Raw genomic sequence first — 121,892 nt, forward strand, 5'->3', positions numbered from 1 at the left:
CTTTGGAGACCACTGATCTAGTCTGACCGACCGCCTATGTAACACATACTATAGAACTTCCCCCAAAGTAATTTTTTTGAACTAGAGCATATCTTTCAAAAAAATCCAGTCTTGATTTTAAAATTGTCAATGACAGAGAATCTACCACAACCCTGGTAAATTGTTCCAATGGTTAATTACCCTCACTGTTAAAAATTTACACCTTATTTCCAGTCTCAGTGTGTCAAGCTTCAACTTTCAGTCACTGGATTTTGTTACACCTTTGTCTGCTAAACTGAAGAGGCTATTACCAAATATTAGTTCCCCCTGTAGGTACTTATAGACTGTAAACAAGCCAGTCCTTGACCTCCTCTTTGTGAAGCCAAATACCTTGAGATGCTTGGGTCATGCTGCTGCAGTTCAGGATTGAGATGTAGAGCAGCACTATGGGGGAATGGAATAGCTGAGGTGTAACAGGTGCACTTGGTGCTGTGTGAGAGGGGCCCAGGTTTAAAATAACTTGAATGTTGCAGATCACCCTTAAGGTGAATTGACAAATCTGGGGTAAGAGGGGATTTATGAGAGTGCCATGATAGGCCTGTTGCAGGTGAAGCATGAGGGGTATTGGCAGAGACATGCAGGTCAGGAAAAGAAGGGGATGCCACAGGTCAGGATTGGATTGCCCTGGAGAGTTGTCATAAATGTCCTCCCACACCTGAAGGAAGGCAGTGTAACTGCTGAGCCATTCTTTTTGCCTTTGAGCTGCAAAGCCCTGGCAACTAAGAATGGGGATCATTTGATCATGAAGTGCCCTGGGGGCTAAAGAAGAAGGGAATTCTCCTACCCACTAATGAAATTGACCCAAAAGCACTGCCCCAAGCAGAGAACTGTCCTGCAGAGCGATGAACCTCCTCAGCAGTGGGAGAAACTGCAGTGCCTGCTAGCGATCCTGGCCATAATTCAGCGTGATCAAAGCGACCGAATTATGCTAATTTCAGTCACAGTCCAAAAGTCTCCTTCCACTAATTACAGTCCCAGTGAGATGACCGCCCTGAACCAGCTTTCTAAAATCCAAGCCGAAATGCAAATACAAACAAACAAAAATTAGAGGCTCATTAGAAATTACACCTCCCCCCCCCATCCCTTTGCTAAGTACCCCCTTCTTGCTGCCTCTCTGGAGGGAGCGGGCCCCAATCCCAGTGGGATACAGTGTCGAGGCTTCTTCGGGTTTAGGTTGGAATTCAGCCAGCTTTCCCCTTCGCAAGATCAACCCCAGCCAATGGCAGGCCCCGGCTCCGCTGGGGGGCGAGCTGGGATTGGTGCAGGAGCTCTGCTGATCACTGTGGAAACCCCCCGCCCTGCCCAAGTGATGAATGGAGGGGGGTGCGGCTGGGAAGAGGGGGGCAGCGGGCTGAGGTTCCCGCAGAAGGGGGTTATTATCGGAGAGGGGGAAGCCTATCCCCGCAGGGAAGAGCAGCCTAGGGGGCACTTCAGAGCAGGCAGCGGGGCGGGGTGACTGCAAAGGGGCTGGCAGCGGAGAGGGAAGGGAAGACAAAGAGGAGCCAGGGCGAACATGAGAGGCGGGCAGGGGGGCGAACAGGGGATCAGCTGAATTCACCCAAGGGGGGAAAGGCTCTTTCCTTCCGGCCACCCTCCGGGAGGCGCAGGCAGGCCGCGGGGCAGCGGGCGGTTGGGGCCGGGGGGAGCGAGGGGCGCCCATGGGGAAAGGCGGGGAGAAAGGCGAGGGGGCAGGGGAGCGCCAGGCGCCCAGCCGGCTCTACAGCTGGGAGGAGGTCCAGCGGCACAACCTGCGGACGGACAAGTGGCTGGTGATCGAGCGGAAGGTTTACAACATCACCACGTGGGCAGCCAGGCACCCGGGCGGCCCCCGGGTGATCAGCCACTACGCCGGCGAAGATGCCACGGTAAGGCTCGGCCGCCCCCGGCGGGCTCGGGCAGCTGCCCGCGGCTCCGCGAGTCAGCCGGGCTGGCCGCGGGGGAGCGCCGCTCCAGTCGGCCGGGCGCCCCAGCCGAGGAGCGGGTTGGTGGGTGGGGAGTCGCTAGGCGTCCCGCCCTCCCCCCGGTGTTTGCCTTTGGTCTGGTGCGGCCGCGGCCCTTCGAGTCCGGGATCAAGCGATGCCCAGTTCTCTCCCTGCCTGGCAGGTTGGGGCGCCCCCCCAGCCCGCCCCCAAGACAGGGGCAAGCGGGGTGGGGGGGGCAGCGCAGGCTCCGAAGCGGCTCTCGCAGGACAGGGGTGGGGGGTCTGAGGGGGCAGCGCAGGGAGCCGCTTCGCTCTCTCTCCCGCAGGAGGCAGGTCTCTAGGGGGCTCTGCCACCGCTTGGTAAGGAAAGAGCCGGATCCGTTTCTCCCAGGCGGCGGCAGCGGCTGCACTGAGCTCTGCCTCCCGTTTCCACGGCTTCCAGCCCAAAGCGAGCGGAGCGGAGCGGAGCAGCGGCAGGATCGGCCCGTGGCGCGCTCGCTGGCGGCCGGTTCCCAAAGCCCCTGCCCCAGGCGCGCAGCCACCGAGCCTGTGCTCCGGAGTCAGCGCCTCCGCCCGCCGCTCGCTGCCTCGTAGCTCTCCACGCTGGGTGTGCCCCCTAGACCGGCGTCAGGGGGCCGGAGAGAACGAGCCGCGGGACTGGGCTGCCGTCAGCGGACGGGAGAGGTGGGTCTGACATCGGTGCACGGCAGCTGGCTTCCCCCAGGTGTGCGTTTGCTGCGGGTCACTGGCTGGGAGGTTATTTCCTCCTTAAAGTACAATGGTTTCCTTGGCTGCCTCTGTACCCTTGCAGCAAAGCCTCTGAATGAATGGGCTTTGCAAATGGGCCGCATTCGCCTTTCAGTTGCATTAGCACAAACCCACTGCAACCAGGAGGGTTTGCAGCAGCAATACAAATGAGAGACCGCTTTGGCTCGGGTGTCTCCAGTTTGTCACTCAAAGGGCATTTGGTCTTGCTCTGGGGTTCAGCTTGTCTTTGCCAGGATTGTCCCACGGGTTTGTGGTTCTATCGCTGTTGTGTAGCTTCCCCAACTACATCCCACTCCACAGTCCTCAGTGCAACACTGTCGAGTAGGAGGCAGAACGATCTCAAGGTAGGTCCAGTTTCAAGCACCCTCCGCAAAACCCTGTCAGGGAAAGGGACTCTGCCTGCATCAGGCTCACAACTTTTCTATGTACCTACAATCATCAGCCACAAAATGCCCCTCCCATACAGCTGTAAAAGGATATCAGGACTAAACTGACATAGTTAACTGAGGGCTTCAGAAAATTATGACCTGAGTGCTCAGGGGAAGGCAGTAGTGACAAAAACACAACTCTGCAAGGTAATTCACATTCTTGAGTCTTATAAGGTCCCCAGCCTTAAGGATGCTCACACCATCAGCGCCTGAGGATCCATCCCAGACTGCCCAATAGCAACACACCATCAGCGCCTGACCATCCATCCCAGGCTGCCCCATGGCAACATACACCGACAGTGCCTACACTGTTACACCTAAGGACCCACACCAGCGTGTTCAGTTGTCATGAACCAACTCCCAAGGAAGGGCATTGACACCAGGAGCTCCTGTTCGTGTCACTCACACCACCCACTAAGGCAGCTCATATCATTGCTACCACACTGGCCCTTTCTCCTGGGCCACCTATGGACACCCACGCTGATGGTGTAAGATCGCATGTGTTCATTCATCACAGGATGTCCCTAAAACTGCTGACATTGACGGTTCCCATGACAACCCATTCATTCAGCATGGGCCTACCTCTAAAGATGTTTGTACCAAGAGTGCCCATGCCAGCCTGGTTATGTCACGGGCTGCCCGTGCTCAGAGTTTGTCCTACACCGGCCACACCTCACTACGTTCTCACAGTTGGTGCCTGTGGCATTCTGTTTATGCCTCATCTCATGGACAGTCATACTGTCTTAGACCTTGAGAAGACAGACTAGATTTGCACTGTGTTCCATGGTGCCTTTTAAACTGTTGAGAATCCCAAGGGCTTCACAAAGCAAGAGCCTGGATACTATAATGCTGTGATTGGGATGGCAAATAGGGCACCCATTTTGGTGCACAGCTACAACTCACACATCTCTGGAGGTCAAAAACTGTTTTACTGGGAGAAGCCAGGACAACCTCTGCCACTGACATGTTAGCAACACCAAGGAATTTTCAACTCATCTGGACAATGTCCAACTGCGGACAGGCAGAAGAGATCTGAATGTAACATATCCAATTATTTCATAGTACATCTCCCATTCCATCCCCCGCTATAGCACTGAAGGTTAGCCCAAATCCCTATGTGGGACTTGAACCCATGACCTGCCGGCCTAGGAGAAATTGCAGATACAATACAAGAGGTGTATCTGCTGATACAAGAACTTGCTGTCATTGTTGCTCTCTTTTTTCTGGTGGTGAGAGATGAACTCAGTATTAAATATTCAGGAGCTGGTGTTCTCTAGACTGCTATGGGAGTATGTTGAAACATTCCCCTCTCTGCATAAGTCCATGACATACTTAATGAATCTCAGTCATGTTCACATGGAGGGAATCTATGACCTTGCTGCCCCTGGGATCTCCCTTGAGAATGGGAGTAAGGTGTGAGAGCACACAGGCTTTGCTGAGGTAAGGGAGAAAGTGATTCCCAAACTTTAACAACCCGCAAACCCCTTTCACTAAAATGTCAAGCCTCATAAAGCACCTTCTAAAAATGAATATTTCCAGGGATTTTCACCCTTACCTCAGCATAAATTATAAAAGCAGTGATCTTGAAAATATAAAATGTGTTTTTATGGCATGCTTATTACACACTGTTTATTAATTATTATTTATCATTACAGCTTTTTTATTACATTATGAAATGGCAACACTCTTCCAAGATCTCACTTTTGTAGCTTGTATCAGTTTTGATTCAGCCTGTTATAAGACAAGGCTCCTCTCAGAGGTGCCAGTAGAAAAAAGAGGTGCGGGGGCAAAGCTTGTGTGCACCCTGGGGTCTGGGGCGCACTGCTGGAAAAGTGGGGGGGGGCAGAAAAGGCCTCTGGAAAAAAAAGGGGAGGGACCTGCGGGGGGGGGGTGTCGTGCTGACACAGGGGCAGTACGTGACCCTCACCCCCCACCCCCACCCCCCGTACAGGCGCCTCTGATTCATGTGGTGTTACTGGAGGGCAGCTCAAAGAAGCATCTTCTGCCTGCTACTCAGATGTCCCCTCCAGGAGTTACCCTACCAATATCCCCTCCACTTTCTTTGAATGTGTTCCCCAAATACATGACATGCATTTCATAATTCTTCCAGGGAGAGAGTCTGCCCTGGATCCTTCCTTCAATCCATTTATTTTTAGGGGCCTTAATAGTCTCACTTCTCTATAGGAAAAGACAGAAACCTGCACACACAAAAAATGCCAGGGTTGCCTGTGAGTCCCCTGTTGCTCTCACACCTTACTCCCATTCTCAAGGGAGATCCCAAGGGCGGTGAGGTCATAGATTCCCTGCATGTGAGCATGACTGAGATTCATTAAGTATGTCACGGACTTATGCAGAGAGGGGAATGTTTCAACATACTCCCACAGCAAAAAAATATCCACCTCCCTTTCTATTTTGTATAAGGAGTCGTGACGTTTAAATCTCCTCAGTGTGATAGATATGCCTGCTTTGATCTGATTAGCTCTCGGAAGTCCCCAAGGCTCCGGGCTGCTGGCCCCGTGCTGCCCGGGGTCCCTATGGACAGCTCTGTCCGCCATTAGGGAATTTTTTCCCGAGAATCCCCTGTAACATTTCGTGAACCCCAGTTTGGGAACCACTGCCCTAGAAGATTCATTTTTTCCATGAACTAAATGATGCTAATCAGATATTCTCTATAATTTCCTTTGTGATTCAAGTGCTCCTTCTTTTTTCTCAGAACCTTTGCTCTGAGTGCCTGATTCTCCATGACCTGGCAGCAAGAGTCCTTGGATATTCACCCCCAAACATTAATTCTGGTTACCACCATCCTCTCTTACTTTCCTTTTGGATCATGTTCTGGAGGTGACGTCAGTCCCACAAAGGGAGTGAGGAGGAAAGAGTCTAGTGACCTGGATTAACTTTTTGAGGGAATACCCAGGGAGGCTTGTTGTCAGATCAGAGGAAGGATGGGCCAGTGGTTAGGGCACTAGCCCAGGGCTTGGAAGAGCTGGTTTTAAGTCCCTGTTCTGCCACAGACTTCCTGTGTGACCTTGGGCAGGTCCCTGTATCGCAATCTCCCATCTATAAAATAGGAATAATAGCACTTTCCTACTTCACAGGGATGTTGTGAGCATAAATACAGTAGAGATTGTGAGGTGCTCAGATACTACAGCAATGGAGGCTGTATACGTATATAGGGTATATAGATAGAACTAGTGACTCAGGACAAAGATGCTTGGGCTGGGTCAGAGGACCAAACAGAAAGAGTTCCAAACTGTACCCAATGGAAGCTTATGCTGAAGGCCTTGTTGATGCTGGGGATTTATCCCATTTTCAGCCATTGATGTAGCTGTATCAGTGCTAACCCTTAGGGTATGTCTACACTACGGAATAAGGTCGAATTTATAGAAGTCGGTTTTTAGAAATCGGTTTTACATATTCAAGTGTGTGTGTCCCCACAGAAAATGCTCTAAGTGCATTAAGTGCATTAACTCGGCGGAGTGCTTCCACAGTACCGAGGCTAGAGTCGACTTCCGGAGCGTTGCACTGTGGGTAGCTATCCCACAGTTCCCGCAGTCTCCGCTGCCCATTGGAATTCTGGGTTGAGATCCCAATGCCTGATGGGGCTAAAACATTGTCGTGGGTGGTTCTGGGTACATGTCGTCAGGCCCCCGTTCCCTCCCTCCCGCCGTGAAAGCAAGGGCAGACAATTGTTTTGTGCCTTTTTTCCTGAGTTACCTGTGCAGACGCCATACCATGGCAAGCATGGAGCCCGCTCAGCTCACTGTCACCATATGTCTCCTGGGTGCTGGCAGACGCGGTACAGCATTGTTACACAGTAGCAGCAACCCCTTGCCTTGTGGCAGCAGACGGTGCAGTACGACTGGTAGCCGTCATTGTCATGTCCGAGGTGCTCCTGGCCACGTCGGCCACGAGCGCCTGGGCGACATGGGCGCAGGGACTAAATTTGGAGTGACTTGACCAGGTCATTCTCTTTAGTCCTGCAGTCAGTCCTATTGAACCATCTTATGGTGAGCGGGCAGGCGATACGGACTGCTAGCAGTCCTATTGCACCATCTTCTGCCGAGCAGCCATGAGATGTGGATGGCATGCAGTCCTTCTGCACTGTCTGCTGCCAGCCAAAGATGTAAAAGATAGATGGAGTGGATCAAAACAAGAAATAGACCAGATTTGTTTTGTACTCATTTGCCTCCTCCCCCGTCTAGGGGACTCATTCCTCTAGGTCACACTGCAGTCACTCACAGAGAAGGTGCAGCGAGGTAAATCTAGCCATGTATCAATCAGAGGCCAGACTAACCTCCTTGTTCCAATAAGAACAATAACTTAGGTGCACCATTTCTTATTGGAACCCTCCATGAAGTCCTGCCTGAAATACTCCTTGATGTAAAGCCACCCCCTTTGTTGATTTTAGCTCCCTGAAGCCAACCCTGTAAGCCATGTCGTCAGTCGCCCCTCCCTCCATCAGAGCAATGGCAGACAATCGTTCCGCGCCTTTTTCTGTGCGGACGCCATACCAAGGCAAGCATGGAGGCCGCTCAGCTCACTTTGGCAATTAGGAGCACATTAAACACCACACGCATTATCCAGCAGTATATGCAGCACCAAAACCTGGCAAAGCAATACTGGGCGAGGAGGCGACGTCAACGCGGTCCCGTGAGTGATCAGGACATGGACACAGATTTCTCTGAAAGCATGGGCCCTGCCAATGCATGCATCATGGTGCTAATGGGGCAGGTTCATGCTGTGGAACGCCGATTCTGGGCTCGGGAAACAAGCACAGACTGGTGGGACTGCATAGTGTTGCAGGTCTGGGACGATTCCCAGTGGCTGCGAAACTTTCGCATGCGTAAGGGCACTTTCATGGAACTTTGTGACTTGCTTTCCCCTGCCCTGAAGCGCATGAATACCAAGATGAGAGCAGCCCTCACAGTTGAGAAGCGAGTGGCGATAGCCCTGTGGAAGCTTGCAACACCAGACAGCTACCGGTCAGTTGGGAATCAATTTGGAGTGGGCAAATCTACTGTGGGGGCTGCTGTGATGCAAGTAGCCCACGCAATCAAAGATCTGCTGATATCAAGGGTAGTGACCCTGGGAAATGTGCAGGTCATTGTGGATGGCTTTGCTGCAGTGGGATTCCCTAACTGTGGTGGGGCCATAGACGGAACCCATATCCCTATCTTGGCACCGGAGCACCAAGCCGCCGAGTACATAAACCGCAAGGGGTACTTTTCAATAGTGCTGCAAGCTCTGGTGGATCACAAGGGATGTTTCACCAACATCAACGTGGGATGGCCGGAAAAGGTACATGACACTCGCATCTTCAGGAACTCTGGTCTGTTTCAAAAGCTGCAGGAAGGGACTTTATTCCCAGACCAGAAAATAACTGCTGGGGATGTTGAAATGCCTATATGTATCCTTGGGGACCCAGCCTACCCTTAATGCCATGGCTCATGAAGCCGTACACAGGCAGCCTGGACAGTAGTCAGGAGCTGTTCAACTACAGGCTGAGCAAGTGCAGAATGGTGGTAGAATGTGCATTTGGACGTTTAAAGGCTCGCTGGCGCAGTTTACTGACTCGCTTAGACCTCAGCGAAACCAATATTCCCACTGTTATTACTGCTTGCTGTGTGCTCCACAATATCTGTGAGAGTAAGGGGGAGACGTTTATGGTGGGGTGGGAGGTTGAGGCAAGTCTCCTGGCTGCTGGTTACACGCAGCCAGACACTAGGGCGGTTAGAAGAGCACAGAAGGGCGCGGTACTCATCAGAGAAGCTTTGAAAACCAGTTTCATGACTGGCCAGGCTACAGTGTGAAAGTTCTGTTTGTTTCTCCTTGATGAAACCCCCCGCCCCTTGGTTCACTCTACTTCCCTATAAGCTAACCACCCTCCCCTCCTCCCTTCGATCACCGCTTGCAGAGGCAATAAAGTCATTGTTGCTTCACACTCATGCATTCTTTATTCATTCATCACACAAATAGGGGGATGACTACCAAGGTAGCCCAGGAGGGGTGGTGGAGGAGGGAAGGAAAATGCCACACAGCACTTTAAAAGTTTACAACTTTAAAATTTATTGAATGCCAGCCTTTTTTTTGGGGGGGGGCAATCCTCTGTGGCGGAGTGGCTGGTTGGCCGGTGGCCCCCACACCATGTTCTTGGGCGTCTGGGTGTGGAGGCTATGGAACTTGGGGAGGAGGGCGGTTGGTTACACAGGGGCTGTAGTGGCAGTCTGTGCTCCAGCTGCCTTTGCTGCAGCTCAACCATACACTGGAGCATACTGGTTTGGTCCTCCAGCAGCCTCAGCATTGAATCCTGCCTCCTCTCATCACGCTGCCGCCACATTTGAGCTTCAGCCCTGTCTTCAGCCCGCCACTTACTCTCTTCAGCCCGCCACCTCTCCTCCCAGTCATTTTGTGCTTTCCTGCACTCTGATATTATTTGCCTCCACGCATTCGTCTGTGCTCTGTCAGTGCGGGAGGACAGCATGAGCTCGGAGAACATTTCATCTCGAGTGCGTTTTTTTTCTTTCTAATCTTCACTAGCTTCTGGGAAGGAGAAGATCCTGTGATCATTGAAACACATGCAGCTGGTGTGTTTGAGAAAAAAAAAGGGACAGCGGTATTTAAAAAGACACATTTTATAAAACAGTAGCTACACTCTTTCAGGATAAACCTTGCTGTTAACATTACATACATAGCACATGTGCTTTCGTTACAAGGTCACATTTTGCCTCCCCCCACCACGTGGCTACCCCCTCAACCCTCCCCACTCCCCGTGGCTAACAGCGGGGAACATTTCTGTTTAGCCACAGGCAAACAGCCCAGCAGGAACGGGCTTCTCTGAGTGTCCCCTGAAGAAAAGCACCCTATTTCAACCAGGTGACCATGAATTATATCTCACTCTCCTGAGGATAACACAGAGATATAAAGAATGGATGTTGTTTGAATGCCAGCAAACATACACTGCAATGCTTTGTTGTACAATGATTCCCGAGTACGTGTTACTGGCCTGGAGTGGTAAAGTGTCCTACCATGAAGGACGCAATAAGGCTGCCCTCCCCAGAAACCTTTTGCAAAGGCTTTGGGAGTACATCCAGGAGAACCGCGAATGCCAGGGCAAATTAATCCTTTCACATGCTTGCTTTTAAACCATGTATAGTATTTTAAAAGGTACACTCACCGGAGGTCCCTTCTCTGCCTGCTGGGTCCAGGAAGCAGCCTTGGGTGGGTTCAGGGGATACTGGCTCCAGGTCCAGGGTGAGAAACAGTTCCTGGCTGTCGGGAAAACCGGTTTCTCCGCTTGCTTGCTGTGAGCTATCTACAACCTCATCATCATCATCTTCTTCGTCCCCAAAACCTGCTTCCGTGTTGCCTCCATCTCCATTGAAGGAGTCAAACAACACCGCTGGGGTAGTGGTGGCTGAACCCCCTAAAATGGCATGCAGCTCATCATAGAAGCGGCATGTTTGGGGCTCTGACCCGGAGCAGCCGTTCGCCTCTCTGGTTTTCTGGTAGGCTTGCCTCAGCTCCTTAAGTTTCACGCGGCACTGCTTCGGGTCCCTGTTATGGCCTCTGTCCTTCATGCCCTGGGAGATTTTGACAAAGGTTTTGGCATTTCGAAAACTGGAACGGAGTTCTGATAGCACGGTTTCCTCTCCCCACACAGCAATCAGATCCCGTACCTCCCGTTCGGTCCATGCTGGAGCTCTTTTGCGATTCTGGGACTCCATCATGGTCACCTCTGCTGATGAGCTCTGCATGGTCACCTGCAGCTTGCCACGCTGGCCAAACAGGAAATGAGATTCAAAAGTTCACGGTTCTTTTCCTGTCTACCTGGCCAGTGCATCTGAGTTGAGAGTGCTGTCCAGAGCGGTCACAATGGAGCACTCTGGGATAGCTCCCGGAGGCCAATACTGTCTAATTGTGTCCACAGTACCCCAAATTCGAGCCGGCAAGGCCGATTTAAGTGCTAATCCACTTGTCAGGGGTGGAGTAAGGAAATCGATTTTAAGAGCCCTTTAAGTCGAAATAAAGGGCTTCATCGTGTGGACGGGTGCAGGTTTACATCGATTTAACGCTGCTAAATTCGACCTAAAGTCCTAGTGTAGACCAGGGCTTAGTGTCCACAAGGCAAGCTAGCCTCTAGCGCCACCTCCATAGCCATCATTGTCTTTTCTTTCTAGTCCCTTGCCTTAAAGCAGAAAGGATGAAAATCCCCTGAACTCTCTCCTACAGACTCCCAAGTTTCCTGTACTCTGTTTGCTAGGCCCTTCTCAATAGATGGGACTTAACACTCCTGGGTTCTATTCCAGGCTCGGAGACGTTGGCCAGTACCTTGTGTCCTTTGAAAATCTTAGCCTTATTTCCTTGGGTGACACAGTGACCACATTAGCCAGGCTTATTGTGTGAATAGTTAAAATCCACATGCTGGCAATGGGCTAGATCACTCGCTAATGGACAGTGTCTGGGGCAAAAGAAAACAAAGCCTGAGTCCCCTTGTGATCTCTCAAGCAAAGAGAAACATCATAAATAAGAAAAGGAGTACTTGTGGCACCTTAGAGACTAACCAATTTATTTGAGCATAAGCTTTCGTGAGCTACAGCTCACTTCATCGGATGCATAATGCAGTAAGATCTTCTGCAAGATTGTAGCTCTGGCAGTTTTGCAGCTCTTGAAATCCACTCAGTTGAACAGCAGATTTGTTAGCAGTAAGGATTCAGTGGGACTCTTCTCAATGGAACACACTGAATCCTTACTGCTAACAAATCTGCTGTTCAACTGAGTGGATTTCAAGAGCTGCAAAACTGCCAGAGCTACAATCTTGCAGAAGATCTTACTGCATTATGCATCCGATGAAGTGAGCTGTAGTTCACAAAAGCTTATGCTCAAATAAATTGGTTAGTCTCTAAGGTGCCACAAGTACTCCTTTTCTTTTTGCAAATAGAGACTAACAAGGCTGTTACTCTGAAACCTATCATAAATAAGGAATTTGGCAATTTAAACAAGTAAGCAGGTTTCTGGTGACAGTAGATCTTGTGACAGTAGATTTCAGTACCATGTGGACCTGTTGAAATTCACTGGATGGAAGTTCTGTGAAGATTCTGGATTGAATTCCAGAATTTTGCAGTAACAGAAATGACTCAGCTGGAAGGAGGGATCCTTGCCTTTGAGAAACTCCCCACTCCACTGCCAATTTGGTCCAGATTCTAGCCAGATCCTGCGGAGGGAGGGGTGTGTAAAACTAAAGTGCTGGTCAGAATCCCATCAGAAATATAGTCCCTTTTCCCTGCCAGCACCTGTGGGAGCTAGATACCTAAAACTGAGCAGGAAAGGGTTGGATGGAGGAAAAGTCAAGGTTTTGCCATCAATGGAACTGGCAAAGCACGGAGAGGAGCATTTGTTACACACATGCAATGTGCACTGATGGGGGAGCCCCATGCAGAATTCTGGCTGACTCAGCAACTTGGCCTCTGCATCCCATCCAGGGTCTCAGGGTTGCAGAGCCAGAACCTTGCACATTGTAAGGAGTGAACTATCCAACACCTTGAAAACTCTGAAGAAAACCTCTCTGAGAAATGGATTTATTGTCTCCCCTCCACTGTGTGGGAGCTGGCATGTTCTGGGTGCATCAGTGGGGGTCAATTTTATGAATTTGCTGAGGTTCCAGTCAGATTTTAAAGCTGAAATCTAACCATCGGATTTGCCAATTGGATAAATATTATAGCCAGTATCTGAACAGAATTTAATTTGGATAACTCCTTTTTACTGAGTCCAGGGAGTGTTTGCTTACTAATTTTAACACAAGGTTTTTATGAGGTCAGCTTTTACCTTGCACAGTATTTCTCAGAGCAGGCTGCATAGGGCTTGTCTACACAGAGAATTAGAGTGTGGCAAGCCAGAGTGTAAATCTATAGCATGCTAGCTTGCCACGCACTAACTGGCTAGGTGGACCTGCTACGGTGCATTAAAAGTTCCATAGTGTGCTTTGGCATACTGCTGTTTCAGTACTATGGATGTTTTAGGGTATGTCTACACTGGGAGCGAGTCTCCCAGGCCAGATCCACACACTTGTGTTAGCAGGACTTAAACTAGTGCATTAAAAATTGCTGTGTAGACAGTGCTTTGATGTTACAACTTGGGCTGGTGCTCAGGCTTGGGCATTCAAGCTTTCAAGCCTGGAGTTGCATTTTCACTGAATATTTTAGAGCTATACACAGGTCAGGGGCAGATACCGTTCAATAGTCTTTTTCCTTCTGGTGTCCTTTTGTTCTGGTGTTTGTATAGTGCCCAGTGCAATGGGGTCCCACTTTATTATTTTTATATTGTTGGTAATGCAAATAAAAATAATAATAATAGAGTGCAAACACTTAGAAAGAAAACCCCAGAAGTCTTTAATCATTCCTCTAAATGTAGTGGACATCATCCATACATTCTTTGATTATATTTAATATCTTTCTTTTCATATACTTTAGGGCTTACTAGAGACATTATATTGAAAGAATGAGACTGATCATCTGCATATTGAGAGATGTTTTTCTGATACATAAGGCAGACAAATTCACAGCTTCTAATTGGGGTGAAAGATATATTGGACTTCCTTTTGCCTAGGTGCCTAACTCCCATTGAATTCAATGGGAATTAGGCACCTAGGAGCTTCTGAAAATCTCACTAGGCACCTATCTGCATCTTTAGGCACCTAAATACCTTTAAAAATCTGGCCCTTTGTCTTCAAACTGCATATTCATTCATCTACTTCTCGCAGCATCTTCTAGAACCAGGAGCCCTACACTGAAAGAGTTGCGTATTGTGGGTACTGACAGTGAACTGGCACCAGAACTGGGGAAACTGTTGGGGTAATGTGGGGGAAACCCTGGGGAGAAGACATTGCTGGGGCCAAACAGGAAGGAGCCAGTGTGCAGTGAGCAATCGCTTTTATTGAATCCCATCTGTCTGCCTGTGTTTCCACTCCAGGATGCTTTCCGGGCCTTTCACCTCAATCCCAGCTTTGTGCAGAAGTTTCTCAAGCCATTACTGATTGGAGAGCTTGCCCCAGGTGAACCTAGCCAGGACCGAGGCAAAAATGTGAGTATCTGCAAACCCCTCTCTGTGGGCTCTGTTTCTGGAAAAGAGTCTACAATCTGGTCATTCCACAATTTATCTACAAAGCTGCCCTCCAGGTTCCTGTGTGCAAAGCCACTACATATAATTCACAAGCCTTCTTCACAATAGACAGCTCTAGCAAGTACAGGAAACGGCAGGGAAAGACACCCACAGTCAGACAGCTCTGTGTGGCCATGTGTATATCCCACTATTGACTGGTGCAGGGATAGGCAATACTTAGGTCAACTTCTCCTGACCTGCAGCACCCCCTGCTATTCCCCTCCTGCAGGTTTTCAGCAGCTCTGCCTGTGCAGTTCACGCCTGATCTGTGACAACTAAAGAAGAGCCCAGTTCAAACTCACCAATTTGAACACTTGCAAACTTTGGATAAATATGGATCAAGATCTGGATCCAGTCTTCGTGGCTGGAGTTCATCTCTAGTCAACAACCCTGTTGCTCAAATTCTCATGACCTGGGTCTGCCCATCATTCTGTAATGCATGTCAATTTGTGCTACAGACAAAAGGCCATGAGGCCACCAGAATGAGACTGCTTGTCATCCAAAGCAGATTTGAACCCTCTTCCATCCTCTGCTCCATACCATTGACCATGCAGCCCGAGCAAACCCTGCTCTGAACTTCATATGGGCTTATCCTGATTAGCTCTCAGCAATGGAGAAGTCTGTGAAAGTGGCCACGTTTATGGAGTGAGTGGCAATAACCCCAGTGGGTGAGATGAAACAAACTGCTCTCTCTGAGCACTGTGCTTATGAAGCTGTAACACAGCAGGGCCCTTTATCCACCCCATGTCAATGTGTCCAGCTCTATGCAAGTCCCAAATGTTCCATTCATTCATTATTCAGACCCTGTGCACTACACAACTGACTCCTAAAGTGAAACCTTTTCTCCTCCGTATTGTTCTTTAGCCGACTGAGTTCATGACATGCCTGTTTCATGCACAATAGCAGTGACTACATTAACCTGCATTACCTCTTGACCTGCTTTCATGAGTGACTGCACGCTAACTGAACACATCCCAAAGAGAATGGAGCTGTCTTGGCACTCTAGTCTCTCATCAGCAGAGGTTCAGGGTTATGCATAAGTGAAGAGACTGAATTCTCTCTTCCCGAAGGAGAGGGGAGATGTTCCTTCATAGCCTATATGGAATGAATTACGGAAAACTGAGACTGGATAAATGGAGAGGTGTTGGACCAGCTGGTGTAAATCACCATAGCTTTATTGACTCCAGTGGGTCTCGGGTGACTTACACCAGCTGAAGATCTGGATTTTAATTGTAATTCAGAAGGTGGGGTAAGACCCATCAGGGTAAGGACTCGGATCAGGTTCCTGAGTGGGGCAGTGTAGAAATTCTGAAGACTGCATGAGTACAGAGACTAATTCTTCTCCCATTCTGGGGAAAACAGGCAGGGGTTAGTAGTGTGGAAGCCCAAGCTTGAATGGACACATTCACACATGTAAAGAAGGGGCACCTTAAATCCTGCATTTCCATTTTGCAGCCCCAGCTGGTGGATGATTTCCGGGCCCTGAGAAAGACAGCAGAGGATATGAACTTGTTCAAAGCAGATCCCTTATTTTTCTCCCTTTACCTGGGTCACATCATCATGATGGAAGCTTTGGCTTGGTTACTAGTTTCATACTACGGCACCGGCTGGATCACAACCTTTATCCTTTCCTGCATCCTTGCAACCTCCCAGGTGAGAAATAGCACGGAGTAACGGGGGTGCTTGTGCTTCCATGACAGGTGACCTGTCAGTGCATCCAGTTGTTCCGAGTACCTCATTATCACAACACGCCGGGACTATCACAACACTCACTTTGGAAGAACATTCATGAACCTCATGCACCCCCCAGACCCCCTCACTGCCTTGCTCTTGCTCCTAGTGAGTCTACTCACTGCCTCACACTCAGATGCATTGAGCTCACTGCCTGTCTCTTGTCCCCCTCCCGTAGATCCAATACCAATGAAATTAATACAAAACTCTCCCCCTTCCATGCTTTTTCTGTGCATAGGACTGTGCACATTTCATACAGACACACAATACTTGCCTTCTACTCTGTGTGTCCTTTTCTTACCTTTGATTTCAAGCAGCCCTGTCACCCCTGGTCCTTTTTCCTCTACAGGCCCAGGCTGGGTGGCTACAGCATGACTTTGGACACCTCTCTGTCTTTAAGAAGTCTATATGGAACCATATTGTCCACAAGTTTGTCATCGGGCACCTGAAGGTAAAGGTCGTGTGCTGGATGCCAGCACACACTGTGCAGAAGGAAAATGATTGCAGCGAAGGAGACTGGGGATCCACTCCATCCCATTTCACAGACTGTAGGTGTAAAAACCATACACCCCAGCCCTCCAGTCGGATCTCACCCTTTCAGAGGGAGCAGCAGCCTGGAGGAAGAATTAGTGACAGATTCCAGGTGGAGTTCTTGTGAGGCTCAGATAGGGGAGCCAGATCCTCAGCTGATGTAAATCATCATAGCTCCAGTAACACAAATGGAACTATGCTGATTTATGCCAGCTGGGGATCTGGCCCATAAGAATGTTAAAATGAAGCATTATACAATCTCCTTTACTCCCCTTCCCACCCCCCCTTTCCCTACCTAAAGCCTGAGTAACATGTTTATTGATTAAAATGACCATCCTGCCAGCTCTCACCCATTCGGGACAATTTTAGAACTTCAGTCCAGGACAGGGTCCAACACAAGAGTCCTATACAACCCAGTTGGCGAAAGGATCCACCTACAGTGGGGAGTCTTGTAGGAAGGGATGGAATGGTAGGCGTTATTAGATGCACATTTAGTTTGGCCTTGGCCATTTTAACCACAGGCCTGGAATGACCCCACTAGCAATAAGAAGTATAAAAAGGCAGCAGTGAGACAACTGTGTCCAGACCTAAGGTGGGGCTTCATCTATTGAAAGCCACAGCAACAGGTCACCTCCTTGGCCACAGCTCTGTTCTCACCTTGTGACGGTGTCCCTCTACCCCTCTTTCTTGAGGCCCAGCTTGGGTGGTACTGACCTGGCACTTCCCAATTTGCAAGCAGAACAAATAATGCTCAGTTGCTACCCAACCTGCTTTAATGCAAGGAGAGGAAATAGGGAGTCCTAGCAGAAGAAGCCCATTCTTCTTGGTGTATGCAAAGGGATTAAATATGGAGAGCCTCATTTGCATGAACAAGGTTAAGCACATTGCCAAATTTGGGGTCTAGATGAATTTTCTTCTTCAGGGCATATTTGGCAGTATAGAAGAAATCAAGACAGGAGGCAGGCAAAATATCAGAGCAGAGAGATGATAGCTCAGAGAGAAAGAGAGATCAGCAGGGATCTGGGATGAAGAGACAGGATTTCCCTTCCTCTAGAGCACTGAATAGGGGATAATCTTTTAGGATTAGATTGGCATAGCCTACCTGATACATCTCCTTTCCTTCCGGGGGAGAGGAGGGGCATTCCTGGACCTTTGCCCGTCTCACAATTCTCTGTGTTCCTCCTTCTTCACTTTATAGATGATCACTTGCAGGTCCTGAACAGGGAACACCAAAAACCACAAAGCAATTTACTGCAGCAATCTAAAAACGAGGGCTCCCACGTTGGGGTTGGCTATTCCCTCACTGCCAACTTCCCAACAATGCCCCGTTATTCATAGCAACCAGAGCTCTCAGATTGCCCAGTCCTGGGACAACTGGTTTCCAACATGTGTAAGCAGGGGCAAGTAACCTCTGAATGCTCATTAACATGACTAAACTAAAGGCAGCTTTGTGAGATGGAGGCTCTCTGTCCACTCTGAATTCTTGGAAGCAGCCAGCTGCCCACAATGCTTATCACCAGTCACAAGGCAAGTGCTTTGCTGGCCTTCTGCCTGAGCATCCTTGGCAGTGGGATAGCTTGGCACTGTGTTTCACAAGTGCCAGAGGAAAATGCGGATATAGGACCCTTATGGGACACTGTCCAGTCCTTTTTTTTTTTTAATACTCTCCATTAAAACCTTCTTAGACACTGGAAAATAATATTTCTTTCCTGGCCAGTTTTGTGTTTTTTCCATTGGGCAAAGAGGGATTCTTTTCACATTCTTTCTTGCACTGCATAAGCCAACATGGCTTTGCCTGCCTTATGTCATGCTTGACATCATCAATGAAATGGGTGATGGTACCGATGACAACAGAGCTCTGGGTAAAGGATGCTGTTTATCTTGGGCTTCCCCTGCTGGTGGGATGTCTGCCTGCCTGTCTTTGCAGCATATAAATATTAGGAGTTACATGTAAGCAAGGCTAACTTCTTTTTTCTCAACATGAGTGGCATTATTTTAATACAATAAAATAATCCAGACAGATCCAGATCCTCAGCTGGTACCAATCAGCCTGTCAAAGCAGAGGATTTAGCCCCTTCACACTTACAACAATTTCAAAGGTAGCTAAGAGTTTGGACATAAACTATATGCCATGGGCGGTTTAGATTATACAAGTGAATGAATATCACAGCAGGGGGATCATCCAGTGGCGTAGCCAGGTGGAGAAAACAGGAGGAGCGGAGATAAGAAAACGGCGCCACCCGCTAGTATTCACCCGGCGGCGCTCCGGGTCTTCAGCGGCGGGTCAGGCGGCGCTCCAGGTCTTCAGCACCACTTTGGCATTGGGTCCTTCACTCGTTCCAGTCTTCGGCGGCACTGAAGGACACCCCCCACCCCTGCCACTGCAATGCTGCCGAAAACCGGAGCGAGTGTGAAGGACCCGACGTTTAAGGGGGGAGGGATAGCTCAGTGGTTTGAGCATTGGCCTGCTAAACCCAGGGTTGTGAGTTCAATCCTTGAGGGGGCTATTTAGGGATCTGGGGCAAAAAATTGGGGGATTGGTCCTGCTTTGAGCAGGGGGTTGGACTAGATGACTTCCTGAGGTACCTTCGAACCCTGATATTCTATGAAGTGCTGCTGAAGACCCGGAGCACCGCCTGATCTGCTGCCGAAGACCCGGAGTGCTGCCGGGTGAGTAAAAATTAAAAAGGCACCAAAGAATTAAAAAGGCACCACTTCTGCTCGGTGGGGGAGCAGCCGCTGCCCCACTCCCCCCCGCAGCTACGCTACTGGGATCATCTCTCCATTAGCGGGAACCATGCCTCCCCATGGACTAAACATTTCCTTCCTCTTCCCAGGGTGCCTCAGCAAACTGGTGGAATCATCGTCACTTCCAGCATCATGCCAAGCCCAACATCTTCAAGAAGGACCCAGATGTGAACATGCTGCATATTCTTGTCCTGGGAGATTCTCAGCCCGTTGAGGTAAGACAAGGAAGTGGTGGTTGCTGGTGGGCTTTAGAGAACTTTTTCTGTGAGGACAGGGGTTGATCAGTGTCTCGAGGACCAGACCTTTGCTGTTAAGACTTTGTCTTTGAGGAAAAGTTGAAGGGACACACCCCAGTTCCCTGCATCTATATTTTCTGACAGGAGTTTGGGTCAAAATTTGAGAGGATATGAGGGCCAGAAAATTCAGTGGCCGATATAATTTCTCATGCTTGTTTCCAGCCCAAAGGTGATCATATGTTTAGGTGGCTTGAGAGGTAGGGAATGAGAGTGAAGAGAACGCAGAAATAGGGTCAATTTTAATCCCGTTGTTCTGAGATATCCAAGTGTGGAAAAAATGGTGCAGAATACTCCTTTGCTGACTTAACCCAAACTGGGCTTCTTTCTCATATTTCCAACTTCTCCTTGGTTTAGTACTTCTGTGAGGACAGGCACCTCTTGTGAGCAGTCAAAGCAAATTCATTTTAAAAGTTTATCTAATATTGAAAGAAATGCCTTACGATATTTGTGTACAAACAGGGGTCCTCACTTCATTGGAGCCTTGGCAAATTCTCTTTAGAGCAGATTGCATGGTAACATCAGAATAATGGTTTCCTCTTGTGTCTTCTGCTTGGGGAAAAACATGAGGAAACTCTGTCGGGGGGGGGTGGGGGGGAAAGACCTACACTAATGCAATTGTAGTGCTGATGTGTTAAACACCAAAGGCTTGGCTGTACTTCATGACCTTATAGGGGCATAGGGGAGAGGAATCCCCCATGTGTGCTCTTTATGGGCAGTCCAGGCTTTGGGTCTGGTCATGCAGGGGTAAAAGATACTGCATGCTTACTTACTTCCCCACTGGAGCAAGTAGGGGTGGGGCAGGGAATCAGTGAAGCTTTGGCTGCATTTCCCAATCCACCACCCAGCAGAGCTCAGCCAGCATAGCAGGGTGAATGGTAATTATACCCCTGAAGCAAGCGGGGAACGTGGAGGGAATTGCAGCTCCCTGAGATGTAATTCCTTCCTGGGGCAATTCAGCCATGGGTGGTGTCCTTGGGACACAACCTAGTTCTGCAAAAATCTGTAAATTCAAAAGACAGGGGGCCAGATACTTGACTATGTAAATCCATGAAGTCAATGGGGCTATATTGATTTACAACAGCTCAGGTTCAGAGCCATGGTTCCCAAGGCAACTATGAGCCAGCCATACTGCACACAGTAACTGTATCTATTAAGGTAATGCAATTAAATCCAATTCTCTGGGGCCACAATATTTACTGTCTGTATTGCAGAAAAACCCAAGGGAAGGGTATAATAAAGATCAATAGTGGTATATGACGTATCAGCATAAGGACATACAGTAAAAAAAAGCTTATAAAGCCAATGTGTGGATCTGAAACACCACAGCAAAGGCATTTGTAACAAACAGAATATAGGGAGACATAAAAGAAAATACTGGGGCACATTCATGCCACCACAACCCACTTCTATGCCACAAAGAAGCTAATTCCAGATACATGGTGGAGAGGCAGCCTAAAAGGTGAATTACATGCATGGGTACTGAGAGTGTTCTATGAAGACAGAAAGGTCTAACCATATGTCACTGAAATGAATCACCCCGAATGGACCATAACAAACCACTAACCAACCATTACTCTATGGTAACTAAATATCTGGAGTCAGATCTTCAACAGGTGTAAATTGGTGCCACTCCATTGACGTCAATGGAGTTTGCTGACTTACATCATTTGAAGAGCTGGCCCCTGATAGCTGGGTTTTGAGGATGATGATCCCATCACTTCACAAATAGCGAGCAGAATGGGGGTGCTTATAGCAATGAAGGAATTGGTTCTGTCTTCCAAGATGAGTGTCTGACGTATATCAGTGCTTGGATGTGCTTTCACTGTTGTATATTGAAACCTTACCCTGATGCAGCCTTGCAGAACTTGGACTGCACTTAATTCCCTTCTCATAAATCTGCAATTCCTGAAATCACCAATGCCCCGCCGGCCATGTGACTGTATTACAGGTGAAAGGTGTTAGCCTGTTTGAACTCGGATGAAGACATGGACCAGGTCCCTGGAAGATGCCCCTCAATCAGAGGGAAGGGAACAAAATGGAACAGAGGTCAATCAAGATGGAAATGAACAAGGGAGTGGGGAGAAATAGTGAGATAAACAAGTAAGAGGAAAACACAAGTATGGGAACACTGTCTGGAGAACCCCAGACAACTGCTGACAGGGACTGGGCTATTTCCAAGTCTGGAGTGGTGAGTGGAGACCACGAAGAACTAAAGGAACACCCCCTCAGATGAAGAAAGGGACAGAGGTCCCCAGTAATCAGTTGACTACAAAAGAAGAAAACAGGAATGAAGCGTGCAGATCAAAGGTTTAAAGCAAAGGAACCCCAGATGGGGACACTGAGCTGAGAACCCTAGACAACTGACAATGAGTATTGGATTGATAGCACAGGAAACTCTTCCCTACCCACAGAACAGTCAGCAGCAGTCCAAGCTTCCCAACACTGCCCCATCATTGTGTGAAGAAGCATTTCCTCACACAACGCACAGTCAACCTGTGGAACTCATTGCCGGGGAAGTTGTGAAGGCCAAAACTATAATTGGGTTAAAAAAAGAATTAGATAAGTTCATGGAGTATAGTTCATAGAATCATAGAATATCAGGGTTGGAAGGGACTTCAGGACGTCATCTAGTCCAACCCCCTGCTCAAAGCAGGACCAATCCCCAACTAAATCATCCCGGCCAGGGCTTTGTCAAGCCTGACCTTAAAAACCTCTAAGGAAGGAGATTCCACCACCTCCCTAGGTAACGCATTCCAGTGCTTCACCACCCTCCTCGTGAAAACGTTTTTCCTAATATCCGACCTAAACCTCCCCCACTGCAACTTGAGACCATTACTCCTCGTTCTGTCATCTGCTACCATTGAGAACAGTCTAGAGCCATCCTCTTTGGAACCCCCTTTCAGGCAGTTGAAAGCAGCTATCAAATCCCCCCTCATTCTTCTCTTCTGCAGACTGAATAATCCCAGTTCCTTCAGCCTCTGCTCATAAATCACGTGCTCCAGCCCCCTAATCATTTTTGTTGCCCTCCGCTGGACGTTTTCCAATTTGTCCACATCCTTCTTGTAGTGTGGGGCCCAAAACTGGACACAGTTCTCCAGATGAGGCCTCACCAATGCCAAATAGAGGGGAATGATCACGTCCCTCGATCTGCTGGCAATGCGCCTACTTATACAACCCAAAATGCTGTTAACCTTCTTGGCAACAAAGGCACCCTCTTGACTCCTATCCAGCTTCTCGTCCATTGTAACCCCTAGGTCCTTTTCTGCAGAACTGCTGCCTAGCCACTTTGTCCTTAGTCTATAGCAGTGCATAGAATTCTTCTGTTCTAAGTGCATCTGCACTTGTCTTTGTTGATCCTCTAATTTGTCTAGGTCCCTCTGTATCCTATCCCTACCCTCCAGCATATCTACGACTCCTCCCAGTGTAGGTCCATCAATGGCTATTAGTCAAGGTGGTCAGGGACACAGTCCCATGCTGTGGATATCCCTAAGCCTCTAACTGCCAGATGCTGGGAGTGGATGACGGGATGGATCACTCAGTGATTTCCCTAAGTTCTGTTCTGTTCATTCCCTCTGAAGAGTATAGCATCGGCCACTGTTGGAAGGCAGGATACTGGGCTAGATGGACTATTGGTCTGACCCAATATGGCCATTCTTATGGCTTAACCCAGATGGGGGGATCACTCAGAGGGGAGAGGGCTTTTTAGGGCCAGTCAATCTTTGGCCTCTCTGCTGCCACTGCCACCTACCATCACTACCAATTGGTGACAGTATTTTGTGATGGGGACACCTGTCCTCTGGAAACTGGATGGAAACCCTAGATTTAGTTCACATACTGGAGACTACCAAACAGCCACTGATCTGATTCCTCCCTCTCTTGTGCATGCCCACTGTTTTTATGGCTATTATTGTCATTGATCTGGACTGCCATAACTGTACTGATGTCACTGAGGAACTTTCTCCACTGATTGCTGCAGGCCTGCAGTGTGATACAGTAAAAAACTGCAGTAAAAGCCGTATCAGCCAGGACTGCACACAGTATTAAAAGCTGTTACTTCTGCACAGTTTGTCTGAGTGATAGATGCTGTGGGGAGACCAATTATGAATTTCCTGATGTCGGTATACTTAAATCTCAAATGTAACATTGCAGAGGTGCAGTTTTAATGGCTTGAATTGTACCTTAGGGTACATTGATACACAAAAAAGAAAAATCCTGCAACAGCAAGTCTCAGAGCTTCGGTTAACTATTCAGCCTTGTGGGGCTAAAAATAGTAGGGCAGATGTTCAGGCTCAGGCTAGAGCCGTGGGCTCGGGCTGGAGCCCAGGCTCCGAGACCTGGGTCTTGGCTTCAGCCCAAGTCCAAACATCTACACTGCTATATTTAGCCCCACAGCACAGGCTGCTCAAGTCCAAGTGAGTTGACTGAGCTCTGGGACTCTCTGCCACTGGATCTTTTTGCTGTGTAGACATATGATAAAGTACTTTAGTTGCAATTACAGCACCCTGGCCTCTCATTGATGTGAGAGCAGTGCCTAGAGGCAGAGACTGAAATCAGCCCTGCATTGTTCTAAGCCCTGTCCCGACCCTGAGGTGTATACAACCCAAATAGATAAGACAGACAAAGGGGAGGAGGAGAAAGGAAGAATTATCATCCCTGTTTTTCACATGAGGAACTGAAGCACAAGGAAATTAAATGACTGGATCGAGGTCACTCAGGAAAGCTGTGTAGAACTGAGAATTAGCCTGAGATCTCCTGAGTCCCACTCTAGTGCCTTACTCATTAGACCTTCCTTTCTCTTGCCTGAAGGATGGTTATGAGACTCGTGCATGTTTATTACAGCTGGTTGATATTTTTTCCTCAAAATATTTTATTTGGTGAAATGTGGCTTTTGACTAAAAATGTCACAGTACCTTTTCAGTGTGGCCACAATTTTCCATCTCTTTCATGAAAACTGGAAGCCAAAACCCAGCCATTTTTAGACAACTTGCATTTCAATGAGACTCAGGCTCCTAAGTGCCTATGTCACTTTTGAAAACAAAACTTAGGCTCCTAAGTCAGTTAGGCATTGCAACACTGAGGCCTAAAGGGGAAAGTCGATCTAAGCTACACAATTTGAGTTACGTGAATAGCGTAACTCAAATTGACGTAGCTTAGATCTACTTACTGCGGGGTCCACACTACGCTGTATAAACGGGAGACGCTCTCCCATCGACTCCCCTTCCTCTTCTCGATCTGGTGGCGTACTGGAGTCGACATCCAAGCGATTGGCGGTCATCGCCGCAGCATCGATCCCGTCTGTAGTGTAGACAAGCCCTGAGTGGAGCAACACCTTTAAAACTCTGGGCCTCAGTATATCTCCCTCAGTTCCCCCTTTGTAACAGGAGGATAATAGCATTTCCTACCTCATGGTACATGAAAGACTGAGAGGTGCTCAGGTACTTCGGTAACAGGGGCTAAATAAGTACTCAAGTTGAATGATTTTAAATGGGAACGTGCCTCTAGTGTAGACAGGGAAGTCATGATTAAACATATTAGCAGGGCAAGATCAACCCTGACAACAATCAGTTAACACATCTTAAAACATGACATATTCTCCTACTCTAGACATAGCCTTGGAGAAGGAAGTACTGTATGCTAAGACAGCTTTCTAAGGGCTTGCTCCCTGCTCCCTGTAAATGGTAAAACCCTCATTGCCTTCAGTAGGGTAGGATTAGGCCATAAATCCCCAGTTCTGACTAAAGAGAATTAACCAAATATAAAGAGGTGTCATTGAGAGTCTCCTCCTGTGGAGAGTTTTCTCATATCCATGGGTGTAACGAGCTGAGACAGTTCTCTGTCATTTATCTCCCCCTCCAGTATGGCAAGAAGAAGCTGAAATACCTACCTTACAACCACCAGCATGAGTACTTCTTCCTAGGTGAGTATGCCTGGGCCCCCTATGCTTCCCTATATGGTGAGATCAAGGGGATGCATCTTTACCTTGTGGCTCCCTTTTGCCTCAGCAGAGCGATTCTTCCTAACTAACCCCTCCCTATCCAGGACCCGCTATCCCTTTCACATCTTAACTGCAATAGAAGCCTGCACCTCAGTTCCTCCATAACATCATCATTGAGATCCATGGATCCTTACCACCACCAAAGAGGCTAAATAAAGTGAGACAAGTGACTAAATCTAGGCGGCATCCCCCAGTAGATAAACATGTCAGCAGAAGTCCTGGGCTTGCTCATTGTTAGTCTAGAATCTTCCATACCAGAAGGTGAGCAGGAGATGGAGGAAATACCTCCTCCCTTTGCTGAAAGACAGTAGCAGAGCTCTGGTTTCCCCATCACAAGCTCTTGCCTCAACTCGTATTTTCAGGTCCCCAGCATGTCTGTTCACCTCATGCTACACATCTGTCTCCCTCATCTGCTCTCTTTTGTTTGCCTTTCAGTTTTCCCACCTCTCCTCATCCCCGTGTACTTCCAAATGCAAATCATCATGACCATGATCAGACGCAGGTTCTGGGCGGTAAGTGAAAGCTTGTCTCTGCTCTGAGTGTCAAACTGTGTCTCACGTGGATGGTGAAGAGAACCTTATCTGGGGAGGGAGAGACGAGGCTTCTGTCCACTCTGTAAAGAGACCTGGCTTAAGGAGGGGTGTTGTTGGGGGTGAGGGGAGGGTAAGTTGCTTGTAATGCATAATCTCTTCTTTCTTTCCCTAGGACCTGGCCTGGGCCTTCAGTTATTACATGCGCTATTTCATCATGTACATCCCTTTCTATGGAGTTCTGGGATCCCTGTTTCTCCTCACCTTTGTCAGGTAGGAGACACTGCTCTCCCCTACCTCCAGACATGGGCCCCACCCATCCCACGTGATGAGCGATGTCAAGCTAACTCATCTATGCCATGACGTCCTCCCTTATTAATCAACATTCTCTCCACTCATTTACCCCAATCTGTGCTACATCCTACTGCCTTGACTAGCTTCTCTTGCCTCAATCTCCTCCAGAAGATTTGATTCTGGTGTTTAGTCTCTTTCATCATCAGGAAATCCTTAGTGGTGGTGATGGCATGTGGAGATGGGAAGCACCATTCCCTCCTTCCTTCCTCACTCATTCCCACCCATGTAAAGCTCCCACACTGGGTCTAAGTCACCTGAGGAATTTTGGATGTGGTTCCTTTCAGAGCCCCTCCCGAGTCAGCTGGAAAGTAACTCAGGAAAGAGGCAGGGAGCTCCCTCCCCTAGGAACTGAATGTGCTGCCTTCACATGATACCCAGCTCCTGCCAGCTCAGGGAGCGAGAAGTCAAATGCTGTCCCCCATTTGGATCCCCTGTATGTAGCATGCTTTGCTGGATGGCCCCTGACCCAAGCACTCACTTTTACACCCCAGTACAGAGACAGTACTATGAGTGACTGGACTGATGTTCCGACCATAGGATTGTATTGACATCTCCACCCTGGAAGCAGTGACTGTGATGGCTAGCTCATGCCCAAAGGCTGGCCTGAATTTAGATCCATTGTTAGGGTCCTTAGAAAAATAATGTTTTAAAAGAATTTTTGCAAATCTGTGTAAAAATCTTTAAACTGTAGGATCGGAATTCCACCTCCCATGTTATTTTAATGGCTCTGATCATGAGTTAGGAAAAATTCCCATTGATATCAGTGGGCTTTGGTTCAGGCCCTTAGAGAAGCATGAACTTCAAAAGATTTCATGAAGTCATGATAATCATCCATATGTTTAAAGGTTTAGCCAGCCTCTTTTGTGTCAAATCCAGTTGAAAATCTCACAGTGACAGACATTGTAGTTAGATTTCCAGTACTACTTTGTTTCCGTTGGATCACAAATGCAACAAGACCAGCTTTCCTCCCAGTAATGTGGTTAATGAAGCATCACAAAGCTTCCTTAAAATTGCTTATTTAAATTTAAGACAATAAGGAAAGAGTCCAAGGAGTTTTATAGAGCAAACCAGCATTCTAATCTGTTATGAAATCTCTCCCTAGCTGCTCTCTCATTGGTCAGGGAAGCCAGAATTCTTATACTGAGTTACCACTTCTATTCAGGCTGCAGATGCAAGCTCAGATAAAAGCATTTACTTTTGATGTGAGGCCAGGCACTTCTAGCCAGTAGGAGGAAGACAGCAAATTCAGATTGTTCTGATTAAGCTATTTGGCCCATATTACCCTTCAGTTGCTGGATTAAAACACCATGCGAAACAAATATGGTGTATAAAAACCCATCCAGGCCAACATCACAACCTTAGAAAAATTCTTGGATCTTTCTTCACATGCACCACGCGCGGGGGGGGGGGGACGACATAGCTCCACGCGCTGCCCCTCCCTGTAGGCACCACCCCCACAGCTCCCATTGGCGCCAGTTCCCTGTTCCCGGCCAATGGGAGCTGCGGGGGCGGTGCTTGCAGGCAGAAGCAGCGTGTGGAAACCCCTGCCCACCCCCACCTCCAAGGGCTGCAGGCCAGGAGTGTGTTGGCTGCTTCCAGGAGCAACGCAGGGCCAGGGCAGGCAAGGAGCGTGCCTTAGCTCTGCTGTGCTGCCGGACTTTTAGCAACTGGAGATCACGATCGACTGGCAGAGGCTCCAGGATCAACCAGTCAATTGCAGTCTACTGGTTTAGGATTTAGGACGGAAGAATCCCATGCACCGCTACAGGCTGAGGACTGACTGGCTAAGCAGCAGTTCTGCAGAAAAGGACTTGGGGATTACAGTGGATGAGAAGCTGGATATGAGTCAGCAGTGTGCCCTTGTTGCCAAGAAGGCTAATGGCATACTGGGCTGTATTAGTAGGGGCATTGCCAGCAGATCGAGGGAAGTGATTATTCCCCTCTATTCGGCACTGGTGAGGCCACATCTGGAGTATTTCATCCAGTTTTGGGTCCCCCACTACAGAAAGGATGTGGACAAATTGGAGAGAGTCCAGTGGAGGGCAACGAAAATGATCAGGGGGCTGGGGCACATGACTTACGAGGAGAGGCTGAGGGAACTGGGCTTGTTTAGTCTGCAGAAGAGAAGAGTGAGGGGGCATTTGATAGCAGCCTTCAACTACCTGAAGGGGGATTCCAAAGAGGATGGAGCTAGGCTGTTTTTACTGGTGGCAGATGACAGAACAAGGAGCAATGGTCTCAAGTTGCAATGGAGAAGGTCTAGGCTGGATATTAGGAAACACTATCTGACTAGGGTGGTGTTGAAGCACTGGAATGGGTTACCTAGGGAAGTGTTGGAATCTACATCCTTAGATGTTTTTAAGGCCTGGCTTGATAAAGCCTTGGCTGGAATGATTTAGTTGGGATTGGTCCTGCTTTGAGCAGAGGGGTGGACTAGATGATCTGAGGCTCTTCCAACCCTAATCTTCTATGATTCTATGGTTGGTGACCACTGGTCTATTCCATTCTTGATCTCTTTGCTAAGACTGACAACCAGAAACCTAGCAATGATTGGGGGAGGAGGGTGTTGTGAGGAGAACACGTGTCCACCAGGAAATTGAACAGATCAAAAAGGTTCATTCTGAGTGAGTGTTTCCAGGTCAGTTTTTATTTTATCCATACTGGTATCCCCGTATGTATCACAAACTAAGGGGTGAATCAAAGCTTGTAAAGGCAGGGTAGTGCAAAAGAGCAATCCCCCAGTGAGAATGCGAGATCAAGGGAGATAGCCACTAAGGGAAATACAGTTAGGTATCCTAATAATCATGTTAACGCCTAGACCTAAAATGGAGCCCCAACAGAGCAAGAAAAACCTACTGCAGAACTGATTCCTTCCATTGTCCAGAATCAGAAAGCTGCCTGCTCCCTCATCTTGGGAAATACTCCCCTAGTATCCTATGCCTCCTCTGTGTACAACATGGCTGCTGCCTGTACACCCCCTCTCCCCACTCCCTTTGTTATCACTGTTGGCCTTACCTGCACTGCCCTATATGAGGATGGCAAGCTGCACAGATTATAGCCTGATCTGCGCTGTGAATGTTTATGCTTCCTTTTGAAGGTTTCTGGAGAGTCACTGGTTTGTGTGGGTCACACAGATGAACCATATTCCAATGGAAATTGACTGTGAGAAGCACAGAGACTGGCTCAGCTCTCAGGTAATGGCTGGGATATTAATGTCCCATAATAGGTTAGAAATTCACTTGCCCTTCAGAGAACAGCTGGATTATCATTGACTACCTGTCCCCAACATTTAGTTTGAGCCCAGTTTAGCAGTTTTACAACATAATAGCCTGGGGTATCTGTCTAGGACCCTTTCCCCCCTTTCCCCATTCCCCCCCCTCCCCCCCAACTCTCTCCTATAGGGAGTAAGGCTGACTATGAGGAGATGGAATTCCAAATCTGTGTGCTGAATCTGTCCCCTGAATTGATACATTTTGAGGAGCTAATTAAAGCATTCCTCATTCAGGTCTGGGGAAGTGCAAGGCTCAAGGGGCTTCACAACAATCATCCTTCATAAAGTGCGTTGACACACAGGTGTGCAAATCAGAAGTAACTCCATGTAAGTCAATGGGCCAGATCCTCAGGTGTAAGTCAATTTAGTTTCTTTGACTTCAGTGGAGATATACAAGACCAGCTGAGGACCTGGCCCAATGTCTTTCTAACTTTTACTGTTCAGGAATAACGAATTCTGAACACATCATGTGAAAACCAATCATAGCAGCTGCAATGGCTCAAAATGCCTTCCACAGACTCACCAAACATATACACCCATATATATATACATACCATGCCTCCTACCTGCAGTGTTCTAAGACTAATTCAGCTCTTACGTGGCCTGCGTCTGCTCTCCATTACACTGGTGTAAATCAGAAAGACTTCCAATAACATCAGTAGGAAGTAACTGAGTTGAGTGCAGAATGCATCTCCTACATCAGGTTACAATATCTACTGTGGCCCGCAAGGGATAGCTTTCAAAGTCTGGCAGTCACCATCTCTCTACTGGGTCCTGATCCAGTAAACACTTAAGCATTTGCTTAACTTTAAGCATGTAAATAATCCCACTGTAGTCCACTACTCATGTGTATGAAGTGAAGCACATGCTTACCTGTTTTGTTGGATGGGGGATTTGGAGAAAGAGCAAATCTGACACTGATGTGGTTTTAAGCTGAGTTCTTTGGAAACACCTATTGCTCGTGCAGTCGTCATGCAGAATTCACTGCCACAGCTTAGCAAGGAAAAGAATGTAAGAGGATTTTAAGAAAGACTGTGTAATTGTATGCTCATGAATAACAATGGTAGCTATGCCAGCTAAGCAAATGTTCCCAGCTTGTTCAAACCTCATGCTTCAGGGTTCAGCTGATGATCTGTGTGCAGCTGGGAAGGGAACCTTCCACCCCCCACCTCCCACAAAGTCGTAGTATTACACAGCTGGCTAGATGTACAATGGCCTCTTGTTTTGCCTGGCTCGGAAGCATTGGGTATAGGCTCTGCTGAAGGCAGGATACCGACTAGATGAACCTGAGGCAGTATGACAACCCCTATGCTGCCTCACACGTGCAGTTCACTTTCCGAAACTTGAGAGAATCCCTGATCAAGCCTCTCTGGTGACAAAGACCTGGGTCTGATGCCTTGCAGCCTTCTCTCCTTCCTAGGCTAGTGGAGCCATGCAAGAGGATGTGGTTATTCCCAGGGGAGTTGGTCACTCTTCTTTTAGTGCTCCCAGCCCTCTCTGTCAATCTGCCTCTGGCTCAGAAGGGATGAACGTCTCAGGAGCAACTTGCGATTGGAGATAGGGAGGGACTATTATGATAACTAAAAGATAGGGATCTAAACAAGTGGGAACACCCTGACATCAGCCCTGTTATCATGAGGGATCACAGGACAACCTGCAATGTGGTTTTCTGCACACCTTGGACCAAAGAGCCATTTCCAAGATAGGCTGAGACTATGAACACCCTAGTAGTTTAACTGGCCTGGCACCATTAGCCTCTTTGCCAGTTACTGAGGTGGTCTTCCTGGTCTCTAGTCCCAGGGCGCATCAGGGGAACATACAGTAGGTCAGCAGTGACCAGATGGGATTGGTCTAGAGCAGTGGTTCCCAAACTTGTTCCACCGCTTGTGCAGGGAAAGCCCCTGGTGGGCCGGGCCAGTTTGTTTACATGCTGCATCCACAGGTTCGGCCGATCCCGGGTCCCAGTGGCCACGGTTCACTGCTCCAGGCCAATGGGAGCTGCTGGAATCGGCCAAACCTGCGGACGCAGCAGGTAAACAAACCGGCCTGGGCCACCAGGGGCTTTCCCTGCACAAGCGGTGAAACAAGTTTGGGAACCACTGGTCTAGAGAAGTATAGGGAATACAGCCAGTGCAGGAGAAGCTGCATGAGAGAATATTTCATCCAACAGCTTGGTAGTTCAGTAAAGGTGCACACGACTGCTTGGTCTGAAGTACCCCCTCTGCCTTCTGTAATATGCAGGAAGAAGAGCCCTATACCAATTGCTTTGAGGCCAAGGCTTCATTAAAATTCACTGTTGGCATCTTGTCTTTGCAGTTGGCAGCTACCTGTAATATCGAGCAGTCCTTTTTCAATGACTGGTTCACAGGGCACCTGAACTTCCAAATCGAGCACCAGTGAGTATGGGCCCAGGGGGGATGGGAAGGAATCTTATGGACACAACCAGGTCACTACCTGGCCAATCAGGGCAGGACTTAGGAAGGGGTGCAAGCATTATGGGGCGGCAGTGAGCAGAGAAGGAAACGAGACCTCAGGAACATCATGCATGAAATCAGAAGAAACAACTGCAGTCATCGTCTCATTTCACCACTAAACACAAATAACTTTCACCTGTTGCCACCAGCAAATTCCCCTTTCACCCTCACAATCTTAATTTAGAGTCTGATTCAGGACTCATTGATTAAAATGGCCATTAAATCAGGTCATTGGGCTCATTTGGTTTGGAGTGTTTCTACTCACTTCAGTAATTCCCTCTGCCTCTTCCCAGCCTCTGATTTATGTAGCTTTAGTGCAACTGCATAGGACTATCTGCAGTTCTAGGTACCCTAGTTCAGCAAAGATGTCAAAAGATAAGATCAATTATGCAAAATGCTGTCTATGACAATACAAAAACTAGAGGAGAGGTCATATGGAGTAAGACTGAAGAACCCGGAAGTTGACTTAGGGAATGAAAGAGAACTCAACAGAGCAGCAGAGGATAACAAGTTTCAGAGTAACAGCCGTGTTAGTCTGTATCCTCTAAAAGAAAAGGAGTACTTGTGGCACCTTAGAGACTAACCAATTTATTTGAGCATAAGCTTTCGTGAGCTACAGCTCACTTCATCGGATAGTGCATCCGATGAAGTGAGCTGTAGCTCACGAAAGCTTATGCTCAAATAAATTGGTTAGTCTCTAAGGTGCCACAAGTACTCCTTTTCTTTTAGAGGATAACAAGACCACAGATTCTTTATCTGTTTGTCTGGTCTATGAGCTTCCAGACAATTTAGCTTGTCAACAGACGATTAGTTGTTGTCCAAAGGGAATGCAACTCAAGTTGCAGTGGGGGAGGTCTAGGTTGGATATTAGGAAACACTATTTCACTAGGAGGGAGGTGAAGCACTGGAATGGGTTCCCCAGGGAGATGGTGGAATCGCCATCCCTAGAGGTTTTTAAGGCCTGGCTTGACAAAGCGTTGGCTGGGATGATTTAGTTGGTGTTGGTCCTGCTTTGAGCAGGGGGTTGGACTAGATGACCTCCTGAGGTCCCTTCCAACCCTGATATTCTATGATTCTATGACAGCAATCTCAGTAGATCAACTGAGGGTTCCTCACTCCTCATTTTTCTAACAGTCCCTGTTTTCTAACCTGATCTTTCATTCTTTCTAAGTACGTTTTTGTTCTGGGGCAAGACAGCAGGAATGGGAATCAATACATTCAATTTTCAAGAGCATTTCTTTAAAGCCTGGATTTCTCCCTCTCGCTCTTTTCTGTCTGCCTGTTTTGCTTGGAGAGAAGGAGGCAGTAATTAGCCCTAAGAGGAAGCAGAAAGAAGTGTCTGTTTCCAGGGGTCTGTCGCTAGGTTTTTCTCAGGCTCTCTCTACTTCTTTATTCAAGCCTGTTTCCCATGATGCCACGACACAATTACTGCAAGATTGCCCCACTGGTGAAGTCATTGTGCACCAAGTACGGAGTCCACTATGAAGAGAAATCTCTCGGCAAGGCATTCATAGACATCGTCGGGTAAGGGGCCTTAGTACTACTCACGGGAGGATGCAGCCTGTATTGCCAGTGCCCGCCTTCCAGTAACCTCTTGTCCGTTTTAATAGAAAAAAACCCCTCTGCTTCATAGGTACCTGTGCCGAGAGCAGTGGCATCAGCCCTGTAAACTGTTTGTTTGCTGTAGGAGTGATAATCTTTTTGCACCAATCTAAAAAGCGTCTGGATTTTTACTGTAGCAATGATATCGCTCCATTGACTTCAGTGGAGCAACAACAATTTCTGAGCCGGATCCCCAGTTGACATAATGTCATAGAGAAGAAAAGGACAAAGCTGTCTCAGAAACAGCAGGTTCCAACTCTCTAACCCACAGACTCCTTCCACCCTGGCCCTCAAACAAGGAGAAATCAGGAGTGACTTGCTCGATGATTACCAAGTCACCACTGAACTCCCCCAAGAGGTGTTCACCCCTTTCTAGCACCTTTCATACCATGCTATTCAGGTGGCTGGCCCTTTAAAGCAAGGAGCTACAGGCCTAAAGTAGCCATTTTGCACCTGACTATTGCAGACAGCAACTTCCTATTGCTCAGCTGACATTCCCGAAGAAGTGGCATCCTCAGGATAGGGGAAATAGGTGGACTTTAAGTCACTTTAAGACAAAAGGCCCCGATCTTGAGCCACACCAAGTCGTGTTTGTGCCCCTCCAGCAGTAGAGAGGGCACTTAAAAGCACACATATGCTCAGGATTTATGTGCTGAAGAAGCAGTGGTGGATTACTCCACCACTGCAGAATCCTCAGCTGGTGAAGAGTTAGCGTAACTGGTTCTGTACCACCTACTCCAAAGGGGGCCTGTTGGGGGTCGGAGGAGATGTGGAAACAACAGGCTTCAGTAACAGCCCCTAAGGAACCAATCTAAGCTGGCACAAGTTAGTGCAATCCTTAAAAGGATGGAAAAGTGACAACAAACCACCTTTGCTCTTCCCACCCCTTGCCCTCAGATGCATCAAGTACTGCTCTGCTGCACAGGGGGATTCTGCCAGATGTTTCTCAGGACAGTGGCCATGTGGCTATAACATACAAATTCTCTGAAACGATGAAACATGGGTGTTGCCTGAATTGTAACTAGAAGGAGTTCCTGCTGCAGAACATATTGACCTACTTTCAGTGTAATGCCCATGAAGTCTGTGGAGTTAATCTGATGGACACTACCTGAGATTGTGCCTATTGTGTTTTAAGTCAAGTTGTGTATGGAATGAGATAGGCAGCTCATCTCGCTTTATAGACCCAACATTCAGGAAGGAATATTGACCTCCTGAGGAATGATGGTTGGATTCAGAAGTGGGCAACTCCTTGCAGAATCTCTGTTCAGGCAGGCCTGTGAGTCCCGCTTCACTAATGCCTCTCTTCTCTTTCCATAGGTCCCTAAAGAAATCTGGAGATCTCTGGTTGGATGCCTACCTCCATAAATGAAACTGGATCATAGTGGGGAGGTGCGAGTGACGGGGGAGGGACCGTGTGGTTTTGTTTTTTTTCTGTCAGATTTCAGCCTATATCTGTGTGCACAGTTTGAGGGGAGTTTCCTGATTTGTGAAATGCTACTGGGGTGGGTGGGAGGTTCAAGAGACCTTTTTAAACCAGAGAGATTTTAAAAGTGTTTGGCCCAGTCTTCAGAAGATGAGTTAAAAGATCCATTTCATACCACCAGGCTGGAAATTGACCAAGCTGAGTAGGGTTTTCTGTTTTGGAGGTGGAGGGTGAGAGAGCGGGGTGGATAAACAGAAGAGCAATTTCTTCCCTCCCCTCCCTCTTCCTGAGCCATTCACTGCAGCCCTAGCCTCAACCCCCACACACAGGCACTAGATTCATAAACATGATCAGGCCAGCGTCAGAGAGCTTCTGCATCTGTTCCAATATTTACAATCCCAGAAACCCCCATCAGCTTGCACCCTTTTCCCCCTTCTGATGCCGGTGCAGAGGAGCAACAGCGCAGGATTGGATTGTGTTTAAAAACAAAAAACCCAAAAGCCTGTTTGATCACCCATGGAATGGCAAAGTCTCTTGGCTGTGCTGTCTGCTGCATCCTCCCTGGAGAATTGGGAGGCGCAGCTGTGAGCAGCAGGTGCTGCATTATTAGTCTGCCTGCCTCGCTCAGAGCCCTGCTGTGGCTTTGTCTCTCTCTCAGCCTCTTTCTCTCTCTGAGCATAGCGCTGCTTTCGTAAAGGCCATGGCACCGGTCCTACGCTGAACTCCCGCATTAGCTTCACTGGGACTCTACACAGGCGCAGGTATCCAACTGCATGGGCCTCTGTGCTGGATCAGACTGGGGGTGTTTTTACTGCTCACCCCTGTTCTCAGGGGTCTGCGACTCAGCTCTGGGCTGAAACAGCGAGAGGGATTTAACAATCACTTCATCAGGTTTGCTTTCCATGTGGCCCATTAACACTGCTAAGATGTCTGCTAACTAATGATAATATTGATATGTATAACAAATTGATCTGCCCATTGCAGATGCTTTATTGTGCTCCTCTATAGTTCACAGACTGCCTTGGGGGGTTGCAGCTACTTAACACAAATACAGCAGAGAACCAAGCTACTCTGGTTTCACATTTGGTGTGAAACTTTCCATAGAGCACTGAGAAATGTCTTAAATTGTCTAGACCTATTTTCTGTCTGATACACAGTTACCCAAGAACTATTAATGGCTCTAATGGAGGGTAGTTTGCAAAGTTCAGTTGGTTCCATGGCACAGGGCCCAATCCAAAGCCAATTGGTAGCAATAGAAAGTCTTCCATTGGCAGCAGTTGGCTTTACATTAGGCCCGGAGACTTTAATTTAATACAGTTGAAAGCAAGATAGATGTGACATTCCAGTAACGTTAAGGGCCAGGGTTTCTAAAAAAGGCCTCTAAACTTCTGCCCATCTCTCATTGCTTGTTCAAAACCCACATTTCCTTGTGCAAAATAGGTATTTAGTCATGCAGTTACCTAACAGCGAGTTTGTAAGCACATCATTAGGTCCCAATCACACAACTGCATCCCCCCAGGCAGATCCTATCACCCAGATGGTGCCCTACTAAAATCAACAGGGCTCTGCCTGCCTGGAGGCAACTGCAGGACTGGGGCTTGACACTTGAGAAAGTTTAACCCACTTTAGAAAATGCCTCCCTGAAGATCAGATTTTACTGCACTAAAGCCAGAAAATTCATAGCGGAGATTGTAATTTAACCAATTCACTGATGCCTGAAGTTTGTAGGAGACTCTAAATATTTGGGTGATTTTACACACCCTGTTGATTGCAATACTTAAATATCACCACAGGTGGTTAGAATGAAGTTTTATTGTCCTGGTGTGTTTCAGTTTCAACCAGACCTTGAACACCTTTTATATTGCAGTCCCTAGGGTTCCAATATCTAATAGCATAATTAATAGTATCCTTCTGTATTTTGTAGTCTTTTTGAACAAGGTAGTAATGAGTTAGCATGGGATTGTGGAAAACACCATTGAAACTGCCTTAATCTCAGTCTCCTTCTGATTCAATGAATGTATCTCACATTCTCTGCTCCAGCAGGGATGAGCACAAACTTACTGCAGCACCTGCTTTGCAGTCTTCCAAATAGGCAGCTCACTTTTCGAGAAGGTTCAGGTTGTTTGCTCCTCCAGTTCTTGTTTCCAAAACAAACTCTGAGTTTGGCTGCTGCTTCCTCTGGGCTCTGGCCCCTTTCTCTTTGCTGTCTGTCTTGTTGGAATGTTGTCCATTTGCATGGTAAACGTCCAGAGGAACCTCAGGAGAGGGGTGGCCCAACAGACCCATCCCAAACCAGTAGCCTTATTCCAGTCATGTGCTTTTGTAGTTGTCATTGATCATCTTACAGGAGGGACTTGTGTTTTATTAAAAGAATAATGCAATTCCGGTAGGGCACCCTGCATTGCCAATGCTTGGGAGACGGCAGCTATCACTACTGACAGCTACAGAACCTCAGAACATTCTAGAAGAGCAATGGAGCAGGGCACCATGCAGAAGGAAGGGCCAGTCCTGAAGCAGAACAATTGTTTCATTTGTCCTGAGCAACCACAAACAAAATCATAAAGGGAACAAGTAGGGACAGGCAAGAGCCTGATATTGGCTCTTCCCCCTCACCCAGGCGAGCTGGGTGCTTTAGATCAAACTATAGAAACATTCTTATTCATGGAAAACTCTGAGTCACTAAGACCTGCAAAATAAAAACAATGCCATTTTATAATTGGGAGAAATTTGAGTGGCATACTGTTATGTCTACTGGAAGATGAAAGTCCTCTCTCTACAGAGGATCAAGTCACTGACACCACCATAACTTGCAGTTGTGTTTATCTTACTTTATGTAGTAATGTAACCCGTGCCTGCTGAGTCTGGTGCTCTGTCCCCCTCTAGTGGCAGCTAGAGCACCTAGAGATTAATGAGTCTGCTACAGCATTGGCTAAGAGGCATGTGGTTTTTAGCTCATGCAATACAGGTTCATGCATTTAACGCCATAGGTCCCAGGTTCAATGCTGACAACTGGGGTCTGTCAGTGTTACCCTAACATGCAAACCAAATTCTCTCATGAAAACTGTATGTGTTGGGAACAATGTCAGCTGTCTCTGTATTTTGCCTCTGGGGCCAGTCCCACTTAGTCAACTTCCCAAATGAGCAGTGCTCTTCTCAAAACTTCCCTCTTCACTGGAACTGAGGCCTCTCTTCTCTCCCTCCCTCCAACTCCAGAGAGTCTTTTATTCAGACAAAGGTGTGTCCAGATGCAGCAATTCGATAGAGTGACAAGGTGTCCGTGCATACGTTGAAGTAAGTCAGACTGAGCCCTGGTGTAAAGGGATGAATCAGGCTCACTGTATTCAGAGAGATGAAAAAACTTTCATGATGAAATTTGAAATTCTAGTCAGCTAGCCTGAAAGGTGCAGAGCAGTTTGCAACCCAGGGCAGCAGAGAGAGATCCTGGCTTTATTGAAGGCTTTGGAATGAAAGCCAAGAACCACTGAAGTGGCCTTGCATGGCTTTGGTCCCAAACAAGCCTAAACTCAGCAATTTTAGCTGAATTCGACTTTGTGTATGTAGGTTTGAACTTGACACTCAAAGTGAAATTCAGGGGTGCAAACGTGGAAACTTAAAACCTAGTTTGCCCAAATCCCCAGAGAACAGCAATCAACGAGTTCCCCTCCCAGAGCGAGCAGGGAAAAATCTATAACGTTTTTTCTCTTTTGATTATTTATTGCTTTTGAATGAGATACAAGCACACAACAAACGCTCGGACATGCAGGGAGCCTGTTGGGGCTTTCAAGAAACAAGCCTGAGCCACACCACGGGTGACTTGGCTTTTGGCAGCACGCAGGCCATTTCCAGAGGCTGTGGGTTGGAGATAAGCAGCTTGTTTCAAACAGGACAATTGAACGGGTAGACATGGGGGGACAATCTTTGCGTCCCTCCAGTTAGCAAGTGGGGTGGGGGTGGAATGTTGAGGTTAGAAGGTTCCTTGGCAGTTGGGATTGGCAGTTGGAAGGGGAAGGAGTGACCTACTGAAAGGGGGCAGGAGCCCTGGGCGGGGAGATGGGGAGTATGGGTGGGTAGGGGCATGTCGTAGGGAGCTGGGGGACGTGTGAGGGGAACAGGGTCAGAGATGTGAGCATGAGGAAGAAAAATCAGCAGGGGAAAGAGAGGATGAGGAGAGAAAGGAACAAGGCTGAGATCAACTGTCCCACATTTCTCTCTCATGGCATTGTTACCTGACCAGATAATGGCCTCAAGGCTGGATTGTGGCTAGCCCTGCATGGGTGCATGAGGAGGGAGGACACCAGCTCAACAAGCGCTCCCTTTCACAAGGAAGGAGAAGGCTCACTCTCAATCCTTGATCTCCCTGAGTAAAGACTGGACGCGTGTAATGTAAGCAGTAATACTAGACAACCCAAAGAGTTGGGTTTTGGACCCATCCTACTCCCACCTAGTTAGCAGAACAGGGCCAGTGCGGGGGAAGGGAAAGAAAACACACACTGCACCCTTTAAAGGGGTGTTCCAGTTCTCTCTGAACTCTGTGATTCCCTAGCACTCTGGGAGACATGCTGGGTGAGCCAGCTAGGAAATCTCTGAAAAGCTGTGGGCTAGATCCTCAGGGGGTGTAAATCTGTGTCACTCCATTGCCGTCAATAGATCTGTTCCAGTTTGCACCCGCTGGGGATCTGGCCCTCCAAGTAAATCCTGACAATAATAGTCAGTTGTGGTGAGGGGTAAAAAAGGGTCAGGGGACCTACTGCTGAGGATTCGTGTACCATGCATTAGGGGACTCAGCCTCATAACACCATCCACACACATCAATAGAAGTCTATGTCAAAATGCCTCCTTTCTGTAACAAGCTGCTATACATCAGTCATGGCCTCTTCCAACAGATACTTTTCTAAAAGCCACCCTACCAGAGCCCTGAAATTTAGAGTGTGTCTAGAGGTAGTTTGAAAAAAAAAAAAAAGCAGCAATTCAAAAATCTTCATAGAAAAGCTCCTGACTGTATCCTTCTTCAGTAAATATTTCAGTAAATCAAAGGAACTATTTTTTCTAGTGTATCTACTTCTCAATAAATTCATAACTGTTGACTATAAAACCGTTTAACGTGATTTATTCACTCACATTCAACATCATTGCTGTCCATAGCGAAACCTGTTGATGTATATGCTTCTTGGGCAGCTGCAGATGTACAAACACACTGAAGACATGCAACAAGGAGGAGCTATCTAACCTAATTAGGGCATTTTTAGGACACCCATCGCTATATTTTCTGAACACCAGGGCAGCACACCATTCCTTATGTCTGGAGTTGGGTCAAGGATGTGGGTTTAAATCCAGTACTTGCTGGGTTTGGGGTGGGATTTAAGGTTTGTTTACCCAGGGGGTAATGCACACTATGGGGTGTGATTTCTAAAGCACTGTGTTGCATGTTAATTGATCTGTATATACCCTGCTGGTGCACATTAAAGTTTCCCCAGTGTGCTTTTACATAATGCTCTTTCAGCATAACTTGTATAGACTTGTATGATTTAAGGCTGAATCTGGTATATGGTTCAGGATCCGTTTTGTTAGTGCTGTTCTTGTTGACTGCTTCCAATTCCAAAACACAGCTGAAGCAGCTTTTTCCCATTTTGAATTCCCACACCAGACCCCCAAGCCATAAGAACAGCTGAGGTCCAGACCCGCCTGGGCCTCAGAGGGATTAGGATTTAAAGTTCCAGTTGTGGCCTGTCTGCTTATTACAAATGACCACTTTCTAACTAGCCATATTTAGCAGACATGACTTTTGTGAATGTCTCTGAGAAACCCTCTGTGTTTTATGATTGCCCCAACCTCTCACTTTGTGGGGATGGGTTCGTGTGGCAACTATTTAAGCCATTGAAAATAGACATCTCAGCATGCCTTTGTATTGGAGGGTGTAAACCTTGAAGAGCAGGAGAGTTCCTTCATCTGTGAATGAACTTGGAGCCACAAAATATTCTTATGCTCCTAATACAGAAGAAACTATGACAGTCCCTGTCGACAGCCACTCCAGCCCTGCAACAGTCTCTTCTTCCTGTGATTCGGCCCTCCAGGTGAGCCACATTGTACTGCCACCATTTTGAGTCCAATGTTCTTATACAATGTCTTTGGACCTGACTCTGGCCCCCACAATTCTCACACCCTTCTCTCAGGGATCTCAGTCATCCTTTCTCAGGGGCTTCATGCTGCATTACCAGTGGCTGGTAGGGGAACCCAGCCCTCCCACTGCACTGGGTTCCAGGGCAGACCATCAAGGTTCACTGCCAAACTCCTTGCTGCCACCTTCCTGGACTTCTTCCTACCAACAGATCTCTCCTACAGCCCCTCTAAGTTCACCCTTCTTTCAGGGCCAGGACTCAAAGGTCTCTTCCCTGAACTCCCCCAATAAACCTCAAACCAAAAGTATAAACTTAAACCAATGTCTTCCCTCCTCAGGCTTGACCTTTCATACCCCTTTTCCTCTTGCTCTGTTCCTCCACTGAACATGTCGCAAGGCTCTCTTCCTGGAAGCCCAGACCCTGCTCTTTTATCACCACCAGATCCTGTTCCATCCCAAGTGGCTGCTCTGGCCTCCTGCTAGATTTTGCTACAAAAGAGAGGATCCCAGGGTCAACTCTCCCCCTAGGAAAACAGTTCTGTCCGTGTCAAAAGCTTGATCCTGCACCACTGAAGTCAATGGGACTTTTGCCACCCACTTCAATAAGAGCAGGATCACACCTGTAGACAGCAGCATGATGTGGTGATTCAGAGTTCTCACCATGGAACCTCAGGAAGTCTTCCTGCAGTCTTGTTTTGGAATGCAGCTCCACTATGTTTGGGCTTCTTTTGGGTTGGGGGAGGTGGTCCCTGCATGTAAACTTCCTGAAGGCGGCCCAATCTGAGGCACTTGCTTGAATAGTTTCTAGGCTGGCTGTGGACAAAGAGGTGATGTCACAGAAGCAACCTTTTGCTCAAATCTCTGCTTTCATCACAAAGCAAACTGGAGATTGTGTGCAGCTCCCACAGGACACAATCCTGGGAGGTGCTTCCCTCCCTTGAAATTAATGGGAAGTGAAGATTCTCAACCAGGATCGGGACCATAAGGACAATGATGAACGGGTCAGGTAGGAAGGAGGTTATTGAAGAGAAAGCTCCTGTTTGCACACATCATTTACTGTACATTTTCTCTTTGCACAAATCCACCAGAGACATGATTGGTTGGTAGATTGCAACAAACCTTGGTGCCAAATCTGTCCACATATCTATTCAAGGGACACCATCATAGGACCTAACCACATCAGCCACACCATTAGGGGCTCGTTCACCTGCACAACTACCAATGTGATATATGCCATCATGTGCCAGCAACGCCCCTCTGCCATGTACATTGGCCAAACAGGACAGTCTCTATGCAAAAGAATAAATGGACACAAATCTGACATCAGGAATCATAACATTCAAAAATCAGTAGGAGAACACTTCAACCTCTCTGGTCACTCAATAACAGACCTCAAAGTGGCAATTCTTCAACAAAAAGACTTCAAAAACAGACTCCAAAGTGAAACTGCAGAACTGGAATTAATTTGCAAACTGAACACCATCAGATTAGGCCTGAATAAAGACTGGGAGTGGTTGGGTCATTACAAAACCTAAACTTAATTTCCCCCTACTGTTACTCACATGTTTCTGTCAACTGTCTGTAATGGGCCACTCTCATTACCACTTCAAAAGTTATTTTTCCTCCCTTGGTATCCTGCTGTTAAGTGAATTGTCTCATTAGACTGACTTAATACTTGGTAGGCAACTCCCATCCTTGCGTGTATTTATACCTGCTCCTGTATTTTCCATTCCATGCATCTGATGAAGTGGACTCTAGACTATGAAAGCTTATGCCCAAATAAATTTGTTAGTCTCTAAGGTGCCACAAGGACTCCTCATTGTTTTTATCATGAGTATGGTTATCATGTTACCAATGTTGACAGCAAGGAATGCCTCAGAGAATTTCTGCATGGTAAATTCACTGTTATTCCCCATCTTGCTGCATTCTGCAGGGTGAGAAATCTACTGGTATTGAGTGAAACTGCACTGCTAATTTATATTGTTTTGTTTTTAAATATATGGGCAGCTCCACAGGGGCTATAAATTCGGTTTAGTCCTTTGAAGTTAATAGAGAAACTGATTTACACCAGCTGAGAATTTGGCTCATAAAATACTTTATGTATAATTAAATATATCATTTTGATTAGAGGAAAAAGGGAGGAATGTTCTTATAAATTTCTCAAAGATTTATAAGAAGAGAAAAATGGCCTTGTTCACAACTCCACAAATCACAAAGGGTATAAATAATAAACAATGTCAAAACTGTTCATTTATCTTGTTTATCCCTATCACGTTTGACAAAAAAAAGTCATTCAGTTATTGTAACATATAAAATCTAATATAAAAAGAAGATAACTAAAATAATCAACTGTACACAAATAGATAATCACTATGGTCAGTTACGTACAAGCAAGAGAGAGGGGGTGTATTTTTGAAAATTAAGTACTTTGGTTAACAAAAATGCATCTGTGCTAATTTGATTGCCCAAGTTCTCAGAAAAAAAATGAAAGACTTTCCTCTGGACTCTTGCACTTGAATTCATCTCTATGTAACCCTTCTGCCCGTCAGAGTTGGCAGCAACAAGGGCCGGGTTCAATATCTAGGGGTTCCATTCCAATAACACAATGCAAACCGGCTCGAGCCCCCACCCAGTGACCTGGGACAAATATATACCACCCCCGCTGGGCGCCTCCAAGAGGCAATACTTCCCCTCTCGCAAGCACATAGTCTGAGTGTAGCAAAAAGTCTTTTAATAACAGAGAGAAACAATGTGGCATTATGTTGGGGAAACACCACCAACCGGATTCATAACACAACCCATGAGCAAAAACAACCCCACCCCAGGCAAATTGGGGCATGCCCTTTTCCCTTTGGTTCTTGAGTCCAGCAACCCCAAAAGTCCAATGCCCCAAAAGTCTCTGTCCCTGGTCAGGGCAGCCCCAGAGTTCGAAAGTTTATCGGCGGAGCTTTACCTCCCAACCTGGGTGGAAATGGGACGGGGGTAAGAGGCACCTTACGTGATCTGAAGCTGACCGCCCCATAGCTCCATAGCGGCGCTCCGCTCCGCTCCACCAGCCGCCCCACAAAACTCCTTCGCGCAGCTGCACTCCGCTCCACCAGCCGCCCCACGAACTCCTTCACTCAGCTGCGCTCCGCTCCGCCAGCCGCCCCACGAACTCCTTCGCTCAGCTCCACGGCCCACAAGCAGCTCCTGCCATCCACACACTGCTCCGTGTCGAACTGCTTCGCCAGCCGGCCCGCAAACTGCTCCACAATATATCTTCAGGCTCCCCCACTACTTAACACAACACTCAGTGATTTCAGCGCTTAGGTGAATTCAGCTTATAATAGGGGAGCCCCAGTGCTGGTGCACTGTCAGCCCAAAGTGAGCTCAGCAGCCTGTAACTAGACTTCTAATGAAATCAAAATTAGCTCTGATATTCCACAGTGGAGAGAGGAGGAAGTGCAATTAGCATGTAAGGCCCTCACCAAGGGGCCCATGCCACCAAGTATTAATACTTGTCCCCAGCCTCTCTCCATTCACACAGTTTTGGAACCCATGACCCTTGCCTAGCGAGTGCTACTTAGATGATGGTGAATCCCTCCATCGTAACAAAAGGCCACATACAGTTCCAAGCACAGTTCCCATAATCAGGGTAATAACAATTTATTCTTCCTGCCCCAATAACAGAGACACTGGGGATCCCACAGCAGCCAAAGTGACCATTTGGGCAGCTATGGTCTCATTCTAGGCGTGGTGGGTGTGCCTATGCAAATGAGATCGGCCCCTGAAATTCTTTTCCACAACTTGCCACACCTCACCACCAGATGTCAGGGTGGAGCTCATCCTGACACTGCTTACATCTATGCCAAGCACAAGCATGAGAAATTTCAATCCTGAACTGTTTTCCAAAGCTATAACTACTGGAAATGGGAACTGAGAACGCAAGCCCCATGTCAAGCATAGCTGTAAGGAAAATAGCAATTGAATAAGTGCATTCTGGCAAAAATAGACACAAATAAGCAAATGGGCCAGCAAAGAAAATGCAGAAAGACCAACATATCTGGGATTCCATTCCATATCATACATGCCAGATCTGATGTTTTAAAACAAAATGGGTTTGTTTTTCAAATTATTTTGGTGTTGAACCAATGGCTCTGGGTCTGGAACTCTGATTTTTCATTGAACAAGTACCGCATAGGCATCAATAATGGAAGATCCAACCACAACACTAACATGCTTCAACCTTTAACCCATTCAGTCCTTGTGTTGTAGCAACCAGGCAAGGTACTAACAAACTTCAACAGGACTTTATTTTTAAAGTGGAAACCTCTTTACCAAGCTGATGCTGCACCCTCAGGAACTCTCACTCTGCCTCCTCAACTTTCCCCCATCCTTCCTGTTTCCTGTCCTTTCAGATTCCCAACAGCCAGTGCTCCCAATTCTAATAATTACAAGCAGCATCTAAACACCACACCTTGGTCTTTTTGAATCACCATGAAGGGTATCAATTGTGAGGGTGGTTACTTGTCCATTAGGAGTCTGATCCAAAGCCCAGTGAAGTCAGTCAGGACTTTCCAAAGGGCTTTGGATTAGCCCAAAGGGCCTGGGCTAAAATTTCTTTTAACTAGATCACCTAACAGCCATCACATGTGGATGTCTACCAGTCTGTGCTAAATTCAGATTGGTGACCTAAATAGGAAGCAGAAACATCATATTCCAGATCCCTTGAGTAGATCTGAGAAAAAACAACCACAGCAAAAATGTAGGTAAAGAATCCAGCCTCTTTTTTTGCTTGAGAAGTGCTTGTGAACCAATTAGAATTTCCTCAGATGTATTTGTTCAGATTTTGCTGATTAATTTCAGGGAGGTTTTTCACCTATTACTACAAATAAATTTGCTATAGAGTATCCATTATTCAAGATTAATCATTGCAACTGTGTTGGTTATATGTGATTAACCACATAAATCATGTCATATTGTGCCTGAGATAGGAACATAGCTCTTAGTGTTTGTCCATACTTGGGATTATCCCTAACTCAGACAGCGTGGCCAGTAACCATGGTACACAAAGAAAGCTGCTCAGCACCACTAAAGACTACTTCATTTCAAGCACTGGTATCACCACCGATATATATCATGGCTTTCTTTGTTTATGCTTGGGTTTTGCTCTGATGCAGCTATGCCAATTGCTGGCCACCAATGGCTTAATTCAGCAGTTCTCAAACTGTGGGTCGGGACCCCAAAGTGGGTCGTGACCCCGTTTTAATGGGGTCACCGGGGCTGGCATTCAACTTACTAGGGCCCAGGGCCAAAGTCCAAGTCTCACTGCCTGGGGCCGAAGACCATGGGCTTCAATCTTGGGCAGCAGACCTGAGGCTTCAGCTTCAGCCCTGGGCAGCAGAGTTCAGGTTACAGGCTCCCCACCCCGGGGCTGAAGCCCAAGTTGCCCCCCCCCCCACCTCAGGTGGTGGGCTTGAGCTTTGGCTCCCCTGGCTGCAGCAGCAGGGCTTGGGCGGGCTCAGGCTTCAGTCCCCGCTGCTGGGGTCATGTAGCAATTTTTGTGGTCAGAAGTGCAATGATGTTTGAAAACCGCTGGCTTAATCTGAAGTACAAAAAAGGCCTTAAATATTCAGGATGTCATGGGGGCTTTCAGTCTATCAGGGAGACAGATCATTTGGCAGCAGGGAGCAGATAAGCTTGATTGGGGGATGTTGACCCTTTTTCTTCCGGGCCACACAAGCCTTGCCAGAGGCATCCTTCCCAGAACAGTGTAGGTCACTGTGAGATTTATTGGCTGGACGCAGAGTTAACACTTAATCTTCTCTAATCGCTTACACTTAGAGTAATTGCATGTGAGCGGAGTCCTAGTTTCAAAGGATGCAACTGTGACGGGTTGGACCCCTTGGGAAGCCATCTGATGTGCTGAAATACCACTATGTCTACCTGTTCTGCCAACATGGGCCCCCTTTAACCTGTCTTCCTGAGCCAGGCTCTTAAAACCTCCTCTAACACACACACACAGGCAGGGCCACACCCAGCTGCCGATCAACTCTGGAAACATTCATCTTGAGGGACTTGCTCCAGCACTAAGATGTCCACCTCCCTTGGAGTACAGACCCAAAGATATATTATGAAATTTGCCCTCTCCCTCAATATGGACAGAGGTGTGCACACTTCTTGCCCCTCCAGTTAGAAATTACAGAAACCAGGTTTAATAATAAACAAAACAAGTTTTATTAACTATAAAAGACAGATTTTAAGTAATAAAAGGGGTAACAAACATAACAAAACAGATTACGAATCAAATGAAATCAAACATGCAAACTAAGCTAGTTTCATTAAAGAAATTGGTTACAAATGGTAGTTCTCACCGTAGATATTGTTGCAGACAGTTTGCAAAGTTTCTGTGGTTCAGAGTTCCAGTTATATTCCTTTTCAGACTAGACCCCTGTCTCAGTCTGGACTCCCCCCTTGCCTTCACTTTTTCTCCTGTGGCAGACAGGCCCTGGAGACAAGGAGTCCTGTTTGCCTTCTTCCCCACCCTTAAATAGGATTTACATAAGGCGGGAATCCTTTGTTTCCCAAACTTGATCCCCCTTCCCTTACAGTGGAAAGTTACAAGAAGTTCCAGGTAATGTTTTAGTATCAGGTGAGAAGATCACCTGACTCTGGAGGATCACAGCGTCCATGAGTCAGTGGCAGTTTGGAGCATCCACAGGAAGGCCAAGCTTTTCACAGTCTATTGTCCTCGCTGATGGGCCATCCGCCTTGTCTGGCTTTTCCATTGTTGTACCTGAAGTGTTAGCAGTGGGCGTCACCCAAAGTAGCATAGCTGAAATAAAGATACATAGTCAATATTCCAAACTTCAGATACAGAAATGGTACGGGCATACAAATTGGATAACCGCATTCAGTAAATCATAACCTTTCCATCTTGCATAAAGTATATCTCAGTTATGTCATTCATATCATATGCATATTTTCATAAGGAATATGGAACCAGATCACTGCGCTCTTGTCAGGAGTCCACGATTCCTGTTCCCCTTTCGTGACCATCCCACATAAAGCAGCAATCATCCCATATAAAGCATACCGAGTGCATTTCATTTACTAGCCTGTAATTTTCTGTCATTATCAAAGTAATTACACCTATGTGCATGGTTCTAGTTGCAAAGGGTGTCATCTAATCTTTGGGCCTAACCCAAAGCCCAGTGAAATTAGTGAGAATCTTTTCATTGATTTCAATGGGTATTGGAACACGCCCTTTATCTGGACTTAGGGTGATCAGACGTCCCGATTTTATCGGGACAGTCCCGATTTTAGGGGACTTGTCCCGCGTCCCGACCTTACATCGGTCGGGATGCCCTTTGTCCTGATATCAGGACCATCCAGACCACAGCCGCGGTGCCGCTGCTCACCGCTTCCTGGGGCAGCTCCCGGTGCGCCGCCCCCTCCCCCGACCCGCGACCCTAGGAGCCAGAGGGACCTGCCTGCCGGATGCTTCCAGGGATGGGAGCCACCCCAGGTAAGCACCGCTGGGACTCCCCACCTCACCCCCTGGCAGGTCCCTCTGGCTCTTAGGGTGTGGGGGGGCGCTCTGCATGCTGCCAGCGCCTGCAAGCCCTGCTCCGCGGCTCCAGCAGCCCCCATTGGTGCTTTTCCCAGCCAATGGGAGCCACGGAGTTCAAGCTTGTGGCGGGTGCAGCACGTGGAAAGTCTGGAGACCCCCCTCGCTGCTCTGACCCTAGAAGCCAGAGACCTCCCAACAGGGCTGGTGAGTACAGCCAGGGAAGGGGGCAGAATGTGATGGTGAGTGTCTGGGAGGTGTGTGGGGGCGGGGGGGTGCTGGGCTGTGAGGGTGTGGAGGGTGCTGGGCAGTGGGGGAGGTTTGTGTGTTTTGGGGTGCTAGACAGTGGGGGCCTGTTGGGGGGTGCTGGGAAGTGGGGAAGATCTGTGTGTGTCAGGCACTGGGAAGTGGGGGTCTGTGTGGGGCATTGTGTAGTTATGGTGGTGGGGCTGTGGGGAAGGGCACTGGGAGGGAGGGGAAATCTGTGTGTATGGGGGGAAACTAGGGAGTGGGGAGATTCTGTGTGGGGTGCTGGGGAGCTGTGGTGGGGCTGTGGGCAGGGGGGCACTGGGCGGGGGGGGGTGTGCACAGCACTGTGCATTTGTGGTGGAAGGGTTGTAGGGGGGCTCTGGGCATAGTGGATCCAGGGGGCGCTGGGCAGGGGAGCTGTGTGGCGCAGCATGGGCCCACCCCCAACAGGAAGGGGCACGCTGGTAGCACAGGGCCAGGCGGACCAGTGTGCATCTGGCTGCGGTCAGGGCTGTGCACCTGTGTCTGTCTCTTTCCCCCATGCTCACCCAATGTGTCCTGATATTTCACTCTTGCGATCTGGTCACCCTATCTGGACTCAGATCTTTTAGTTGCCTTTCCATCAGGACTCAGGCTAGAGGCTTCAGGAATCCTGTCACCCTGCTGTACCAAACAGCGTCCCCACACCAAATATATTTATCTCCAGTGGAAGAACTCATGCATGACTTCACTATCTGTGAATAATCAAGGACGTAAGCTTATAATCAGCAAGTATTTGCTCATCCATTTGTAATCACAAATGAACATGAACTGGACTGAAGTCAATTTATTTTTAAACTTGAGCAAATTCTTGGGTTGGTTTGTTTTTTTTAAACTGAATTCACCTAATTCTTCCCAGTCCAGTTCTGTTGTAGACACATTAAGGAGGGCAGCCCCCCAACCTGAAGGAAATACTCACCAGCATCGACATACCACACAATAAAAACACTAACCCAGGAATCAAACCCTGCAACAAATCCTGGTGCCAACTCTGTCCACTTATCTATTCAAGGGACACCATCATAGGACCTAACCACATCAGCCACACCATCAGGAGCTTGTTCACCTGCACATCTACCAATGTGATATATGCCAACATGTGCCAGCAAAGCCCCTCTGCCGTGTACATTGGCCAAACAGGACAGCCTCTAACATTCAAAAACCAGTTGGAGAACACTTCAATCTCCCTGGTCACTCAATAACAGACTTAAAAGTGGCAATTCTGCAACAAAAAAACTTCAAAAACAGACTAACAAGAAACTGCAGAACTGGACACCATCAAATTAGGCCTGAATAAAGACTGGGGGTGGATGCGTCATTACAAAAACCAATTTCCCCATACTAATTTTCCCCTACTGTTACTCACACCTTCTTGTCAACTGTTTGAAATGGGCCACCCTCATTACCACTACAAAAGTGATTTTTCCTCCCTTAGTATTCTACTGTTAATTGAATTATCTCATTAGCACCCCCCACTTGGTAAGGCAATTCCCATCTTTTCATGTACTGTGTATTTTCCACTCCATGCATCTGATGAAGTGGGTTTTAGCCTACGAAAGCTTATGCCCAAATAAATTTGTTAGTCTCTAAGGTGCCACAAGGACTCCTCATTGCTGCATGAATTACTGGGTGCGCATCTATAGCTTCGGTTATATTAGAGGCCAGGCTGGATGATTATAACATTCCTTTTTGGCCTTAAAATCTATGAACCTGAGAATACACCTGTGTCACCCAGTCCACCAAATTAAACCAAACCATTTTTTGAGTAGTCCGCACATAAAAAAGCAAATGAACAATTTTCTGGCTGGCAGAAACTGCTATTTATTGATGCTGGGCCACTCAAAAGTATCTGGATGTTTTTACTTCAAAACTTGCCAAAAACGTTCATTTGGGCTCAAGCAAAGCATGAGAAGTTTTAACATAAAGGACCATTTCAGAGACAGTTATTAGCAATTGGAAACTGGTGTTTAAGATGGAATTGTGTAGTACTAAGAGAAACACTAGACTCTGTTTGGCAGTGTATCTGTTCTAACAATTTTACCATAAGAATTAACGTCAAAAAGTTAGTAAAGTTGTGTATGTTTAGACATGCTCCTCTTTAGGGGGAGAGTTTATATTGGTTTAGCCATCTGTAGTCATAGCTAGATGTGAGAGTTTCAGAGAGGTACAAATCCCATTTTTCAGAAATGGTAACTGGGGCATCAAAGCATGACTCCAGATGCATGTTCAGACATAACCAAAGATACATGAATTTTCAATTGGTCATAAAAGGATACTGAAATTGATTGAGGCAGACATATAGGGAAAGACAGTTCAAAAATGTAACTCTAAAGTTAACATCTAAAAAACATGACCTGATTTTAAAAAGTGCGAGCACCCATTGATCTCAGTGCCTGGGCTTCTCTCTCTTGATCTCTGCTGAACCAATTTATTTGACATCTGATGACAGTCTCCCTGAACTTGGAAGGTGAAAGTGCAAATTCTGTAGGCACCAAGGCAACCCAGGGGAGAACATCCACGTGGGAAAAAAAAAAACCTGAGAATTATCCTATGATTCTTCCCTGATTCATTCTTTGATGTGGTCTCTCATCGAGGTTTGCAACACTGGGACCACATCCTTGGGGAGCTCTGAAAAAGTTCATGTGTCTGGTGAAGCTACAAGACAGGCAGAAGTATACTGTGTATCAGCAGGAGTATTCTCCTCAATGACCACCTCCTTTCCCCTCCTGCTTGACTCATTCAGAAATGTCACAGTCAGAGCTGTGCAAAATTCAGCATTCAAGTCTTAACCCTTTGCAGAGTAGTGAACACCAGGTCTACGTTCATATTCCCAGATGAAGGTCCACATGTTCCCACATCTTTGGAGGTTTATCAGAACAGGTTGGACAAACACCTGGCAGGAACAGTCCATTCTTGGTCCTGCCTCAGATGACCTCTCAAGGTCCCTCCCAGCCCTACTTCTCAATGATTCTATGGAGCTGAATGTTTGCTATGAGGTTAGACCAGCACCCCCAAACAAAGCTAGTCTGACACAAGTAGCTGCTTTGTAGACATCCTTGCACTCCAATCCCTTGCTCTCATTCATGTCTCTCAGTCCTGCTGAAACTTATAGGCAACCCTCAATTTTCCAACACAAATAAATCTCTAATTCAGTGTGAATGGGGGAAAAACTCTTCTGTATATATTATGATGGGACTGTGATACAGCAATTCAGTGTTGTTATGTTGCAGTAGAGCCACACTGTTTAGTTTGTGGTGCATTCTCCCCACCAGCCCCCATAAGGCCTAAAGAGGGTAGAACTATGGTCTTGTAGTTAAGGCACTGGTCTGGGGGCTTAGGAGATGTGGATTCAATTCCTGGCTGTGTTACAGCCTCCCCCAGTGACCTTGGGCAAGTCACTTAATCTATGTGTGCCTCTATTCCCAATCTTCTGCTTCTATGCTGTATCCTCTCTACCCATTTTATCTTGTTTATTTAGACTGTAAGCTCTTTGTGGGAGATCCTGACTCAGTCTACGTGTAGGGTGCCTAACACATTGAGGCCCCAGGTTCAGTTGGCACCCCTATGCACTAACGAAATAGAAATAAAGAATAACAAGCCCAGACTCTTTCCTGTTGTTCTTTGCTTGCCAGGGAGAAAGACATGGTGTCAGAACAATGTTTTGAAATTTTGAATTTGGCTGACATTTCTGTTTGCACGGTGGTGTATTCACAAAGCAAAAGCAGGGAACGTTGCACAGTTCTCCTGATGACATCTGTGAGTGAATCACATAGGGAGAAGGAGGATGTTTATTAAGGAGAAAGCTCCTCGGGGTGGTTTTGTCCACAGGTGTCTTGGTAACCAGCTATAATAGGAAGTGAATAGACAAAAGCATCAGGACATTTTGTAATTCGTTTGTTCAAACTGGGTATGCAAAATATGTCGCTGTGACTATGTGAGGCCAATTCCATTTTCAATCAGTTACACGTAGGTGGGCAAAATCTACTGCACATCCAACAGAGGGTAAAGATAAATTGGGGGTGGGGGATTGGGGTGGTGCCATCTCTCAGTTTACACCAATGTCAATCTGGAGTAACTCCAGTGCTGTCAGTGAAATGACTCCAGATTTATGCTGGTGTAAATGAAAGCAAAATCTGGCCCTATGGGTGTAATGTTCACTCCAAAATGTCATCAGTGGACTTAGGGTCCAAATTCCTTAAAAACACATAAGGGCACAAACCTGTGTGTGTAAAATGAGCCTGTGTAAACAGGAAGCCTGGTGCCAAGTGTTTTCACACTGACACCCCCAACTGCACACTTACCTGGCACACTTACCTGGCACTTGTAGGCGTGTTAACAGTATTGCCAACACCAAAAGCTCAGAAATCATGTGTCAGACACCAAGAAAATCACAAGACTGGCCCAAAAATCATGAGATTTTGTTTTAAATTATACTGTGTTTCATTGTCTATCTTCTGAGCGCCCTGCCCACCCTCTGTGTGTGTGTGTGTAACAAATCAGTGTTGTCAGCTCCCCCAAATGTATAGAGTGAGGTGACTTTGGCCCCCACTGCAGGAGTACTCACTGACTGTGTGAGAGTGCAGAGCTTCCAGCTTCTGCCATCTTCCCAATCCATTCATGTATTCTGTATCCCTCCCAGCCCCACATCTGCCCCTTCCTCAGCCAAGCAATTAATTATCCACCCCCCCAGCCCCCACATCAATTCTCTTCCTCCAATCATCACATCTGCCTGTCCCCTTGCCCCCACATCAATTCTGACCTCACATCAGTTTTGCCCCCCACCACCCAGCCTAACCTCTGCTCGTCCTGCAGCCTCAAGATCTGGAGTAGGGGGTGCAGCTGCAGCAGGGACCCCCTCTTGCCCCTCCCAGCCCTGGTGTTGCAGGGATGGAGAGGGAAGGGGGAGGACCAGGGAGCAGAGCAGACTTACCCATTATTCACGGGAGGGGAGTTGCCCTGAGCTGCTGGGTTCTTTCAGCTACCTTCTCCTCCCTCTCCTCCTACAGGCCATCTCACAGCTAGTGAGAACCCCTCCTCTGCTCCCTTTCCCCTACCAAAACCTAATCTTGGCTCCTTATGGGAGGGGAGACAGCTCAGCCTGCCTCAGGCAGCAGCCCGGATTGGCTGCTCCTTCCAAGGAGGTGGGGAAGTGAGTAAGGCAGCCAGTCAAAGAGGTCTTACTCCAGGCATATCTGTAGTTTTTGAGAAGGATGGAGCTCCTCAAGTCAGGGTAAGACTGGCTTAAGCGTCAACTAACATCAAGTTACTCCTGAGGAAATTATGACCGTCGGCAATTCAGGATTGTCTAGGTACTTCCCAAGTTTTCATAGAATTGACTACCCAGGAGGATTATAAAAGTCTGTAATGGGCAGGTGTTGCACTGGGCAAGATCAATCCCCTTGGCTAACCAAGCCAGCGATCAAGACATGAGGAATACATTGACCAAAAGATCAGGAAGCTGAGGGGCAAATCAAGGGGTTTAAGAATCAAGTACCATATTCTGCCCTCAAGATACATGCATGTCAGTCCCACTAATTTCAATGGAACTGTGTATATAGGTAAGATCTGACCCTCAGGTTACTAATTGTCCCCTCAGTTAGTGTTCATGGAAGTAAAGGACTGCTTAGGCAAAGTACAGGTAAGGCTTCTCACATAGCTCTGCCAGTGCACCTCAGACCTGTCTAGCAGCACTCCTGACATTTGCCTTTAGCAGGGTTGCTGTGAAAGACTGGAGTTACTTATCACCTGATTCAACTCTCAAGGAAATCAACATCAGCTGTCACTGTCACTGAATTGTCAGTGACTGCTCTGGGAATTGGATCAACCTTAATTCTTATCACTTCGCCAGGTGGCTTTCTGCACTAATAAATTGCTTGGCCTGGTGACCGGGAAGGTCACTAGAGGTACTGGAGGGTTTTCTCAGATTTTGCAGTGGGATGAGAACAGATTTGGCTAAAGAGTGACTGACATTTCCACTGGAAAGGATTCTCAACTGACTCCCTAACATGATTAGATAGTGGGATTAACACGTTGAGCCAAGGGAGCTGAGGACAGATGGAGTCTGCCTCTGAATCACATTACCATCTGTCTCTCCTGCTAGAAGAATGCTTACAGTCAAGAAGTGACAGGTTTCAGAGTAGCAGCCGTGTTAGTCTGTATTTGCAAAAAGAAAAGGAGTACTAGTGGCACCTTAGAGACTCAAATAAATTGGTTAGTCTCTAAGGTGCCACTAGTACTCCTTTTCTTTTTTAGTCAAGAAGTGGAGATTCAAACAAGAAATATTGGCAGCCATTAGGCACATACCCAGAAACTCTCAGAAGTTTTGCATGAAGAACTGAGTGTTCTCTGGAGCCTGTAGATACCTTCATGAGCTCTCCAGAGATCAGGTACGTCTCCATAGATGACCTCTCTGCCTTCCCTTTCAGCCTTTCCTTTAGCAGTTCCTCCACTTTACTCTATCGGTCTGTTAGAGTCCCTCAGGGAACTGTTCTTGTCCCCCTCCTCTTCACCCTCTACACATATCACGGGGTGACCTCACTCAATCACTTACCAGGCCCGGTCTGCTTTGCCAGTGTGGCCTGCTTCAATATCCTCTTGATTTCCTTTTCCCACTCATCTCTGTGTCTTTTTCCACGCTGTAACCATGTATGAAATCACTGGGACTACTTGCAGAACAAGGTACTACTCAGCACGAGTAGAGATGGCAGAATGCAACACTCATTATAGTCAGTGGGCATTTTTCCGTATACTTCATCAGGCATTAGATCAGGCCCTTGGTCATGAGATGGCAAGTGAATGTATCCAGTGCTACACCACTCAGCTGCCACCTTCACTTCTCTAGGTGATCTAGGGCTACTCTCTTTTGAGTGTACCCTTTCCACTCCTGGATATCTGTGATTGAGAGCTAATCTTCCCAAGATTTCCCCTTTGCACTCCCTCAGTTCCAGACTAGCTGCAATTGAGGCCAAATTGCTGAGGCCACAGTTCCAGTGCAAAATTAGCCTTAAATTGGGGACAATCTCCATGGCTGTGTCTATACTGGAATTTGTTTACTCACTACTACCAGTAGGGGAAGCACTAGTGTAGACCCAATTTGAGGCATCTAGTGTGTGTCATCTAAGCCTGATCAGAGCAGGTCTCCATGGCACAGTGCTTAAAATGCCAGAAGCCAATGGCACGTTGTCTACACAAGGGCTTCCACCATAACTATCATGACTGGAGAGAAATCAGAGGTAGCAACAGTGGCCCGGGATTTTAGCAAACATTTCCTAGTGCAGATGAGTCCTCTGTCCTGCTGTCAAGTGCCAGGCTGTTTGTGACTGACAGATAATTACCCTCTAACTACTGGCTTGTAAACTTTTCAGAGCAAGGTCCAAGTCCTCCTGTGTGTTTATAGAATGCCCATCAAAATGAGGTCCCAATCTTGACTGGGCTGTACTGCAACACAAATAGTAGCCCAATGCTAAATCTGTAACTATGGGCTGATCTTCCTTGTCCTCCCTTTCTGATCCCAGATCCCCTTTTTCCCCAAACAGACCCGTAACCATGTGGCGCCACTGACTGCTGAGATCCGAAGGTTATCTTGATATCTATGCTACAAACTGTTGCCGTGACCTACCAAGGACGTTATGTGACTTCAGTGGGGTGATTGTCCATTTACTTATGTTACAGCTCACTTTAACCCCCAGATAATTCAGACAACTATGATGCGATACAGGACAAAGTTTGGCTGCCTTGACAGCTGGGGTGAAGTCTCTGTTTAAACTTGTTATCAGCCTGGTTGATAGCCCAATAGCCCTCTTTTAAACAAGTAAACACTGAAACACTTGTCCAACAGATGACAGCTGCGCGAGTGATGGTGCCACCGAGATTGCTCCTATGCAGGAAATCCTATGCACCATGTGGGAGCAGAACTGACAATAATTCCCTGCAGCCCCCAACACTCTGGGGGGGAGCCAAGATGGGAAGAGGACGCATAGGCAGTAGCCAGTTACCCTGGGGGCAGGGGGAGGCATAACGATCTAACACAGACTAGCCTACTTGTCTGCTCTAATCAATATTGGACCAACACAGAACCAGCCCCCAGATGAGGGAACCCTTTCTCACTCCCTTGTGCTCCCTCCTACCCTCCCCCCAAAACCCCAGTTTCCAATGCAGACAACCTAGCCCATGACTTCTAACCTGACAGTGACTTTTTAAGGAACAGAGCCAGGTCCTGGTGGGTAGTGTCGGGTGCCAGGCTATCTGCTTTGCCTGATGCTATAATGATACATTGCTCCATGTTCTGCAGGGATTGCCGCTGTTTCTGCATTTCAGCCAGATTGAGGGTCATCTCCTCACATTCCAGGGGTTTATACATCGCAGTTATGTTGGAAACTTTGTGAAGTACCTGCCTCTTAAACACTCAGCATTACCTGTACTCTTGCTCTGCCCCTCTCACCCTCTCTTTATCTGTGGCTGAAACTGAAACTTGCATCTGTTGATTCTCAGTAACACAAATCTCTCCTCTGCGTCTCTAAATCTGCCTGTTTTAGAGTCTGTCCAAATCTTTGGTGATGGGGGCGGGGGAGAATGGACAGGAAGGACAGTCCTGGGGGAATTACTGTCACTGGCCAGCTAGCATCTTTAGTCTTGTAATCTCACTTTCTCTCTTCCTGTCACTCAAAACTGATGTTAAATTTCACACACACGTGCACATGCGGGTCCACCACAGAAACTAACAGACGTAAATGAACCCCGTTCAAGCACTTGAATGTAGTGCAGCCTCAGCAACCTGGTAATTTGAGAGTGTGCAATTCCATCATTTGAGACCGTGAAATTCGGTCCTTATGTGAACATCCCCTGCTAATCCAATCCTGAGTTCCCTCCCAGCTCTGCCAGTGCACGTCAGTCTTAACCTGAAGTCCCCCTACTCCCCAGCTATATAGGTCCACTAGACTGGGGGTCAGGAAACTTGGGTGCTAGTCCCAGCTGTACCACTGCCTTGTTCTGTGACCTTGGGCAAGTCACTGCACGGTGCCTCAGTTTCCCCTTCTGTAAAAATCGGCTAACGATATGGACTTCCTTTGTAAAGCACTTTGAGATCTAGGGTTGAAATGAACTCAGTATTACTATAATATAGTTATTCCATTTCTGGGCTTCCCACACAACTCTGTTAATAATTCAGTCCTGACCGACAGCCTTCCTGCTGTTTCTGGTCTGGGCTCCCCACACGGCTGTGCCAACGCATCTCAGTTCTGAGCTGCATCCCTCACCATTCTCACATGTGAGCCTCAACACCACCTATTTATTCCAGTCCTGGAGCTCTTTAGACAGATACCTCCCTATGAATTGTGTAACAGATTGCTAATATGAACCAAAAGCTTTCCAGGCTAGGATAAGCCAACCCCACAACAAAACTCATTTTACTTGTGTCCAAAAACACATTTGAATCCTAATGCTATTTTAAGGAAACTTACCTGGATCTCTGTTACCTAAGTCTTTCAAAGCTGGCAACCTTGCAAGTGTGAGCTCAGCGCATTAAGCAATATGTGTGGGGGAGGAGAGGAGAGGATTGCTTCAGAGCATTGGCACCTGCTGAGAGAAGGAAGAAGATGGCCACCTTGGGGCAAAATGCTTCGCCATAATGTTGGTGACCAAAGTTAGTTCCCTGCTCTCCAGGTTCCTTTCAATGTGCAATGGAGCAAGTGTTTCAAAACAAGCCAAGAGATTCAATTTCAAAGTAAATATAAATAAATAAAATACACAAATGCAACAGAAAATTGAAAATGTAAATGAAGAGAGTCAGGCAAGCCAGAAGTTAATTTCCTTATGGCACCATTAATTCCACCACTTTGAAGATGCAGAATAAATATTATAACGAGTAATTCAACCAGCTACAAATGTGGCCAAGTTATACAGGATTTAGTGGTATTTCTGTGGTGCGCATTAATTATTAGTACTTGTATTTATGTGTAACACAACAGTGCCTAGAGGCCCCAGTCAGAGATCAGGGTCCCGTTGTGCTAGATATTGTACACATGTCTAATAAGATTGCCCCAGCCCCAAAGACTTTACAATACGATGAGATACAACAGGTGGTGGTAAGAAACAAGAGCACGGGGAGGCCCAGATGACAGTGAAATGATCATATTTGATATAATGTACAGTAGTCACAGTCTCAGAGCATCTCACCCCACTGGCGTGAGGTTGGGAAGTATTACTGTCTCCATTTTGCCGATAAGGAAACCAAAGCACAGAAAGGTAAGGGACTCGCCCAAGGTCATAAAAGAAAGTGCGTAGTAGGCTGGAAGTAAAATGCAGATTAACTGATTCCTAGTCCCCTCTGCCTCAACTGCAGGACCACTCATTTTTCACTCAAGATCACTCACCTTGCAGACAGTGCTGCTAGGTGGAGTTATTACTTGCATTACAGACTTCTTCGGAAAACACAGGGGCTGGCGGTTGGGTAGATGATGCGCACTCTTGGTTCTGACTCAGCATGAAGCCGTGGGCATAGAGGCACTTATGTGGTTGTGCATATATCTGTATTAACACTCTTTATGACAGCAGACACCATAAGGCTGCTCAAGGTCACGCAGCAGTAAATTAGCAGCTGAGCTGGGATCGGAACTGCTGTTCTCCCTAGTGTCACCTCTCACACTAAAACACCAGTAGCTCACTAGGAGAAAACCTGGGTGCATAGCCACTCCTCACCCCTCAGCCATGGGTCAGTCTTTCCCCCAGCGTGGGGTGATACAAATGGCTACCAGGGCCAAAGAGTTCAGGAAGAAAGAATTGCCCTGGGAAGAAGAGGTTAAAGTCACATGCGGGCGCTTTTCTGCTTAAAAGGCTCCCGGGGACGGAGGGGGTAGCCTAAAACCTGATTTGTGAAGCAATATCCCCAAACTTAATACAAAATCTTGATAAGAATGTTCTTTATGGCAGGAAAAGAGGATTGGTGAGTGAGGGAAAGGGGAAAACAAAGGAGTCAGTTCTCTTGATTTTGCCTGCTGGCTTTAGAACAAGGTAAACACATCTATGGAGTAGAGATATTTGAACTCACATCCTTGAGGGGCTCATTAGACTTTATAAAGTCCAGCAAGGAGGGCCCCCCGTTTTCATACAACCCATCTGCGAATGGGTAGTTGAATGTGAACAGGGAAGAAATGCTCATAGCCCAGAGCACAGCAAGATATGTCTGCACTGCAGTTGGGAGGTCCAAGCTTGCCCGACCCCCTGGGCCCGAGCTCAGGTGGCTAGCCCAAGCCACCACCTGAGCAGCAGTGTCCACACTGCTATTTTTAGCATGTTAGCTCAAGCTGAGCTAGTGAGAGCCTACCTACCTGGGCTGGGAATCACCACCCTCTTTCCTCCCCTCCCCCCACACCAACAGCAGTGTAGACATACTCACACAGACTCCATTCAAAAGTCACCCCACATTCTGTGCTGCCCTCAGGTACGTGGGTGAAACTCCCATTCATGTCAACTAGGTAAATCAGAGCAGACTTGGGTTCTCTCTATCTATAGGGTACCCTACCATTTAAAGCTATGGAGGGAATGCGAGCTCCAGGGGTTGGGAAGAGGATACAAAGAGTGTCCTTTTCTTTTTGCAAATACAGACTAACACGGCTGCTACTCTGAAACTAGCTAGGATGACAGTTCAAATCCAATCCAAGCCTCATGACTGAAGTTGGTACCGTCTGAGGGCCGTTTAGTGGCCTAAGCAGAGCAAGATGGTGGGATTCCATCCATTTCCTAGTGGGGCCAGTGTCCACATCACAACTGGTATTAAGTGGCTCCTTCATGTCAGGGCTGAGGTACGTTGGCAGAGCACTGGAGGGGCTAAACTTGTCAGTATCTGTGCTGTGCCAGTTCTGTGGATGAAGAGAGGATTTCTGCTTCCTGGACCGTAAGGTGGGCTGGCCTATATTACAACAAACCACCCAGGGTATAAATTGGTGGCTCCTTCATGGAGCCGCGAGCCCAGGTGCGTTGCTGGCATGGTTCACTGCTACACCCGATACCTGCCCTTTCTGCACTGAGAGGAAGTGTAAAGGGATTCCCCTTTCAGCCCTGGAAACCCTGGCTGGTAAGCCCTCCTGCTGTGTAAACAGCACACATACTCTACCACGTACTGTCACCAAGTGCATCTTTATTATTGTTTTGCCTTATGCTCCAGTTACAAGTCAATTTAGCAGCAGATAGAAGGGGTCCCCTTCCTGCTCCAGCCTTTTATACTGCTTGTTTTCTTCTAGCTGGCAAGGTAATTATCTCATTAGCTCATCAGACTCCTTACAGGTGCAAATGACTCCCTCTAACTCTTCAAACCCAGACTACCTTATTCCCTCCTACTCTAACTATGTCCAGTGCCTGTGTCTTCTAAGTGACCAGGTGCTGGCTCCCAAAAGGGACTTTATTTATAGTTGCTAACAGCCCCCTCTCAGAGGAAGATACTGATGCATGTCTACCTGCAGTCAGGCTACCACCCCTCTTCTGTCTCCTCTACATCTTCTTGGGGTTCTGGCTGCACTTTTCCTCACATCCTTCTGTTTATTCACATCCCATCCCCAGTAAGACCAGGAATCTCATCACCAGCCTCCCCCTGGGACTGGCCAAAATGGCCACCTACCAGTCAGGAGGAGGAAGAAGCTGGCTGAAGATGTTCTTTGTGATCGTGGGCCCAATTTCCTGGCACATCTGCATTCATGGATCTGGGCACCATCCCTCTGGATGCCACCCACTAACTCCCTTGATTTCAGAGCAAAGGGAGCTGTCTGGGCTTTTCTTCTTGGTGTCCCCTTCCAGATCCCTTAGTTTGAACCTTTGACCCAATGCCTTTCTTCTTTTGTTTTTCATTGCCCCAAGCCATTCAGTTGACCTCTCCCCTCTGCTGAAGATGAAGTCTGATGTTCTCATGGGTAGAATCCTTTTGGGGACCTAATGGTTCTCTCATGCCCCAGACTGGCTTGGGATCCAGCAGCCCCTCTCTCCAGAGGGATTAGGGTTATTGGGCATCACAGGTGGCCTGCGGATTCAGGTGAATTAATAGTGTGCTCTACTTGTTCCCCCACAAGCATCAGGGAACATGGTTGGCACTGATCTCATCCTAATCACTTTAATAAAGCCAGCAGGGCTCTGAGAGCCCATGGGGCATTGGGAGGGAAATGGCTGCCCTGGAGAGGTAGTTTTATGTAAACAAATCCAGATTATTCATGCACATGCAAGTAGGCACACATGAAAATATGCATGGCCCAGAGCCACCCACAAACATACCTGGTCACAAACATGCCCTAAAAATATGCACACAGAATCACTGCCGACAATCCCTTGGAGTTTGAGGAAGATTTCCATAAAATCCTAGCCAGACAGTTATCACTGGTGATTCCACAGGTGGCTAATGCGACCAACCCACAGATCTTGTCACAAGTGGGGCAGGACATTTCCCAATGGAAAGGGCCGATCTGGATTGATGAATCAGGCTGCGGCGCATTCTTTCCTCCTTTCCCATGTCTCCATTGGATCTCAGAATACTGGGATCCTTGCCACAAGGTCCTTTTCCATTTTGGTCAGTTGAGGGCTTGGGTTTCCCCATGAGCTTATGTCAATATTGCACTTCTTCATGTTGGCTTTCAGGGTGTCTTTGAAGTGCTTTTTTTGCCTGCCCTGCATCCATTGGCCCTGGCTCAGTTGTGAGAACATGACCTACTTTGGGAGTCAATTTTCTGGCTTTCAAAGAACATGAGCAGCCTAATGGAGTTGGGGGTGGATGATCATAGTTTCAATGCTGGAGATTTTGGCTTGGGACAGAATACTGCATCAGTCATCCCACTTGATTCAGAAGATCTTGCGGAGGCTACGCTGAGGGTATCGTTAAAGAACTTTGAGATGTCTACTGTATGTGATGCAGGTTTCAGCACCATAAACAAGAGCAAGGCTAAGAACAGCCAGGTACACAAGAAAGTTGGTTTGATTCAATACGTCATGATCTTCGAAGCCACAGAATTATGGGGAGCTGGGCAAGAACAGACCACTTGCGTCCTCCCACGTGTAATTCTGAAGGATTTCTCAGTCCCTCATTCCTACAAATGGCTTCCCTAGCCTGCTCTTGAATTTCTACAGTGGTGGTGCTTTGGCCAGATGTATATGCGTATACAGGCATGGCCACGAGCCCTTGGACATATACACATGCACATACTCGAAAGGCTTTGAGTAACATCTCCAAGCAGTGTGCATGGCTGCCTGTGCATAGCTCAGCCCATGACCACACACGCATGTGCATCTGGCCATTACAGAAGAGGTTCGGAGAGACATTTGTTGGAATGAGGTAATGAGAGATCCTGCCAAACTGCAGACTGGAGGAGCCACGTTTTAGTGCGCATGAATCTGCACCCATAATGATGGACTCATTCATCCAGACACGTGTACATCTAGGGAATCCTCCAAGTGCATATTTGCAGCCAGCACTCAGGGGCGGGCAGCAGCCACTGGCCAGCTAAGAGCCAGAGGGGCCAGATCCAGCAATAAAATCAGGGAGGCAGGAAAGGGAATGAGCTTTGAACTGCGGCCCTCTACATTCCCATGGCTCATTGCTGCTCTCCAGCCCCAACAGCGGTTCCTAAATCTCTCCAGTAGCAGCCTTCAGCCACACGTATCCACAGATTCCAGTTTTGTGGATCATGCTGTTATACCAATAAAATAAAAACCAGCAGGATCTTATTAAAAGGGGAAAAGGCAAAATGCCACATTTATTGTGAATACAGAAAGAATCACAGTAAGCAGTTAGTTATAGCTATAACATTCCATTCAATTTCATATTTATTCACACATTCATTCATACACACACACACACACACGCAGACAGGTTCTGCAAAGTTGCTTTCATAGTTACCAGCCTTAGAGTTGCTCATGCCAAGCCACTGGCCAGGTGGCCTGGACACGAGGAGGGAGCAGGGCCTTGTCAGATGCTCATCTGACGCTCCTGGAAGTTGGTTTGCAGAATCAGACCCCAAAGTTCTCAGTTTCTAGAGTCCATTTTTATAGGAATTTATTCCTATGCCAGTCTATGGGAATTGCTTCATCCTGCTGTTGCTGAATCAATCAGCAGATGGCACACTCCTAACGGCTCCGTGTTGTTCTTCGGTTCTCCCATCCTTGAGGCTGTTGGGTGGATTCCAGTCTGCCCTCCCGGGGTCCTCTGGCTCTTTCCACTTGACGCCTTCTTCAGCCGATGGACAATGAATGATCAGGGAGGTGCCAGCCTAAGAATTCAGTTATTATCCACACCAAGCATCCATCCACATACATCCTCTATCTCTATTTTAATCACAATTGTTAACAAAGTGAGATAAATACAACAAAAGGGCGGGGAGTCTCTGTGTGCTGTTTCTGTTGTTACAAAGTATTGCTTTGAGAACAGACTCTGTTTTAGGATGTACTAACACAATTAGCAGCTTGCAAGTTTCACACAGAGAGGGAGAGAAACAGTACCAAAAACCAAGAGACCTCTTAATTAGTAATAGCCTGGAATTTACACTATGGGGAATCAAACTCATTTGTGATTTTAATACAGAACTTCTTTAATATGATCCAACAATGCCCCCTCCCAGTCTTGTGCTACATCTGGGGATCTTGCCTTCATCCATCCCCATATGCAACTAGGCACCCACACCAACACCCTCCCCCTTCCACACCAGCAGGCAGCCAAACACTGTACACATTGACACCTTCCCCCTCTCCCCCTCCCATTCCGAGACTTTTTATCACAAAACATGCAAACAAACAAGCTATCTTGGACAAATGGCTGGGAAGCTTTTATCCACAAAGGGCAGGTGCTTAGCCTTGTGAAACGTGGCCAGAGTTTCAAAGGGGCAAGCACAATGCAAGCCAGGTGGACACCTCAGAAGGCTGCCTTGCCACCTGATGGACTGCAGAGGGAAAGGACAGTGCGGGGGGGGGGGGGGGGGTGTGGAAGGGCACAAAGAAAAGGCAAATACTTCCCTGGTGTAACTCCACTGCAGTCAATGAATCTGGTCTGTTAAAGACTAACCCAGCCCACAGGGCCCCTCTAACTCATGCTGGGAAAGGGAAGAAACGTTACATGTGTGTTATCATAGGAGCCCAGTCATGGACCAGGACCCCACTGCACTGGGCGCTATACAAACACTGAACACAACCACACATTCCCCATCCCAAAGAGCTCACACACACACTAAGACAAGAAGAAAAGGAGTACTTGTGGCACCTTAGAGAGTCTCTAAGGTGCCACAAGTACTCCTTTTCTTTTTGCGAATACAGACTAACACGGCTGTTACTCTGAAACTAAGACAAGAGAGAACAGAAGGGTACAGACAGTTGAAGGAGTAGAAGTGAACAATGAGACAACGTTGGTCAGAGTGACAGACAGTGCTCTCTGCATACCAACAGCGTAGATCTTGTTAAGGTTTTGTAGGCATCCCAGCAAAGGCGAGTTTTAAGGAAGACTTGAAGGAGGATAACGGGGCAGCTTTGTGGATGTTGATGGGGAGCGTCTCCCATGTGCGAGAGATAGCATTAGGGGAAGCACCAAAGTGCTTGCTTGAAAATGCAACAAGTGGGCGATGGAGGCTGGCATCCTGGATTGATCAGAAGTGGGAGCGGATATCTTGATATCCCGGACAGTGCTTGGAAGTGAGGACAAGTAGCTTATGTTTGAGGTTATAGAGAAGGGGGAACCAATAGAAGGATTCCAAGAGCAGGATGACCTGCTCAAAGCAATGGGCTAGGAAAGCTATCCTGGCAGGACCATTCTGAATGGATAGGAGCAGGGCAAGATTACATTTGTCAAGGCCAGAGAGAAAATGTTGAAGAGTGAATCTCCAGCCAGCATGCCCTCATATAGCTCAGCATGGTGTAGCAGGTTCTCATCTGGCACCCCCTGCCAATAGCTGTTCCCGCCCAGCAGTGGACTGCTTCTTCTCTTGACTTAGGCCACTGGACAGGACACTTTAAAGTCTCACGGCTTCCAGCGTATCATTGTCCCATACAGTGTCCCACAAAACTAATGAATAAACAGAGCATCCTCTGCTGCTCAGACCTCTGCATCCCACTCTTCTCTCAGAGCAGTGCATTTCCAGACTCCTGCTTGCCTGGCATCCTCCAACAGAATGCAGAAAACCCCGGACAAACCAAACCCAACTAATGTCACCTCTGCCCAGCTTGTCCCACTAGGTTCTCCCCACCTCCCTGTTCTGGAGCACCAATTCCTCTTGGCAAGATCCTGTGGGAGATGTGAGTCAAAGGTGACCAAAAGGCAGCTGGAAATCGAGGACATGGGATTCAGAGTACAGTTCTTTAGCTAGGATGATGGCAGAAGAGGAGAGAATAAATGTCTGGTGGAGGAAGTCAGTGTGATCATGGGACTACTTCCAGCAGAGATGCTCCGCAGCATGAGCGGGAGGAGTACAGGAAGAGGATGTTGAGGGTGAGCTAGGGCTAGGGGTTGGCAGGGTGGACCTTGTGATTGGAAAGAGGGGCAAAAGAATCAAGGGAGGAGGACAGTGAGGAAGGAGTACTTGGGTCAAACCTGACTGTGACCCCATATGCCAGGTTGCCTGCAATGCCCAGAGTAGGGAGCCAGGCCCAGACCCACAGGACAGGAGCCACTGCTGTGGGGTTAATGTGGGACAGGCTCGCTCTCCAGCCCCTTGTGGCCTCCCCAGGCCTCTCCTCTGCACCAGCTGGGATTAGGGCTACAGTGCTGGAATTGAGGGTGCTGTTGCAGGTAACCAGTTCCCCCATGGCAGCTTTAGCCTAGCTAGGCTTGGAAGGAATCGATTTTTATTCCCAAATGTCAGGAAACGTCAATTTCACTGTCCACTCACAAAGCAATGGCAATATATTTCCATCAATAATCAAAATTTACAGATTGGGAAATTATGAAAAATGCTGCTTGGGGTCTTACCCGAGTCAGAATCCAGTGATACAGCCTTCTGAATCGGAGTTGCTACAAATGGGCACACAAATGAGTAGCAAAAAACAGTTTAATTTGTTGATTTAAGAATAGTTACTCTGTATATTTTAACATGTGATGTTGACAGTTTGTGTTTAAACTATTTATAAAGCTTTAACTGTTTTAATCTCAATCTCCATGCTCATTAAATAATTGTTGTCTGACACACACCCCCAACTGTGAAAACAAACATCGATAAAAATCTGCTTAAAAATAAACACTGATATTATCCATCAAAATTATAACAAAAGAATAACTGAATTCCGCTAAGTCTAAATATCACACTGAATGGGGAGGCTGAAGACCAAGTCAAGTGAACAGCCCTTTTGACGACAGGAAGAGTAGAACCAGGTCAAATAAAGAGGTGAGGATGAGGAAATGTGCAGTTGAGGGGTTACATGACATGGGTCATCAACATGGAAGCTGAAGTCACTGAGGATGAATGTGGGAGACTATGAGGAAAGGGAGAGAGCAATCCATGAATCAAAATCAGAGAGGAAGGCTGATGGAGAGGAGCTGGATGGACGGTGGAGGGAGAGAGACTGGTTGAATGGAGTGGTCTAGAATGTTGGCCAATTGTGGCTGGCCCTACTGACGTGTAGGAGAGCATTCAGGGAACCTTTCCCTCTCCCTTACACCTCTGTATAGGGCCTGCCACCATGGATCAGAGCCAGCAGAACTCTATGCTAGTGCATCAGCAGAACCAGCAACTGTAAATAGAATGAGGTGGGGTGAGCACACACTCTCCCAGTGTGAGCAGGAGCAGTGGGTCAGGGCCTGGTTCGTTAACAGCAGGGGCAAGGTACCTTTGCCCCGCCCCCAACGAACTCTGGTACACTGGTGCTGAGTTCCAGCGAAAGCTGCATCACAGGAGCTCAGGCCCTACAATTCTCTAAAATACACAAATAAGGAAGAGCTGCGAAGTGGTAGGGAGCTCGCCAGAGACCTGGGTTCATTCCCCTGCCAGAGTTCCTGTGGGATTTTGAGCAAGTCTGTTAGCCTCTCTGTGCCGCAGTTCCCCATCTGTACAATGGGGCTAACTGCACTGCCCTACCTCACATGCTGGCAGGATAAATACATTAAAGACTGAGAGGTGCTCAGATATGATGACAATGGAAACCACAGAAGTATCTGAGATAGATAGAAATGTGGCTTTTCCTGGTTCATCTCAATTAGAAATAGAATGAAGCGAATGCTGAACGAAGCAGAACGACAGGGGGAGGGAATGAACCTGAACAAGCACCCCTTGCAGGCCACAGAGGGACATGCCAATTCTCCCCACATCCAGCCCCAGGGATTTCCTCCTGTCATAAATATAAAGGGAAGGGTAATCACCTTTCTGTATACAGTGCTATAAAATCCCTCCTGGCCAGAGGCAACATCCTGTTACCCGTAAAGGGTTAAGAAGCTCAGCTAACCTGGCTGGCACCTGACCCAAAGGACCAATAAGGGGACAAGATACTTTCAAATCTTGGGGGGGAGGGGGGGGAAGGCTTTTGTTTTGTACTTTTTGTTTATGTGTTGTTCTCTCTTGGGACTGAGAAAGGCCAGACAGAAATCCATCTTCTCCAACCCATCCTAATCCAAGTCTCCAATATTGCAACCAGTATAGGTAAGCCAGGCAAAATAGATTAGTTTATCTTTTGTTTTATGTGAATTTTCCCTGTGTTAAGAGGAAGGTTTATTCCTGTTTTCTGTAACTTTAAGGTTTTGCCCAGAGGGGGATCCTCTGTGTTTTGAATCTGAATACCCTGTAAAGTATTTTCCTTTCTGACTTGACAGGGATGATTTTTACCTTTCTTTTTTTTTTTTTAAATAAAATCCTTCTTTGAAGAACCTGACTGCTTTTTCCATTGTTCCAAGATCCAGGGATTTGGGTCTTTGATGATTTTGTAACCAATTGGTTAAGATATTATTCTCAAGCCTCCCCAGGAAAGGAGGTGTAGGGCTTGGGGAGATATTTTGGGGGAAGATGTCTCCAAGTGGGCTCTTTCCCTGTTCTTTGTTTAAAACGCTTGGTGGTGGCAGCATACAGTTCAAGACCAAGGCAAAGTTTGTACCTTGGGGAAGTTTTTAACCTAAGCTGGTAAGAATAAGCTTAGGGGGTCTTTCATGTGGGTCCCTACATCTGTAGCCTAGCGTTCAGAGTGGGGAAGGAACCCTGACACCCCCCGATGATCTCTTTCTCCACACACAGCCCTGGGACTCCTCTTCCAACAATGGACCTGACTCCTCACCCAGGCAGAGTGCCCCCTGCAGGCGCTGAGAAGAGGGCACAGAAGGAACATCTCCCTTCTCCACACTCTTGTCTTATGCAGCCAAGCAATGGGCTTGATGCTGCTTCAGTTATGAGCACCTGATCTTCTCACTCTTTGATGGACAAGGCCTGTGCCAAATGGCCTTTGCCCTTTTAATCTGGATTCAGTCCAGGTATTCAGGCAATGTTTTACCAGCATGTTCTGCTTCTTCAAACCTGCTGTCACTCACCAAGCTGTCACCTGTAATTAAGAAGCCTTCCCTTGGCAATCAGTCTGCCAGCTGCAGTTGTACTTTCTGGTACGGAGCCGGCAACATGGGTCTGCAGCAAACCCATAGGGCTGAGTCAGGGTAAAAATGCAGTTAAGGGGTTGCAATACGTATTCCAGCTCGTGGAATGTAACAGTTCACAGATCCTGCTGGGTTAAAATGCACAGAAATCTGCATTTCCACTCACTCTGGCTAGGCAATTAAAATCCATCATGGTGAGAGCATCACCCAGTGGTTGCTAGGGGACATTTCCATTCCCCTGCACAGTTCTGAGGACTCCTCAGAGCTCCTCAACTCAAGAAGACCACCCCCTGGAGACACTAGCATGGTCTTTCCACTCCCACCCCCCGCCCAGGCTCAGCATTCAGGGCTCCGCTCCCATTGCTCTGCCAGTGCATCCCAGTCTCGGGTACAGCAACAATGGTCCATCCTAGTACCTGCTGGGAGAGATTTCCTTTCTCCTCCGCAAGTTCCGGAGACTCTTCTGGGCTGTCAGCACAGCAAGCCCCAGACGGGGAAAGCTCACCTTGCTGGTAATGGGGAGACCATTTTACTCTCTAGTCTTGGTACTGGGAATTCCTCTCAAAGGGTGTTTTCAGAGTCCCACAATGCCAACCGGATGAGTGCCCCAGCCCCGCTAGTAGCCAGGAGACATTGCACTGTCCACGCTTTCAGTCCTTGGGAGGCCTCTCTCCTCTGGGGCTGTCAGTGAGCCCCAATCCCAGGCTGAGGGGAGGGCCTCCTTTTTAGACATGCCCATTCTTCACGTTCTCCGGTCTCCCACTGCACTGTCAGCACACCTCAAATCCCAGCCAAATGAGCACTCCCCCTGCTGGTACTGGGAAGCTCCTTCCCACCGCACCGGCTGGCACAGAGCTAGCGAAAGCTGTTGTCTCTTCCAAGGGCTCTAGCTGGTTTCCAGAGGCTCCCAGCCTGCTCTTCTTTTGCAAGCTGTGCTGAGCAGTTGTGATCTCTCGACCTTGACGAAAGTCCCTGGCTGTGCCACCCAGCTCTGGACTCCTGCGTGGCTGACCAGTGCAGATCCATAGACGGGACATGTAACAGGTAAACAGAACTGGCTGCTTACACTAATAACACGCAAGGAGTGACACAAAAATCCTCCCACATTACTCCCTCAAGACCATTTTTAGTCCCCACTGGCAGGGAAGCCTAGTCCTGTTTGGGGAAGACATCACAATCATCTGTTCTGCAATAGCACCTAGATACAAAGTGTAAAAGGGTCAGCTGGCTCCCAATCACGCCCTCACGGCCAGGGGTGGCTCTGCAGCATCCTGCCTCAGTTTCCCTTCTCAGACTCCTCAGTAACTCAAAAGGCTTTCACAAGTCTAACAGCAGCCACCCTTCTTAGAATCTAATGTGTTAATATAAAGTTCAAAACAATTCATGCTGTCCTCAAAGTCCCCAAATAATTCGAGCTGCTGTAGCCTGTGCTGGAATCCTAGGCATAGCTGACAGGGTGAACCAAAGTAGGCCTGACCTTAGCAGAATTGTCACACATTGGGTATTTGCTAACCAAGTAAGCGCAGTCCTGACTTGAGGATGGAACAAGAGCACCCAGAGTTCTCACGTAACTACACAAATAGCAAGAGATGGTCCAGGGACCACGGACCTCTCGTAAGATAAGGATGGAATGATACCAGGTTAATGGAGGAGGATGTTTTGTTCCAACTAGCAGGTACAAGGTACAGGATAATAACCAAACACATAGGAAGTGTAATACGTGATTTGTTTGTATCAATGTATAAAAGGAGCGTGGAAGGAAAGGGCACCTTTGTACTGGCCTAGGGGACAGCATCCTGCTATGTTGATTGAACTGGCACCTCGAGGCAGGCATAAATTTGTTAGTGTACCTGCAGCTCCTATGGGGCACTAATACTGTGCTTTGTTGACAATAAACCTGGCCGGGGCCTTGCCACCAAACCGAGTCTGCAGTCTTTGTGACTCGCATGGAGGTCTGCTGAATCAACACGCTGCAGACTCTGCTAACGGGCAATACGCTGGAGCTCCAAACACTGCAGAGCAGCAGCAGAATAGCAGCACCCTGCGGCATAAAGAGCAGCCACTCCTAGGCCTCTGCCGAGTCCCTCCGCAGGCCTCTGCCTGCCATGTCCAACTCTCTCTGGCCCCACGAGCCAGAGGCCAACCCCGCCCTCTCCAGGTCCCTGCCCCTCTCGACTGCATTGTCACATCAGTTTCCAGCTGGGCCCAGCCCCTCCTTCCCAAGAGATCATAGAATCATAGAATCATAGAATATCAGGGTTGGAAGGGACCCCAGAAGGTCATCTAGTCCAACCCCCTGCTCAAAGCAGGACCAATTCCCAGTTAAATCATCAAAGAGATCTATTCTCTGCTCCAGCTCTCTCTCCAGGCCTCACTTTTTCTATCGCCCCCAATGACTTAATTCACTCTCTCCACTTGGGAAGGCAAACAGGCTGTGTCACAGGGGACTGGGCCCATCTCCCCTAAGGGACCAGCTACCCTGTGACACAAACACTGGGGTCCCATTGTGTTAGGCACCGAATGTACACATAAGAGACAGCCCCTGCCCCAAAGAGCATACACCCTAAAGAGACAAAGAGGAACGGAGGCACAGAGAGGGGACGTGACAAGCCCAAAGTCGCACAGCAGATCAGTGGCCAAGACTAGAACTGGGGTCTCCAGCCCATTCCAGAGCACTAATCCATAGGCCCGGGCCACATCTGGAGACAGGCTTTCTTCTCTTCTGCACATAAACACCTGCTTCTTTACACTGGTCACTAGGGTTCATTCACATTCCAAGGTTACTTATGGCCCCCCTGGCAGGAAGAATCCTCTCTGGGGTGCAGCAAACACCGCCTGTGCCTGCTGGCTCCCTGCAGGCTCTGAAAACATGCCTAAAGCTGGAATGAAACCCAGACACACTAGTGGAAGCAGGTTGCCATTGTATATGAAAGTGGGAGGGGAGAGAGACACCTCTGGGTGGGAATGGGCAGAGGCATCTCACAGAGAGCCAACTGTGAGGGCAAGGAAGACTTACTGATCATGTAACCACATGCTTCCTGAGACCCATCCCCTTAGTACCTCTCCTCTGTATTTACCCCACACAGACAGGCTTTGTATTGTATAGAGATGGGGGAAGGGGTTCATTCATACTAGAGTTTATATGGGTGTGCGTGACTGTGTAGCTACTATATGAAGTTATGGGTGGATGTGCAAGAATGAGAAAGCGTTGTCTACAAGTAGGAGTATGTATGATGGGGTGAGACTCTGTATGTTTCAGTGGGGAGTGGTTGTGTTTCTATGTAAAAGCACCTCAGCGGGTGTGTTTGTGTATATTGTTAGTGCATATTGTGTTGTGTATACAGGTATAGAGAGGAGCAGTGTGTACATCTGGCTGTTGGGGGGGTGAATAGGCTTGTTCATGTCTGGGCAGGTCACTGAAGTTCTATTAGAGCTGGGCAAATAGCATAAAAAAGCCTCATTTGAACATTTAAATGACCACTTCAGATATCTTTGTGCCTTTGTGTTTGCTTCCTGTGCCTTTTCCAGCATCAAGCTGGGCCTAGCGAGCTTTAACTGAACGCTGGAGAAAGCTCACGAAAGCAAATCTTACAATCACACTGATTCAGTCAGGGAAACGGAAATATAACACGTGACACCCCCACCCCCCTTGTCCAATCAAATGAGCATAACTTGAATCTCAAATTGTTGAATATGCACAATGAATGGCTCACAGAGACCTACCGGTGACTGTCTGAAATCATCTGGGGAGTGATTTCACATAACAAATACATCCAAGACAATCTGAAGTGGCTCACAGACAAGACACACAGGAAAAGAGGCAACATGTGTCACATCAGTGCCTGGCTGAGAAGGTATCACCCAGCTCTAGGGAATGCCTAGCACAACAGAGCCCCATTCTTGGGTGGCCCTGAGGCACTACTGTAATCAACGTGATTAAATGCCAGTACTATTCTGAACAGCATCATTAGATTGCATCTCCTCCTGTGGTCTTATCTGACTGAAGCGAGCCGAGCCAAGCCAGGGGACTACTGACGGCTGTGTTGAGTTATGTAGCACAGTGGCTGCTTACTGATTCCTGAGTGCCTCTGTAGCCATCCCATCTCTACTTTTCCTTCATCCAGGCCCCTTTAAGAACACAGTCACCAGTGACCTTCTTAGCTTAAATCCTTCCATTCACTCTTTCCCAGTTCTCCTCAGGCTGGCAACAGAACTTATCAAATAGAACTCAAAAGCTTTTCAGTTCCTCTTCCCTTCTTTAACTTCCCCTCACAGGCCTTACCTAGTTAGGGCTCTGCAGGGGCCACACTTGCTCCTAGCAGCTGCTGTTTCCACCAGCTTCAGTTTCACACACTCTCCTGAACTCCCCAGTTCAGTGCCAGACGTCCCACCACTAATGCTCTCCACTACACTCTCTCAATCACACCCCTACCTGCAGCTTCCTGCAGCCTTTTATATTGGAATCACAGGATTCTTCTCAGGTGGTGCTCATCTTGCGATCAGACCCAATGAAGCCCTAGGCTCTCCAGCCCACTGCAAGCCACCCTGTTTCAGATGGAATTAAAATTGCTCCAAATTTGGAGTCAGGTATCTGATCGCCAAGCCCCTTGCTGTCCATTAATAACTTGACACACACACACATACACCCATCTCTCTGCTCCTCCAGGGGCACTGGGTCTCCCATGGGGTCCTGCATACGCCGAATGAGAACGTCAACGTGGATTGACCGTGACATGGACCTGACTCCTCAGAGCACCAGCACCACCTGTTTTGTGGATGGAACAGACTGTTCCCAAGGCTCCACCAACTCTAGCCAGTGCTTCCCTATCCAGGCACACTGTACCTTCAACTGTACAGGCCCTGTACTCAGGCAAATGGCCGGAGGTCTGGGTCTCAGGAACAACAGGAAGAACAGTATGCTAACCGTAGTAATAATGCAAATGGTCCCAGTGCCACATCTAGGTTTTGTGACTCTGTGAAAAGGGGTCTCTGCTCTCTCCCCTGGAATGACCATAGGGAATACACCCCTGACACGGATCTCTCTCCACTGCTGTCACTGTGTCTCTGAGCCATAGGGTATTCACTGCCATGTTTCCCGTCAGATGATCACCATCCGTGTGGGGACAGGATGGAGTGCCCACCCTTAATCTGCTCCTCACCTGCCTGCAGCGCTGGTGGATCTAGCTTCCTCCTAGGACAGCTGCAGCCTCAGGAGCAGCTGAACAGCATCACCTCCTTTGTGGATGGCAGCACGGTGTATGGCAGCACGGCCTCGCAACTGGCCAAGAAACTCTGCAACTTCACCCACAAGCTGGGCTGCTGGCTGGGAACCTGGAGTGCTCTGATGGGGGGCAGTCCCCCCTCCTGCCCTGCATGGAGAAGAAATCCCCCATTTCCTGCATCTTGATTAGGAACCTCTGTCCTCCCACTAGCATGTCTGTTTCCTGCTTTGTAGCAGGTAGGAGACGCTCAGGACAGCATGGCAGGATAGCAGTATATGTCCATTTAAGCTGCTGTTCTAACACTTTAAAAAACTACAGTCCCTTTCTGAATGAAAATTCCCCAAATTCTCCCTGATTCTGGAGTTTCTCCTTCTCTTCCCAGCAATGTCCCTCTCCCACGTGCTCCATTTGTGATTCTCATTGGGACTTAGATGAGAGGAAAATGATGAGGAACAGTCAGCATGGATTCACCAAGGGCAAGTCATGCCTGACTAATCTAATTGCCTTCTATGATGCGATAACTGGCTCTGTGGATGAGGAGAAAGTGGTGGACGTGTTATTCCTTGACTTTAGCAAAGCTTTTGACATGGTCTCCCACAGTATTCTTGCCAGCAAGTTAAGAAGTATGGGCTGGATGAATGGTCTATAAGGTGGGTAGAAAGCTGGCTAGATTGTCAACGGGTAGTGATCAATGGCTCCATGTCTAGTTGGCAGACGGTATCAAGCGGAGTGCCCCAAGGGTCGGTCCTGGGGCTGGTTTTGTTCAATATCTTCATTAATGGTCTGGAGGATGGCGTGGATTGCACCCTCAGCAAGTTTGCAGGTGACACTAAACTGGGAGGAGAGGTAGATATGCTGGAGGGTAAGGATAGGATACAGAGGGACCTAGACAAATTAGAGGATCGGGCCAAAAGAAATCTGATGGGATTCAACAAGGACAAGTGCAGAGTCCTGCACTTAGGACGGAAGAATCCCATGCACCGCTACAGACTAGGGACCGAATGGCTCAGCAGCAGTTCTGCAGAAAAGGACCTAGGGGTTACAGTGGATGAGAAGCTGGATATGAGTCAGCAGTGTGCCCTTGTTGCCAAGAAAGCCAATGGCATTTTGGGCTGTATAAGTAGGGGCATTGCCAGCAGATCGAGGGATGTGATCGTTACCCTCTATTTGACATTGGTGAGACCTCATCTGGAGTACTGTGTCCAGTTTTGGGCCCCACACTACAAGAAGGTGTGAAAAAATTGGAATGCATCCAGTCGATGGCAACAAAAATGATTAGGGGACTGGAACACATGACTTATGAGGAGAGGCTGAGGGAACTGGGATTGTTTAGTCTGCAGAAGAGAAGAATGAGGGTTTGATAGCTGCTTTCAACTACCTGAAGGGATTCCAAAAAGGATGGATTTAGACTATTCTCAGTGGTAGCAGATGACAGAATGAGGAGTAATGGTCTCAAGTTGCAGTGGAGGAGGTTTAGGTTGGATATTAGGAAAAACTTTTTCAACTAGGAGGGTGGTGAAGCACTGGAATGTGTTAACTAGGGGGTGGTGGAATCTCCTTCCTTAGAAGTTTTTAAGATCAGGCTTGACAAAGCCCTGGCTGGGCTGATTTAGTTGCAAATTGGTCCTGCTTTGAGCAGGGGGTTGGACTAGATGAGCTCCTGAGGTCCCTTTCAACCCTGATATTCTATGATTCTATGACTCTCAAATGGCCTCTCTAATACAATGGCTGCCCCGTACATGGCCTGCTTTGCATGCTCCACCCCATGGCGATTCTAGGGGACCTCTCAGAGCACATTCTGAGTCTGTAACATGGGTGCCCCATGGAAGACTTTCTATCCTGTTTTTGGGCTGCCTTCTGTCCTCTAAGAGCCAATGCTCCAACCTGCTTTCTCCTTTCCAGTTTGGGTTTTCTGGTGGTTTCCATCTCCTCTAGCTAGCCCTGGCTAGGTGTCCCTCCACAGCATGTTTTGTTTCTGCCCCCAAAATGGGTGATTTATTCTATCTGTGCAATGGCCTGCAGAGTGCAGTCTTGGTCTAGCTGCTCCTGTCAGGTCAGCAGCACATGGGAGGAGCTGGCTTTCAGCACTGAGCATTTCACTGAAGTGATATTAGAGTTCCTGCTTTAATGGCCTCTTCCCTCCCCAGGGCACTCGAGATCTGATGAGCATTTAGGAATACAGGTCCTGGCGGGGGTGTTCCTGAGGAAGAACAAGAGAGTCACTGCAGCGTCCACCAGCTCAGCCTCTCCGGGCGTGATGAGAGCTGCTACCAGGAGACCTGCAAGATCATCGGTCAGGGCATCAGCTTGGAGCTGCCCAACCCGTGGCATGGCATCCCTCACACAGGACCACACCCAACTCCTACTGAAGCCATGGGACAGATTTGCTGAGACTTCAGTGAGTGTTGCATCAGACTCATAGTTGCCACCACATATTTCTCAGCTGTTCTCTTATACCTCGCTGCTCAGCAGACCCTGCTCTTTTCAGAGAAGGGCTGAGACTGCTACACACTAAGCCAAGTTAATGCACACGTAGATTTATATAAGAGCAGCCCTGACCTTGGGAAACCTTGGTAAAGCTATACAGCAAACAGAAACTAATGCTAGGATCAAACTGCAGCTGGCAGGGGCAGGGAATGGCCCTTTGCCTGGAAATCACGGGGCTCCCAGAACTCTGTCTCACTTCAGTGGCAGGTGGCTCAGCACCTCTGAAAATCAAACCTTTAATCCTGGCCCAGGGCAGGAGCAATGGCACAGCCATCCACCCATCCCTAGTGTAATAGAGGTGAGTGAGCTCCTGGCCTGCCTGCTAGGGAAGCCGTTCTAGACTCTGTTTGATGGAGACAGGTGAGGAGTCCTGTGACAAAGCAGCACTTTGTCATTCAGTCCCCAAATGCTGGCTCCGAATTCCAGCACTGGGTGATCACAGCATTAGCTTCCTCAGTTTCCTCAGGCCACCCAGGATTTATCACAGGGAAGGGATGCTTATGTCTGCATTACATAGCTGGGCACTACACATTAGCTACACCTCCCAGCAGAGAGAAGAGCTGGCAACGGTAACTCTCTTCTGGATCCTGTGCAAGAACGCCCACATCCGCCAACTCCCCACAGACGTCTTGTCCAGCAGCCACTTCCTGGACCACTTTGTCCCCCTGCAACAGTCTCCTCATTCCCAGGGTGGATCTGGCTGCCTGGAGACAGGACCCGACAGGTAAAACCTGGAGCATCTGGCTGTCGGATAAGGAAAGCCCTCAGGCAAGGCAACTGCTCAAAAATGTTCATCTAACAACCATATTGCAAATAAGGTGCATATATTGTAGCTGTGTACCTGGGATGACCTTTACATTTCTAAATCTGCAGAGATTAGCAGCCACGTGGCATTCAGCTCAGTGCACAATTTCAGATCACACACACGCACACTGTGTCCTTTCTTGTTTGGTCACTCTCCATGCATTCCCTTTGTGCCTGGAAAACCATGATTAGCTAGGGACAGCCCACATTTATCAATACAGGCCATTGCACCGTGTCTGAGACAGCAAGGCTATTTTGTACTCTAGGCCTAGGAAAATATGCTGTCTTTGGTACCAGTGTGTGGTAACTGGCAAGAACTAGGGACTGTTAACTAGAGATGCACGTAAAGCAGTCCTGCGCTCACCAGTAAGTAGTTTTATGGGTCCTACAAAGCCCAAGAACTATGTGGTGCATTCCTGAGTGCCATCTACTGCCACTTTCTCTGTTAATAACCACTGCCTCTTTTACAAAGCACTCCTGTGACACTGACCATGCTGGGAGCCTGATTAGTTTTTCATTTACATCAGCTCCACACAGGTGTAAAACCATGGACTTCAGTGGTTACCTCTGGCTGACGCAGGGCTGGGGAGCAGAGACTCAGGCCTGTGCATTGTGCGACCATAGAACAAAAGACCTTGCTGTAATGCAGATGCATGAGGGGGTCAGAGTTAAGGCTGCGGTGGCAATCTCCTGCCTTTAGGAGGGTTAAAATCCAGGCTGCCCCAACCCAGATTTCATGGCATTTTGCACATTCCAATGACCATATCTGGAAGTTTGTCCATACTCTATAAAGTCTACAACCCAATTTCCTTTGCTATAGAGTCAGTGGCCAACTCCCTTCACTGTCTCTCTGTCCCTCTCCCCAGTCCCTGATGCAGAAGGAGCCTACTTTGTTCCCTGTAAATCCTGTGTTCTTTGAGTACCAGTCTGGCTACAGCCCAGAGGGGCCTTTGTCCCTACTCTGCAGCCATGCTAGCAGAGTGCAGACCCCACTGTCCATGTTCCAAGGTCAGGCATCCAGAGAGCCAGCAGCAGGAACCATTCTCTGTACTGTGCTAAAGAACTGGGTGAAAAACCCCTATAAGTGGGTAAAGCAGGTTATCAGGATGGAGCAGGAGGAGAGGCTGCTTCTTGGGTAGCCAGGACCCGAACCAGACAGTTCCCTAACATTGGACACTGCATTTTCAGAGAGAGAGAAATGGAGTTAAGGGACTTAATTTACAACTTCCTGAAATTTATAACAAGCTGCTTATAGGATCATTCTGTATCACACCCTAACCTGTAATCAAGCTGCTTGTGGTAGCAGTGTATGCCTCATCTATAGTGCCACCTAGTGGGGGAATGGAAAATAACAGAGCTATTATTACTACTATTTTACTAAGAGGCCCCATTGTGCTAGGTGCTGTACAGCATGAGCGACCGTCCTTGCCCAGGAGACGTTACGATCTATCACAAACAACTCAGACTAATAAATCACTTTCCACGTACACAGCACCTGAAGGATCTCCAAGCATTCTACGAATGGGGCGGCCAGTTGGTTTACCACTGAAATGCTGCCACCTCTGCAGCAGATGCATGTCCAAGTACTGGTCTGGTGCCCAGGCCCCATGCTGGCAGGCTCTGGGAGTGTGGTGGCCTCTGTTCCCACTGAAGGAGATCCACACATCACTCAATTGCTTATGACCGGCTGCAAGGAGAATGCCACTCACACAGCTCATCTGAGGAGTGAGTACAAAGCATAGGGATGATGGACCCCATGTGGAGAGCACCCTGAGGAAAACAAAACCAAAGAGGACACCGGTCCCACTGCCTGCCTCTGCGTGGATACATCAGTTAGGGGCGAAGGTGATATTTCTAGACTCAGCCCTCTGTGCTGGGAGGCATGAATGACTGATTCTCAACTACACATTACAGGCCAAAGGGCCCATTTCTGATCTCACCCACACAGGTGTAAATCTAGAGTAACTCCATGACCTTCAGTGGAGTGACTCCAGATGTACACTGAGCTTGGTGTTAGGCCTGTAGTGAGGACACCCTGGCATTCCTGCTCTCTGTGACTATAAAAAGTCTGTTCGATCCATTCTAACACCATTTCTGTTCTCTGATCTGGGGACGCAGACCTTCCTGCAGCTGTGGGGTTGGAGCAATTTCCCTATTCACTGCAACTGTGAGACTATACAGAAAATAAGTTTGCGGCTTAGCTTAACCTCGCCCCTGTGCTTTCTTCATAGCCTGTGCCCAGGCAAGGGAATGAAACAAGGGAGGTACAGCAGCTCGTTTTAGATCCCTTCAGACACAGAAGAGTCCCAAGGGCTGATTCTCCTCCCGTTTATGCTAGTATAAATCCACCGAGAGAAAGACAGCTGTAAGGCTGATGTGAGATCAGCACCAGGTCCTCTCTGTCTTACTGTTGTCACAGGAATCACAATGGCCCTGGCAGCCTTCCTGCCTGTTTGCTCCTGCACAGCCATAGACAGTTTTCCTTCTGATTTCCTTCCCAGATATTCCAGAGAGGGAAGGACTTGGCTGTGTCTGAAAGTACCAACTGTCCCCCGGGGCAGCCCCAGCAAGCTCAGAAGTTAGAGAGCTGCCAACTCTAACCATCCCCTCCAGCTCTCATCTCAGGAATCCCAGCAGCCACACTGGCACCAGCCCTGATCACAGAATTTCCAAAGCATCCTGGACAAAAGAACCGTGCAAGAGTGGAAGCCAGATTTCCTTTAGCCCCACACGTACCTCTAGGGTGACCGAGTGCTGTGGTACAGACCCAGCAGGTGTCGTACACTCTGGGAGCTCATCAACCAACTCACCCCAGAGTTGTCTAACTCTGCCAGAGCCCAACCTGCTGGAGTAACTCCCTAGCTGCCCCGCACCATCCCTTCTTACTCAGTAACTACTAGTCACCTTGGTGGCAATAAGAACGAATAAAGCCTGAGGAACTCAGGCAGGTCACAAGGGAAAAGGACAATGACTGAAAGACACCAGCACTGGCTGGTAGCCATCTTTACTGTAGCCCAGCCTCCACATCCAAAAGCTTGAGGGAAATGGCAGCCAGCTTGACCCAAGGCAGGCTATTTCTTCAGTCCTATGGAAAGGCAGGGGAAATGGTGGCCATTTTGAATAGGGGAAGAAATTCATGAATTTGATGCCATTTGATTCCCCTTCAAGTGTGCCGTGAACATAACAACTGCCACAGACAGGCGAGAGGGGACTACAGAGAGAGAGAGACACAGCAAGGGAGCTAGGAATCAATGGGATTACAAGGGTGCTTCACCCATGTATTTGAGGGTAGAACTGGACCTTTACGGGCTCAGGACCAAATTCTGCCCTGACCTACGCCCCATGCAAGTCCGTAGATGTAGGTGTGACTGTGGGAACAGTTAAGCCCAAGGTGGGTATTGGACCCTCTATCAACCCTGCTTTAGGATCAGTATAAGCCTTCACACCCAAACCCTTCTAAGCCAGTGTTTACTTAAATCCCTGTTTTTATTTCCTTTCCCCAAGGGGAATCCTGACAGATCAATCTTCGTGCTGCTCCTGGCTGTGAACTGTATTTTGACTGATTAAAAGCATTCTAAGGTACACCATTAACTTTCCCATGTAAACACTGTGCACGGTGTGAAGCAAGATTGGGGGGGAGGGAGGGAGGGAAGCACAACCCTCCTGAGCCTTCCCTGTGGGACAGTGCCAGAGGAGGAGGAAGGAAAGGCTGAAGAGCAACCAGTTTAGGTGGGATTTTCCTTCTGAGTGGTTGTTTTGTGCCAGTCTGAGCCCAGGTGAAACTCAAGGCCTGCAAAGATGTACAAGTTTGGGATAGCAGATTAAGCTGTGAGAGCCCTGAGGGAAATGAACGGAGACTCAGCACTTGGGACGTCTCACACGAGGCCCAAACACCACGTGATACGCTGTAGGGAATAGCCATGCGCTGGGCCCAGGGACATGAACTGTCAATCTAACACATCTGCTGGCTGTGACTTACATCTGCTTTTCCAGCCAGGCTCTGCAGAGGCACGCACGGTACATTATTGGCATTACAATAGGCAATGTGCCCAGTGTGAGATCGACACCCGCTGGCAGGGAGCTGCCATACTCTCTCCAGGAACACGCAGGCGCTCTGTGGGGAGGACAACAGATACACCAGCCGACGTTCCTTGCTCTTCTAGGAGGAACCATCATGAAAGTGGCCCAAGGGGGCTGCATCCGATTTCATTTCTGCTCGGGAGAAAAGAAGCATCTTTCAGACAAGCTTCATTTGAAATCAGAGGGATACTCTGGGATGGAAGGAGCAGGCACAGCCCCTCTGTTTCTGAAACGCCTCAGAGCTTAGCCTCAGTTCCCTCTTGGTGAAATAAAGGCTTAATTCATCCTTGCTCAGGGCCCCTTTGCACTACCTCAGCTGGCACAAAAAGGCCATAGGACCACCCTGAGATCGCTTCCCCTCCCAAAGAATAAACCTGGCAGAGAAGGCCCATACTCCAGCTGTGCCACTCTACCCTGCCTCCGCATGAGCGCCAGGCACAGAGGGCATGGCGAGGCAGAGCACAGGCAGGCTGGAGGGACAGCCCATGGCAGATCCGCTGTGCCCCTGCAATGGCTCACAGCAGCCAGATGCTGGGGCACAGTTTAAGGCAGGCCTGAGCACCATGCCTGGGGACTGAACCATTGCCCACAGTCTCTGAATGATTTCCCTCTGTTCCTGTGCTGGCATGGTGTCGAGTCTGCCCCTATGTTCCCAGCGTGAGTGTGTGTGGTCTCTTTCTCCAGGTAATTATCCTCCCTAATCAAATCAAGCCCCAGCTGCTGGGTAAGTCTGACCCCAGCAGGGATCTAGATGCACTCAGCAGGCCAGTTCACTCTTGGCACTTCCCCCAGGCCTGTAGGAAGCTAAATTGCCTCCGCATTAGGGCTAACCCTCTCCCGTGGGGAAGGCAAAAGCATGGAAGCTCCACCTTGAAAAGGTAATGTTTCTTTTGCAGCTGGAGGGGAGACAGGCTTCGGAGGAATAAAACAGTGCTGAGGCGAGAAAGGCCACTCCGCTCTCAGGAAGAGAGGCTATTTAAACAGGACAATACCGGTAAGGAGATAATGATGCACCCAAGAGACCAGTCACATCTACCCCTTCCAGTGGGCTGCTAAAAGTCGAGTCAGGCCCTGCCAGATTGATTTCCTAGAATCCCACTGGATCCCAAAGTCATGGGCTGGGATCACCCACTGCTTTAGTGCAGGAGAGTCTAATGTGCTGTAATGACACAGGAGAAAGGAGGCTAAATGCTCGGGAACCCACATCCCCCAACACTGGGGCCCCATTTTCAAAGGTAATCTCTGATATATCCGGGCCCCAATGCTGGTCCCACACCCACCTACTGAAGGTAGAATGCTAGGAGTATTGGTCCTGGGGAAACGGTGTAATTACGAAAAGAGGATCATTGAATAGGTGGGTTTCTGGGACAGACAGTCCATCCTGTGGAGTCCTGTAGGTGGCGATCCTACAAATAGACAGGTGTTAGGAGGCACCAGTCCCATAGGAGAGGGATTCCTGGTGGCTATGCTGCCTCCACAAAATGAAGAGCACTATCCACTGTCAGGCTGTAACACCAGGTAGTGTCCCTTGCTTGGTTCCTGCCAGACCAAGGAGAAGCAGGCCAGATCACAGTGCAGGAGAGACTCTTCATTCAGTGGAATACACAGAGAGACTTAGCTGTCCAGATCCTCACAAATGACTCTGGCTCCCAGCCACCCCTGTTAGCCGCACTAATTCTGCATGAGAATGAGCTCTCATTCATTCAGCTGTGCCTGCTCGAACCACCAGTGGAGGCCGTGCTGTTCCACACCTCAGTCCCACGCCTGCCAAAGCTCCAGTGCAGAAATGAATGGGAATTGCCTGGTATTGGCCTCCCCTGCCCCTACTGAAGTCAGTGGGAGTTTGGCTGTTGAGTCTTAGGGGCATGCTCCAGGTCTGTTGGAAGTGAATGAGTTGCTATAAAACCACGGCCTTAGGACACATGTATTGCCAACTCACGTGTAGAGCTGAAAACTTCCCAGGATCCTTTTATATTTAAGTGAGAACTGACCTCCAGGGCATCTTCAACCCCAGCAGCGATGGGGAATGGCATTTGGCTGCTGTGTAAACTCATCTGAGGTGACCTCTTGCAGCTGGAGCCCACTGAAGGCTGAGGGTGACCTGATGCAGCAAATGATTTAGACTCTAATGTAGCACATTTCTGGAGACTTTTCTGCTCTGATCTCACCCTGCACCTTGTTCACCTTTGATTTGCTGAGTTTCTTTCCCAGTCATCAGGTCCCACATGGCAGAAGTGAAGATGTGGTGCTGCAAACCCCCTTAAAACTCAGCATTTGCCTGACCAGTAAAATGATTATAACCAATCTACCCCCATCTACAACAGTGGGGTTTGAACGCAGCAACCTTCAGCTCCAGCATCTACTCCTTGAGCTAAAGAGTTAACTCTCCTGGTCAGAAGGGTAGCAGACACATAAGAATCCTATGCCGCTAGAGGGAGGCAAAGACCCACATTCTCCTAAACTGGCTATACAATCACTGCCATTCCACTCTTCATGTAACACTACCATGGTATCCCCTGTTCCTACTGCAATTCTGCAGTTCCAGTGTCTCGGATTTGCCAGTTTCTACAGTGGCACCAGGGCATCTCCTAGTCGAGGCAGTGCAGGAACCCAGGGTGGTGCACTATGGTCAGCAACTCCACACCAATCCATGTGCCCTACATAAGCTCATCCTGAGGAGCCTTAGTCCAGCTTATCATCACAGAGCGACAGTATTCGGATCCTCATTGTGGCCACTAAACTGCTTCCCTGCCCTCCCTTGGTGTGGCCAGGCCAAATATGGAGTCCGGAATTGTGATTCTTCCTCTAGGCAAAGGTTTATTTTCCTTTATAAAGAGCAGAGTGCAGCCACCTTGCTGTTTAAATTGAGCAATTAACACACTGTTTTTGTCTTACATTTAAAACGAAGTGTCTAGACCAATAACAGCTTGCAGTTCTCTAGCTCCTTTCAGCCCAAAGCACTTTACAAACTGATAGGAAAATCTACACAGAGGGATCATCTCACTCACTGCTGACCTGCAGTGACCTCCAGGCTGGAACACGGCAGCTGGTTAACAGCACAGAGCAACATTACATAGCAGTTTAGAGCAGAAACCAAAGAAAAATAGATCCAGGTGGAACTGCAAGGAAAGAGCTGAAATCTGAATTTGAGGAGGACATTCTCAGCTTTCCCTCATCACAGCTGGTGTAAATCAGAATAGCTCCACTGGACTCAGAGATGCTGATTCACACCAGCTCAAACGCTGGCACCCAGCCTAGCTTGTCCTTAAATGCTCTCTCTCCAGGCCTGTAATTCACAGTGTAAAACAACATCTTCCCTTGCAGAAAACAGCTAATATTTTTTTCAGCCAGGATCAGAGTGAGGATTTCCAGGACACCCAGCTGCTAAAGAGGAATTAAACTTTGCAATCCCACTATGGCTCGTGGCAGAAGCAGAGCCAAGCCGTGGGGCCACAACTGGGTGCTGGTGTTTCAGACCAGCCCTGTTCTAAGTAGGAAGAGGCAGGTACCATGGGAGCATTTCCAGCATCCTCCTCCCAGCTACCTTTGGGGAGCAGGACTTGAGTTTCACTTATTGACCAACCTTTGCTTGCAAGTGCCACTGTATGCCATCGGGGGGCACCAAGGGCCACCAGGCAGAGCCTCCCGCAGAGCAGCAGGGCGCAGCCAGCATTCGCACGATCAAAGGAGTGCCTCTCCCAGGATTGCTGCCCCACGCTCAAGAGGCTCTTATGCAACGAGGCATCTGCTGACCTGCAAACAGCCCAGAGGTTCTATTGCCATTTGCCCCCCGGTCCCAGACAAACGCAAAGCGGAACGGAAGGCAACTCACGCAGAGCGTTTTCCTTTGCACATTATCAGGTTACTTGTGCAGCAGCCCCTCTGGGGAGAGGCTGTGACGTCACAGATGATCTGAGACTGGGTGCTAACGGGCCAAATCATGCCTCTGCTGATAGCAGTGGAGTTACATCACAGAGAAACGCGGTCCAGCAGCACCATGCGAGACGGTGTAACAGCACAGGACGGCAGCCGAGATGATGACATAGTAGAAAAGGTTAATTATTCAATTATAAAGACAATCCAAGGCAAGGATCATGGCTTTGCAAGGTTCTGTACAGCACCGTGTATATTTAAATGTCTGAGCCCAAGCCACTCGGAGTCCAAGGATGTCAATGAGCTTTGGATCAGGCCCTCCCAGCACTACTGCATATACTCCTATATTAACGACAGTGGGAGGGGAGATGTGAGCTGCAGGGGGGGCTAGGAGATGGTTGCCCCAGGCGCTGTCACCCACATGCAGTGGTGTCTCAGGGCTCCCCTGCTAGGGAGCTGGGAGACCTTTAAGGAAGCACTGACAAGGCTCGGGTCCAATACAGGAGTCACTGGGTGAAATTCTACAGCCTGTTATACAGGAGGTCAGACTAGATGATCTAATGGTTCCTTCTGGCCTTAATCGAGCAGCACAGAAGTGAATGCCCAGGGCCAGAGCCTATAACTGGCCACTGAGTAGTGACTGCCTGAGTTGGGGGCTATAAGGAGAGCCAGAGAGGAGACAGCCCCAGGGAGGTGAATGCCTGAAGCCACAGCCTAGAAATAGGAGTGGCTACAAGGCATCTGTCCTTGGCTGGGGTTGAAAGCAGAGCAATAGGGAGATGCTCATTCCTGCAGTGACCATAGCAGGGCACCGCTGCCTCACGAGGACCCGAAGAGACACTGTCTGCAGCCTAGTACAGCCAACCTCAGCATAGCTGTGGCCAGCTTTTCTGTTCTGCAATTTCCATTTGCACTGAGACCAAGGCCCCAGGCATGGAGCTTTGGCCTACGCTGTAGCTCTCCGGCTCTGAGCTGGATTACAAAACCAAACCCTGAGCTGAAAAGAGAATCAAACCCCTCTTTGTGACTGAGTGAATGGAAAGTGACTCCGATAGGCGACTGCCACAGGAGCAGGGAAGCACTTGGAAAACATGCTTTGCATGGCTCTTAGTGAGGTTTTTGTGCGGTGCTGGCATTTGCAGGGGGCACCAGTGAGGGCTGGGGGACAGCTGGGCAATACTGCACCCCTGCCTCAGGCAGAGGGGTGGATGTGGGAAGGCCCAGCTGCAGTTCGGTGCCGAAGGACCCACTGCCAAACGGGGGAGCCCCGGACCAGCCTCATGCACAGCAGGTCTGGGAGAATCCGCAGAAGCAAGATAGTGTATAAAATTAAAAAAACTGGCTATAGGCAGCATAGAGAAAAGGGTCCACTATGGACAGAACTTAGAGCTGGCCACCCCACAGAGCTCAAAGGACCAGCCCATCTCTGGGGGGAGAGGGGGTGTCTGCATCTCAGTCGCTGTGAGAACGGCAGCAAGGAGGCCTTTGGACGGGGGAACTCATGCTCCTCCCCTCTGCAGTTCATGTCAGGCCAGGAGAGGGAGGGAACCCCGTGAGCATAGATGCACTGCCTCAGTCTGTCTGCCTGCTGGAGTATGTGACCTTCAAGCTGGGGCAGCTCCCTTCAGACGGTGAGGCCCAGCCTACATCGCGCTGCGGTGGAAGCCCAGCTTGGCCATGGACATTTCCCTCCTGAGCCGCATGATTTCCCAGTACATCGGCTCCACTGCAAAGCAAAGGGGCAGGGGGGTTAGCCAGCCCCACGTTAGGCGCCGTGCGAGCCACCTGGCTCAGCCCCCTCCCCTATGAGTGGGACGTAGCTCCACACTGAGAGTACACGTGGACTGGAGTGAGCCACAGGAGTAGGGCCATCCTGCTCAGCCAGCCCTGCAGCATGGGGCACAGCCCCCAAAGCACAGAGTGTGAGCACCTCCTTTCCTTCTCCACCCCACTCCTGCCCGTCCCACACCTCAGGCCTCTTGTCCCCCTCCCTTGCTTCCCTGCCCCTTTACTGACCTCTCTCCCTCAACCTGTCTAGAGCTCTCCACATCTCCTTCCCATTCAGCTAGACTGGGGCCCTCCCATCCCTCCAGAGCATTTACTAGGCCGAGGGAAAATCCCATCTGCCCTCTCGCCTCCCTTCACTGAACATTAGGAACCCAGTCCCTTTCTGCAACAGGGAGCAGCCCTTGCAATAGCTCCCACTGACCAGCAGTAGGCAGCCACACCCAACCCTCTGCTGGGGGCCACCAGCTGCCTCTTACCATCCTGTCTCACCAAGCCCTGCTGGATGTAGCGAATGTAGGTGAAGAAGTTGCATACGGCTGTGATCTAGGGGGGAGAGAGAGAGAGAGAGATTGCTGTAAAACGGCCTCACCAATAATAATAATAATAGCACAGCAGGGGCTGGCCAAAGCAAAGGCAGATACGCTGGCCAGAGGACCCCTTTTCCTTAAGTCTGCAGGGTTTGGCATCGCCACCACCCACCTCAGTGCTTTGGCGCCACCCTCTATGGTCACAGGGCTGATTTTCACAAGTGCAGAGCACCCGCAACTCCAGCTGGAGTCAATGGGAGCTCATGACTACTGTCACTTTGGAAATCCTGGCACAAACCCATGGGACTCTCCCTGGCAGGAGGAGGAGAGTAAAGTGGGATAGGCAGGGGAAGCGCAGATATAGAGCTAGACTGGGAGTAAAGGGTGGTGGGGTCTAATGTCTGCTCTGCCACTGAGGCACTGTGTGACCTTGAGCAAGTCACTTCATCTCTCTGGGGCCCTATTTCCTCACCTGCAGCAATACTGAAGTACTTTGAGAATTATGGATGAAAAGAGCTTTCTAAGTCCTGTGTATTTTAAGCCAGGGAGGAGAGTTTGGAGAGAGGCAGATATTTATTTGTATTCAGTATCCGAAATTAAGGCTGTGTAAAGATGATAGGGGGAGAGATAGCTCAGTGGTTTGAGCATTGGCCTGCTAAACCCAGAGTTGTGAATTCAATCCCTGAGGGGGGCCATTTAGGGATCTGGGGCAAAAATTGGGGATTGGTCCTGCTTTGAGCAGGGGGTTGGACTAGATGACCTCTTGAGGTCCCTTCCAACCCTGATAGTCTATGAGCAGGGGCTGGCAAAGTTTCACTACAATATTTGTAACTGAAACATCCTAGGCCAGAAATAAGGACCTAGAACTTTTGCACTTTGTGAACATTCAGACTTGAAAGGAAGAACTGAGCTCTGCTGAAGGAAGTTTTACAACATGGGAATTTCTTTTGTTTGAAAACAGCCCTAGAGAAAAACTACACTGTTTGTGCAAGGAGCGGTTGTACTAAATTGGACTGCTTTTGTTGAAGTGACAAAGTTTGAGCTCTGTTGCCAATATCCCCCACAGCCCTATCCCAGACAGGGATTGCTGTAGGGAATGATTTGCTCCTTTAGGCCCCAAGTCAGCAAAGCACTTAAACACATGGTTACCTTTTAGGCAAATGCTTGATAGCTTTGCTGAAGAGAGCTAAGCATAACCATTTGTTTAAGTACTTTGCTGAATCAGGGCCATAATAATACTGAATAATTTATCTGTTCAGTGCTCTCCAGAGTAAAAGGAGAGTCTGCTTCCAGAACAGCCTTAGTCACGGCTCTCCACTGCACAGTAACGAAACCCAGTATTCAAGGAACAGTGAAATACAGTGTTTGACAAAGGAAATCAAAGCTTCACAGAGAATCAAATCATGGAGAAGAGAGAAGTAAAGACATATTTTGAAAGTTACTGTTGCCTTAAATGAGTGACACAACCCAGACCACTGCATGGTATTGTACCCTGAGAAACAGGGCGGGGGAGCAGCAATCAATGCAGACTGACTGAGAGCCAACCCAACTCTATCAGCCCAATTCACTCCTACTGTCTTCTGTGGAGCTACACCAGGGATTACTGTTTCAGTTCCTGGAAGGAGCTGGGAAGACAAGCTGGCCCCTGGGATACTGGAGGACTTACCCTGGCCCTGCAGGATGGTGAGATGTAATAATAGTTCCCAGAATCCCCCAGCTTGATGCGGTGTTTGCAGGCTCGGGACAGGCCACTCAGAGCGCACTTCCTGCCAGGAGAAAGGAAAACAGTGCTTCAGTGAAGGAGAACTCCTGGAGGAACAGAGCATGGCAGCTAGCAGCTTCCTCAAGCCAACCCCCAGCAGCCAGGTCTGAGTCAGTCAGAGCCCAGGAGAGGAAAGAAGAAGGTGGGATTTGAGTTCTCTGCTGCCAGGAACAATTCAATAAAAGCTGCAGGAAGGGGCAAGTACAGGAGAATTCTCATCCTACATTTGCACAGGAGGCACCAGGAGCTACACAATCCCCAGGTAAACTGATACAGGGCCCTGCACGCCAGGGCTCCCCGGGATGGTCTGAAACCAGAAGGACATGCAGTGCTGGCAACAGGCCAGGAGAAAAGCTGTTAGACATTAGGATAAAGCAATGTAACAAGTGTAAAGAGTTCTGTCTGTTCTCTGCACCCTCTCCATCATACATGCACTGTGGGTTACTCAGCCTTAGGAAAAGGGGCTCTATGTTCTGTGAGGGGAGAGGGCTGTTCCTTCATCACAGCTCAGGGCTGGATCTGTTTGGTCAGAGTGCCGTAAGACAGCTATTCAGACTGCCCCTGAGACCTGGTCTAGTGCACATCAGAAGGTCTGCGGCCAAGCTCAGATTGCGGTTCAATTTCTCCACACAGAAACATGGCACCATACGCTCCATACTCAGATCTTTAAGTTGTTCCATTCTACTACTATCACAATGGGAGTGGTGGGGTTTTAGGACATATTCCCTCCATAATACAGATTCCCTGATGGACCAGAGCCACTTGGACCACCCAGTCTGATCCCTGCATTTTGCAGGGTCTCTCACTATTTTATTCTCATTAACCTAGTCTCCAACCTTCTCTTGAACTCTGTAGCAATGGTGCCTTGACCAACCATCCCCTTCACTACTCCATTGCTCTGAGCATCCCTCTTAGACCTTCTTCTTCCTTATCTTTAAAGTTATTGCTCTTTGTCCTACCATCTTCCAAGACTGGGAATGTTCCCCTTTCTCAGTTTATATTGTTGTTACTCTGAAGGTATTTATACACCAAAGGCCAGATCCTGAGCTCAGTCACACTGGTGTAAGTCCAGAATGCCTATGCTTTTCCCTTGGCTCATGCCCAGTTCAGAGCCAAAGCCTGGAGCCCTTACTCAAGAAGAGCTTTCACTGAAGCCAATGGGAGTTTTACCAATGTTCCTCATCATCTGTCTCTGTGCACACAACCACTCACTGGGAATTGAACCCAGTTTCAAAACACAAGCCTCTATCATGTGAGCTAAAAAGGACTAACTCCATTATCTGGAGACAGTCGAAGGCTGACAACCTCTTCTACAGTCCAGCCACAAAGGGGATACGTAATACTCTCTGGCAGCATGCTACTACATAGCTCCTTCAACCTCCCCTTATGCATGTCTTCTCTTCCAATCAGTGTATCATTCCTTTGTTGTCCTTTAACGCGTGCTCTTTCGGGAAGCTTTTTCTGCTGGAACCCACAGCACAGTCGGTCAGTTCTAACCTGTGCCAATGTCACACAGAGGCCAAGTTCAAACATTAACTTTTAAACTTCAAACACGAACTTAAACAAGAAAAGGTTTATAAATTAAATCCCATCTGCAACAAAAGTGGAATGCCCATGTGGTCTGGCATCTTCACTGAGTGACCACATGGACTATACACCGGGGCTCATCGCTGATTATACCCAATGATTGCAGTTGGTATCTTGGAGGCAGTGAAGTTATAGTGCCCTCCAGAGTCCCTTTTAATCAGATGGGGCCTGATCCAAAGCCCACTGAAACTGAGGGGAGTCTTTCCAGATCAAAGGCCAGGAGATGTTGGGGTGTCCTGATCTTCTCTGACTCTTTTCAACTGTCTGTAAAAAGAACTCCAGTTTCCAGCATTTGCTGAGAAATTCCAGGAACATTTCCAGCATCACTCCATGCAGCCCAATAGGGATTTCCTGGGATTTCTCAGCATTTAACCACCGTCACATCCTTCTCAGTCCCCACGCCTCTGTGCTGGATGCTGACTTCACTCCTTAGCTGTGAAAGTAGCTAGGATGGCCATGAATCAGGCAGGAAGAATCAGAGAGATTGGAAATGTGACACCAAATGTTCAGGAAGGCTTGTGAGCCTGTTTATCTTCTCTCCCCCACTAGCAAGGGATTTAAACAGACAAACGCACCAAAAAATAAAAGAAGAAGCCTGGCCTATGTTTTCTGAAGTGAGGAGTGATTTGGGCTGCCTGGTTTTCGAGACATATTAAAGGGAGAAGATTTTCAGAGAGTGCCGAGCACTCACACTCCAGAAACCAGGCCTCTCTATAAGTTGGGCCCAAAATCATTAGTCACTTTTAGGCATTTGTCCCAAAGAGTATTGTAAGTGGGACCTTCAATTCACGTTCCGGCATTAACAGGATTAAAAAAGTTACTGGCTAAACTCCAGCCACAAAGCCATTAGTAACCAGGGGAGTTAGTAACTTGTTAATGGATCAGAGATATTTAATCATTGGCTAAAAATCACTTACGTTACAATTTGTGACCGGAACCCGCTGTGAGAAGAGACAAAAGAACAAAAGGCAACCAGTCAGGATACACACAGGACGGCTTGGTTTTGGCATGGAACTAACACTCACAGAGTGATTTGTTTTGAGAAGAGAGAGAATGTGGAACAGCTTGCCATGCAGTCTATGTGTCATTCAGGTCATTGCCTCGTGACATGACAGATGACCTTTGGCTTGGACCAAGCTGACCTAAACACAACAGCTAAGTGAAATCCTCTCTCTTGGTCAAGAAACATAAAGCTCAGGAGTCTGACCCCTCTCTGTTTGCAGTGATACTGGATTGAACCATTTCCTGCCACCGCCTTCCTGGGGGAACTGAGGCCCTGTAACATCAGGAGCACAGACAGACAAGTGATTCCCAAGCTGTCACAGTAGTAACTCTGAAAACAGTCGATGCAGCTCTCAGGAGGGGTTGGGGTGAAACACAGGGAGGAGAGATGAGTGAGCTCATTTTGCCACATTTCAAACCCACCTAGAGCATCATGGGTTCAAAAATGTGATGTGAACTTGGACACTATGGGACACATGCATAGGAGAAATTGCAAGAGGGGAGGAATAAAAAACACCACCTGCAGGTCACCCCGTCCTGCCGGCTCAGCTTCTGGGGGTTCTCCTATCCACAGTACATAGCAAATTCTACCCTTGAGAGATAATGTTTTCAAATGACTCACCCTTGGATGACTCCCCCCGCCCCGAGTTTAAGTTAGAGGAAGAAAACATTCAGTAAGTTTGTGAACTCCAAATAGTTTTTCCAGCCCCCAAAAATGATTCAGGACTCCAAGGCCTCAAACTCCATGTGGTTCAACCAGCCCCTAGTGGTAAGTGCCTGGATCCAGGCCAGCTGCTGGCCTTGGTTTGGGATGGGAAAACACACTGTGAAATATTAGCTAAAGAGGCGTTTCTACACCAGACTACTCAGCTACTACCCAGTACTGCTCAGATGCTCAGGTGATGGGACCCCTAGAGAGACCTGAGATAGCGCTCTAGAGACACAGCTGAAGACTGAGCAGATGTGTGGGATGGAAGCTGCCGTAGCCTAGGAGGAGACTGGATGTGAGAGGAGTCAGCGATGACTAAGGGAGCACCTGGGAAGTTCCTTACTTTGGTCCGCCACATTCCATTGCCGACACCTTCACCACGGGCAGCGTCTGGGTAGCCACAGGCTCTATGGTGAGTGTGTTCTGCTCCACGGCCTCCCGCACCAGCTCTGATAGCTACAGCAAGAAACACAGAACTGAATTCAGATCGGCAAAGCTCATGTCCGGTGAGGTGGCGACTGCGCCCCTCCTCAGCATCAGTACAGCCTGAATGTCTGAGCAGAACGATCCCCCAAGTCCTTGCTTCTGCTCCAGCGCTCACCTCCTGTTTGGTGAAGTCTAGACAGGGCCCCACATCTTCCCGGTAAATCCTCTCCAGGAAAGAGCAGGATTTTTCCAGAGTCGGGGATTCCTTCCAGGCCTGGAACTCGGCGAACAGGATGGAGTCAACCTGCAGCGAGTGTCAGGGGAGACAGAGGAAGAGAGAAGGTGTGGGATTGGGGAGAGGGGGAAAGACACCACAAGAGTTAGCACAGCTATTCCCCAACTACAAGGCTGCCTTGGAACTGCAGAGAAAAGCAGGATCGCCCCCAGGGGAACCTCTGCATCTGCCTTGTCTGCCACCCACATCACCATCTCTGTGACAGATTAACATGCCAAGTGAGGGTAGCTCAATCTGAGGCCTGTGAAATGCCCGAGTTCCCCAAGGGCAAGGCAGAGTTCCCACTGGGGGAGGCAGCCAGAGAGCGAGTGAATAGACCAAATTCCCCTCTCATCCCAGGGCTAGCCCATGATGGCAACGAAGTTCAGGACATAAAGGCAGAATCCCCTCGGAGAAAGAGGTCAATACAGCAAAGGAGTGAGTCAGGGAAAAGTTTTCAGTGAATAGCCATCACCATTTCTATCCATTTGTGTAGCAGGTGTGCTGGCCCTTTAAAGACAGGTCCAAACCCAGCAGCCTCGGAGCTGCGGCAGCCCAGAACTGAGGAATTCTGAGAGGAGCTGTTCCCAGAAGTGATGGGGATTATAGGCAGCAGGGCATGCACAGAAGGGAAAGTAGGGTATAAGAAGCAGCCTTCCTTCAGAGCACCAAATGGCTACATTTGTTATGGGTTCTCTGCAGAGAGGGAGCTTTCCAGGGCCTGGGAGCTGCTACACATATTCCCCTTTGCAGATGGGACTCAAATTCACAGCTGTGAGGGACCCACAGCAAATCTTGCCTCTTCCCTAGTCTCTCTCATTTTATATCCTGCTTCCCTGCCTGCTCCCAGCATGCCCTACAATTCCCATCAGTCCAACGCCAAATCCCAGCATGCCTCGGCTCTAGGCTGCAGCAGTGACAGGACTGTGCTGGGCCTGGCCCTATCCTTAAACAGCCAGCAGACCCTGTTATAGTTTGTTAAAGGAACATGGGGAGGGGGAGGGAGGAACAAAACAAGCCCAGCATGAAAAAAACATAAGTGAACAAAGCAGCCCAGTCTGTCCTGACAGTGCACTAGCTCTATGCTATGGAGACTGCTCACCTGGTGCCAGGAGACAACTCCAGCGCCACAATATGGAAGTCAATTAGAGAAACAAAACAAAACAAAAAAAAAATGGATGTTAGTGTCAAAGAAAGGTAGAGCTGAAAGGCTGAAGCTGGGAGAGGCTGATGAATCCCACCCTCCGCCTAGCCTGTCCTCTGTGCCACATCTGTTCTAGCTCAGAGGTTACCTGCCGCAAGGAGGACGACGAGGAAGAGTCTCCCACCAGGGCCTGCCAGCCTGGCTCATAGGTGATGTGGATGGCCTTCCCCGGGACAATACAGAGGAGCAGAGAGAGAAGAGTGGGCACCCCAAACTTTGAAGGACGAGTGGAGAGAAGAGAGACAGACAAGGAAACAGTTCAGAGGGGCAGGCAGAGAAAGAAAGGCAAAAATGTGAGACAGACGATACAGAAAAATCGAGTTCTGCCCGTTAGCATGCCGAGTGCCTCTCAAAAGGTCCTAGGTTCTTCAGCATTTCCTTGGCCTATGATTTCAGAAGCGACCAGTGATTTGGGGTTGCTCAGTTTTTGGGTGCCCAGCTTGAGCTGCCTTAAAGAAACCCAATTTTCCCAACATGTTGCACAACCCTGAGGCCCCATAAGTGTGTCTCAAGTCAGGCACCTAAAAACAGAGGCATTCAAATTCACTAGTCACATTTTTTAAAATGTAGGCCCTGGATTTTAGGCAGCTGGTTAGCTGCACCAATGGAAATCCCTTGTGTAGACACAGTTTACACCAGAGCAAGGGCGCAGTAGGGACCTTGCCAGGATTATGCATTTAGTGAGCAAGAAAGGGGAAATAATTACCATCTTTGGTATTCTACAAGCACCTTCCAGCCAAGAATTTCCCATTGATTACAGACCTTCGGTGACTGACCCTCGTAACTATAGCAAGCAATTGACAGCATCAGCAAACACAGCCCTTTGTTGTTTATGAACTGCACGCAAACAGAGCAGGACTTTTACAAGTTTGTCCCCAAGTCACAATTGTTCAGCTAATGCCTGGCACTGGCTGCGCTAGCTTTTCAGCTGTTCGATATCAGCAAGTCAATAGTGCAGCTACCTGACTGGACACCTGAGTCATAGGCTATTGCTTCTGGTCCCTGATTGGATCACCTTGTTTAGCAGCTCACTGGAGTTTTGATTCATGCAGGGAGAGGAGCCTCTTTCCCTATTGCCACAAGAAGGATCCTTCTATTTGGCTACATACTCGGACTTCAGATTTCAACATATCTGGGTTCTTTCTTACCTGAGCAAGAGAAAGGTAGATGTAAACCAATGAAGCAAGACTTCATGGTTATTTAACAGACCCTTCCTTTGATTCTCTCCTCATGTTCACACACAGACTGTATGTGTAATTCTAATCCCATACACGGTGATATTAGCAGCTGCTGAAGTGCAGACTGAATCCACCCATCCCTACTGCCATTCATTGAAGTCACTGTCAGACAAATGAGCCATCCGAGAGGTCAGCCTAGTCCTCTCTGGTCACCTCTTCCTGGTCTGATTAGCTGTCTCACTTCCTGGCTGCGTTCTAGGTACAAGCCAGATTGGCCAAGTGCCTCCCTGCTCTTGAAATGCTTCCATGCTGCAGACACCAATGCTCCTGGTGGTGGAGGCAAAGCACATGCAGCCCCCACTGCAACCACGTGTTTTTTCTTCCTGCTCAAATACCAAAACTTGCTTCCTCGTCCCTCCAGCTCTCACACCCACAAGGAGTTTTCCAGATGGCCGTGTAAACACTCGTGCAAAGGTGTGTTCACACAACTAGTCACAACACTGTTTGCAGAAAGATAAATTCTGGCAGACCCATGTTGTACTCACATCAGTGTTTAGGGAGACCAAATGAAAGGGGCCACAAAACTCAGTGAAGGAAATTAATAGGATTTTAGTTGAAACAACAGCCACAAAAGCTGTTTGTATTTATTTGCCTGGCTCTATCCAGGAGGCAGGCAATACCTGCTTTGCAGGTAGAGAAACTGAGACGTAGGGAGGAAAGGTGACTTGCCCAAGGTCACACAGTGAGGCAGTGGCAAAGCCAAGGAACAGAAAGCAGAAATTCCGACTCCCAGTCCTGGGCTCTAACCACTAGTCCACACTAGACAGATGGGAAATCAAAGCAAACAGCATTAGTCAGAGCAGCCGTTAGACTGCAGAGGCAGATCAGGAAAGCCAGTTCTCAGTAGTTGCTTACGGCCTGATGCCAGCACAGCTACGAGCCTTATCCATACAGCCAGGAAAGTCCTGCAAAGGCATGCAGGTTGCTTCCAGAGGTTCTCTCCTGAACCCAGACTGGAGTTAATCCTGTAAGGGGAAGTCCCCACAGTCTGGGATTTTGCCAAGAAACCTCCAGCTCCCAGCACAGCAAGACTCAGAGGACTCTTAATCCACGAATGGCATTACAGTGAACATCGCTGAAACCGCGGAGCAGGGGAAAGGCTGTGGGCTCTGCAGACCTCAAGGGAATCCCTGAGAAGATCCCTCCACCAGCTCCCTCCCCAGCATGTGGGCTCAAGCCCACGCAGGGCCAAGAGCTGATGTGGTGAATGGATTTCACCCACCTCTTTGCACTCGTTGCTGACCGACTCCAGGGGCAGGCTCTGGCTGGTGGCTGCGACTACTGCACTGCTGGCACTCTTGTTCCGCCCGTGCCCTTTCCTGAAGACAGCTTTGGAGGGGCTTTGGAGCTGGGGATGCAACTCCCGGTTTGGAGAGGAAGGTGTGGAAGTGATCACCAGAGTTTTCAAAGCAGTCACCTCTGCTTGCAGCATGTCGATCTGGGAGACCAGGAGAGTCAGCAACGCCACCACCTCCACCCAGCAGAGTCCCATGCACCGCACAGGGAATGCATGCTCAGGATCCCGGGGCGTCCGCACCACCCAGCCACCCACTCAGCCTAGGAGACATCTCTTGATCCATCCACAGCGTCCGCCCAGCTCTTCCACCCCCTGCTCGTCCCAGAATCTCAAACCAGGGAGCAGGGTCTGTGCAGATCAGAAACAACTTGCAGAGCCTTCCCTGCCCCTCCCAATCCACATCCCCCCAATGGCTCAGGCTCTGCAGGCAGGGCATATTTAAGTCTTGTAGCCAGAGACCCCTTCCCTGATGAGACATCAGCAGCAGATGTAGCTCCATGCCCCCTTGGTACATCCTGATCAGGGAATCCTGTCCCTAACTCCTATCTCCCCAGACTCCCTTATCCATGGTGCCTCAAAGCAGCAGCTTGTCCTGCACTAGGCAACAAACTGCAGCTAGGTGAAGCTGCTGGTCAGTTCTGTGCTTGTGGGAGCCCAGGTGAAATTCAGGGCCCTGTTTTTCACAGGAGAGTTGGATCTGCTGCTGGTTTCAATGGCACGTTTCCCCACATTCAGTAGCAGCTGTGCGGTGAGCTGAGAGACCTGCTGACTGTCTAGAGGCCAGTAGTCCAGGAGGTCCCACTGGGAGGAGACTGGATGGGATGTGACCCTCAGCTACGTTGCTATCCCCCTGCCCACAGGCAGCCCTGTGTCTGTACAGCAGGGGGATGGGATTGGAGAGTCCTCACCTTTCCTCGGGCCTCCCTCAGCTGCTTCTCTGATGCAGCCTGCTTAGTGTTTGCATCTCTTACCATCTTGTGCGCTTCCTGCAGCAGAGGGAGAACGTGTTACCTCCTACTCATCGCAGCCAGAGTCCCAGCTACACACAGCCCCTGCGATGAGCAAACCCACAAAGCCAAGCAACACATTCTACCCTGCACCCTGGCGTTTTACATGCGGCTCAGCAGTTCTCCTGGGGGGCAGGGTACTCAAGGGTCCCCCTAGCGAGTGTGGCAGCCTTCCCAAGGACAGCGGGGAGCTCAGAGCACAGTGCCCCCGGCGCAGGCCTGTCTCCAACTGGCACAATAAGGCCCTAACCTTCCTCTGTCCAGTGCTAGGCATTTGAGTGTCCTGGGCTGCTGGAAGATAGGATTTTACTGGCCTGTGAACTCATCATGAGCCATGGCACAAGAACGTGGGTCCTTTCATTGTGCACCCTCTCCAGCAGAATGCAGTAAAGCAGCTCCCAGGGGTGGTGCACTGAGGGCATTGTGGTGCCTCTCTCCAGGCAAGGGCTGGGTGCTGGCATCTGGGAGAGGGTTGGGGAGCAGCAGGCAGCCTGTAGAATGGGCCACATGAGAACAGCTGCAGCAAGCCCAGGGCACAGCTAGGGCACCAGCGAAAGGACTAAACTGCCTAGCTTCAGCAGCAACAGAAGCAACAGTCGAATAAACCAGCTGCTTTGGGGGGAGCAGGACACAAACACCCAGACTTTCCTAGACTAGATCCTGCCTCAGACACCGCTGGCTGAAAACCGAAGTGTAACGAATACACGTGCTGCTTCATGTTTCCTGCCAGAGCGGCTGGGGTGCCTGGAGGTGGAGTGGGGGAAGGCAGAACGCCTGTTCCCCATGCCAGTGCCCTGCATGCTGCCCCTCCCCATTAACACAGGTGCCAGCTTGCACCATGCTCTGCCATCCTGCATATGCAATCGGGCAGCTCTACTGTTCAGACTGGGAAGGGCTAGCCATGGATGCCCGAAACCCTGAGGCGTGGGCAAAGTGAGGAGAGAGCCTGTCCCAAGGGGGACAGTGAGTGATCTCCGTTTAGGGAGTAACTGGGGAAGGGGGAGGGAAGTGGTACCTCGAACAGACTGGCTGTCAGCTCCTCCAGCTCCTGCTCCAGCTGCTCTCGGACCTTTGACAGCCTCTCACATTCCTCATCCTTCAGCTTCAGCTCCTGCAGAGGGGAAGCCCGGGGACTTCGGCATGCTGGACAGAAGCACATGCCAGGCCCCAGTACGCTCTGCAGACAGCACCACCCTCTTCCACCTGCCTCATTCTCTCCCGCTGCATCCTGCTGCCCCCTCCCACTCTGCGCACACTGACGCTACCCCTCCCCCTGCCCCACATCTGTGCGGATTCCAGCCCCACCTTCCCCACTCACCCCCAACCACTCCAGACGCTCACTCTGGGCTCTTTGTTAGTACCCTAACAGGGTGTGCTCCCACCTTCCAGCCCATGGAAACTCCTGCTCCGTCTACCCTTTTCACTCCTCAATTCCCGGTCTGTGCCCCCGTCCCCTGGTGTGCTTGTCTCCCCCCATATACACACCCGCGCCCAAGGCTTTACCTTCTGGGCTCTGTGGAGCTCCTCCTTCAGGAACTCGGATCCCTTCTCACGGATCTCCACCGAGGAGCTGCGCAGGCGGGAGACATTGAGCTGCGCTGTGGATTGGCCGTCATCTCCCCCACCTGCCTCCCTGCAGCGTGGTTCCAACTGTGGCAGCTCCTTCCCACCGCTGGATGATGCCAGCGGCTTCCACTGTCCCACCGCCGGTTGCTTCTGGAGCTGCTGGCTGCCTTCCTTGAACGGGGCCTGGCTGGGAAACATGAGCCAAGGGTCAGAGATCCAGGGTGTGGACAGCGCCAGGATCCAAGCACCTTATGGCCCCACCCAGATCTCATCATTTAAGGGGTTCTCCATAGAAAGCTCTCCCCACAGTGGAAATGAGCCTTCGGCTAATGGCCAGCACTGAGAGGGATTGCGATACCCAGGGAATGATAATGCTGGAGGAAGAGTGTATAGGTCTCAGGAGCGTGGAAGGGTGAGGGGGCGACATGGGGTGGATGTGCCACTTGAGACAAGAACACAGAGCAGGCTAATCCGCAGCTCAGGTTATAAGATCACTGCAGAGTTGAGGGGTCTCCAACAGCATTTGCAGGCCGGCTGGATCGTGTCATGCTGGTGTCTCGCCCCACTGCGCGCACGGCTCTTCCCCTGGCTTGGTGATCCACGGAGGAGATCGACAGTGCTGGACAGACCAGGGCAGCACACATATCTGGCCTGCTGCCCTACGGGAACAGGACAACCATGCAAGATGTTAATTGCAGACAGGTCGAAGGGCTGAGAGGGCGTTAACGGCAGGGGTCAGCCTCATCCCAAAACAGCCAAGGGACTGCTGGGGCTCCATTCTTAAGGGACCTGTAACTCAGGGGCTAATCCACCACTCCAGAAACTGAATCCACCTCTCTAGAGGCAAGATCAGGAAGGGGAGGCAACTCACAGGCTTCATCTCTCACCATTCCAATTCCAGGTGCCCTGGCATTTGGGGAAGAAGCACAGACTCCCACAGTGCCAGAGTCTCTCTAAAGAGTGCTGAGGGATAACGCAAGGAGCATCAGGCAGGATTAGCTCAGAGGAACTGCTTTTGCTCTGTGGGTGGCAGCGCTGGGTTCACTCTCCCTCGATGAAGGGCCTTCTAGGAAGGGAAAACCCTAAACAAGCCACTTCCCCCCATCCAGCTCTTCGAACAAGGACCGGGACAGAATCACCAGGGCACACACTGGGTGCAGGAGCCCATTATAAGAGCCAGGTTATTGTCAAAGGGAGATTAGGGTTAATGCAAGGGAAGGGATGGCAGAGAGGCCACCCCACCCTCTGTATCTGTGCTGTCACTCTGCCCTCAGCTGGCACCCAGCCAGGGAGAACTGAACAGCCCAGGGAGAGATCACAGTTCCTTGGGAGGAATAAAAGCAGAGGTGCCATTTAGAGGGGGGGCTCCTCCCCCACCCCAAGTTTCGTACAGGAGATGAGCTCCCATGCAGAGCTCTTAAGGGCAGCACAGCCCGAGTGTGGAATGTGAGTTCTGCAGAGGAGACCTGCTGCTCCAAGCTTGTGGCCCTGGGGCAGAGAGTCAGTATTTTGTTTACAAACAGAGGCAGAGTGATTAAGATAAGAAAGGGCTGGTAATTAAATTAAGGATCTGGAAGTCATTAGATGGGCCTGTAAAACAGAAATCCCTCTGCAGGGGGTGGCGGGTGTTGCAGGGGATGCAGAAGAAATACAGCCAAGCCTTCTAAGCCAAGGTTACATTCAGAAAAGTGGGAGACTTGGGGGGGGGCACTTGAAAAGAAGGGGCCAAAACCCAGGGAAGGGATAGCCGTGGTATAGAGAAGTTCCCACTCTACCTGTGGTACTTATGTGGCCCCATTACCATAGTATCTGAGCGCCTCAAAATGTCTAACCTATTTCTCCTCACAGCCCCTCAGTGAGGTAGAGCCATGTTGTTATCCCCATTGTACAGATGGGGCACTGAGGCACAGAGAGACTAGAGGCTAGATTTTCAAAGGTATTTAGGCACCTAGTAGGATTTTCAAAAGCACCTAGAAGGTTAAGTGCTTTGTAAACCCCATTAAATGCCTAGCTGCATCTTTGGATGCCTAAAAACCTTTGAAACTCTGTCCCTAAGGCATACAGGAAGTCCATGGGGGAAGTAGAACCCAGGTCTCTCAGGGCTAGTTCCTTATCCACTGGACCAGCCTCTCTCTCCGCTATATGCTGCAAAAAAAAAAAAAAAAGGAGGATTCTGATAGATGGGAGCAAAATCAAGAAGGCCAGTTCTCTGAGACTCCAGCAAACGGTCCGAGGCAACTGGGAAAGATATCATGGTTAACAGCATGAAAAGCAGCACAGAGGGCAGGAAGGATGAAGAAAGAAAGAGAGGGAGAATAAGAGTCAGATGAGAGAAGATCGCTTAAGCCCCAAGGGGTGGCAGGTTCTGCCCCAGGCTAGGCTGTAGAGCACTGGCTGCTGTGCAATTTTACATTTTAATTGAAAATCATTTTATCATTTTTTGTTCTGAGTTTGAGAAAAGGAAGGAATGAGAAACTGCCGTATGAGTATCAGATGCGTTTATGCCTCAAATTCTTAGGGTTTCAGCTATAACCAGGCCAATTCCAGAACAAAGAACAGAAATTGCATCCAAAGAGTCCATAGAGTCGACGATTATTGTCATGATTTGCATTATTCACTGGGCACCATCTGTGTGCTCAGCAGAATATGCCAGGAAATGTAGTCCCTGAGTTAATGTGTATAAAATGTGTAGCCCTGGATAAGATGGCTCAGATATTTAAGTATGAAGTGTATAGTTACTGAGCATCCAATGAAGTGAGCTGTAGCTCACGAAAGCTTATGTTCAAATAAATTGGTTAGTCTCTAAGGTGCCACAAGTCCTCCTTTTATTTTAATATCTATGAGTGAAGATGCTGACTGCAACAGAAGTTTTACTTGATTAAGGACTAGAAGATTTGACCCTCCAACTTTCTTTCAAGAGGAAGAGCTGCCCAGAACTCCTCTGCCTGTTTATTTTTCTTTCCTGCCTGCAGTGGCCCTGATAGACCTCAGAAGTCTCAAATTTTTTCTCAACTTTAAAATGTGGCATTTTCTTGGTGTTTGGTTTTAAATAGTCTCCTGTGAAAACTGCAACGCAATCACTGTAGTGTTGTGCTTAAGAGACTTCTGGAAAGTAACTAGCCTTTAAACTGAAATCACAGAGTCGCCAACTCTCATGATTTTGTCATGAGTCTCATGATAATTATTGTTTTCCTTAAAGCCCCAAATGCTGGAATCAAGTGGATATGTGATGATTTCAGCCTTCATTCTTAAAAAAAAAAAAAGAAGAAGAAGTTTCGAGCCCTAGGGGCTGTGGAAAAAGCTTAAAAATGTGATCCCAGTGCACCCTAAAGGCTTGAGAAGCAGAAGGCAAAGAAAAAGAACACCAAATCTATTATTTTTACATAATCTCATGAGTTTAAAGCCAATCTCGTGATTTTTGGTGAGCCTAATTCATGATTTTTGAATGTATGTGGTTGGCAATACTGTGAAAGTGACTTGAAAGTGTCAGTTTCATTCCTGTTTAAAGTCAGTTTCTAGTCTATTATCTGTAGTGGGGAAACACCCCTAGAGCCCCAGGCAGGTGCAGTATAAACTCACGGGGCCTTGCCCCAATAGGATGTTTCCAAATGTTAAATGATCTATTCCAAGCTTGGCGAACTGCTAAAAAGTGATAGAAAGTCACCTAGACTTTTCTACAATTGTTGTATTCAATAGTTCGTAACAAAGTAAGAATATACATTTAATTTTTAAACCTAACCAGTGTCCCTTAAGTGACTTGACACAAGATGTTAGAACATGTTAGTATGAGAGCTGAGTGGGTCTAATATTTATTTAATTTTCTTTCTTTATATAGGAATTAGATACGGTGCTCCTGTAAGATATTTCTAAGTTATTATCTGCAAAACAACTCGAGTCTTCAGGTGCCTACGTAGTCCCTGGAATCACGCTTAAAGTTGCCTGCCCCACCCCAAAATCTGAAATGACGTTAGTGAATAAAAGCCTCCGTTATTCACAGCAAGGGAATTTTCCAAACCCAGACTCAGCCCAGCTGAACCCTTGGGGAAACAGAGATTGGAAAGAGAAGCTGTGTGTATTAGCAAGTCATGAACCACCAGGGCCCGAGGGTGAAATACACTGCGGCAAAGTTCCCAACTAAGACACAATGCAGGTTGCTTTAAAATGACATGAGCAATGCGTCCTTACAAGGGGAAAGACGGTCCTGTGGTTGGAGACTGGGCTGGGAGTCTGAGGATCTAATCCCAGCCCCATCCCTGATTTACTGAGTGGCTTTGGGCAACTCACTTCACCCCATTCGTGCCTCAGTTTCCCTATCTTTAAAATGCAGGTAATTTACACCTCTAGCTGACATGGGTGTTGCAAAGATAATTAACTCATTCATGTCTGTACAGCACTTTGAGAATACTGACTATGTATAAGCGCTAAATTACAGTCCCGGATACATTTTTATATGAAATAAGACCCCACAAGAGAGAGTTGTGGTCTCTTTTCAAAGCCTTGGCCTCGATTTTTAAGGTCTCACCTGCAAGATCCACATGTGGAGTGAACTGCACAGAGCTCCCATTACCTCACTCTGAGGGACAAAGAACAAAGCTGACAACAGCAGGACTCAGTCCTGTGACTCCAGGGAGCCCTGGTGTTTGTGAAATGGCCTCTGCCCTGCCCCCAAACCCAGCACCATGATCCAGGATTTCTGATGGACGTAATTTAAGAGAGACACCAGCAGGTCTGTGTGGTATACAAGCAAATACACAGTGGGCCTAAAGTTAAGGGCATTGGCTCCCACCTGATCCAAAATTTCATTGTGGCAAGTGAACCCTCACCCCCTTTCACCGCAAACCCGCATTTCACACACACACACAGCAACCACCCCTGACTGAGGAGGAGCAGGCTCTATTTTTAACCAAATATTTACCACCCTCAGTCCAGTGCATTCCCACTGAGCAGATATGGGGTCCCTATTTGTCTTTTTTATTGGTTTCAGAGGCTGGCACGTACATCCACAGCAGAAACGGGGCCTGGATGCCAAGTTGAGCTCCTGCTGAAGAGACACCTCCAGGAGGCTCCTCTCTGAGGCTCAGCGGCTTTTTGTCAGGAGCTTGCCTCAGGCTCCAGAGGCAATATCCTTGTTTAGCTTCTGAGCTGGTGGGAGAAGAAGGGCTCTGGCAGCAGGGGATGTGCAGAGTTGGGGATTCCCAAGGGACTTGGATCAGGGTGACTCCAGTGTTGTCAGGGGAAGGCGAGGGAAATGCTCCAGCAGGGTCAGAACCCAGCTGTCGGGAGACGTCAGTGTGTGGCGAGAGTCCTTGGGGAGCTGGGGAACCCGTCAGGGATCTTCAACAGGGAAAGCTGCAACCCACCACTACTGTCAGACAATATGGCCACAGATACAATGTGCCATCAGAGGTCAAGATGGCTTCCAGGGGCACTGACGCAGCCAACCCCGGTGTCAATCAATAATCGTCAGTAGCCCCTTGTGGAGGCTTTGTCCTCCTCAGAGCTGGACGTGGGTAATATCAGCCTCACATTTGATCGGTGCTCTGCTGTGCCAGTCCATGGCTGTTCATCATGGAAGGGGGCAACAGAGGTGAGGATAATGGGGAGGTGGAGTAGCCTAGGGGGTGGATTTGGAGCAGGATCCAAATGCAAGAGCCAAAAGGAAGGTAAAGAGGCAAAGCAAAATCAGGAGAGAGAATAAAGAGAAGACAGAAAAAGAGAGAGGCAGAGAGAAGGGAAAAGGTCAGATGAGACGGAGGCCCAACAGATCACAATTGCTCTAGGAAGACAGCAAAGGACAAGCAGCAGCCAATGCAATTCAGAGACCCTGGTTAAAAGAGGAGAGGCGTGGTGCAGGGAAATGGGAGTAGAGAGTGGGAGGAAAAGATAAGAGCAGCAACTAATCCAAAAGCACAGGGAATGAATGCTGTTGGTGGTTAAAGGTGTATTGCACAGGGCCTGCGCCATTGACTTCTAAAGGAGCAGGATTGAGCCCACAGAAGCTTCTTTACTGGGGAGAAAGGGAAGGGCATTAATAAATGAGGAGGAGGCTAAAATGAATTATTAAAACCAAAAGGCTGAGAGAATTCCTCTTTAAAAGTTTGCATTTGGTGCATTGGCACTTTAAAAGCCAAATTCCTCTTTAAAAGTTTGCATTAAGGAAGAAAACCAGGAGAAAGGTTAGGCTGATTAGGCTGTGATGAAGATCCTATGGTGATTATTGTTTATATAGCACCATGGGCCTGATCCAAAGCTTCCTAAAGCACACAGAAAGACTCTCAGTGACTTCAGTAGGCATTGGATCCAGGCCCAAGTGAGCTAGGTTCTTCACATGCAGGTTTGAAGACAAGATCCCAGCTCTCAACTGTAGGTAAGAAGCACATAAATAATTGGTAGGTGGGGGCAGGGGGTGACAGGGAAGAGGGGCAGAATGTATCAGGACAGTTTGTATGGATGAATTCCAGGGTGCTAACAGAACTAGATAACAACTGGAAATTATATTTGAGAAATCATGGGAGAACTGGGAGAGATACCATAGAATTGAATGGGGAAGCAAATGTGGTACCCATCTTCTAAAAAGTAAGAAAGTATGATCCTGGTAATTGCTATCTGATAAATCCAGCCTATGTGCCATATAAAATAACACAAAAAATATGCAGAGAAAGAAGTCTTTACGCATCTATAGGATAATGGGATAATGGGAATGGGTTATTAAGAATAAATCATTCCAAGCAAACTGGATGGCACTTTTGATTGAATTACAAAACCAGGAGGAAGGCAGAATGTATAGCTGGGCTTTAGCAAAGCATTTGATGAGAATGTCACACAAAACGTTACAAGGCAGATCTCATTCCAGTTGGCTTGAACAGCAAAGTGCTGTCACATGGGTTGAATGAAAAGTGGCTGAAGGACCATAAACAAGGTGTAGTGAATGATAAATGGCAGCTTGGCAAGAGGGATTGGTGTCCAGAGGAACATTACAGAGATCGGCATGTGGGGCACGATTTTACTGAACAACCTCATTAACGCTCTGGAAGGGGAGGGAAGCCGTCCACTAATTTAACGTGCAGATTATACTAAATTGGGAAGTGCTGAAAACAGCAGCAAGTGAAGAAGTGTGTGGGGAAAGAATGGGCAAGAAATTAAATGAGCTTCTGCCAGAAAAAATGAAAGTTAATACTACGGAGCAAAAGTAATCCATACAGAGATACTCAACGGGTCGGAGGCACTAGGGAAGCAGCAACACACTTCGGGGCCCTGCTCCAAAGCCCACTGAAGTCGACAAGACTCTTTCCATTGCAAACCCATAGCAAACTCCAACCTAGAGAGAAGCGCACAATGCGATGCAAGCAAAAATAGGCAACTACAGTCTGGGAGTGCACAAATAGAAATACTGCATGACCAACCAGCAAGGTGACCGTTCTCCCTACATTGTGCTGGCCAGACCACACCAAGTCTGTATTATATTCAGCTCTGGGCTGCTCAAATCCCATGTTGGCAAATCAGAGAGTATTCAGAAGACAGCAAGAGAAATAATTAATGGTTTGGCTGCATTAATGTATAAGAGAAGATTAGCAAACATAAATATGTATAATTTGCCTAAATAATGACAAGGAAAATGGGATTGAGAGTCTTTGAAGGGTATAAACACCAAGGAAGGAATTAGTCAGGGTGATCTAACAGGGTATGACTAGGAGGAAAGGGATGAAGCTAATCAAAGGAACATTTAAACTGTTTGAGACAAACCCACGGCAGCATACCGCTGTAGAAATCAATGGAGCTGCACCAAAGATAAATATGGCACAAAGCAGGAAAGGGAGAGAGGGAGATCTATTCGGCTATTAACATCTCCAGTAAATGATGGGGTGGAATTCAAAAATTTTAAATTAGATTGGATAGAGTCCCGAAGAATATATTGCCAGAACAATCCTTCACCAGTCAGGAAATGAACTAGAGGGGATCTAATAGGTCTTTTCATATAAGCCTCCCCCTTTGCTTTTCTTTGTTTCTCCTTTTCATAGGATGGAGGAAAAGCTAATTCAGAGACAAATGAAGCGAGGGAAGAATTACAGGGGAAGCAGCAAGTAACAACGGTGGACCTAACAGTGATTCACTTAATGTGTTCCCAGTGACAGCTATATGAGGGACACCTTAGCTGAGAGGTGAGCAGTCAACATGAGTATTTTTTTTAGTAACCCACTAGACAACAGCTACATCCAGATACTCTGCAGCTAATGGTACAAGAAAGGTTGTCTGGCATTGTTCTATGGACAGGATACCACACTTGTAAAATCATGTTAGGGAACTAAGTTCCAGCCCAGGTCATAGCAAGCCCTGTGGTGCCATGTTTCACCAGGGGTCTCAGAGTTCTTTACCAACTTTAACTAAATAACCCTCACGCCATCCTGGAGGTAGGTATTATAGCCCCCATGCTACAGACAGGGAGACTGAGGCACAGAGAGGGTAACTGGCTTCCTCCAAGTCACACAGTGACTCAGTGGCAAAGCAAGGACTAGGACTCAAGGCACCCGAGTACCAGAGCCTATTTGCTAACTACAAGGCTGTTGCTGTATTAACAACCACATCTAGCGGCCACGTCATGCTTTGTCTCAGAGGGTATCACAGGAGGGTAAGAACCCAGGTCTTGTGATTCCCGGTCTTGAGTTCTGACTGCTAAGCCACGCTGCCTCCCTTGCACTTTATACCTACACACGACTCCCAAGCAACAATTCCAGCGATGCAATGCCAGGGTGCAGAGCTCTAGGCTCTAGCTTCCAGCCCCAGGCCTGCTAGTCTGGATAGCACAGGGCTGACTATCCAGGAATAGGGGGCAGACTTTGTGACCAGTCAGCCCCCCGGCTCCCCTACAAGCAATTTGGACAGGTGTTAAACAAAGGAAACATGAGTCTCTCCTCTGAGGGCAGGTGCCACATTGCCCATGGGCCAACAATGAGAAGGGATTGGGAGAACCCCTCCCTACCTAGCCTGCAAAGTAGGGAATGAACAAACCAGCATCATGATGGACATTTTTAGTCCTGCCTACACTATAACCACATTGCTGAGGAACCCTGCAATCCCCTAACTCAGTTTGACCCTAGCTCCACTGCAAGAAGGATCAGTACGCTCCCCATGTCGTGGGACAACCCTGCTGTAACTAGTCCCCCAGCACAGCCATTGCTACAGTGTAGACGGGATCTTGAAGTACCCAGGCGACTCGGCAGTCAAGCCTTGATCTATATTGTCCTGATGGGGCTTTGAAACCAACATTTCACTGAGACCAAGAAGGTGATGGAGGTTCAGTCCTTTTGCTGTTGCTATTGTCAGTCTGGCTGGAACCTGTGCTCTGTAGGATGGTGGGGGGTGTTTTGAAGGCTCTTCTCAATAGGAAACACTAGCTAGAAACTTTTTTTTTTTTTGTTGGATTATATAGAAAAAAAGAGAAAAATGTGCAGGATCCACAATTTTTCCAGCAGGCCCCACTCGTTTCCTGTGGTGCTGATCTGACAGTTATTTCCTGTACAAACTGCCTGCGCGTCTCTCTGGCTAAACTCTGCATTTGAGTTCACAAGGGGATCCTGGCTCTTCTATTCTGATCTCCTGCCACGGAGCAGCCTGAAATCCACACATGCAGAGACAGCAGGAGGCAGGATTCACTGTGCGGTTCGAAAGTAGAGTGTTGTCCATACTGATTTAGCACTGTGCAGCCAACCAGTCTCCACGTACATCCTCGACACACACCTGCCTCACCGGACTTGCTCAGGCACTCAGTAACACACCTCTGAAAGGCATATGCCCTGCCACAACAATAGATGCTATACTGTAGCATGCAGTTCATCTTTCTCATATTTGCTTTACAGGCAGCAAAGAGCCGGGAAGCAGGCTGGGGTGTTCGGTATACGCTGATAGTTAAGTAGCATCCAGTATTTCTATATGCAAGATGCCACACATAAATATACTCTTTTGGCACTTTATTGTGGTACATTGCCTTATTCAAAGTTTATGTTCAAAGTTTATACACACACTCCACACACACTTTAGAAGAGATCAGACCTTGAAAAATTCAACCCACGTGCTGACACTTATTAGAAACTCAAAACCAGTGGTTAGATTGGAAACACTTGGGCAACCTGAACTAGAACTGTTCCTGAAGATGCCACTATTAGCGATGGTGTAGTTTTAGTTGCTTGGAAGCTGTAAAGTCCCCCATATTTTACTCTTTCCGGGGCAAGCGTACTAAACACACACGCCACATTAACTTGCCCAGAGGCCATGAGCGAACAATGCAGTGTCTGTAGATCACACTTTAAAAAACAAAAACAAAACCAGGGGCAGTTTTCATATTAGGAAACTATTTCCTCGTTAGGTGCCCAATCCTGCTCCCACTGGAGTCAGTGGAAATGCTGACAATGACTTCAGCGGGATTCAGAATCGGACCCAAAATTCCAAGGATGACTCTTCTCCCCACCATCTCATCTCCTTTTCTCATCACCATTAACTCTCTCTCAACCCTTCAGTGTTAACCCTGTCTCTTTGCCGTTTAGCGCTCTCTCTCCCCCACGTTTCTCTTTATTCCTGTGGCACATCAGTTTCTCATCTCTCTTGTCCCTCATGTTCTTCTGTTCACACTGGTAGCTTTCCCCTACTTTGTGGATTTTGCCTTGCCCCTTTCCCAGCCTCTCACGCAGACACATCACTGTGCAGCTAAAGAGCAGTTTCTGAGGGAGAAAATAATCTCTAGTGAATAAACACGGTTTCCACGTGGAAGAAGAAGAAACTACAGAGGGCATATCTCTCTCCATGCTGCCTAAACAACTCATTTTGACACGCTGGCTGCTCCTTGGGGCCCGGGGCACAGTCGAAGGTAGCAGTGACCTCAGGAGAATGCAGCCTCCTGGATTTGCGGTTCTAGAAACTTTATGAACACTGCAGAAACTAAGGTCAGGTCACCCCCTGCTCCTCCTCTGCTGTTCTAACATGCTCCCTACTTTGGGTCTGAGCAGATCTAAACCTTTACAGACTCCAAGGGAAACAGACCCCCTTCCCACACAATCAAAGGTCTCTGCCATCCATCCATCCCTCTTTGCACACGCACACAGACAGGGGATGGGATAGATAACACAGGAAAGTGGGTCCCTGGGATCACAGTCCCAGGGACAAGAAGTTGGGGGGAGTAAGAAGCCTCCTTCCTTCCTTCCTTCCCAAAAGGCAGGCTGTCCCCAGAAGGGATCGCACAACCCCACAGCGCTCCCATTCAAGCACTGACGGAGCCATAACCAGCTGCTCCGGAACAGACCCTGAGCATTCATTCAGCACCAACATCCAAACTCTGAGCCAAAGGACCAGCGCTAGTGACGCAGAGCCAGGCACCCAACGACCCCATCGGGTGTTTCTCCCCCCGCACCTGCCCAGGGCCGTTCGCTCGTCCTCAGAGACTTTCCGCTCCTCCTTTGCAGACCTTTTGCAAGTTTCACTCCTTGCCACCGGGCTAGGAAGGAAAGGTGACCCCTGAGCGCGCCACCCCCCAGCCTGGGGCCCCCACAGCAGGCGCCCTTTGGAGCAGGGCTGGGGCACTGGAACCATTTGTACAGTGGGGGTGCGAAGAGCCATTGAACCAAACTGTAAACCCTGCATGGGATGGAAACCGCTTCCAGCCAGGGGGTGCGGCAGCACCTCCAGATCCAGCACGTATGAGCAGGGACCAGGAGCACCCAGGGGCGCACGCCCCAGAGAGAGCCGCAGGAGGCCGCCACAGGCTCAGGGAGAGGCATCCCCGGTGCGGGTCCCGCTGCGGCCAGAGGGGACAAGCCGGGGGAGGGAGGCTCCGTTCCCCCGCTCCCCTCCCGAGAAAGAGGGGGCCGGGGCGCAGGGAAGTTTTGTAGGCGGGGAGGGAGGAAGCCGGCTCCAGACCTACCCGCTCCACATGCTGGCTCCGGCCCCGGCCCCGGCCCCGCGCCGCCCGCGGCCCCTCACGCCGGGCGCGCTGCTGCCGCCATCCCTGCGCCGGGCTGGGGGCCAGCGGCGACGGCCCGGCCCCGCGCTGCAGCCGGGCGCTGCGGCAATCCCGGGAACCCCAGCCCGCCGCGCGCCGCCGCTCCAGCCTGGCTCCGCCGCCGGGGGGGGGGGGGCGAGGAGGGGATTGGAGGTCACATGACCTCCGGGCGGCTCCAATTGCAGCGTGCTCGTCCCCCTCCCCGAGCCTCATGTGACTGAGAATTCAGCCGCGAGCCCGGGGCTCTCCCCCAGGCCCGCCTGTCGTCCACGCGCCGGGCATCCTGCAGCTCCCCTGCACAGACACTGACGGTGCATTCAGCGCAGCCTCCCCCCCCCGCCCACACACACACACACACACACGCGCGCGCTGCATCGCAGGGACCCCCAGTCTCAAAAATCACTGCGACAGTCGTGCCTGGAGACTGAGATCTGCCCGTGGAAGATGGAGGAGAAAGGTCCCTGCCCCCCAATTGTATGGGCTGGCTTCAAAATTCACCAGGAAGGGTCTCTGCTTTCCTTTCCCTGCACCCAGCACAGACGCTGACAGCGCAGCTTGTTTCCTCGGGCTCCCTGAAGAGAGGGATGCTAATGAGGAAGATCAATGGGGAGGCCTGGCTGACAGCATCCTGGGCATTTTGAGTTCATCCAGAGGTGCTGGGGGTGGGGGCGCTGCCGCACCCCCTGGCTCCAAGCGGTTTCCGTCCTACACAGGGTTTACAGTTTGGTTCAATGGCTCTCAGCACCCCCGCTATACAAATTGCTCCAGCACCCCGGCTTCATCTGTGTGCTCTGGGGTAAACCATGAGACTGAATAATGCTGATGCTTTGTTCAGGCAAATGCAAATGGCAGGCATTAAAGCAGAACTGTGTGGGTCTTTCCCCCCCACCCCAGTTTGGGACTCAATTCTGTGGCTAATCTGTGCATGACACCTCCATTGACCTCCGTGTATTATGCAAGGAAAGCATCTGCCCATAACTGCAGGATGATAATTACATTATAGAGTTACTGTATTTCTTAATGTCTCATGTTTCTCTACACCCATTGTAAGGGCCGAATTGGACAGTTTAGTAGCCCAAGAATCTAGTCTACACAATCTACACTTTCCAGACCTAGAGATATGACCCCCCGAAGGGTCAGTCCAGCTCCTCCTCCCTGAGCTGAATTCCATGGAGTTTAGTGTCTTTAAGAGGAAACTTTAAAAACCAAGAGCTTGTCTGGGTTGGATGGACAGTCAAAGCCCTGTGGCGTAGCTGATTCCCCTTACAGACCAACAGCAGACTTTGTACTCAGGGTCCTTCAGCACTAAAAGCATGAGCGAATGCTTGAGCAAAAGGACTATCAGGCAGGCAGGCAGGCAGTCTCTCTGTCTGGCTGTGGTACTTATAGGACCCCCAACACCGTAGCAAAGGAGCACCTCACCATCTTTAATATATTTATCCTCACAACACCACTGTGAGTTAGTGTAGTGTTGTTATCACCATCGTACAGATGGGGAACTGAAGTACAGAGGCTATGTCTACATGGCAAAACAAAACAGCAATCGAGACTCTCAGACTTGGGCTCACACTACTGGAGCTAAAATAGCTGTGTGGCCATTCCAGCTGGGAAACCCACCCCTCCCCACCCAGGCCTCAGAGTCCAGGCCCAAGCGTCTACACCAGGCGTTCTCAAACTGGGGGTCGGGACCCCTCAGGGGGTCACGAGGTTATTCCACGAGGGGTCGCGAGCTGTCAGCCTCCACCCCAAACCCTGCTTTGCCTCCAGTATTTATAATGGTGTTAAATACGTAAAAAAGTGTTTTTAATTTATAAAGGGGGTTGCACACAGAGGCTTGCTCTGTGAAAGGCATCACCAGTACAAAAGTTTGAGAACCACTGGTCTACATGGCTGTTTTTAGCACCCTTGCGCAAGCTTTGTGAGCTCAAGTCTGCAGACCCAGGCTCTAAGACTCACTGCCAGAGGTGGTTTGGTTTTGTTTTGTTTTGTTTTGGGGGGAAAGGGTTGTGCTACATACAGATCCTCAGAAAGACTATGTGACTTGCCCAAGCTCATACAGGATGCCTGTGGCACAGCAGAAATTGATTCCAGCTCTCCCACAGCCCAGGATAATGCTCCAACCATTAGGCCATCCTTCCTCCCAGTGGCTGGTGATTATGTACTGTAGCTCACTCAGGGAGGGAGGTATAACACACAGATCAGTAGGTGATACTGGCACTGTTGTAAGCAGGAGGTAGGTGATTCATGTCCTTGATCAAATTTCCCACTATTGTTGCATTGGGTGCTACCCTCCCATCCCAGTGGGGACTGAAACATTTCTGCTTGCCTGAAGGACTGTTCCTGCAGTCCTCACTTAGGCAGAATTACCATGCACCCTATGACATGGCAAGGTGAAGAGGGAATCAGGGTTTATGTTTATGCCATTATAAGTGGGTCGGCTCCTACAAGCCTGTGAAGCCAGTATTTGTATTTAAAGTCTGGAAGATTATTTAAATTTTGTTTAAATTAAGTTGTTGCCTAGGTACTACAAGCAACATCACTGTATATATACACATTATAAAGTGTATTACAACCAAATTCGGGGCCCCATTGTGCTATGCACTGTACAAACACATAGCAAAAGGCAAGCCCTACTACAAGAAGTTTGCAATTTGAATAGACAAGACACACAGGCAGAGCTATCATCCTCATTTTACAGATGGAAAACTGAGGCACAGACAGATTAAGTGTTTTGCCCGAGGTCACACAGGGTCTCTGGCAGAACCCGGCACTTAATCCAGATCTCCTGAATCCCAGTATAGTGCATTAACCACAACTCCATCATCACTCAAACACCCAAGATAGGTTAGTTAGCTCTGTAGAAACAGATCTGTCCTGAGCTGGAGAAGAGGGCATTGATTGCCCAGGGGAAGGAGTGCAATGTTGTCAACTCTTGCAATTTTATCATGAGTCTTGCAATATTTGGTGTTTTTCCTAAAGCTCCAGCTGCTGGAATCAAGAGATTTCCATGAGACTCTTGGCTCTCATATAAAATAATGAGTAAATTCCTAGCCCTGAAACAAAAAAAACTCTTGAAAAGGAAAAGTGAGTGCACCCTATAGGCCCAGAAGACAAGTAGACACCCCCCACACACACACGTTTATTATTGTTTTTTAAAAAGAGTGTTTTTAAACCAATCTCCTGATTTTTGGGGTCCTGGCTCATGATGTCTGAATGTTTGGGGTTGCCATTACTAGGACTAGTGAAAGAACAGTGCCTTCTCCTATAGCCAAGATCTGCAGAAGTTCAGATGGTTCCTGTTCTGCCATGGAAGCAGTTTTGCAAGAGTGGACCCCGCTGCTGGTGAAGGGGCCTAGAGATTAAAATAGCATATGGCTGGGAATTTAAATTGGCACCAGCAAGTGCAACCTCGCCCCTTCCCCCCGCCACACGAACACATCACTCCAGCTGGTATCCCCTCCGCCGCCTGCTGAAACAGCTTTCTGATCACAGTGGGAAGTGTGGAATTTAAAGATGTAATAATGTACAGGGATTGGAGAAAAACAGCCAGTGACAGCTGGGTACCAGTATCAACTGGATGGGTCAGAAACGCTAATATAAATTACGCCATGATTTTAAAACCTCTGTGCATTCTGGGGTTACAAAAACCTTTGCTGAGCTAAGTAAGAATTGTTATTGAGCACAACGCAGGTAAGAGGTGGAAAAGTGGTGCAGAAAATGTGATGCTTGCATTCGTATTGCAAGGACAGGTCTGCCTAGGAGAGGGAGAGTCCCAAATGCAGAACTACCTCATGAGCGCGCCAATGGAATGCACTGCTGTTGATGTGCTTGGGCCTCTGCTGGAGACCATGGCCCCAGTTATCAGCTAGTCCATCCTTGTGCTCAGTACATTAACAAGGAAGGTAGGGGGGAAAGTACCTTTGTGCTCCCTGTATTCTGGGGCACTGCGGGACCAGTGCAGCCCCTGGTGTCAATCAGAGCAGCCACAAGGCTGCTCTAATTTATGTTCTGTCTCCCAAGGTCCCCTACAGGCCATAGGAAACAGAGAACATGCTGCAGTGCTTTCAGACTACCCCTTCCCTTCCCAAGAGTAGTGCATTTTGGCCACCTCTTCCCTCCCACTGTTTTCCCTGCTCTTAGTTCCTGTCCCATCTCACCCCAGCACGCCCTTGGGAACCCTCACAGTTCTGCACCAATAGAAGAGTCCCCTTACACAGGGGATATTCCCTAGGGGCTGTCTCCCCTAGCCTTTCCACCCACAAAGCAGCACAAAAGGACCATAGGAGAATCAGCCCCACAGTCCAGCAGCTAATAGCTATGGTATTTGCTGAGGACTAATCTAGAATGTGGCCTGCAATTCACCAAATTAAAATAAGAGTCTAACAGAAGTTCTAGAAAATTAGCTCAGTACTAGAGGTGGGTCTCCAGGGAGTTACACACGGATCAGGGGAGAAACTCTGGATCCAAAGGTGTGACAGGATGGCAAGACAGTCAGACGAGCCCTGTAGAATATCACCAAAGGTAGCCCAGCATAGCCCATTCCTTTAGGAGGCCTCTAGACCAGAAAGGAAGAAGAGTATGAAGCATCCCCCAGCACTCCCCATATTTGGACACGAGCTGAAGACCTCCCCTAACTCTTGTATGGTGTAATAGAGGAGGGACAATGGGATCTGGATCAACTGGACTATGGGAAAATACTACAGGTGAAAACAGGCAGACTATTAATGCATGGGCTGTCCTTTGCTACCTCCCTCGTACTCTGCCCCTGCCCCCCATAGCCTATGCCCACCGTCAGCCCCCCTCGAATGCCCTTTCAGCCTGCCCTCAGGCAAGGCCAAGGCACCTAGCCACAGTCAGCTCCACCCCCTCCCTCAGACCTGCCGAGCCCCCTCAGAGTTGGCTCATTACCAGCCTCTTCTCCCCTCACCATTGCTGCCTACCTCTCCACTGCCGTGGGCTCCCCTTGGCCCCATGGCTCACCCGCGGGGCATTCGGATGTGAGGGCAGCAGCTCTCCAGGTCTCAGCAGCCCCAGCCCCTGTCTCACTCCTGGACGGGTAGCCGAAGGCAGACGGACTGTACACAGTGGTCCCTGCGTCCATTGCCAACTGCAGCTGGTGATAGCGAGCAGTGGGTGAGGGGGGCGATCATGCGGCGAAGCCCCTCACAGGAGTCCATGTCATCCACATGGGAGGGGAGAGGGTGTTGCTCAGTGGGCAGCCCTGGGCCACTGCATGTTCAGGATCCATTCAGGCCAAGGTCTGGGAGCAGACAGCAGGGCATCACTACGGGCATCGTCAACAGTGGCCTGGAAGCCCCACAGCTCTGCCTGTCTCCCCAGCCTAGCAGCAACAGCGGGGGCCACTGTGGCTCTAACCTTTGCTACGTCCAAGAAGCAGCTGGGAGGAGGGGAAAGTATCTTCAGCTCAGCCAGGCAGCGCTTAAACTTACAACTCCGTGTAATAATTAACTCCCAGGGGCTGGCTGTCAGAATGAAGGATTCTGGGACTTGGAAGGGAAAATGCTTCTAGCAAACTGGCAAAGACAAGAAGAAAGACACTTGAGGGGGGAAGGAGCATTAGAACAGAACGGGTTCAGAAACACCTCGCTGGGTGTTCTGCCTCCACACAGCGGCTGGTGCTGTCACGGTGCCCCCCAGCTTCCAAGGACGGGCAGCTCCGGATAGAAGCAACAGGACAAACGCTGGAGCCCTAAGCACCCAAACAAGCTGGAGCGTGAGGGTGGGGAACAGCGAGGAATGTACAGCAGACAGCAAAGATCAACAGAAAGGCAGGCACAACTGAGAATGCCGTGAGGTGCCTGCCTTTCTGGATCTTTAGACTCCTAAATACCTGTGAAAATCTGGCCCTACTTCCTCAGCCACTACCCAGGAGCAGCTCCCACTGCGCCTATGGCCCATCTGCAGCGGCTGGGGAATCAGGCCCTTGTTTTGTATTTTATTCTTCCGCACAGCACCTCTTTGTCCGATTCACTGCAGCCCAACCCTGCCTTGATGCTTCCAATTATTTCCCCACTAAAACACTCATGCAGACGATCCTGGGTTTCGGGCCACAGGTGAGGTACATTTTCCACACCTCCTCCTCATTCTTCAATGAAAAATAACTTGGACAGAACATTTTTGGGCAGCTTCTAGGTACACAAGAAAAGTTACCAACATGGAAAAGTGTTCCATAAAAAACAAGTGTTCAATACCATCCCCCCTCAGAGGGCCCCATCGTAGTATCTCCCACTCAACTCCCACCCAACCATCTTATCTTCATCCCCCACCTTCCCACCCAACCATCTTATCTTCATCCCCCACCTTCCTATTTCCCCCTCCCCTCCCCCCCCCCCCACACACCCTCCTCCTCTCCAATCAACCCCAGGTCTCTGCTGAGCTCAGTTATTCTTGGCTCCCAGCACTGCCTGCCTCTCTAACTTGTTCCATAGGCTCATTCCCCTTAGTGGGAGAGAGTTCTGCAAGTCCCCATGTCTCCTCTCACCACCAAGAGTCACCTTTCCAGCAACATCAATCCTTTCCAGAATGCCGAAAGCCTCCGTTTTCTCAACGGGAGGAAACCCAAATCTCTAATCTTTTCCCTTTGATTTTTTAAACCCATTAACACCCTTGCTGCCATCTGCTGCATTTAATCATCTTCCCAGCATCAAGCTCTGTATTTCTAATGAGCCCATCACTAGGGGATCTGAGGCCTGGTCTACACTTAAAATGTAGTTCGCCACAGCTACATTGCTCGGGACATGAAAAATCCACATCCCTGAGTGCCATAGTTACGCTGACCTAACCCGCGGGGTAAACACAGCTAGGTCGGTGGAGCAATGCTTCCCTCAACCTAGCTACCGTCACTTGTGGGAGGTGGCGTTCCTACAGCGATGGAAAAACCCCTTCCGTCACTGTAGGATGTGGCTCCGCTATAGGTTTATGCCAGCATCACTGCGCCTCCATAGCTACGCCACTGTAGCCCCCGCAACGCGTGCTTGTCCCATGTGCCCAGCTCCACACCCAGTATCCCAGAGGGGGCCCAACAGGTGCCCGATTCACTAACATTATTGCTGCTTCTTTGGAGCCCAAGGGCCAGATTTTCAAAGGTATTTAGGAGTCTAAAGATGCAGATAGGCAGGCGGGGGCCTAATGGGATTTTCGCCAAAGCAGGTTAGATGCCCAAGTTCCATTGAGATCAGTGGGTGCTGGGCAGTGACACTGCTTAGGCAGAACTGAGAATGCCGTGAGGTGCCTGCCTTTCTGGATCTTTAGACTCCTAAATACCTTTGAAAATCTGGCCCTACTTCCTCAGCCACTACCCAGGAGCAGCTCCCACTGCGCCTATGGCCCATCTGCAGCGGCTGGGGAATCAGGCCCTTGTTTTGTATTTTATCCTTCCACCAACACTGCACAGCACCTCTTTGTCCGATTCACTGCAGCCCAACCCTGCCTTGATGCTTCCAATTATTTCCCCACTAAAACACTCAAAGCCACCTTCTGCTTCATGCCCTGAAGCCTTCTCATTCTCTCTCTCCTCCCCCACAGCCTCTATGACTGTGGTAAGTGTCTAGTTCCACCCCATCTGCCCTACACCTATAACCCGTCATAGGAGCAGGTCACAACACTGTTCCTACGTTTAGTGAGGGCAGGACCAGACTTGTGTGCCACACTCTGGTTACCTAGTCTTGGTCACAATCTGCTGACAGCACATAGGGGCCTGAGCATTGCAGTGACCCCATACATTCACCAGGTGACTTCCCCACAGCACAGACTCTGTGGTAACCTGACACACATAGACCATGAGACTAGTGGAAATTGCAGATGAAAAGCAAAGGCTTTCATTCCCTTTTTAGTTCAATTCCTTGTGTCCTAGATTTCAGTCCCTAAACCATAAGCATAGAATCACAGAAATGTAGGGCTAGAAGGGACCTCAAGAGGTCATCAAGTCCAGCCTCCTGCACCGAGACAGGATCAAATAAGCCTAAACCATCTCTGGTCGATGTTTTCCCAACCTGATTTTTAAAACTTCCAAGGACGGGGATTCCACAACCACCTTTAGAAGCCAATTCCAGAGCTTAATTACCTGTATAGTTAGAAAGTTTTCCTACTATCTAACCTAAATCTGCAGATTACGCCCATTACTTCTTGTCCTGCCTTCAGTGGACATGGAGAACAATTGATCATCATCCTCTTTATAACAGCCCTTAACACGTTTGGCTCCTCTTCTTTTCTCAAAACTAAACATGCCCCATTTTTTTTAACTTTTCCTCATAGCTCAGGTTTTCTAAACCTTTTATCATTTTTGTTGCTCTCCCTTGGACTCTTGCTAATTTATCCACATCTTTCCTAAAGGGTGTGCCCAGAATTGGACACAGTGCTCCACTTGAGACCTCACCAGTGCTGAGTAGAGCCAGACAGTATTTCCCTTGGTCCCCAATCTATGGTTCTGCATCTTCCTCCATTCCAGTGCTCTGGTCTCCGCATACACGTGTGTATACACACACACAGAGCCTATGAGCTAGGTATAAAAGTCCAGGAATCCAATGTTTGCTGTAATCAAGGTGCGACTCTGTCCTTGGTAACAGCAGTAGCTGTTTGAGCCAGGACATGCTGACCAGAACCAGCCAGACCCTCCACTTCCAGGGCACCGAGATCCAATGCAGCTCAGTTCTGGGAAGTTAGAGCGTGGGTTGTCAGAACTGACCCTGTTATCGATGGCTCAGCTTCACCTTCCCAGATCAGGACAGCAGGGACCCAGGGGCCAGAAATCCTAGTAAAGGGGCTGAGGGTCCCAGGCTGGGAACTAGAGGCAGCCCAGAACTAACAGACCCAGACAGGATGTTATTGCCATGAAAATAAGAGAACGAAAACAAGGGCCTGGAAATCCAGGCTCCTGCCGCCCACTCCGTCCCTCCCCGCCTCAGCCAGCTGTGTGGAATGTTTGCACAACTGGCTGGAATGTTTTTGGTGAGAATCCCCCTGGGATCCTTGGATCGGGATCTCAGATTTCAGAAGAACCAGCGAGGGGAAGCCAGCAATAACAAATCCGCTGTCACAATAAAACAACTGCACCCCCTCCATGGCGTCTGGATGAAAGAGCCAATCTGAGATGAGAGACAGAGTTCAAGAGCAAAAGTCCCAAATGAAGCTGCCGGAAGAGAAGGGGACTGGCGCAGTTGTGACACCAGTGCCACATTGTTAATGTGGATGCTGGCCAGAAACTGCCTTGTCTTGGCACTGAAGAGAGACCTAGCAACGCGCTGATGCTTCCTGCCAGCTCAGAGCTGTGCAGAGGCTCCAGAGAGGGAACTGGGATCT

The 121,892-nt window shown here is 48.7% G+C and overlaps 2 protein-coding genes and 1 long non-coding RNA gene across 14 annotated transcripts; 1 reads left to right on the forward strand and 2 right to left on the reverse strand.

Annotated features, from left to right (window-relative positions):
• The first annotated feature begins 1,682 nt into the window (after positions 1-1,682).
• LOC140912488 (acyl-CoA 6-desaturase-like) lies at positions 1,683-40,357 on the forward strand. Its single transcript, XM_073346951.1, has 12 exons — positions 1,683-1,904; positions 14,122-14,232; positions 15,766-15,963; positions 16,391-16,492; positions 19,410-19,535; positions 25,473-25,533; positions 26,047-26,123; positions 26,317-26,414; positions 29,593-29,689; positions 32,083-32,162; positions 33,639-33,764; positions 35,160-40,357. Exons 1-12 carry the CDS (start codon positions 1,698-1,700, stop codon positions 35,209-35,211), a joined length of 1,335 nt encoding a protein of 444 aa, XP_073203052.1. The 5' UTR covers positions 1,683-1,697; the 3' UTR covers positions 35,212-40,357.
• On the reverse strand, positions 9,159-44,980 carry LOC140912491 (uncharacterized). Of its 2 annotated transcripts, none has more exons than XR_012159294.1 (5): positions 44,379-44,980; positions 17,675-17,787; positions 16,343-16,655; positions 10,331-10,736; positions 9,159-9,737 (listed from the first exon to the last, which is right to left on the reverse strand). It is a non-coding gene; the product is annotated as an uncharacterized lncRNA (long non-coding RNA). The 2 variants fall into 2 exon arrangements; XR_012159295.1 differs by lacking the exon at positions 44,379-44,980 and adding an exon at positions 30,640-30,749.
• Positions 44,981-48,042: 3,062 nt separating this feature from the next.
• On the reverse strand, positions 48,043-117,957 carry RAB3IL1 (RAB3A interacting protein like 1). Of its 11 annotated transcripts, none has more exons than XM_073346962.1 (12): positions 117,515-117,957; positions 100,526-100,775; positions 100,038-100,133; positions 98,924-99,001; positions 97,941-98,156; positions 95,569-95,694; positions 94,178-94,306; positions 93,920-94,032; positions 92,783-92,806; positions 90,183-90,282; positions 88,466-88,532; positions 48,043-48,197 (listed from the first exon to the last, which is right to left on the reverse strand). In XM_073346962.1, the coding sequence occupies exons 1-12, from the start codon at positions 117,673-117,675 to the stop codon at positions 48,058-48,060; spliced, it is 1,500 nt and encodes a 499-aa protein (XP_073203063.1). In that variant the 5' UTR covers positions 117,676-117,957; the 3' UTR covers positions 48,043-48,057. The 11 variants fall into 11 exon arrangements, with proteins under 11 accessions (XP_073203063.1, XP_073203055.1, XP_073203060.1 ...); XM_073346954.1 differs by lacking the exon at positions 117,515-117,957 and adding an exon at positions 112,497-112,857 and having other exon boundaries at positions 100,526-100,771; XM_073346956.1 differs by lacking the exons at positions 48,043-48,197; positions 117,515-117,957 and adding exons at positions 85,126-87,927; positions 112,497-112,853 and having other exon boundaries at positions 100,526-100,771.
• Between the last annotated feature and the right edge of the window lie 3,935 nt (positions 117,958-121,892).

The sequence above is a fragment of the Lepidochelys kempii genome, chromosome 6 (assembly GCF_965140265.1).
Source record: "Lepidochelys kempii isolate rLepKem1 chromosome 6, rLepKem1.hap2, whole genome shotgun sequence".
Classification (NCBI taxonomy): domain Eukaryota; kingdom Metazoa; phylum Chordata; order Testudines; family Cheloniidae; genus Lepidochelys; species Lepidochelys kempii.

What these genes read in the sequence shown, in the direction of transcription:
- RAB3IL1 (XM_073346954.1), bottom strand. Translation starts at nt 112,787, where the DNA reads ATGAGGCTCGGGGAGGGGGACGAGCACGCTGCAATTGGAGCCGCCCGG. An exon ending in GGAGCCAGCATGTGGAGCGG is followed by an intron (nt 100,772 to 112,496) that starts GTAGGTCTGGAG and finishes TTTCCCAGCCAG; the next exon opens with GCCCCGTTCAAGGAAGGCAG. An exon ending in TTCCGGTCACAAATTGTAAC is followed by an intron (nt 90,283 to 92,782) that starts GTAAGTGATTTT and finishes TTCTCCTGGCAG; the next exon opens with GAAGTGCGCTCTGAGTGGCC.
- LOC140912488 (XM_073346951.1), top strand. Translation starts at nt 1,698, where the DNA reads ATGGGGAAAGGCGGGGAGAAAGGCGAGGGGGCAGGGGAGCGCCAGGCG. An exon ending in ACGCCGGCGAAGATGCCACG is followed by an intron (nt 1,905 to 14,121) that starts GTAAGGCTCGGC and finishes TTTCCACTCCAG; the next exon opens with GATGCTTTCCGGGCCTTTCA. An exon ending in AACTTCCAAATCGAGCACCA is followed by an intron (nt 32,163 to 33,638) that starts GTGAGTATGGGC and finishes TCTTTATTCAAG; the next exon opens with CCTGTTTCCCATGATGCCAC.